The sequence below is a fragment of the Zingiber officinale genome, chromosome 6B (assembly GCF_018446385.1).
Source record: "Zingiber officinale cultivar Zhangliang chromosome 6B, Zo_v1.1, whole genome shotgun sequence".
NCBI classification, from domain to species: domain Eukaryota; kingdom Viridiplantae; phylum Streptophyta; class Magnoliopsida; order Zingiberales; family Zingiberaceae; genus Zingiber; species Zingiber officinale.
Window position 1 is genome coordinate 106,048,986 of NC_055996.1, and position 144,179 is coordinate 106,193,164.

The window sequence follows — 144,179 nt, forward strand, 5'->3', positions numbered from 1 at the left end:
TCTCCACCGTTGATCGAGATCAGAGCATTCTTGGCCGTCGGATCAAATCTGAGGAGATTTAAAAGGCAGTGAGGAACTACAGTGTTCCTTGGCTCGGCGATCTCGCGATTTTGCTACTGTGCATCCTTCTTCTTCTCCGCGACGCCGAAGTCCCGTTCCTTAATTCCTGATCCGATGAGCAAGCTTCTCCTCTGACGGCGATCCTGAGTTGCCGACGTCCATCTTCTGATGATCAGAGAGTGTTAGAGGGAGGTTTCTCAGCTGCCGGCGTCCATCTTCCGATGATCAGAGAGTGTTAGAGGGAGGTTTCTCAGCGCGCCGTGGTTCTGTTCATCGCCGTGATCCTGAGCAAGGGAGGTTTCTTGTTCAGCGATTTTCACAGTCACCAGAGCTTGAGGGGAGGTTTCCGATAGTCTCTGATCATCTTTCCGATCGTCATTACATAGCAAAGCTAGTTCGATCTGATCAATCGGATTGGTTTGCAAATTCACAGATCCATGCTCTGTTTTCTCGGCTGATGGGATTACCAGGTAGATGTGAGCTTGAGGGGAGGTTTCCAAGAGCCATGAGCGTCTTCTGTTAATAGTTGGAAGCTTGGTGATCGTCGTTGGGTGCTTGAGGGGAGGTTTCCGATGGCACATTTGTTTTTCAGCAGATTGGAGAGAATTGGTTTCGGTTTTGGGATGTGGAATGATTAGAGTTTAGGTTTCTTTGTTTTTATCTTTGAATTGTCTTGAATATGTTCAGATATTCAGATCTTTACATTGTGATTTAGTTTTTGTTTGAATCTTATATTTCCGATTTCAATTTCATGCTTTGAAACCCCAACCTTACTAATCCATTAGAATTGATTTAGATCTGATACTTTTGCATGTTTGTTTGTAGGTTAGGTTATTTAGTTTGGTAATTTCTTGTTCAATACAATTAATCTCGTGATGGTTAACTAGCTTGTATGTTGGATATTAAACTTGAGCTCTTGAGTATTGTCTTTGTTAAACATCACTGTGGTTGAACTCTTGAGGTTAATTGTTGCTGTGATTTAGTTTACTAGTTGAGAGCTTAACCTGAAGATTTAATTGTTTATCTTAGATCAATGTATTGTGAATGAGCAATTGAGTTTAATTGTTGACTTTAATTATGAGTGTGAATGAAATGTAAATTTGGCTTCTATAAGTTTGATTGTTGATTGTATATGTTGTGATTGAATTATGAATGGGAAGATATTGGATCATGTTAAGAAAAGAATCATCCTTCTCTGGTTCTGAACTTGATTTTATTAGATAAATTCAATTTATGATGTGAATCAAATGGAATTGCTATACGAATCTTGTTGATGTAATAATTTGAGTTGAATCAATTCTAGAGTACTCACACGATTTATTAGTTAGTCTTGAAAAAAAAAATACGACTTGGGACTCCTTACTACACGTATTGTCTTTATTTTAGTTGAGTTCCTAATCTTAATTAATTTGATGTGCCTTGTGACATGAAAATGGCCGACACCACATATCACAGGGCGTTATTCCGAATGTCCCTAGAGGAGATGGGTCGAGAAGAGAAGATGCAGTGATCGTCTTCTAAGAATGCTCCCGCTCGGGATATTGGTAAGGGAAAGGCTCCCATGATGAGTAACTCCCCTGAGCGACCTTATCTCTGATTTGCTTCACTAAATCTAGTGTCATAAGGCGCTGATCGGCATTTTCCTTGCAATACAATTGTTTCCGATTGGATTCAACACTAATTTCGATGGGTACAACCGCTTCTCCTCTGTAAACCAGATGGAACGAGGTTATACCCGTAAAATCCCAAGTTGTAGTGCAATAAACTCCACCCAACTTCCTTTGAGATGATTAAGGCGGATTTTAAGTCCTCTAATAATTTCTCTATTAGTGACTTCCACCTAGCCATTGCTTTGGAAATAAGCCACGAACGTAAAAGCTTGTACTATGTTATAATTCACACACCATTCTCTGATTCCCTGCTTCTGAAATTACCTTCCATTATAAAAAAAATTATATTATGAGAAATGCTGAACCAACAAACTATATTCTGTCACTCCGATGACATCAATGAGCATGTGGACTAGTTTTTCAACCCAGGGAGGGTCGGAGTGTATGATTCATCACTCTGTTTCTTACATCGATGACACCGTTATCAGATCTTCTCATGGTTGGCTAGTAATCATCAGTGAGATTCATGTTCAATTTATAAAACCTTATACCCGTACACATATTGACCTTCCGTCGATGCTTGCCATGGACGATAATTTAAATTTCTATTGAATGTTGTCTTCATATGGCAAAAGATGATTTACTCGCCCCCAGCGCTCCGCTAATCTATTCCTAAACCAACACGGGGGGTGCATCACGAGTGACTACTAATTATTAATGTCAAGACATGGGGAAAGACTTACTAAGACGTGATGAATTTCAACCCTAAAACTTCATATGATAATAGTTTATACCTTAACTACCGCACTACTCTAAAAGAACAAGCGAATGTTGTCTTCAGCTCCCTATGCAATAGAGATTATATTGTCACATTAATGTTCAACGTCTTAATCCTGATTTGAAAAACTACTTACTCTTTGTGTTGGTGTAAAAGATGAGAGGTAAATGAAGATATCTATAAGTCCAAAGTTGATACATAATACAGACATTTATGGATGAGAAAAAGATTAATTAAATTAAATTAACTCATCAAAATTAAAAGTTCCGTTTGGTTAATTTAAAATTTAATTTTTTAAAAAAACATCGATTATTTTGATTAAATCGATCTTGATTTTAAAATTTTGAATTTGATTTAATTAATTAAATCAAATTTAGTTATATTTGAATAAAAAATAAAATAAAATTCCTAATTTTGTAATTAATGTCTCTCCTCAGCTCCGCTGTCGAGTCCAACAAAAATAGAAAATTAATTATTATTATTTTTGAAAAAAATTCAACTTTTTCTTCTGATTTAAGTTATTAACCGATTGCTAAATGTAATGCCATGTTTTAAAATATAACTCCAAAGAATAGTTTAAAAAATAATCTACAACCGAATTGTTTAAAAATACAATACATATTTCCATTTGTCCTTCATGCCTCAAACCATTCTTTTTGGGGGAAAAAATAAAATAAAATAATATCCTTTTTAATAGAATTGTAATTATATATATTATTATAATAATTAAAATTCAAAACTATTATAATCTATCATAATTAACACTGTACATATAATAATAATTATTATAATATAATATTAATCAATATTAACTTGAATGGAATAAAAAATTCTTTTTCAGAGGGATTATCATAATATAATATTAATCAATATGAAATAAAAATTTCCATTTCAAAGGCAACTTTGTATTGGCACCAGTGTTTTAAATCACGTAGCGTTAGTTCATAGCGTTTTTGTCTTGTCATTGCGTAGCGTAAATAGCGTAGCGTAAATAGCGTAGCGTATAGCGCAAGCTTTTCGTGCACGTCAATGTTTAAATTTTAAAAAAATTTCCATAAGTCGAGCATCTGGATCGATCGCTGGATCGATCCAGATGCCCGACTTCTGAGAATCGCGAAATCGTTTTTGCTCCTTCGAGAAAAAAAAAACGAGAAGGAAAACCTAAACGAAGAAAACGAAAGGAAGGAGAAAAGCTTACCTCCAATCGTTGTCCCTCGCCACCACTCACAGGTCACCGCTCGCCGCTCGCCGATCGCCGCCTGTCGCCTCTGCAATCTGCCCTACCTTCGCCTCTGCCACAGTCACGATTCGACTCACCTTTGCCCTAGCTATTGGTAAACAATTTGTAATTTTAGCGCCCGCTATGGGGCGCTAGGGCATGATAGCGCACGCTATGTGCGCTATCGACGCTTTTGTCCCGAATAGCGTGGGCTATTCGGGACAATCGCGATTCAACGAACACTCTACAGCGTTCGCTGGTCGTAGCGCGCGATAGCGCGCTATGTAGCGCGCTATTCACCGCTATTGAATACACTGATTGCAACCATCAATTATGACAAAAAAAAATGAATACGCTCGTCCCCAACACCCCCGTCAATCCATTCCAAGACCAACACGAATGAGATAAATCACGAACGACTACTAGCCTTTGGAATAGTGACTAGCACATAAGGGAAGTATTTACCTCGATTTTACCGAGATTCAAACCTCAGATCTCATTGTGACAACACCTCATACACTAGCCACTAGACCCATCTGAAGAGACGTATTGACACCAATCAAGACAGATCCATAAGACAAAATATGTAGCGATTGAAGAACATACGACAAGGTGGTGGAGATGAGCAACAAGGATCTCATGAAGCTAGACGAGGAGCAGTTGGCATAGCTCCACGAGAGCTTCCAGTGAAAACTGATATGATGTTCCTTTCATCAAAATCAGTATCGAGACACTCATTTGTTGATTGTTTTTTCCTTAAAAAAACTCAAATTTAAACATTGACAAATTATCAAAGTTGAACAATGAACATCCTCCTAAACTCAAACAACTCTGCAAGAACAAAAGGAAACCAGGATAACTTCCAACTTTCATTGAATACTTGGGAACTTACAGATCCAAATTCACATGTTTACTGCAGTAATAAAATTGAAAGCATCATAAACAAATCAAATTTTGCTTGTCTTTAGTGATTGTTAAGATCCCTGAACAAACCAGCCACTTCAACTGGATTGCAGAACATAAAAACTAATCACCATGCTCAGTAAAATAAGGCAAAATTTTCTATCTCAAATATGAGAAAAACTAGTGATGGACTTCTTCGATGATGGGATACCAAATATAAAGTATGGCATCAGAACCAGTATACCTCTTGTGTCAGCCAACGAATTTGATTCATTTAACATCCACCAGCTCCACCTCGAAGACAAGCCATGAGTTTGCTGGTATTTTTCCAACATTCTTGTCCCCGTATCTGCACATGGAGCGTGCAGAATTAAATTTGAGACACCAAGTGAAGAATAATCATAATCAAGGTTCAGTAACCAGAGTTTCAATCTAGTGTTATGCCAGCTGATGTCCGTGACACTGTGGAGGAGAGGAAGAAGAGGCAGCAATTGCTTACATCGACAAACTAGTGTCATTGCCTACCAAAACTAAGAGGCTAAACTAAAGTTGCCCTCATTTTGGTTGATAAGCAAAATTATTTCCAGACTTTCAAAATCACCAAAAGGTGTATTTTGATGATTTTGAAAGTCCAGAGGGCATTTTAATAAAAGAGGGAACTGGGGGAAGAAATGATTTTTTTTTCTTCAATGGGTTGATGGATTCTGGATTCACGTGGTTAATTGATAATGGGTTGACAGGACTGAATTTATAGGCTATTCATTTGTCAAGATTTTAAGTGGATGGGAGTAACCGTGGCCTCTGTTTCAGATCACTCGTGCTCTTCCATTGCAGCTTGCAAGGGAGAAGTAGAGAGGCAGCAAAGGTATGTATTCCTTGTGCCAATCCTATATTGGCTTCGTTTCAAAAGCAGAATGAGATTTTTCACTCATGCCAACCAAAAAGGGGCCACATTTCAAACCGTGATCACAACACAAACCGAAGATAATACTCACCCCATTGATGGTGGAATGAGGAGTCTTCTTTTGTCCCCAGTTCGCATGCCTACCATTCAAACTCAAATACATTAGTATCTTGCTAAGGCATTTGAAGTAAAGTTGTGAGTTCAGAGTAAGACAACATACCAGCAATGCCTACATCCCATCCCTTGATGACATGTCCAACACCTGCAATTAGGATGTAATATCTCAACCTAGTCATGCATGACATGTACCACAATGTGGATTGGTGATACAAGATTGACTTAAGCTTACCAAGTCGGAATTTAAAAGGTCTTGCACCAACATTTGAGTCGAAAATCGTTCCATTCTTTAACTTGCCAACATAGTTTACAGAAACCTGGAAGTCAAATCATATTTCATGCACTCTCGTGTAAAATAAAATAAGTTCCTCCCATATAATTAAGAGAAACGAACCGTTTTATTTAATTTAATTCTTTTCTTTTATGCTATGCTTGCATCAGGCTGCCCTTTTTATGCTATGCTTATTCATGCAGAATTTAACATTGCCTCTATTAATTTTACTCAAATCATGTGAAGTTCGAATAAAATGATGTATCTCATAAACACAAAAAAAACCGAAGTACTCTCCCAGCAATTCCATCTAAGAAAACAAACCAATGGATTTAGTAAAATAATACAATTGTTTTCTCTCTTTTTTTTTTCACTCTATTCCATTTCCCTTCTATTTCCTCCTTTCCTAGTTAACAAACTGAATTCCTGACATCGAGGGGAAATGGAACAATATGACACAGAAAAGCAAGAATCCTTCTCTCCCTTTAATTCCATCAGAGAAAACAAGCTAAATGAAGTGTAAAAAATAACATATATTTTTTCGTTCTGTTTTCACTTAAGTTGTCTCATTTCCTTTCTCTTTCCTTCTCTCCAAGTAAACACCACATATAATCAATCAAACAAATATAAAGCAACTTAATGCATAGAACCAAGAAGCAGGAATATAAACATGCATCCCTAGATAGATCATAGATGACAAAAGTACCTTACTACCAGGAGAAGCTTTCTTCCCATCAGGTTGGCCCATAGACAGCTCCTCAATAGTCAAACCATTTGAAAATGTTCTTGTTTTGTGCTGCCCATGTTTATGTTCTTCTGGCACACTGACAGGCTCATTAACGCTTGAATCATTCTCAGGGTTATTACCCTTCTTCGCCTTCTTCTTCTTCTTCTTCTTGGATTTTTGTGAGAGGCTTTTGTCATCATCAGGAACCCTGCACACAAGATAAATAGTTTTTAACTAACAATTACATGATCACATTTCTGTGAAATGACAAATTTATCATAACATTTAAGAAATTTCAAACCCATCAACGGTTAACATTTTAAATTTATTACACCATTTAACATGAACGCCTAAGATTCAAAACATTTCACATCTATCATTTGCCTAAAATCCTTTTATCTACTGTTAAGTTAGTGATACTGCAACAATATAGTGGAATGCCAAATCAACCAAGTTGTTTACAGCATGCCATATCACCATCTTGAGTGAAGAAAAAAATGTTGTGGACAATGCAGACATTAATTTGTAAAATTTTCCCCTGCCACTTAAATTGATGACATGACATAGTTGTTACCCAATCAACAGATGATAAACAAATCATTTGATCTGACGTTCTGCAATTTCAACTCCACAAAAAGCAACTTAAACATGGATGGATGTAATAAGAAGGCAAATTTAAAACTAAAACTTAAATGTTGTAATAGATTTGAATTTTTTTAACATAATCATAGATTTGAAATTTTGTAAAACAATTGCAATAGAATTATTAAATTAATCCCAAAATATGCGATAACAAGACATGATTTTATTTCTCCATTTTGTGCTGAACACTTTTATAACACGGTTTTATATCTTACTCATCATTGACCGCCTCTTCCACAGATTGTTCCCCCTTGGCAATATGAGAACCCAATATAAGCTCTGCAGCATCTTGATTCATTTCTGGTTCCTTCATGGCAATCTCTTCACCAGCTTTTTCATTGGCAATTTCATCTTTAACCTTTTTCTTTCTATTTTTTTTCTTTTTGCCACCACTGCTTCCATCACTGCAACAAAAAAGCATCAATCTCAAAATTAAAAAAAAAAATTAAAAAAATAACCAGTAGGCACATTCAAAAGTCTAACGAGTTAAAGTAGTCGTTGTGCCCCACCTTTCATTAAGTGGCTTGTCAGCTTCAGAGGGACAATTTTGATCTATGCCATTGGCATTTTGAACTGCATTTTCGTCCCCTTTAATCACTTCTGCATCAAGCTTTTTTTCCTTCATGCTCTTCTCTTTCTTCTTTTTCTGCTTCCCATCATTTTGAACGATATGAGTTTCAACATTTTCAGAAAGGTCATGGTTCTGCTCGATGCTCGTTACATCCCTGCTAAAGGATACACACTGTTGTAAACAAAGGAAACAATCAAGAAAATAACTCGAAGCATATTATGAACAAGTCAAACCTTGAAGGATCAGTCTCTTGGCTTATTGCATCAATCTTCCTTTTCCTGTCCTCAGCATTTTTCTTCTTACCTGTTTTCTTATCTTTCAGTTCATTCTTAGTGTCACTTTTCCTTATCGAAAAAGAGATTGGAAAACCATCTTCATCTTCACTTTCAACAACTGCAGTTGCCTTAGACTTGACAGACAATTGGAGCTGAGAATCGTCGTCGTCGTCATTATCAGTATCACTCACTTGCCTCTTTTTCTTTAAACTGTGATGAGTAACATTTCCATTTGTTGCCGTTTCATCATCTACAATCTCCTCAATTACAACTAATTGGATAAAAAGAAAGGTAAAGTAAATAACAATGTGACACAAACATTATTAAATTAGTTAGATATTGAGTAGAAGAGTCATGCAATAACTATTTTATGTTGGATAATGCAAGTTAAAAGAATTGTCCGTGTCACTATTTCGATCCCTTGTTGGAATAATATGATTTTGTTACGTGCCATGACAACACTTAACATGTTTCGGCACAATTCAAAGCATTATTGAACCAAGTCAAATGAGTTTTAACCCTATAACCCCCTTCCACTTAACCTGTTAATACACACACATATGTATATATTATCACTGGAACATGTACCGTAACAAGATATAGAGGGACATCTCCAATTCTAGCATTATTCCTCTTTGTTATTGCCAGTGTTTTGGTTGGTGCTTCTCAACTTCCCCACCTTTCTTTGTCTAATGTTTGATCTCTTACCCAGTGACCAATAAGACGAAACTGATGCACGAATCATGTGAAGAAAATCTTCCTATCTTGGTTCTTCTGAACTATACAAGGTAAAACTCAGTCATTGCCACAAAAACCATGTCAGCATGACTGAAAATGTTATTTTACCAGTGCGACACAATCTTGGTTTCCAGTTGTGCCAACCGATACCAACACTATGAACACATTTACACTATGCAATGATCTCACTACTTGTCTTCTTCACACACGCCTAAAATCTTGGGAAAGCGTGAATCAACCATTATAATAACAAACTTTTTTACCAGCAAACATTGTATGTTTGTTAGCAGTAAGATTGTATTATTTTTCCTACTTCAGGTTCTCCAAATAGTTGATTATTATTTAATCATTATCAAGTCCATTATGCATCACATTTTCCTATAGTATACCATTTAGTATGTTCAAGGCGCTTATTTTTATGCTCACTATTCGAATAATAACCAAATTACTACCGCCAGTAACTTAAATAAAAAGATACTTTCACATCACAATCAAATACATGTGAGATTTATATTCTTGAGATCATTGGCTCACTTGTGTTCCACTCTCTTATGGGTAAGTTAAATTTCTGTTAATTAACCTTTGCACTGTCTCTGTTGTATAACTTTGATATCTTTGGCAATTCACGAAGAAGAAATATCATAAGTATTTCACAGCTACAACGATATCTGTTTCTATTTTCTATAATGTGATATAACATGAACAAGCAAAGAAGAGATGTAACTTTTCTAGATGCTTCTGAAATAACTTGCCAAAAAAAAACATGAACTACCATTGCTTTTATGATGAGGAGACGATGGGAACATTTCAATATCACCATCATCAATAAAGTCAGAATCATACTCATCCTCCTCCGTGTCAAATTCCTCATTGGTCTCGGAATCCTCCTCTCCAATATCTTCACCATATGAATCACTATTTCCAAATAAAGAACAAACCAGAGAAGAAAAAAAAAACAAGTTCAAACAGATTCAACATTGACTACACATTATAAGGATACGTCTCATCTCCACCATAGCAGCCGCCCCGATTAGCGCCAATATAATATCCAGAAAGGTGGACGCTTCTCGGCCCTACAACTGAGAAGACAACCTCAGCCTCCTCCTCAAACTCGAGCTCCAAGCGACAAGCCTCACTTTTATCAGGAATCAAACTGCAAAGCAAAACAGGACTCTTTTTGCCAACATTACACTGCACAACGCTCTTTGTGGTAGCCTTACCATTTCCCAACGTCGCCTACAACAAACGAAAAAGACAGGATTCCTCGATGACCAGAAACAACCGAAACAAGCAAACTCGCACAAGAAGGGGTCTTTAGGAGGTAACAGACCTGGCTGATGCGAAGCCTACCGCGAGCTTCATCGTAGGCGTGAGTGTAAGGATTTCCCGGCTTCACCTCCACCCCTGTGACAACAGAAGCAAATAGACGAGTAAGAGGAAAACGATTAAGGTAGAGAGGTTAGAGGAATACATGGAATAGAAGGAATTCTCACCCCAAAACGCCATCGCGCGATGAGACCTCGAAAGAGTTGGAGTTAGCAATCGCAGTCGTAATCTGACCTCCGACGACTTGGAATGAGGCGGGAGCTGGCACTCCCTCAAAACCCTAGCGACGACGAGTTCGATCGCAGAGGTTTATATATATACACACACAATTGAGAATAAAATGGATTTTTTTTCACAAAAGATTCAAAAATTTCTAACAATTACAAATTTTATTTATTTGATATATAATACTTGGCATACCACAGTATTTTAGAAAAAAAAAAAGAAGCAATTTCCTCCAAAATTTATTTTTTTAAAAAAACAGTCCTCGTAGTTTGAATGATATGAAATCCATTTCATTCCATTCCTTCCTTTTTTATATCTTTTTACAATAAATGTTCAAATCTATATCAAAATTTATAGAATTTTCCAAATTTATTTCATTTCCTTAAAAGCTTTTAGCCCAATTCATAGAAGATCAGAGAGTAGTTTTGGATATCTCACAACTCTAGATCAGGCCAATGTCATTGTTCGACATCTAACAACTTTGAGCACTCGATCGATCGAGCTTAGCCACATACTACAACTTAGGACAATCATTCCCTCAATCGAATGAAGACTTTACTCGAACCACTAGGTAGCCTCCACCAAGATTATTTGTCAGGGATGATGCTCAATTACCAACTAAAAGGATTTAATAAACTGTTCTACCAGCTGGAGTTGGAGTTCAAAAGATAGCCAGATCTTCATGATAATTCCAACCGCTAAGAGTGATTCGCGGAGTGACTCCCGAAGGAACCTCGAAGTCGATAGTCACATTCATTGTTTCGCCTGGAACAAGGGAAAAGTAGTTGTCGGAATAATGGACGGGGAGTATTCTCGTGTCTTCAAATTTCCTTTGAACTTCCCTTGCAGCATGAACTGAGAAATGAAGGAAAAAGGCAATTCCTGAATCTTCGCCGTTTACTTCAACCACGATGGGTGCATTGACTGGCCTCGAGAACCCAAGGGCTCCAGAAAATCTCCTTAGGATGCCGCATTGGTTTTGTTCGGAGGTCATGAACTCAGTTGATGTATCCAAATCGCTAAAACCGTCCTTTTTGTCATCCATTGTCTTGCATATTAGACTTCTAGAGCTTTTTGATAAGTTCTTTAATCTCATATTGACTTTGTAGGTTGGACCTGAAATAAGAACTTCTGAAGTAATCTCAAGTGGTACTCGCTTTTCTCGATATGGCTCCAATAACCTGAAGTCTTTGCCAGGCAGATGTAACCAATAAAAGTTCCGAGATACGATGGCAGAATCCAACACTCTGAAGAGCTTGAGAAGGAGAAAATAAACTGGGCGTGCATTCTTTGAATCTGGATACTTCAGTTTGACAACTTCTACTACTTGCTTGGGCGGTACCACGATTGTTTCGGTAACTTTGTAAAATGGGCATCCTCCCTCCAAGTCCCAGACCGAAACTTCTATCGCCAGATTTGAAAGTTCAGCCGAAGTTGTATTCACAACCTAACACATGAAAGATAGCTCTTGAGAACTTCACGAGATTGAAATTAATGAGGACAAGGTTTGAGCTTGATCTTCGGTACCTCTATGAAATAATTAGCAAGATTAAGCTGGACGTGAATTGGCTCTGCAGCACATCGACAAGCGAAGAAGCCTGCGGTTTGGTCATGAAGATGATCATAAAACTGACCCCGGAGGCCTGTCCAAGGATTTTGAGTCTTCCAAATTAGCACACCCGTGTACTTAGTCCACATGCGAGACGTCCAACCCTCGAGTAGGGCCCTGTATTGGACATAATTGACAAGCTGTGCCTGAAACAAATTGAACAAGGGCATTGCTGAAAACAAACTTCGACAGATATTGACGTAGAGAGAGAGAGAGAGATGATCACCTTGTCACAGAAGTCGTCCAAGTCTTTCGGACACCCATAATCTGCAATCTGATCATGAACTTTCCCTGGCTTTGAATATGGAATGTATTTGTGATAGGCCCATATAGGGTTTGGAATTTCCTCTATGTAACCATCAGAGTTCTTGTTAAATAGCGGTATTAACCATCCTTCTGGTGGCATCGTGGACCTGATTGTAGCTGCTACTGGCATTCCAACAGAACCAACCTCAGGATTGAACCCATAGGTGTAAAAATTATCCTTGAAAAAATTCTCTGGGTATTGTATCTCGTAAGGCCCATCAGTAAAATCACCCTTTCCGTCTGCAAAACCATCCCACATAGATCCTTGTATGTAAACTCGTGTGCCATCAAGATATTGACTTGGGTCCTTCGTATCATCAATCAAATCGTTTGTCGTTGCATCAAACAATGGATGGAGCTTCAGGTCACTTTTTAAAGCTGCATTTATATCTTCTGGAGGAACTTGTTCGTTACCACCGACCCAAAGAGCAAGACTAGCATAGTTCCTAAGGAGTTTGACAGTATCCCTTGCACATAGCATGAAAAGGTCATGGTCCAAAGGTCCATCGGGATTGGATACAGGTACACCTCGCCCATCAACATCTCCTGTTATCCAAAATTCTTGCCAAACCTGTAGAGAAAGAGTTTCTAAGACACATTAGACAAAAATTTTTTAAAAAAAAGCACTATCCCTTGCCAAACAAAAACATCCTACATATCACAAAGAGAGAGGAAAGGCAAGGAATGGTTTTCTTGACAGTCTAAAAAAACCAGAAGAGATGGAAAACAAACCAAGATTTATAACTTTCAGATAGCAGATCATCTTACCAGCAACCCATACTTATCACAATATTCATAGAATTCTGGTCTCTCAGCTATTCCACCACCCCAACATCGAAGCATGTTGAAATTCATATCTGCATGGAACTTAATGTCGGTCATGTATCTCCGATTTGAAAGCCTCAAAAGACCATCCGATAGTATCCAATTTCCTCCACGGATGAAAATTTTTTCTCCATTCACCTTGAACAATCTGTAAAAGAGTACAAGTTCAATGTAGTCCATAATGTTGGAAACAGAGAGTTCAACTATACAACAGATTTTCAAATTCAATTCGTACCTACCACCAGTAGCATCATCTATAGTACTTTCAACTTTCCTGAAGCCAAAACAATGGCTCCATGAATCAGATTCACCAAATCCTTTAACTTCAACTGATATCTCAACGTCATATAATGATTGCTTACCCATGCCGTTTGGCCACCATAGATTAGGCTTGTAGAAGAACATCTGATATATAACAAGTATCAGTGGCTTAATATTGAAAAATCACTGTCCACACTATATAGAAGATATGGCAATTTCAGTGCATAACTACGAAGATAGATGCTTCTAATGCTTGTTGTCTGATTACTCAGTGTGTTAGATACCAAGCTTAGAGGAAGTCTCTAAAACATGCCACAAGATTTTAAGTGTAAATCTTATGAAAATCTAACAAAAAGAAGGTAATTGATTATTCCTATCAATTTTGAAAGGATGTTTGTCTGGATATATCGTTATGGATATTACTATGATACTTGTTTAAACTGATTGATGAGTGAGTAGTATTACTATGTAGTAGTTTACTAAATCAACTAATGATGAAATTAAAACAATAATCTAACATCATATTTTGCTTCTTTTTTTTTAAACCAAAACTGGCCAAGGCCAAGTGTCAATTTATGAAATGATAGTGTAAAGGAGGGAAAAGGATGAAGGCATTAAGCAACTACCTACAATGCAATCAGTGTGTCATACCATGTTAATCGTGTCATATGGTTTGTGTCATTTGGGTTAATATAAACCTATATGAAAGCATAAAACTAATTATATTATTTTAAAATAAATAATTTAAGTATAAGATGAATTAAAATGTCTAAAGAATTATAGAATATAATATATATGACAAAAAAGATTATTGAAGTTTTTCTTACAATTAATTTACATTGTAAAGATGAACTTAATATTATAAAGTCTACGTAGGCAGAGGATGACGCCCTCAAACAATAGAGAAAGAGCCTCTAGAAGGATCTCACAGCTTTGCGCAAAAGAATTGGAGTTGGTCTAGAAAAACAGTGTTTATAAATTGCCAAGTCATCAAAGTGAATAACATTGTCCATGTTACTTAATAAAACTAGCTTACAGCACATACTACATAACTATCATCACAAGTATAAACTGCTTAAAATCAAAGAGCATAGGTAGAAAAGCAGCTAAAAGAATACAAGAATATACACACCGGTGGTATAGTGAACTGGATCAGGGTTTCTGGTGGAACTGACAACTCATAAGATAGAAGATGTTCGACCAGGCAGATGTTCTCCTCTATTTCAATTTTAACCTGGAGAGACAATATGCACTCTGCAAGCCATGAACTTTTGTTTTCTAGTTCAAGAGTAGTGTGCAGATATGCTCTCTTGAAGTTGTCAAAAAAGGTTGAGACCAAATGTGGATCAGAAATCTTCACAGGCTGCCTCAGAAGGAAGAAACGATGAAATATACCACAAAAATATTGGAACCTAACTATGCTGTCACAAATATTCATATACAAACTATAAATTAGTTGGAAATTCAAAAGAATGCCAATAACTTACTAATGCAAAAGAAATGCAGAAAGACATGCATGGAACCACTAACACCATGGCTGCAAGAACTAACATTGGCCATCACTAAATCCAACTATACTCTGATGCTCACTAATGAAGTATAAGATTAAAAGAAAATATAATGTGTGACAGAACATAGGTATAGTATAAAAAATGTAGAAGAAATTCTGGGATAGGTATGAAGTATACTGTAAGACAAAAACCTAATGTGTTTGTAGCAAGACAATAATTTATAGAAAGAAGCATGCTGACTTCACAAAAAAAACATAATAAACCTCACCCCAGTAACTTGAATTGATACTTCATCCCAAATCCCAGTGTTCCTATCTCTGCGTTTAAGTGAAAAATAGATGTAAGCTACCAGAAAATCCAAAATATACAGCTATTGACTACGATAAAAGTATGAAACCAACAAAATTATTGTAGCATGAGCTAAAAAGGTAAGGCGAATAAGCAGCATTAGTGTGAAATTTCCATTTTACAACTCTTAGCCGCATGCATAAAACAAACTTGTTGCAAATTTAGCATTTTCTTGGCTTTTGTAGGATGTTTTGGCTATTTGAGTACTTCTCACCTCACACTTCGGATTCTCTCAGCGCTAAACTCTCTCAAGCGCAACATTAGCCCCCAAACTTAGTTTTGTCACTTGAAGGAAACTGCTGATTTTTTATCTCACAATACATGCGATGTTTTGTGTTTCAAGTAACTACTTGATGGTGATTATCATTACATTACAAAAATATCCAAAGGTGGAATAATAAGTCAAACAGATTTTTTAGCAGCAGCTAGTTTGGGAAAACAATATTAGCCCTTCGCGTGGAGTTATAAATTATAATATTATAGTAACCTTACTCATATTCAATAACAAGTTGTGTCTAACAATATAAAACTGAAGCAACAACACACTTTGGTGAATCTTACCAACACTAGCCGAGCAATGCTAATATTAAAAAGCTTACAAGATCTACATTTTTACTACAAGGCATGTTTTACCATGTGGATGAAGCACAAGTGAACAATTGGTTTTATCAATATATAATATCTGTTATTATTGAAGTCAGAAAAAGACAGAAAATTAAGAGTACTATTTCATTATGTGAACACCACCAGCAGTCCATTGGTCACATGAACAAAACTTTTCATTTGCAATACATGCTACACCTTATCAACTCCTCTTCAATGTGGGTATGTCACAGTTACTCGAATCATTCTTTACCTTACAGCAAACTAAAAAGGTAAAGGTATCTAGTGATTATCAACTCATACATCCTCCAAATAAGTATATATCGAGGTTCGACCTTGTGAGCATAAGTGGTCTTGGGAACTGAAAGGATTTTCCATAAGATGTTTCTAAAAGAGTATTTAATAAACTTAAAAATCAATGGTCCAAATAACGCTTGGAGGCTGGTTGCCAAAGCACTAATAAGTATGGCATATTGGTGGGTACCGGCACACATAGCACATCTGAATGTAATGAAACAGAATAACATTGTAGTCCTGTCATACCTCACAAGCATATTCATGGCCTGGTGAATGTTGTCTACTACAAATAACTTGGGCTTGAGTATTTTTATTCTTAGCCAAAGCCACTCCATATCGGTCAACATTTGTGTTTCAATCTAAAATTTTCATGATTCGTACAACAATAATAATAAATGGTGCCTGACTACTAGAGTCATTTATGTGGATCATTTCCTGCCGTATATATCATTTTATTGTGATACGTTGGATGAACATAACTCATGAATGGATAACAAAACCAAAGGCACAAGTCCATCTTAACATGGCAATCTGCTTACAGACATGGCTTGCTTAAGAATATATCGACAAATATGCACTTACTGTAATTTTGGAGAATTTTGAGTAAATAAGAAAATATATTAACCTACATAGGAAACAATGGAAACCAACACAGTGCTTCCATTTAACAAAAATGTGTAAAATAAGCAGGAGTAGGCATATCTTTCTCAAAGTTAATCAACAAAAATGTTCTATCAATGCGGAGTTGGGAGCAACATCCAATCACCATCACATGTTACTGCAGAAGTAATTCAACATCCAGGGACTGTGATAACAAGTGAGAAACATCCACACTGGACGGAAGGTTAGAGTCGACAAGCACTAGTACAAGTACGTAATGATTTTGCTGAACAATCTGGGTCTCCACTGGGAAAGGAGCCTGCTGTCCATCATCATAAAACAAATACATTGGTAGGCAAGGAGAGTATTGTAAAGAGGGATGATGACTCGATGTGCCCTAAGATAATTGAGAATGCAAAGGTGTTAATCGCTGCAGAAAATCCAATGAACACTCATCATCAAGTTCCGGAATTACCAAAACCGGTGAGTCAAGTTAATGAACAACCGGCTGTGGAGATAGGTGTGGGAGTTGCTTCTCATCAGGTTGTTCAGAAGGGTAAGGAGGCTCTCATAGAGGATAATGATCCACCGCAAGGGGGCCACAGGAAATGGGACGTCCTGTATCAGAGGAGAAGCTACAAAAGACAAAACCAGATTCCTATGGTGCAACAAAATAGGCTATTGGAAAATGTTATTGGCCTCCCTATTCCGGAGGGAACTCAGAAAACATATCTTCAGTTACTTGCAGCAAAGGAAAGGCCCTAGCAACAGAGGTTGAAGTAAGGGAGGACGAGAGACCAAGGGCCGTGGCTGGCTCATTGCGTCGGCCTGATAAACAGCAGAGACTAGAACAAACAGCAGCACCATGTAATACAAATACAGGGCTGCAGCATACGCATACCTCTGGAAGGCTTAAGCCGTTTCAGGCCGCATGAAGATCGGTTCTTGGAACATTCAAGGCCTTAACAAAGGCCTCAAGCAAACGGAGGTGGAGTCCCTCTTTTGCAGTGCGAAGTTATGTATATTGGGTGTGTTGGAGACAAAACTATTGGATGAGGGATATCAAAAGTTGAAGTTACATCAGTTCCAACATCTACAAGTGAAACAACAAGACAACCAAGGGAGTAGGAACCATATACTTCTAATTTCGGATGACTAGAGGGTTGATTTGGAGGAGACGGAGTAACATGAGCAATTCGTTCACTGTCAAGTCCGTTGCAGGATGTCTCGTAAGCTCGTTGCAGTCACGTTTATCTATGGTCAAATTACCGAGGTGGGGAGGAAGGTCTTGTGGGAAAGGCTTCAGCACATTTCTGCAGATAAGGGAATGCCATGGTTGGTCCTTAGGGATTTTAATTCTTACTTAACGGTTGAGGACAAGTGTGGAGGGTTACCAGTCACTCAACATTGCATTGCGGATTTTCAGAATTTTGTGAGCCTTGCTAGATTGGAGGATTTATCGTATACAAGCTACAGATGCGCATGGACAAATGTTAATATATGTAGCAAATTGGATCGAGCGCTTATTAATAGAGAATGGTTAGATGCTGAGTTACAGAGATTCGCAGAATTTACACCTCCTGGGTGTGTTTGGTTTCGATCTTGGGTGAAGGAGTCCGAATTCAGAAGCCATTCAAATTCTTCAATATTTGGACCCAACATGACTCGCTCTCACAACTAGTAGAAATGAAATGGGTGGAATACAAGCAACAATTGGAATGCAGCAACAAACAATATGAGCTCTCACATATCTTAAAGACTTTGAAATCAGATTTGAAGAAGCTAAACGCTGAGCATTATCAACATATATCTGTCTGAGCTGCTGCTGCCCGAGTATGGCTAGAGGAGGCACAAGGCGATGATTTATTGCATGGCTATATCACATATGACTGAGGATTACAAGGAGTTACAGCAAACTGCAGCTCGTCGAAATGTTGCAAAACACTCTTTCTCTATGCAACGTGCAAAGATTGGCTACTTCAAGCAAGTGGACCGAAACTCTACTTTTTTTCATGCTCTGGTAAAGCGTAATAATAAATGTAAAAAGATCATTGCAGTGGAGAAGCCAGATGGGCATTTGGTGAGGTGGTCAACATTTTCACAGAGCACTTCCACCGCCAGCTAGGGGAGATTGTTGACCACACAGTAGATTTTCCTCACTCTTGCATGACATTCGGCCAGAAAATTCTAAATTCCTGGATGGGTATAGCTCTAAATTCTTCAAGCACTCTTGGGACATTGTGGGGTCGGACTTCACTATTGTGGTTATGGAGTTTTCACAAATAGGAGATTACTATGGAGATTGAATCACACTCTGATTGTGCTTGTCCTGAAATCAACCCACACTAGCATGGTGACAGATTATAGACCGATCTCTTGCTGTACAATATTCTGCAAGGTCATCTCTAAGATATTGGTTTCGAGATTGTCCGAGGTAGTAGAAGGGATAATCAATTTCTAGCAACTTTTGTTCATGGATGTCTCATTACAGATAATACCCACCTGGCACAGGAGCTCTGTCGGAGATATCACAGGAAGCACATCTCTCTTAGATGCATTATGAAGGTTGACCTTCAAAAGGCCTTTGACTTAGTTCATTGGGAGTTTCTACGTGAGGCGCTTATTGATTTACAATTTCTTACAAAGTTTATATCTTGGATAGTGGTGTGTAACCACTACATTTTCTCTAGCCATTAATTGGGTCTTTTGGATTCTTCAAAGGGGCAAGAGAACTACGACAGGGGGCCCTCTCTCTGCTTATTTGATATTCGGCAGTAGACACAGCAGTACACGGACAGTTCAGATTTCATATTTCATCCTTGGTGTGGTCATCACAGATTGGTGCACTTGGCGTACGCGATGACTTATTATTATTCAGTCGGGGGATAAGGCATTAGTAGGGGCATTATCTTCTTGTTTGCAAATGTCTGGGGTAACTGCAGGACTTAGCTGGAGTGGATGACTCAACGCGCATGTAGCTGCTTTCTCTTACGGGCTTCGAAGAGGGGACTATGCCCATTTGATATTTGGGAATACCAGAGCATCTACGGATATCGGATTATAGCCCACTCCTTAACTCTCTAGTAATGTTGGCCAAAGAAGACACTTTCTTATGCGGGAAAGGCACAACTCATCACCTCGGTGTTACAAGGAGGGGAATGCTTTTGGCTCTCTATACTTCCTATCCCCTTGATATTATTGGTCGCATTTATAACATTTGCAGGTCTTTTATGTGGGCATCCAAACACCCCTAGTGTCTTGGGCGAATATGTGTCGGCCCAAAGAAGGAGGAGGATTAGGGTTCCGCGACATAAAAACTTGGAACCTTGCCTTACTAGCTAAGGTACTTTGGCGGATATAGGCAAAAGAGGATGCTCTTTGGATCAAATGGGTGCATCATACATATTTGAGGCGAGCGAACGTATGGACTTGGGAGGCGGTGCACTCGGATTCCTCGCTGATCAAGCGGTTGTTGCAGATCCGTGACCTCATCCTTACGGCTATTGGGTCGCCGTGAGGTGCTATTCAGAAGTTGGCAGATTGGTTTGAACAGGGCGGAGTCGGATCCAAGACTTATGACTTCTTTAGGCATCTTAGTCCTAAGAAGCCCCGAGTAACGACAATATGGAAGCCCTACATCCAGCCTAACCATGCAATTACACTTTGGATGTTGGCTCAGAGGCGACTTCCCACCAGAGACAAACTAGATTACCTGCAGGATCGGTGTTGTGTCTTTTGTAGGCGGAAGATGGTGTCACAGGAGCACTTGTTCTTTGAGTGCCCTTATATAGCGATTTTATGGCGGAGGGTCAAAGAGTGGCTACATATGGAGTAGGAGATGTCTACCTATCGGCCGATGTTGCGAGTCTTTGGGCATGTCTTCAAAGGAGACCGTTATCTTGACTAAAGCCAGACACCTTGCGATGTCGGTTTTGATACACTTTGTATGGAGATCTAAAAACAGTTGCGTCTTTGATGAGGGGCAGTTGGAGAGTGAGAAATTTTTTAGAAATGTACAAATTCATGTTTATTAGACTTTAGGAGTGTTTTCTGATATAACATCAATATTGGATGTGAATATCATTGAAATTGTACAAAATTTCAGTTTGCAATGCCAATCAACACAGAAAGATTAAAGAATTAATAACAAAAATGATAGCATCTACCTTATTGGAGTCATCCAATCCCAGCCTTGAACATATTGAGCAGCAACATCTTTTCCAATCTGATACAAGGAACATGCTTGTCCACTTGTCAGCAAAGGCAGTTGTATATCCTTCTAAATTCTTATCTTTTCAAAACTTAACTAAATTCAGGTAATCTGAGACAGCATGTATCTATTTTGGGTGGTTAGCCCGTCCATGTAAATTAAACCACGGTAATGGAGCAATTCAGAACATTAAATCAATAAATGCAACTAAGTTAACACAAATAAAAGCACTTGATTTGATTTAGCAAGTTACATTTAGGAATAAAATCATAGTTAGATTGTGTTTTCCAAATCACTAAACCAATAAACTCTTCCATATACTAAATTTCAATTCATTTAAATTTGAGGAAGAAAAATTCACAACTTTGTTTACAAGACCCCATCTATGCATCTATAGAGAGTATAGGCATAGTGTACCATAAGCAAGGATTGAAATCTCGTACCGAGCCGATCAAAACGGGAGAAACATTTCACTCCGTCTACCGACCGGCACTAGACCCAGCGGAAGCGGCAGAGGCGTCACATGACCCCCACGCCTGCGGCAAAGGGGTCGACCCCAACGGTTGCGTCGGAGCAATCACACGTCCTTGCGGCCACGCCAGAGCGGCCGAGCCGCACGACCCCACAGCCGCACCAAAGCAATCGTGCAACCCCAACGACCGCGCCCCCATGGTCGTGGCGAGCCCACGCGTTGGGTTTTTAATTACAACTGAGTTTTTTTTAACTAAAACTGAACTTAGTTTGATTATTTGAATCAATTCCTAACTATGATAGGGATAATCCAAAGAAGTTTAATTAAATCCTAATAATATTATCTAATTAATTATATATTTTATTTATTTTAATTCTAAAAACATATAATAAATTTTTTTATTTATTTATCTCCTAGCTATGTTATTATTTTTTAAAAGATTTAAACAATCCCTAACTTAAATAAATAGCCAAATATATTTCTTAAAATCCTAATCAACTTATCTCATTAAAACATATAAAAATTTATTGAAAATTCTATAAAACTCTAATAAAATTCTAATAAAATTTTATATATCCCTAAAACCCTCCACAGAGGCCGGCCTCAGTGTCGCGATGCCCTCCGCGGGTCATCGCAATCATAATTTTTTTTAGTTTTTTTGGTTTAGTTTATTTTTTTATTTTTTAAATGTGTTTTTTTATAAATAAACTATTCTTAATAATAGTTATAAAATAGTAAAAAATTATTTCAAAATTTTAAAATAATTTAAAAATTAATAAAAATTTTATAAAATAATTTAATATTTTTAATATACATTAAAAATTGAATATAAATTTAAAATAATCTAACATTTTTCTAAATTATAATTCATAAATATTTCAAATAATTTTTTTAAAATTAAATATTTACAAATACATTCAAAAAAATAATTGATGTCTTTCAAATAATTTATTATCTTTCAGTCTTTCAAATAATTTTATAATTTTAAATTTAGGTTTAAATTTTGAGAATTATTTCTTTTTAAAATAATTTTTATAAAAATTTAATAGGCATTATTCTATAAGAAAATATTGAACTATAAATTCAATGTCTCAAAATATAAAACATATCTAATAATCAAATATTAATAAAAATAATATTTATTTATATTTAAAATTTAAAAAAAAAACTAAAATTATATCGGCACCGCATGATATGATACCGAAACAATATCGTTCCGGTCCGGGACTGAAACCGTTGAGATTTTAAACCTTGACCATAAGAAGAACTTGTACGAAACTAGTCCAACAAATAGTAACATAAAGTAGTCTAACACTCCTTGAGCTGGAGTATAACCATCAACCATGTCTAGCTTGTTAATAGCATAATCAAATGAGAAAATGTTATAGGCTTAGTGAAGTTATCGTTTTGTTGCTTGCCCAAACCAAAAGAAACAGAAACAACCATGTAGCATAAATGCAAACCTAAATTCAACTATATTATGTGAGAGCAAAATGATATCCTCAGAATGAGCAAAACCAAATTGATTTTACAAAGAATGTTAGAAACAAAGTTTAAAATCTAGACCCGTGTCCAGGGTTAGGTCAGGTCTTGGACTAGAACAATACAGTTACAATATAATAGTGTGGTGTGCCGATATAGTTTCAGTATTTTTTAACATTTTAAATATATATATTGATTTTATTAATATTTGAATATTAAATATGCTTTATATTTTTATATTTGAAATGTTGAATTTATATTTCAATATTTTATCATACGATAATACCTATTAAATTTTTATAAAAATTATTTTAAAAAATAAATAATTCTCAAAATTCAAAACTAAATTTTAAATTATAAAATCATTTGAAAGGTTAAAAATAATTATAAAATTATTTAAAAATCTTAAATTATTTTTTAATGTTTTTGTAAATTTTTAATTTTAAAATATTTATTTGAAATGTTTAACAATTATATTTTTTTTAAAATTTTAGATTATTTTAAATTTATATTTAATTTTTAAATTTTAAAATTATTTTAGAAAATATTTATTAAATTTTAAAAATATTTAAAAATTTTGAAATAATTTTTAATTTTTTATAACTATTATTAATAATAGTTTATTTATAAAAAATTAACTAAACCAAAAAATCATGGTTGCGATTGACCTTTGCAGAGGTCATCACGGCACCGTAGCCCTGTGGAGGGTTCTAAGAATATATAAAATTTTATTAGAATTTTAAATAAATTTGTATATGTTTTAATGGGATAATTCGATTAGGATTTTAAGAAATATATTTGGCTATTTATTTAAGTAAAGGATTAATTGGGTCCATTAAAAAAAATAATAACATCGCTAGGAGATAAATAAATAAATAGTTTATTTTATATTTTAGAATTAAAATAAATAAAATATATATTTAATTAGATAATTTTATTAGGATTTAATTAAGCCTTGTTGGATTATCCTTATCATACTTAAGAATTGATTGAGATAATTAAACTAAGTTTAGTTTTAATTAAAAACCCGACAACACGACCTCAGTACGGCCGCAGTGGTTGGGGGTCGCGCGACCCCTCCGCCGTAGCCGCGGGGGTCGCACGACCCCTCCGGTGCTGCCACAATGGCGGTGCGACCCCTCTGCAGCAGCAGCAAGGTCACACGACGCCTCCGTCGCGACAACGGGGGTCACACGACGCCTCCGCAGTTACTGACCCGGTGTCAAGTCATGCCAGTCGATGGGCATTACAAAATATTTCGCCCATTTCGACCGGCTAAGCACGAGATTTCAATCCTTGCTTGAAACAACAAATTTAAAAAGAAAATACAATTAGCCAAATATAAATTAAATCGTATTATTTTTTACTATGAAGGGAATTAAATAAAAAGATACTTAAGGAAATGCTCAGACCTCATGATCTCCACCTTGTCCACCCTCAGGAGGTATGCTACCAGGATGATCAGGAGGATGAAGGAGAACAGCAAGCATATTTATTCCATTCTGGTGAAGTATATCAGTAATATCCAGTGAATGCCTTCGGAACATCCCTTTGGAAAGATTCTTTTTGTGACCATTCAAATAGACATCCGCTGAATAATTAATTGCTCGGAAGTTGAGATGTACATGTTGATTTGCTGTCTATATTAGGAAAGATACAAAAATTACTGAGATTGCAAAGCTAACTGAAAGGAAATGAAAAATCAAAATCAATTACACAACATTTTCATCAAAATGATTATATTACTTATTTAATGGATGACGTATAAGAATTACACCACAAGGACGTGTAGACATTATCAGATTAAAAAGAAGACTGTTAGAATTTTTAGTTAATAAACGAGTGTGTGGTAATTGTGAGAATGGTAGACATCGTTGAGTGCATTGACATCTTCAAGTTGTGTTTCTCCCAACTATTTAAAGTCAGGTAAACACCTCTGAGTGTCCTTTCCGTAATGCACAATCTACTGATCCACTTGATTTAGTCAATTCCAGTATTTGGGCCCTAGTCTGATTCTTGCTTTTTTACCTCGAGTTCCTTTTCCATAATCAACAATCTACTTGTCCACTTGATTTAGTCAACTCCACTATCTGGGGACCTAGTTGGATTCTTGCTCAGTTTGCTTCTCATTATTTTCTTATTTTAATTGATGACTGCAGTCATATTATATGGTTTTTCTTGCTAAGATCTCAGTCAAAATACTCAAATGTAACTTTGTATTTCAAACTTCTTGTCAATATATAAAAAAAAGTTCAATTATGCAGTGCAATTTTATTGAATATGAGATGCCCTCAAATAACCATTCTAGTATTTCAGTAAGTTATGTAACAAGATGGGTATACTTGATATCTACAAATTTTGGTTTTTCATGAAGTGAGCAAATCCAAGCAGCTACTTAATTCCCCAAAAACTGGTTTTCCAAGAGCAAATGAATCATATTGAAAATTAATTGTCATTAGAGATGCTGTGATGATTAAACAAATCTCCATTCCTTTACTAGTTCTAGATCAACTTGTTGATTTCTTAACTGACATCATGTTGTACCATTTTCTACTTTGAATTCCAAGCTAAACGGTAGGAATGGTTGATTACCATGTTCTAACTTGACAGGGGGGTTTGTGATAATATTGTTCATACAACAACAACCAAGTCTTTTCCCACTAGGTAGGGTCAGCTGTGTGATAATATTGTTCATATAACAATAATATTCCTTGTTTTTTTTTCTTTCATGAATTATGTAGCGTAAGAATATCTAATATCTATACACTGCACAACAGAATCTCTTATTGGTCAAACAGTACTTCCTCCACATCAACTGTCCATAAAGTATTTATGAATTTCTCTGTTTACATCTTGGTTATGTCATCTATGTTTAGAGAAAACTGTTGTTTGCTATCATTAAGAAGTACATCCAGTACTGATAGTGCACCAAAGTGTCAGCAATGAGGAGATATAACAGGTTACCACATCAATCATCCTTCATCTGCCAACTTTAATCAGAAAGGCTAAGCTAGATAGAAATATGTGATGAAAAAGAATATTTCATTCAAAGAAGGATTATTTAAAACCAACTTCACACTGAATACTCTATATGGTTGCGGCAAAAACAAAATTAAATGAAGGATGAAAAGAATGTTACCATGTTATACTCAAAGGTCGTGAAAAACCAAAATGTATAGTATTCCCTCCCTGAATCTGCAATATCTATTATTGCTTCATTGTTTTGCCCATAGAAAGGATCTGGCACCAAGTTGTTCTTCAGCAAAGTTGTCAAAACTCTGTCCGAGAGAAGAATAATATAAAAACTAAAATTGTTTCAAGATGTCAAAAAAGGGTATCTAGGTTCACTGTTAGAATGCACATGAATTTTCAACCAAGCAATCATGAGTTGTAATAAAGCAATTGCATCAGTTTATCCTATAGGAACCATTAATTTTCAGATTTGTTTTGCAAACATATCAAAATACTATATATACATGGGCTAGTTCATCATGACATAAAACATAAAAAAACTTACTGCCACTCATTCTTGTACATGGATCACATGGACAAATAGTAAGAATTGTGTTGTGGTGTTCTAAATGGTGAGTCATATGGCATCTGGTGAAGCATCCACTTAGTTTCCACCCCTACATTTTTTCCGATGCATGGATCTTACTGTCATAATGGGCCCTCACCTTGCATAACTACATGCCACTACCTATGGTTCTATACCATATGAAACATAAAAAGGCATGATATGGGGCCTAAGATGTAGCACAGCGGTTGAACAATTCTCACCCGGTAAAGGTATTCTGGGCAAAAGAAAATAAAACTAAAAAATGGATTAAATAAATGGGATCATAATCCCTTTTTATAGACTAGCCATCACGAACACGCATTGCATATGTAATATAATGCATAAATACGAGTAAATTAGTGTCTTAGACCCATAAATTGGACTTGGTAAGGGTGCGCCAAGCCCATGCAGTAGTGAAACACAAGGGCGACACTCGAAAACCCTAGCAGCAAGCTACTGTAATGGACTCTCCCTCATAAAAAATTAATTTAATTTGTACATCAGATATTAAATTGATAAGAACAGATACTACACTTGATCTTAGACAAAGGCCGAGAAAGGTAGACTTTCTAACATCGCCGGCTCAAGGTATTTATAGAAGCTTCTCTACTCGTAGTGTTGTCAATTCTAAGATGTGACACAAAAAACCATGGCAGTGCATATCTTTTATATAAAAAACAACCAAAGGAAATTACTAATAAGCCTTAAAATTATTTTTAGTGTGGAAAGAAAAAAGGACATTAACATAATTTCATTTTGGGTTTTACCAAAATTAGTTATTAAAGGGTCTAAATTCTTAATTAAATAGTAAGATTAATATCATGACTTATTCTTCATAAAATAATCCGTCAACTTATCCAAGTAAAAGATTTAATTGACTTTCTCTATAACAATGCATCCTTAAAGGTCCCACTTATTTATAAAATATAAACCTAAACAATTCTCCAATGAATTAGAAAATTAACAGCTTAAAAACTTAGAACAATTTTAAATAGAATTAAAGGGGTTTATTAAAGGGGTCTTGCTCTAAAACCAAATTGTAACACACACCATGTACTTGACATCAATGAAATATAGACCATTTTAACCGATAGTCCATACTATCATCCCTACAATCTATCGCATGGTGATATTGACTCCAAAGTAGCTTAGCTTCCCTCAACTGTGAGCATACCAAATTTGGAGTTCTTATGAAGAATCGAACCAATTCATTATACGTGTATGCATATACATAATCCGGTTCAAGCAATGTCACGCTCATAACCCAATCCCACATTTCTAACTCATTGCGTTTCTATTTGTTCTTGCACCCTGTATCCTAGAATCTTACAATGAGTCATAACTTCTTTGAGTAATTTGCTTGGCAATACCCCCTGCTTTCACAAATCAGGCAGTTACAAATCAAATCAACATTCTAGATAGGCAATTGTGGATAGATTTTTAAGAGGCGCATTTCTTCCACGTGGCAAAAATTAATAATCCGTAGCACAAAGCCAAATTAAGTATACCGCATCAAATGGAGATGTTAATTTCTACAGTTTTTCTGGAAAATCCTATGATAATTTTTCAACACCCATGGTTAAGTTTCCATTTGCTTTTCATCCATGCAAACATGATTGAATTGAGGCCATTGGACCTAGTTTAGGAAATTTAGTTACTTAGTTTGTGAAAATACATGAACTTGGAAGTCTAATTTACTAATTGAAAATTCACTAAAGCACTCACTTCTCCAATTTCCTAAGAATTTTACAGATGTTGCATTTATTACTGTTAGTTTCTTAAATTTCGGTTAAACTGGGATAGCAAAGCACATTCCAAACACAATCTGGCTATCCAGTTCCACATTGAGTAGCACACATAAATGAGACTGCCAATATATGTTAGGATTGAAGATATCAGGACTTGAATGGGCACTAGCCATAGGGAAATCATTCCAACAAACCGCATTCTTAATAAACATTGACGCAACAAAGATGTCATTTGATACCTAAGTCCGGACTCGATACTAGGGACAACTAAATTACTAAAAACAAACCGCATTCTTGAGCAACAGGTGGCGCAACAAATATACTTTTGTTACCCAATTCCAAGGATTCAAGAAGCCAGAACACGAATGAGGCCTAGGGATTTTGCAACTACTCCAACAAACAGCATCCTTGAGCAACATTGGCTTATCAAAGATGTTTTTTTTCGTCTCCGGATTCCGTCGAAAGTTCCTTACCAAGCATGAAGAATAGAAGGGCGGCGACTTACGTGCCGGGAACTACGGCCTCCATCCACGGCGCGCTGGGGCCGGCGGGAGGGAGGGTCGTCGTCAGCTGCACGCCTGTCGCGGATACTTCCGTGGATCTCGCCGCGAGCCACCACGAGTCGAGCTTCGTCTTCCCCATCTGAACTCGCGCCGTTTTCGATTCTCCTCGCCCCATCTCGCTGTCGAGAATCGAGATCGCTACTGCAGAGAAAGACAATCACTGCGACTACTCTATCATTCTTTCAGAAATAGAATGCACTCCGCCCCTTAACATTTTAATAATTCCAAACCGCTCCCTAAGATTTTAACTCTCTACAAAATCAAAAACTGTAAAATGCAAAAATAAATTAATTAATTAAAATTATTATCCAAATTATGAGAACAACCACAGATTTCTCTGAAGATATAAATTTATTCTGAATATAAATAAATAAATAGCCTAATCATGGCCCATAACCGAGCCGGACGACCAAGCCGTCCGCTGTGGATTGCATTTACTTGGACCGGAATCGCGCTCCCGCCATGGGTGGGTCCCGCTTTAGCAAAGGGCCGAAATCTGATCAGGTGCAGGGAGGCAAACAAACAAATAGCTGTCAGGTCACAATCGCTGCGACACGTTGCCTACTGTGTCGTGCCAAGCGCCAACCACCAGAAAAACGAAATCCATGGCGGTGGTCTATCTTCGGCGGTAAACAGCGGATCAGGAATCTGGGTGGGGACCTCGAATACGTGGGCGGACCACACCGGAAGCCAACTAAACTCTATTACCATCGTGAGCAAATTCCATTTCTAGATTTTTTTTTCAGCGGGATCCCTTTATTTTTATTATTCATCTCAAAGGCACCCTGTACCGTTGGCACAGTTGGTATTTACACTTCAATCAATTTTTTAGTCAATTGTCACTGCAGATATCTCCCCTATGTTTAGAAAATATCAAAACTACGTCTCACACTATTTGTCAATCTTAAAAATTAATTAAAATTATTCTAATATGACTAAATTTACCTCAATCCTCGAAAAACTATTTCAGTCGAAATTATTCCTAACACTGATTATTGCTCCGATAATAATTAAAACTCTCTAATATTAGCTAAATTACTTTTATATTCATAAAACTATGTTTTCAACTGTTTTTAATATTAGTTAAAATTACTTTAACTTAAAAATCATTCTAATATTATTATATACTCATTTTGACCCATATAAAATATTTTTAATCAAAATAATTTAAATAAAAATATCTTAAATAATTTTTATTAGTATTTGAGTGGTTGAAGGTGTGAACCACGGTTATTTTAATGTTTAATAAAACTAGTTTAAATTAAGTTTTGCTATTATTATTGATGTATGTGTGTTTAAATATGTAAGGACTTAAAAACTATATATAGATATCCGATGGTTCATAATCCGATAGAGTATGATAGAGAATAATATATATGGGAACCTCGAGGGATCGAAAAAAGATAATGAGCATCGGAGATAATGAGATCTTGGTAGAAAATACAAGCAAGTGAAAATGTTGGCATAAGAAGGAAGTTGACTAGCTCAGTGCATATAAGGCATGATGATCTATGAAAGAGTATTATAGCAGAGTGAGAAAGTTGAGTGAGAATGACTCAATACATTTGAGAGACAAGAAGCGGGAAAAAAATATGCACAAGGTAAGTTGATTAATCGGTAAGTTGATGATTGGTCCTTGACACAGGTAGACTCACCTTAGTTAGACTCAATCATAGTCAACTGAGTAAGGAGGTTTTAGTCATAAAAAATGGGGGTTTAATGAATCAAATCTTTCAATCAATCGAACCAATGATTTTAGTAGACTGATGGAAGAGTATTTTAGTAGAATGAGAAGGCACACAAAAAAATGAGTCATAATGACTTAATGCATTCGAGAGATAAGAAGCAAAGAGAAAGTATGCACAAGGTAAGTTTAGTGATTGGTATTTGAGACAAAGATAGACTCACCTTAGTTAGACTCAATCGTAGCCAACTAAGTAAAGAGGTTCAATCATAAAAAATGGGGTTTAACAGATCAGATATTTCAATTGATTGAACGAGTGATTTTGATGGACTGATGTACAAAATTATCCATTTATCTATTTGAATAGTTATCGCCAAATTCAAAAAAATCGATATCGAGTATTTAAAAGTCACATGAAAGTCGATCCAACAATGCAGATACGATGCTAGTGGTATTAGGTGATCGATGAATAGGTTTAGATAACCTTATATCATATGGGATGCAATCCAAAATAAAGATATAAGTTGTGGATCAAAAGGCGGTTCGAGCTACCACAAGGATGCCACGTCCACAACAATGACAAATGAAGACCTCTTCGTGGATGAGATTGATATGTCATGTAAACAATTCTAAATCAAACAAGATTTTTTAGTCAATCGAATATAACACATCAATACTTGACTAGAGTCTGTAAAATAAAATCAAGAGCTTGTGTTAATATCAACACAATCACACTTAGAAAAGATATATTCTTATTTTTCTGTTAAACCTTCTCTCTTGTATTTTGTATTGGATTTGTATAAGAAATTTATCCACCTGAATGAAGCAAAAGTTATTTCGTTCATCACACACTGTTCCTATAGCGAGATCACTTTTCCTATAGCAGGATGAAGAGAGGTAAATTGTGATATCAAGAGACCATCTCCTAAGTGGGATGAATCCTACAAGAATCGATCTTTACCTAATGAAACAACTCTACCATCCGAGTACTAACTTGACTTTCCTTTAGGGGCAAAATTTCTCCACTACCAATATGATAAAAAAGTGATTTCGCTCACCCCAAACGATCCAGTAGTCGGTCTCATGATAAGATATGAACAAATAAATCACAATACGCAATGACCTCCTAGGTGGCTGGACATTTTTCCTCGTGGAGAATGAATCACATGAGAATAGACCTCTCACCTAATGTGACAAACTACCATTCGAGTACCAACTGTGGTAAGCTTATAGGGACAAGATTTCTCCACCTCCAATATTTTATCAAAGAAAAAGAGATAATAGATAACTATATGCAAACATAGAATACATCCGCCCTAAGAACTGTGAACCAAATAAATTATGGTATCTTTCATATTTATTATTTATTTTAATTAATGTATGTGCCTGAATGATTAATAAGATTTTTGTTTACAAGTATGCTATTAACCTCAGACCTTCTTTAGTGATCCTAGGACTATATTATAGTGACAACATATTCTAGGTTATCATCTACATATTTACAGTTCAATTCTAAGTTATCCGTCGACCGTGAGCACTTCGGGTGAAAAAATTCTGTAGGATAAGACCGGTTAACCCACCAATTTTATTATAAATGAATTAAAATAAACTCTAATATTATCATGTTAAAATTTCAATATAAAATATAATATCTTTTAAAATATTTCTAAAAAATCAATTAGCCCCTATAATATTAAAGTTAATTAAATTATTAAAACTAATTTAACACTGACATGTATAACCCATTTGTTTCCTCCCTACTTAACTGAAGCAGGAGTATAATCACCTTTCTTTTCTACCATGTATAACCCATTTGAATTTTATCTGTAATTATAAAAAAAATACAAATTAATACAATCTATCACGATGAGGGTCAATTAAAATTTTAATAATTTTGAGGACCAAAATGAAATTTCCTTAATTGCATGCTTCCATTTAAGAGTGCTCTTCGTCTTCTTCCTTCGCTCTGCTCACTCCGCTCTCTCCACCGCTTTCTCATCCCTAATCCTTGCAATCTGAGGGAAGAAATCAAACTACAATGGCGGTGAGTCCTCCTCATTCCTCGAATCTACTATTTTTTTCTTCTTTTCTCTGGTTTATTCATCTCATCTCATGCTCTGTTTCAGGTCATGGAGCTTCTTCCATTTTGTTCCATCTTTTTGTTCACCCTCCTCGCCTCCTCTGTTTCCGGTACGGCGAGAAAAATCGCTTTTTTCTGAGTTCTAAATTAGCTTTCTTTCGTTTAATGGAGGTTTATTTGGTTGCAGAAGCCAGAAACGTCGGTGTCAACTATGGCAGGGTGGCCAACAACCTGCCTCCGGCGACCAAAGTGGTGGCGCTGCTGAAATCCAACGGCATTGGCCACGTCAAGCTATACGACGCCGACCCCTCCGTCCTGCGCGCCCTTGCCGGCTCCGGCATCAAGGTGGTGGTCTCCGTGCCCAACGAGCTCCTCGCCTCCGTCGCCGCTCGTCCGGGCTTCGCTCAGCAATGGGTGCAGCGCAACGTCGCCGCCTACTACCCCTCCACCAAGATCCACGCCATCGCCGTCGGCAACGAGGTTTTCGTCTTCCCCCGCAACAACATCACCAACTTCCTCGTCCCGGCGATGCAGAACGTCCACGCCGCGCTCGTCCGCCTCGGTCTCGACGCCGACGTCAAGATCTCGTCCCCCATCGCCCTCACGGCGCTCCAAAACTCCTACCCCTCCTCCGCCGGTAGCTTCCGGCCAGAGCTGGTGGAGACGGTGATCCGGCCGATGCTAGAGTTTCTGCGACAGACGGGCTCGTATCTCATGATCAATGCCTACCCTTTCTTCGCCTACGAAGCGAATTCCGATGTCATTTCCCTCGATTACGCCCTGTTCCGTCCTAATTCCGGAGTCGTCGACGCCGGTAACGGACTCAAGTATTACAACCTCTTCGACGCCCAAATCGACGCGGTGTTCGCGGCAATGTCGGCGCTCAAGTACGACGACATCAAGATCGTGGTGTCGGAGACGGGGTGGCCGTCGAAGGGCGACACCAAGGAGACCGGCGCGGCGGCGGAGAACGCCGCGGCGTATAATGGAAACTTAATCCGGCGGATTCTGTCTGGGAACGGCGGCACGCCACTGCGGCCGCAGGCCGACATCGATGTATACCTCTTTGCTCTGTTCAACGAGAACCAGAAGTTCGGGCCGGCTTCCGAGCGGAACTACGGGCTGTTCTACCCCGACGAGGGGAAGGTGTACGACGTCGAGTTCTCGCTTGGCGGCGGTGGCGGCGGCGGGCTGAGGTGGGAGGAAGACGGGGGAAGGCCGTCGCCGTCGAATTCTACTTCTGCGCCTCCGGCGGCGGAGGGGGCAGGGGGTACGGTGCGGGCGAGCTCGACGGGTGAGACCTGGTGCGTGGCGAACGCCGTGGTGGGGAAAGCGAGGTTGCAGGCCGCTCTGGACTTCGCGTGCGGGGAAGGGGGAGCGGATTGCCGGTACATACAGCCAGGGGCGGCGTGCTTCGAGCCCAACACGGTGGAGGCGCACGCCTCCTACGCCTTCAACAGCTACTACCAGAAGCAGGGCCGCGCCGGCGGTTCCTGCTACTTCGGCGGCGGCGCCTACATCGTTTCCCAATCGCCCAGTAAGTATCCCATTCCCACCGTCTCTACGGTTCAGATCTCTCCTCTCCTAGGTTTTGGGTTTAATCGACGGTCCGGATTCTTCCCTTGGTACGGATTTGGTTAAATTCCCGGTTCACGTCGCTCTCTTTTCCAGAAATTTCCGGTTTATTAATCGACGGCTTCGATCCCTTTTCTTCATTGATTTCGTTTCAGTCAGCGGTTCGGATCCCTCGATACGGTTCAGACACTGCTTAAATTTCAGTTTGCACCTCGTGTTTTAATAATTCAAATTAATCAAAATTATCCTTGAAAAGTTAAAAGTCCGGAGTGAAATAATGTTTTCTAAAATTATGGGCGGTGAAATGAAAACGTTGATTTAGGCGGGGGACATAGTGAGACATCCTCTCGATTTTGGGTTTTATCTACGGTCGAGATCGCTTCCTTTCTCCGATCTCGGTTTCGGTGGACGGCTTTGATCTTTCCATCCCATAAATGATAAAATTTCTTGTCGGGTTGCATCGGATTCTTTACCGCGTGCACCTGCCCCAAAAAATCATGGGGACCACCGTCCTGACATGACATGACTCATCAAGTCATGTTTTTCCTTGAGTTTTTCAACCAATATTTATAGATCAATAAATTATTATTATTGTAGCAATAAATTATTTTTATTATTATTAGGTAAGTAGAAATATGAGAACATGATTTTGTCTAAGAGAATAATATTATGAAGAATGATAATGTTCTCATGTACCATAATAATAAAACTGTAATGGATGATTATCAGAAATAATAATAATAATATTATTATTATTATTATTATTTACATAAATTCGTCTACTAATAATTACCTTTTCAGAGATTGGAAACTGCGCCCTCCCTTCAGGAGTCTGACGGGAAAAGGAAGGGGGCCAAGGGGCGATGGAGGAGCAATATCAGCCCAATTTCTTTTGCAGTAAAATTATTATAAAATATTATATATGTGTTTTTAAGATAGATGTTCGATATTTGCTGTAACTGTAAGCTCTCTACTAGGCAACATAGCATGTGAACTGGTGCAGTAACCCTTTGACTCTTGTCTCTCTTTTGTTTTTTATTTATTATTATTATTATTTTTTAAAAAAAGTTGCTAGTGGAAAGATAACTTTAGTGCTAGAGAAAATAATTAATATTATCTGTAATGTGCGTCATTTATTGGTAGATACTTGGATCTGAGAACATACAAATTGTAGTGTGCGGCACATGCAGAGCAATCCAACGTGCTATGGCATGCATGTGACTGAGTCGGACAAAGTTTCTGTTTAAAAAAAAAAATCAGGGTTTTTTTTTTTTGTAAAATTTGGAAAAAGTTAAATAGGTAAAAGAGGAAAAAGGTGCTATTAGAAGTTTATTGGAAATTTCTTCAAGTGTCTTTGACAGTTTGAATATCGATTATGAGTGTTTGATCACTTGTCGCTAGATTGAAACCAAAAAATTATTGGTAGATTTTTTTTTTCATTTTGGTATATACTCTCTTATAACAGAACTGGGTGAAGGGAAAAGTTAGGACGGCAAAAATTGATGAGCAAATTTAATATTTATTCATTTAATTGACTATATATATAAATGAATAAATTTAAATAATTTATTAAATTAAATGAACAAGTTTAAATATATGCATATGAATCATGTCAATAAAATTTTTAGATTGAATAAATAAATTTATATTATTAAATTTAATAATCAATCAAATAAATTTAAAATTATAAAAATTTAAACAATCATATGAACTGGCAATTTAAAATAATATCTAAATTAATTGAACTCAAGTTGAGTTCAAGTTAGCTTGTAAAAAAAAATCGCTCTTGTTTACAGCCCTAAACAGTGGCCAGTAGACTGACTTATGGACTCATCGCATTTAGTAACCGATAATATGATTGTTGGGCGGCTTGTAGGTCAATAACTCAATGAAAACAATCGACTTATGTGATAACAATTAAATACAGATGCTTCACTTAGGTTGTTAGACATGATTTGAAGCAATAGTTGCTCTAGAGAATGTCACAATGCTCTAGAGAATTCATCCATCCAAAATTTAATTAGCGTCAATAATTACCACCATTAACAATCATTGAAGCTGCTGTTATAACTCCCCTTCTGGGATCGCAAATCATGTATGGATAATCTTTGATAGCAATTCATATAACAATATTTCAAGATCTCCCTGCTACGGGAAGCATAATAAGAGATCATGCAACCCTCCATGGGAAGAGTGAAAATAATCTCACAGAAGCAACTGAAACTCTTCAAGGAAGCACAACAGGGAGATCCCCCTCAACCCTGCACATGCACTCAGGACATCGTGGATGTCTGTAGACACTCCTTGCGATTGGCCTTTCATGAACTTGTTTGGTCTGTTTGATCGTCTTCCGCACCCTCCCCTCGAACTCCTTCCACTCGATGGTGGAGTTCTTTAGAAATATACTAGCTAGCCTGCGTTTGTTAGGTCTTATTGTAGGAAGATTACTGTCTCCATAGTACATTCGGTAACCTGAAACAAGCGCCGACAATTGGCTTCCAGAATCTGTCATTGCAAATGCATCTGCTGCGGCGCACACAATGAAGTCAAGAGCTGCTAACTGCATGACAACATCAGACATAAAACATTGTTAATGTACTACAATATATCAAACAAATTTCAATAAAACATTGTTAATGTACTTCTACAATATATCAAACAAATTTCAATAAAACATTGTTAATGTACTTCTACAATATATCAAGCAAATTCTTCATGTCCTCTATTGGGTGCTCAAAGTGGTGTTATAAAATAAATAAAAGGGTAAAATATATATTGGATTCTACAACATTGGGCCCAACAGGTAGATGTTGACAGTTAGAGCTGTAAATTTCTCACTGGTGGATGTTCTGGAACTTAAAGAGATGCCATGGGATGGGTTTGGAAGCTTTAGGAGATCAAAAGCCTTTCAGAGAAGAGAGTTTTCTTATCAAAGGTGTTTGCTTTAAGTGTAGAGAGTGTGGTACAGAAGTTCCTAATTTTTTTAATCAATGTTGAGAAGAAATCCACAGAAGACTGAGAATACAAGATGTGGACAGAATTTGTCCAATTTTAAATTTTCTGCCCTTATTATAAAGACTTGGAATTCACCATTGACGTAGGCTTATATTGAACTTTGTTGATTGATCTTGTCTTTCGTTGTGTTTCTGCTTTCTACTAAGGGAGTAGGAGATTCAATGACATCAGCTTCTCGTGGAGGTTACCCCACATTCTAAAGAAATCAATTTTGAATCAACAAGTACATGGTTTGAGGCAGCAAATTCTAACACATGGTGCAAGAGTGTCCTGAATTCCTTCTTGTGGTGTGAGAGACACTTTGATCCCAACAAACAAAGACCCAACATATCAAAGGGACTACAGATGTATTCCCTACAACAAAAAATAGGATCCTATCTTTCCGAAGAACAAAACATTTCCACCTATGAATTTTTTGCATGATGACATCGTCATATGAACTATTTGTCATAACACAATCCAAGTTCTTCTAATCAACTTACTAGGTTTTTACATTCCTTTCTCAAATAAATGTCACCAAAATGGACTGAAAATAGCAGTACCTGAGAAGAGAAGTTGCGAAATGGTTCTATTTCAGATGGAGATAAAAGGGTTTCTTTGGTTGCCAAGCGTGGATATAGATTATTTATAGTTGCCATTCTATACTTCCCTCCATAAATCTGTGCGCCTGCAACATATATGAATGTTTTGCGCTTAAAACCTAAAGCAGCAAGCATAAGCACTGCTTCTTCGGGTGTAAGCGGACATTGGCCTTCAGCTCGCAGGAATGCAGCAGAAGGCACCCTGAAATATATTGGCTTTGATTTAAGAAATTTCAAATAGCTATCATCTATAATCTCAGTAGCTATAAAGTTAATATTGAAATGATTTAGAAAAGAATAGCCTTCCGCTAGAATCTAGATAAACAAATCACATACTTTGTGGTATTTTTCAGAAGCATTAGTGCAGGGAAATGGACAGCCCTGTATGCTTCCAATTCATCTTCTTCATCCTTGCCGCCTCCAAAATAACACATTGAGTATGCCGCCATGTCAATTTCAAACCGAAGGTGCATGGCCAAATATTTAGACGGGGTATTATTCTTCCCTTCTATACTAAGTCTTTCTGCAAAAGAACCTAATAAATTACGTTCCAATGATCTTGGAAGTGTTCCACCATGATGCATTCTTTGTATAAGCAGGGCACCAGTCTCCTGTATCTTTTCAACAAACTGAAGGGCATGAAAGTTGCATCTGCACCGAAGCCTCTAGATAATCCTTTTTATTAGAAAATGAAACATTATGGCGAAATAAGTAATAAATGAACGGTGAAAACAAACAGATTTCTGTCCACTGAATTGACGTAGAAAAAAGCTAGATATGAGAGTAAATTCAAATTGAATAATGGTATTCTGATCTTTAAAATAGGATATAACACGGAATGGATTCAGGAGTATAGGACCACAATATCTGCATTTTTTATTTTGAAATTCCAATGACATTCAGATCAAAATCAAAGACGAGTGGCATTGAAGTTAAAAAAATATTTATTTAATAAAAAAGGTTGTGGTACTGAATACAAGAATAGAGAATTCTCATTTGGCTTTGCGATCTTTACCTTCATTTTCAAAATATCTTTTGGATATCCTTTGGACTTTAAAAACTCTTGTTGTTTACCCGTTGATCATTAACAATGCTAATTCAATTAACGGAATAATGACATGGTGGATATGCCATGCATGAGTCATGTCACTTCCAGCCAGTAAACTAACGGTATTGATGATTAGGAGGTGAAATTACAGAAGTTTAAAAACACTAGAGCTCTAGGGGCCACTTTGAAAACCAGGTTAAATTCCAGGATTGAAATGAAATTTACACTAATAAATAATGAACAATCGATACAGAAAATCTTGTAAACAACATACCTGCAGTTCAAATGGTATAGGATCAAATGCCAAGCGATTTCCAAATCCAATAAAATGGACCACACTATTCTTGAGCAAGATAGGAAGGATGTTTTTCAGGTAAATACTTGGTTTTGATTCTTTCATTATTTCAGCATCAGTCACCTGCAAAAAACTTCCAAGTTTTAAGTGAAGCAATGAGATAAACATCAAATTAAGCTTAGAAGTTTGTGGATGAAAATCCTTAAATAGCTGGCGAGAAAACAAACTTACAATGCTACCTATTGCTTCCAAGTCTAGTGACTGCAGTTCAACAGGCAATTCCTTAACAATAGGAATATCATCCTTTAAGTAATTGATAAAATGCTCCTCCTGGTATATATCGCCAAACTGGCTAAGATATAGAACTTAATCATGTCATTGTTTATACTAAAATAATCATCAACTAAAAATGGAAAACATAGGAGAGTGTTATACAATCTATATTTAAATAGGAAAGCATCAAATTCACCATAATCTAAAAAATTACATGTCACTTATGTTTGCACAAATAGGACTGGGATTTACTTATCATCACAAGTCAATTGAAGAAAAACTTCAGTGTTCGGTGTAGGAATAATTTCTGTACTATTTCACGCTTAGAATTTGTGTACCAACAGAAAGAGAATGCTAATTTGGGATTGTTCAATGTTCAGGATATACTTGTAATATGTAAATTGTTGCCCTTACTCTGATGCATACTCAAAATTAGAAGGTATCTAGGGGCTGATTTTGATTCCCGAATTCAATATTGTATTAGAGTCATGATCTCTATATGCAATTCTCTTCTCTTCTCTGAGAATTACTCAGTCTCCCTGGAGTTATTATCTGATATATACAAACTCATGTTTGCCATCATTGCCCACTCTAGTCGTTGTCATTAACAAAATTATTTATTTCAATGATATCTAACACCAGAATCTGATTGTTGCCACAATCTTGGTCTGCCCAGGCAAGAACCATGAACGATACACTGAAGGCAGCGACCGAAGAGTCATAACTTTGTCATTCAATTTCTATATGGCGAAAGTCATAGACCTGGAAATACTTGGAGGATTGTAGAATAGGAGAATGGTATGGTAGCTAAAGAACTTCGCATGCTCTTCAAGTGAAGATATCGCTTAATGCATGACAACTATCAACTGAGGTTTCGCTCAAAAACACAATCAGGTGAGCAAATCTGGCACTGCAAGCAATTCTGTGTACAACATAAAGGAGTAGATTAAATCTGATTAATAAGACATTTGATTTTTTGTAGGCTGATCAGTGATTAATTGGTTACAGAGAGGGGCACAAGAAGATTAGGTCTGATCTTATTTCTTAAAGACAATTCAAGAAGAGATTTGATTTGTAATAGGCAGATCATAAAGTCGTTGCTACCCATAAACCTGGATCCACTTCCTCTGATACGATAAATGTGGAATTGGAGGTCCAAAACCTGCCTCCTAGGATGAGTGATGGTAACATATCACCATTAAATTTTGAGATGCCATGGAAGCAAGATAGGAAGTGAGATCCTATTAGAGTCACATATTCAAACTCTGCTACCACACCAAAACTCCTTCATATTACACAATCACAAATCTACAAATTATAATAAAAAAGGTTTAGGAAGAACAAAAGCACACAATTAGAGCCCCAAATGACAGTCAAGCACTATGATATCAGCTCTTAATGCATTCATTTATTGTTTAGTTATAAAATATATAATAAAACATATCAAGAAAATTTTGACAATATCATTTGATACAGCAAATGTCCTAGTGAAAGGCTGTCTGCCCACCTAAAGTAATAGCGTACCTTATATCTTTCCAAACACTGCTGTATAGAAATCGAGGAAGCACAAGAGTCGCATTAAGTAATCGAGCAACAACAACGGCATTGCAGATCTGACCCACAAAGACCAGGTTTTATATCATAAAACAGGAATGAAGGACAGCAAATGCAAATGAGATAACGAGACGAGAAAATATCAATGCATCAAATACATTATATCTTTATGTAATTTTTAATATATATATATAATTTTAACTCATTCATGCTAGTCTTATAGTTATATAGGAATGTTGAATTGATAACCATATATTGCATGCTAGAGTTATTAGCTTTAGTTGCATAATGCTGTAGGTGTTTGAAATAAATAAAATAAAATTATTTCACGAGATAAACTTCCTGGTTTTCAGGCTTCAAACTAAACCATGTATCTTTATGTTAAGATTCTTAAACTTGATGGTTTTCACATTAGCCATAGAATGATTCTAATCTCCTATATCCAAAGACCATCAATAAATAGACAAATGGTGATTGTAAAATTAATAGTGGTATTAAAAGATAGTGAGATTGCTTACAGCAACTCGTTGCTGGTTAATACCTCCATTTGCACTGACTAAAATGTATCCATTATGTCCATCTACATTATCCAAAAAAGGACAATATGTGAATGAAAATTAATAATGAAACAATCTAGGATTACCAAGCTGATAATATTTGGTCAAACAGCATAAAATAGAAGTTAAATAGGAATACAGCAAACATTGCAAGAAAATCTCTTCAGGAAAAATAAAATAAAAAGTAAAAAAGAATAGCATACCACATGGTTCCCAGCTACGTTTATAAGCACATTGCTTCCATAAAGTAGAAGGATCTATTGGTTCCTTCCATAGATCCTGAGGCTCCGGACTGCCATCAGCCTAAACCACAAACAGCATATCATGGAAATTCTAGCTTAATTCATGTTAGAAAACTCAGTTTGCATTATTCACCTTTCTCAACAAAGGTGACAATGAAATTTTACCTCAGCCAGAGCATGGGCAGCCAAACCAAGCAACCTGGAAAACATGACTCCCGTATTCTTACGACTATTTCCATTAATGTCCCACTTCTGCACGTATAAATATGAGACACCAGATCATATAAGATCTTAACTGGTCATTAAAGAATTCTAAAAAGTAACAGTATGGTACTATCACTCTAAAAACATATTATCGACCTGGAGAAAACTGCATTTGCATGATAAAACTATCATGGTAGATTCAATCCGATGTATAACAAAAAAAAATCAAGAACCCATCAAGATTTGACATATTTCAAGATGGACAACATCAAATGCTTAAAATGACACTTCCACTACATTTTGAGAGTGGAATTCTAGTTCTATGGTGCCTTTTCACTATGTTCAATAATTAGTCAGATTATCAATGAGAAAATATTTGAAGGGGAGTCTTGGCGTAGCGGTAAAGTTGTTGTCGTGTAACCTAGAGGCTAGAGGTCATAGGTTTGAGTCTCGAAAACTGCAACTTGCAAAGTAGGGTAAGGCTGCATACAATAGGCCCTTCCCTGGACCCCACATTAGAGGGAGCTTCGTGGGTTGCCCTTTTTATCAATGAAAAAGTATTTCCATCATAACTTAGTTACCTTGGACTTTAAATTATCACTAATCATTATTTTGAATTACAATGAAACTGAATACTTTCAATATATAGATCAATCTACCCAATTCTGCACTTTGGATGGAAATATGAATATGTTTAGACTCCAAGCTGTCCTATACAGGCACAATGTTAAAATTTCATCACCAGTACGTTAGAATTTTTTTTACAAAAAAATCACAAATCTATATCTAAAAGACCTGAATAGAATAGAGTGAAAGGTGCTAGGCATAGTGGAAGGCCAAAGAAGACTTTAGGTAATACTATAAATGGGTTAATTGATTTAAACTTACTAGCGATACATACTTGCATAATTCTCCATAGAGAAACAAAAATTCAACTAGACGAACATAGTTAGTTGGGATAAGCATGGCATAGTGACAATGATGATGAGTGCCTATGATGAATTATAACCAAATACGGTTCTTCTTCTGGTCCTACTAAATCGCCCACCATTCCAGATTAGATCTTTAGTCCTTGACAACCTTGGCCATGCAACTAATGGTTATTTTAGTTAGATTTTAGTAAAGCTCAAACTTGTAGTAAGAACTCATGGTCCAAAAAAAAAGTACCAGAATAGACGACCGGGGCAAAGATCGGTCCGATGCATTCCCGCGACGCAATCGGATGGGAGTGTCCTGGAGCCGGGAGAACATCCACCAATTCATGAGGAAGAAGAAGACAACCAAGCCGCCCCACATCACGATCTCCCTCGTCCTCCGCCGCTGCCATCCGCCAACGCCGCCGCCGACAGCAGCCCTCTTCCTCCTCGTCCGCCGATCGCCACCGTCGGAGCCGAGAATGGAACCGAGGAGCGGGAGAGGTTTCCTCCACCAGCGGTCCCGCGAATCCGGGGAGCCCCGGGAGGGGGAAAAGCGGCTAAGGGAGAGGGGGGAGGGGGAGGCGGCGGGACCCTGGCGGCCGATCGGTGTTGCGGGGAGGGGATCGAGGGAGAGAGGAGGAGGAGGAAGCGGTTGGGCGGAGTCGCCGGGTGTCATTGGGGCGGATGAGCGGCTACATGAAGGTGATCAACGGAACGCGATGGCGAAGGAAGAATTGAATGAGGGGAAGTCTGGGAGATCGATAGGAAGGCGTCGAGGGAAAGCCTAAGTCTAAAGCCATATGGAGCCTGTCTACGTTGTCGCAGACATTTATTATATAATAATGTGGAAATTTTAAATCATGCCTTTTTATTATTATTATTATGCACTGTGTTTTTGTTTTGTGAGGCACCAAAGTCTTAAACCCTACAACCCTAAACCTAAGAGTGCAAACGAACTAAATAATCATAAACAAATATATTATTATTATTTAAGTTTGGCTCGACAAATGTGTGAGATATTGGAATTCCATTTGAAATTCTAAAATATAAAATTCAAAATTTTGATATTTTCTAGGAGTCTTAACGATTTATTAGTGGTGTAGGTTAGTTTCATTATCCAAGGTTTGATGGGTTTGTGATAAATTTTATTAAGTATTTATAATTTTAAAAATTTATTATATTATTGAATTTAAATTTGATAGCAAAAATACACTGACGGTTTCCAAAAATATATTAAATTTAATTTGAAATGATTCTAAATTATATAAATTCATCAGCTAATTTTATCCCTTCTTGGTGTATTTATATTTTCAGATGTAAATTCTACGAGAATAAACAATTTTTTAATAAGAAAGGAGACGTATAATGTGAATGTGCTGCTAGGCAGAATGAGAAATCTTAAAATTTGTAAATTTTAGTAAAATTTCATAAATTAAAAATTGTGGATTCAAAAAGTTATTCCTTTGAGTAAATGTCGTAGCTTCTCCTCACCGAGCCTTTGTTCTTGCCTTTTCTTTTATGCCTGTTTTTGAATTTAATTGATATTAGATATTTAGTTTATATCGATTAATTTTAAAAGGATGTCCTATAATATTTTTTTTTATTAATTATTAGGATAAATTAAAAGGTACTCACAGTAAGTGACACATTTGTTCGGTCTCAATTAAAATTTCATATTGAAAAGATTTAAAAAAGATCATAGATTTAAAAGGATGTAAGATATTTTAATTACATTTGATCTTTTAGGCAGAGTCTAAGAGTAAAGTCATGAGGGCTAGGCTCAAAATAGACAATATCATATTATTATGGAGATATGTAAACATCCTTTGAGCATAAAAAATAGTATCAGAGTCATGATCCAGACCAGATAGTATATGAGGTGACCTTGAATGAAGTCGGGAAGGTCCATAGTAGGTCAAGACGATCGGATGCTCGCGGGGAAGACCCGGAGCATGTCAAGGTGATTGAATACTCACAAGGAGACCTGGAGTAGGTTAAGAGTAACCGGAAGCAGATACTCATAGGAAGGCCTAGAGCAGGTTAGAGTGACCGGATGCTCCTAGAGAGGCCCGAATCATTGAGGGGAGGATTGCTGGGATTCAATCAAAGTCTCACATTGGAAATATTTGGAAAAGATCATGGGTTTAAAAGGATGTAAGATATATTTATTGACATGAGACTTTTTGGATATAACCTAAGAGCAAAGACATAAGAGTCTAGACCCAAAGTGAACAATATCATGTCATTATGGAGATATATGAACATCTTTTGGGCACAACACCATTAACCCAATAGTTTTAAGCTAATTATCTATTAAGAAAAATTTATTTGGTAATTCACTGAATTTGAGACTAACACCTTATCGTTGCGGATCTAAAATATCCTCTTAACTAGTTTTTCCTTTATCCATGAAACTAACTACAATCCATTTTATTTAACAGTTTAGATGAGAGGTCTTTTTCTGAAAATTCATAATTATGGCTAATAAATCAATATTGTTTTAATTAAACATTTCGACCTACTCTAGTTATGCATGTTGTTAACATGAAAACATAAGCTTGTCTCAAACTACAATTACCCCCCCCCCCCCCTTCTAAAAATATTTTCTTCCTCGAAAACATAAGCTTACTAAATAATTCTGGACAGCGGTTTCTCATGTCTCGCTTGATTCTCCTAAGTTTACCAACTACTGCTTGGAAGTTAACCCCCTAAAGTTTCATTTGGACCCAAGGGTAGTAACTATTCTAGCACTTAACTTCGTATCTTACGTCGTCAATATAATTAAAATTGTTGAGTTTGCATCTTACTTGTGGTAATAGTTGTTAGGACCTTCGGATGGCTAGAGAGGGGGGGTGTGAATAGCCTCTTCGCAAACTTACACAAATTTTCTTCCAGAACTTTGTTAGCACAGCGGAAATAAGCAAAACAAACTAATACAAGGAAGAAAACAAAATACCACTAACACAATGATGTACGAGGTTCGGGAATAACTTGCCCCTACTCCTCGGCGTGTCCGTAAGGTGGACGATCCCTTGATCTTTCGGTAGATCAACCCCCGGACAGATTCCGGCTAAGTATTTCTCCTTCTCGGTGGAGAAACCTCTCCACAAAATCTCAAAAGGATTTAAATGAAGCACAAGACTTACAGAGTTTGGTGGCTACTATGAATGCACAATTAACTTGCAGCCACAATGAAAACAGAGCTTAAAGAAGCGGATCCTCAGCGAAGAGCTCCACACGGCACTCTTGCTTAATCGACGACAGAGAGTTTGCAATTCAAAAACATTACCCCAGCCTATCTTCTTCCTCCTTCTTATTTCACTGCTTTCTTCACTGCGTTTTTCTGCATCGAATCACTGCAAGCTGCATAGAATCGCTGCAATCTGTATCGAATCACTGCAATCAACTCAGGCGTCGCCAATCACTCCTCCTCCTCATCTGGTCCTCTGAACTCACACCAATACCATCCATGGTCTTCACTGGTGTCTTCTGAGCTCGAACCAATGCCAAGGAGTCAAGCTGATTGCAACCAGAGCATACCCAGATCGCCAGTATCCGTTGATGCTTCAAATACACCATTTGCAACCAAACTCAGTAGAAAAACCATTTTGTCTTATTCCTCTGATAGACCTTAATTTGAATTCAAGCATCGCCATGATACCTGCAACCTGTAACTCAAAAAGCTCACAGCAGATCGTTAGTTCAGAGAAATCAGAAGTTGCAGAAAGACAGCAGAATACAAACGACATCGCTGTGGATCGGTCAACAGACCGATCCATAGCTCTCTGGACCGATCAGGACTCATCCTGATCGATCAGGACTCATCCTGATCGGTCCGGGAAGAGTCTGATCAGTCTGTGGACCGATCAGCCTATGTGTGGATCGGTCCACAGACCGATCCCCCCTCTCGCTTTGAGTCCCAGCGTTTCTGATCGCTTCTTTCTGATCGGTCTGTAGACCGATCAGATAACCCACAGAATGCTTCTGTGTGGTTACTGATCGATCCACAGACCGATCAGATAACCCACAGAAACTTTCTGTGTGGTTCCTGATCGGTCACGAGACCGATCAGGTGACTTAAGTATCACTGGATCGGTCTGTGGACCGATCCAGACAACCAGAGTTTCACTGGATCGGTCAACAGACAGATCCATAGCTCTCTGTGTTAGTTTTAGAGCCTCCCAGCCCTAAACCCTAACATCTTCCTGGTCTAGAGAACGAGCTACCAAGCCCTCTCTGACCTAGCCATGTCAAGCTTCCATACTTGGACTTTTCCCCGTGCCAAGCTCCCTGCTTGGTCTTTTCCTGTGCCAAGCTCCCTACTTGGACTTTTCCGTGCCAAGTCTCCATACTTGGACTTTTCCCGTGCCAAGCTCCCTGCTTGGACTTTTCCGTGCCAAGTCTCCATACTTGGACTTTTCTCGTGCCAAGCTCCCTGCTTGGACTTTTCACCAGATGTCTGGTCAACCTTGACCTATCTAGATTTCCCTTGCCTGGCTTCACTCACCAGAATTTCCAACTGCCTGGCTTCACTCACCAGAACTTTCCCTTGCCTGGCTTCACTCACCAGGACTTTCACCTGGCTTCACTCACCAGGATTTCCCGAATCAGGTCGACTCACCTTGGGTCAACCAGGTCAACCTTGACCAAAGATTGTACCCATAATCTCCCAAGTTTGTATTCTGTCAAACATCAGAATACAACTTTTCTACTCTCGTCAAACATCAGAATAGAACTTTTCTATTCTCGTCAAACATCAAAATACAACTCGAGTCAGGTCAACTCGAGTCAGGTCAACCAGGTCAACCTTGACCTAAGGTTGCACCAACAATAGTAGTGTCTGGTTTTGCCCCCTTAGCTTGCATCACAAAAATTCTCCCTCAAGTGAGCGATTTATTTTGGGGGCGCTCCCTTATCATATGTCCAGTGACCCCACATTTGTAACATTGACCCGATCCCTTTCTGTAGACTCCTGGGTGTTTTCGTTGGCGCGTCAGACATACTGAAAAATTATTAGGCTTCATATCGTCTTGCTTCTGCGATAGTTGCCCCTGGTCCTTTTATGGGTTAGCAGCTTTCCTCTTATTCTGTTACTAGCCTACTGATAAGTCGTCGGGTATGACCTCTTGCTTTATCGGCCTCAATATCTTTCTGATCCTGCTCTGCCCTCAAGGCCCTAATCACCATCTCCACAAAACTCTTAGGATGACCATTCTTACATCATGGCATAGAATGCCGCAAGCCGTCGAGAAAATACCTTAGTTTCTCCTCAAGGTCGTTAGCTACTAGGGGCACACCCTTGCGCAAACTTCCTGACAAACTCAGTGATAGCTTGACTTCCTTGTCTTAATCTCATGAATTCTTGAGTCAGTCTTGATCGCACATCCTCCATAAAGTATTTAGTGTAGAACACTTCCTTGAATCCCTCCCACGAAAGTATAACAAGGTCCATACCTGCGACTGCTTCTTCCCACCATAGCAGAGCATCATTTTTGAGGAGATAAGTAGCGCATCTCACCCTATCTATATCGTCCAACTCCATGAATCGAAGGGTAACCACGACAGACTTGATTCAGTTTCCGCAACCATCAAGTATGTAGTTCTAGTGAAGTTCCTTGGGTTCATCTTACGGAAACCCTTATAAATCGTCTCCAACCTCATCCTCCAACTCAACCTCGCATTAGGCCCACTAAACTATGCAAAGAACTGATTCATCCCTACGAGCACTTGCTCTTGACTCACTTGAGGCAGTGGCGAGGGAGCCTCCTCATGCCTCTCCTCCGGGGTCCCACCGTTATAATGTCTAGGAGGTATACCTGCATTCAGTCCAAGCTACTATGAAATTAACATACGTTTAGATCTAGCCCATTTATTTTTAACCATAATAATTTCTAACTCAACATAAAAATAAACATTATTGTCTATTTATGAAACCCAAAACATGTCGTGTTTTACATAGTTAACCTTTCATAAGGATAGATAATAATCAGTCGTCCTATTTATAGCAACAAGAATAATCTAATTTCTTTTCATTGCACATGTGGATTATCATATTGATTATTTCTTATGAGAGGCTATCTGTTGGGGTGAACTTCAAGTCGTGGGTAAAAGCATTTATTTTTAAAGCTAGTGACTTCCTTGTCTCAATTGCAATCTCTTTCCTCTATCTCAGAATCATCGATGACCTTATCGTGCTAAGGAAGATAATCACTCCTCTTTGGTTAAGTATTTCATCAATAATGCTCCTCCAACGTCCAGGTGGAGAATCTCTCATAAATCAAACTATATCCTTATCTTCAAAATTGTGTCCTAGATGTACCAAATATAGGCATTTCTCCTTCCAAACTTCAAGATGTTGAGGTATTGTGTGTCTGAGATCCATTTCATACTGCTTGAGCAGGTGTAACTTCGCTATTCATTCCAGAGTCTTTTGAACTTTAGCTGCTCCTCGAAGGATGCTAAGAATGTGTTTAGTTCTAACTATATCTATATTATGGGGAAAGGAAAAATAAAAATCATTAGATTGGGTACACGCTAACCATACTATTCCACCTTCATGACGATGTTCCCATGATTGTAATGTCTAGGAGGCATAGCTGTATACAATCAAAAATCAACATGTATTAAATTTAAGTGTAGCTCATAACAAGTCTCCTAACTTATCATTTATGCTAGCATCTTTGCTACCTACACTTAAATTACAAAGTATAAGAACTTACAGGCATGAGGCTTAACTTCGTGAGCTCCTCAGAACCAGAAGTAGACACAACCCTTCCAAAAACTTTGCCCTCAAAAACTCAAACTAATTAATGTGTATAAAATTTTAGTTTGCTATGGAATCTTTCAAATTTTCTTTGGAATAGACTTGGAACAACCTTGTATATAAATCCTCCTATGATATTCAGATAGGGAGCTTTGGGAAGAAAGAAAATTAAGGATCCCCTTAACCCTCCTAAACTGCCGGTCCTAAAGCTTTCACCCTTACCAATTTCTATCAGTCATCAAGCTCCAAACAAAGGAGAGGAGAGGGAGGGGGTTTTGGTAACAAAGGTTTAAGACATGTTCTATACTTTGTTATGCTTTATTTAGTTCCTTAAATCCATGGATGTTTGTTTAGATACCCTTGAAGTTCGGTTGTAATGGTGTTAGGAGGTCTGAAATCTTCATGTTTTGATAGTTGTATCATACCATGTGATCATGCACATTCTCTATCTTGTACATGCATTAGTTACTTCTTGTAACTTGGTGGAATGCCGTTCATATGAAAGTTATTATTCTCATCGTTGTTAGGGGTTGCTAAACATGTTCTTGCTCTACAATCATAATCATGTTATTTTTTTTCTACTTAGAAGTTAGTAAATTTCTTATGTTTGAAATGGTTTGTAAAATTTATAAATTTCGGATTATATAGGAATTATTTTCCTCATTGATTTTAGGGGTTAATAATCATATTTTTACTTTGCAACTATGTTTAGATTCTTCTACTTATTTTCAATTAAAAGTTAACAATTATGTTTTGATATCATTACAATACAAATTAATTTTGAACTAGGGTTATGTGGCTATGAAGCCAATTGTGTTTTGATACATTAGCATGTTACATTAGAATTTTTTTAGGAGTAAAATACTATGACATCAACCTCAATTTTGGATATCTTTGCATGATAAAATAGCTACTGATTTTTAGAAATTGAATGTTACGACATCAACAATGTGTGGGCAAGCTTTGCATGTTAGATTAGTGATTGATTTGTTTCAGGGATTTAAAATTATATAAAGCCAATCATGTTTGATGCCTTAGCTATGTTTATGTAGTGATCACATTTATATTTATGTTCATGCTTATGTAGTGATCACATTTATATTTATGTTCATGCTTATGTAGTGATCACATGCTTAGGTACATAATCATGTTTATGTACATGTCTATGTTTATGCCCATGCTTATGTGGGCATCAGGTTTGTATTGAGTACATGTTTATGATTATGTTCATACTTATGAAGTGATCAAGTTTATGTTGGGTGCATGTTTTTAGTTATGTTCATGCTCATGTAATGATTTTGCTTACGTTTATGCACATGCTTATGTTTATGTTTCTTATTTGTGTAGTGATCATGGTTATACTTATATATATATTCAAGTGTAATTAGTGTGACCATAGGGACCCATGCCGAGCCACTTACCTAGTTAAGTTTGGGGGACCTATGCCCAAGAAGCTTACCATTAGAATTAGTTATGTATGTATGGGTAAGACATGTTCAGGAGACCTACGCTTGGAAAGCTTACTAGTTGAATTAGTTATATATGTATGGGTAAGATATGTTCTAGGGACCCACGCTTAGGAAGCTTATCATAAAATTAGTTATGTATGTATGAGGAGGACATGCCTCAGGCAAGCCTGGGATGCTCCCAAAGTGTTAATATGGGGAAATCTTATATCCCGTGAAGCTTACCAAACCATGATTCGGGTACCATATATCACTCCTGTTCCAAGGTTCGGGTGCAGGTACCTTTTATCTGGGGAGCTTCGAGCGTTGATCCGGGGATCCCCTCTCGAGTAACTCACACTATGAGTAACATATGTCCCAAGTGAGCCTAGAGAGCTTATATTATAGAATCAATTAAAGTATATATGAATATGGGGTGTTTGTTCCAATGCTCAGATCCCTACCAATTATGGTAGAAGTAAGAGGACGGGGTAAGATATGTCCCAAGCAAACTTGGGAAGCTTACCTAATAAATTAGTTAATATCATGTATAGGATGGTGGTATGATCCGGGAACTTATGTCCGGGGAGCGCGCCAAACCGTGCAAGCTTATATTCATGTTTATGTACATGTGTATGTTTATGTCTATGAATACTTTTGCTCATGCCTATGCTCTTATGCTTTTGTTCACGTTTATGTTCATATATGTTTATATTTATGTCTATGTATATTTATGCTCGTGTCTACGCTTTTATGTTCACGTTCATGTATATGTCCTTGCATGCAGTATGTTTACATTCACACTTTAGTATGTAAATGCAAGGAAAATACTTTACTATGAATAAAGATTTAGTTATATAGGTTTTCCCTTTTGGACACATGGATATAAGAATTAATTAATGCATGGTATGGTTTGAATGTGCTGAGTCTCTCAACTCACAGAATTTAACTATTTAAGATAATTAGATAAATGAGGCAGGAGACATTGATAGGTAAGTAAGTTCGGGACAATGACAGTATAACGCGAAGACCTTCCAGTTTAGTTTCCGTATTAGTTAAATATTTCCTTTGAAGAATAAATTCTAGAATTATATGACCAATATCTAATATTACTAGTAGTTAATAATTTTAAGAATTATTTAAGTATCTTAGTTAAATAAGAGTTTGTTATGATTATAAATACAATTATGATTCGAGAATCCGAGACGTTTATATGATTCGAGACGTCTGTGTGTTTTTTATATTTAAAGAGGATATTTTAATGGTAAAAATGAAAAGTATAAAGTATTTTCATATTGATAAAATATTGGGGTATTTTAAGGGTATCTCGATAATTTCATATGTAAATATATATGTAGGACAAATTTATTGTATTATGTATGCCAGTCTATCCTATGAAAAAAAAAATCACGAGGTAGGAGAATTGATTCTTTATCTTATTTTATGATAAATTTATCACCTTCTAAAAGGGAGGTCAAATTTATTATATGCAGCAACTTTAGGAGACGCATAAATAATATTATACTCAGGGACGAAGCCAGGAATTTAATATCGAGGGGGCGAAGTGTATGTGTTTATGTTGAGGGGAGGCGACCATGTCATTACCTCCCATTCACTTCTCTTTCACCCCCTATTCCTATACCTCATACACTTCATATACTTAAAATTTGAGGGGGGCGGCTGCACCATCACCCCCTGGCTCTGTCCTTGATTATATTAGCGACTGTGCATACACGTTGCGTGAGTTAGGCTCCTTATATCAGGTGGGCCAATACAGGGAGAGATTTGAGGGAGGAAGAATTGGCTCCGCCCCTACTTACATGTGTAATATAATACATGAACATGTGCAGGAAACGCTCTTTTTTATAAAAAATTAATTTAATTATTTATATCAGATGTTAAACTAATAAAAATAAATACTATACTTAATCTTTGCTAAAAGATTAAATTAGGTAAGGGTGCATCAGACTCATGCAATAGTGCAATGATAGGGCGACGCTTGAGAATCTCATCAGCAAGCTACTGTAACAAACTCTCCCTTATAAAAAATTAATTTAATATTATACTTGATTTTAGCTAAAAAACTGAGAAAAGTAAGATTTTTAATATCACCGACCTAAGGTATTTATAGAAACTTCTCTGCTCGTAGTGTTGCCAATTCTAAGATGTGTGATTAAAGAGAACTCTAGATTTCTAATTGATTAATGAGAAAAATTCTCAATAATACGTCGCAGTTGAGTCTCGAACTCTAGATCATTGATGCATTGGTGGAAATTACTAATAAACATTAGAATTATTTTCGGTGTGAATAACAAAAAGGATATTAACATACTTTTGTTTTAGGCTACACCAAAGTTAGTAGTAAAGGATAGTAAGACAACAATTTACCAAAGGGTGTATCCAAGTTTTCGAATTTATCAAAAGGTGTATGCTACTTTGTTATTTACCAAATGATGCACCTTTTTACAGTGTTTTTTCTATTCTACCCTCCTAACAAATTTGATTACTTTTATTTTTATTCTCTCTATCATTTATCTATCTCTTCTCTTTCCTCCAATGCTTGTAATAAATTTTCTTTTTTCCTCTCTATTACACGTCGATTCTTCTAAAAATATTTTAACACCTTTGAAAAGTTAAAACAAATAATGGATAACATATTTGAATTTCTTGCAACCATAGAAATTCATATGAATTGAAATGAGTACAATCGGAGCTCTCTAGGTCCATCAGTAGATTTTACTTGAAACTCACTAATGGATCTAGAGAGCTCCGATTACACCTATTCCAGTTCCTGTGAATTTCTAGGGTTGTAAGGAGTTCAAATATGCTATCCATTATTTATTTCGACTTCTCAGATATGTTAAAATGTATTAAGAAAGAATTGCCAGTAGGCTTCATATGGAATCATATCAAACCCAACGTGGGTATGATATGGAATGATATCAGACCCAAGTTGGGTCTGATATGATTCCATATTAGGTCTAACGTGGAAAATTTTGACGATTCTTTTTTATTACATTCTAACACCCTTGAGAAGCCAAAATAAGCAATGAATAACACCGCTTAACTCCTTGTAACCCTAGAAATCCACAAGAACTGAAATGAGTGCAATCAGAGCTCTCTAGGTCCATTAGTGGGTGTTGACCGAAATGCACTAATGAACCTAGAGAGTTCCGATTATACCCATTTTAGTTCCTATGGATTTCTGGAGTTGCAAGGAGTTCAAATATGCTATCCATATTTATTTCGGCTTCTCAAAAATGTTAAAATGTAATAAGAAAGACTTGTTGGAGTAATCTGAGTACTTTAGGTTTTGATATTTCAGCAAAGGTTTAAGTTAGGTTTATTATTGTATTTGATATACATTGTGAGTGTACAGGATACAAGTACAACAAAGAAAGTCCAAGTGTAATCTTGGCAAAGGAGGAAAGTCCAAGGATGAGTCTTGGCGATGTAAGTCCAAGCATGTAGTCTTGGCAACGTAAGTCCAAGTGCGACTTGACAATGGATGAAATCCCGGAGGTGTGACCTTTTGGCAAAGGAAGACCCGACAACAATGAAAAGGCCGATGGAAGTAGGGCTGGAATTTTTTACAAAATTCCCGACCCTTCCCGACTCCCAACCCATTCCCGTCCCGAATTGTTCCCGACCCGAACATTTCCCGACCCGTGTGGTCGGGATTTTTCCCGACCCGACCCATATTCGGGAAAAGGATCGAGTACATAAGTTCTACCCGACGGGATTCCCGACCCGACCCGAATATATTAATAATAATTTTTAATTCACCTTTTTTTAAAAAAATAATATAGAAAATTAGGTTTAAAAATTAAAATATCTAAAACACGGAAGTATGATTTTAAAAAAACACACAAAAAAAAGGAAAGTAAGTAATTAAAGTAGTAAACACTAAACAGTAAGGGTTAGCGCATCTCAAATTCTCATAATCTCATTCTCTTCTCGAGTCCTCGTTCACTTCACGCCGTTCGTCGTTCGCCCTTCTCCTTTCCCCCTTCGCAGTTTGCCCTTCGTCCTTCGTCGTTCCCCTTTCATCGTTCACCCTTTGCCCTCGCGGTCTCGCCCTCGCCCTTCACCCTTCGCCGTTCGCCGACTTATTCATTGGAACCCTAGCCCACGCCCACACCGCCACACGCCCACACCTCCTTTTCGATCTGCTGCTTCTATGTGTCCATTCGAGAGCTCTCTTATCTCTTCCATTTCTCTGCGTGTTCGGCTACAACGTCCCTAACAAGTCCAAGCCGCGCTGCGTCCTCTGTTCCCGGGTCTTCACGGCTGACGTTTCCCTCCGGACCCTCCCTCTCTTAGTCTGTGCTCTACTGGCCAGTAACCAAGGCAGCAAAGAGCTACATTGATCTATAAAGGTATTTGCCAAAACTCATGATGGTTATTAGGTTATGTATCTGCACCCCTTTTTGGCTATGTATCTGGAATTAGAAATGTTTAAGCCAAAGTGAAGGTAGACATAGAAGTGGATGTTATTGTAGAAGATAATAAGATATTATGAAACGTCATGCATCAGTAGAGTTATACCAAGCTGTTGAATCAGTAAAATTTCAAATAAATTTTGGATTCTCTAATTTCTTTTTATATTGGAGTCTGATCATTTTAATGTTTTTAGTTTGATGTGGTTAAAATGTATTCTTGGTAACCTTTCTTCCTTTAAAATGAATCCAAGATATAGTGAATAGGAATGTAATTTCTAGTTGTTCATTGTGATATGTCCAATAAGTATAAATGGATCCTGGGGCAATTTTTGCTTATAGTTATCAGATTGCCTGTGGATTTTGGTCCTAGATCATGTTGAATTTTGTATGGTTATGGTAGTTTATGGAAATATCTCGGTCAATTTTTTTTTGTTATTATATGGCTAGTGTTCAAGTTATTAGCATGAGTATTACTGTAATAACTTATGTTTGATGTTATTGTATTTATATTTTTCTTAAATCTTGCTCACCTAGCATTCTCTTTTTAGTAATATTTGAATGTTTCTAACTGTGCAGCTATCTGATTCTGAACGATATTCATATTATTGTAGTCGTTCATAAGTTCATTCATGGATGCATCTAGCGGAAGTGGTAGCTCTCCTTCCATCACTCAACCTCACACAGTATCTCCATCCAAAACATCAATCATTCATGAGGAAATAGTAGATATTGGAGGCAAAAGGAAAAAAGTAGCGGATGTATGGTCACACGCCAAGAAAATTATAAGGAGAAATTATAAAAATGAGGTCACTGCTGTTGTTGCTATTTGCAATTATTGCAAAGCTGAAGTTCCTGCCCATAGCAAAACACATGCGAATAATGGCATTGATGGGCATGTGAAGAAATGCAAAAAGAATCCTCATAATGTGGTGAAGTCAGGTTCTTCTCAACCAATCTTAACACAGTCGTCCATGAATAATGCTTTGACACCCCACATCTTTTGCCAAAAAAAACTTGAAGATAAGGTTGTTGCATTTGTTATTAAAGATGAGATGCCATTTAGGGTAGTGGAAGGGGCAGGGTTTGTAGAGATGATGAAGGAAGCTCAACCTCGATTCAAGATTCCCAACAGAAAGAAAATTGCATCTCTTGTATGAGATTTATATGCACTGGAGATGGCTAAGATAAAGAGTGTCATTGGTGATCAAAGGGTAAGTATCACGACCGATACTTGGACCTCAATTCAGAATATCAATTACATGGTAATCACAGCTCATTTCTTGGACAATGATTGGAAGTTGCATAAGCGAATAATAAATTTCACCAAGATTACCTCTCACAAAGGAGATGACATTGGCAAAGTTTTAGAAACGTGCTTGAGCGATTAGGGGATAGATAAAGTTTTCACTATCACAGTTGATAATGCTAGCACAAATGATAAAGCGGTGGAGTACATGGGAAAAAGGCTAAAGGAAATGGGCACTCTATTATTTGATGGTAAATACTTGCATTTGAGATGTTGTTGTCATATTATAAATTTAATTGTCAAGAGTGAGTTGAAGTTTCTTAATGAGTCAGTTGAGTCCATTAGAAACTGTGTGAAATATATTCACTCTTCTGGGGCACGGTTGGACCAATTTAGAGAGTGTGCTATCCTATTGAAGATGGATAAAATGTCAACCGTTCCAATGGATGTGCCTACGAGATGGAATTCCACCTATACAATGCTTTTTGTTGCATACAAATTTAAAAAAGTGTTTGGTAGGATGGCAGAGAATGTTCAATTTGTTGAATACTTTGAATAGGTAGATGGTTCGGAGAAGAAAAAAAGAGTGGGGCCTCCTATGGAAAAAGATTGGGAGAAGGCACAAGTCTTTGTGAATTTTCTCAAGAGGTTTCATGATACTACATTACAACTTAGTGCTACCAAGAAAACTACATCACCCTTGATTTGGGAGGAAATAGTTGCAATGAAGATGATCATTGATGAGACAATACTTGATACTACTGATCCTTCGTTACAAGAAGTTGCTAAGAGAATGGAGAGTAAGTTCAATAAGTATTGGGGTAATCTTGAGAAGGTGAACAAGCTTGTTTTCCTAGGTCACATTCTAGATCCTCGTTATAAACTTCAAATGATTGGGATCCATTTGGGAGATATGAAATTGGATGCTAGTAAAATACATTCCTTTGTTGACAGTTTAAAGAATTGTCTAATGGAGTTGTATCATGCATATAAAGGAAATTCACCTTTGGATTATATTAATGGGATTGATGATGGAGATGTAGATAAAGATTTGATGGAAATGTATAAGAATGATCCCATTAAACTAAACTATCATATGAAAATGACTCAACTAAGAAAAGCTCAAAAACAAGCAGAAATAACCAATGAGGTGGACAAGTACTTCTCGGATCCTTTTGTGAAATGGAGCTCAAACTTCAATATTTTGGAATGGTGGAAAGGAAATACAACGACATTTCCAGTCTTGTCTAAGATTGCCAAGAATATTTTTTCAATCCCTTCATCTACTGTTGCTAGTGAGAATGCTTTTAGCCTTGGGAGGAGGGTTGTAGATCCATTTAGGGCATCATTGCATTCCAAAATGGTGGAGGCACTTGTATGCACTAGTGACTGGCTTAGAGGTGAAGAAATTAACTTATACAAGGAGCCGACAGAAGATGAATTCAACTTTTATAAGGATTGTGAAGAAGTGGTCACAAGTAAGTCAATATTTAACTTGCTTATCTTGGTATAGAGACTATAGACTATAGAATATAAATTATGCTTATATGATATTTGTTGTTTGTAGGTACCCTCATTACTTAATTGTGGATGCTCCTGCTTACCAATAAAGGCAGATATTGAAGAATATGAATATCATCAGCAGTAGTGTTTTGTGAATGATGATCTTTAAGACATCTACTTAGTTATCCTCATTTATGAACATTTGTATCTTTTTATTTCTGACTGTTGCAGTGTTGCTATCTCTATCAATGAACATTTTCTCCATCAATGTTGTTATAAAACTTATGTTGTTTGCTTGTAGTTATTTTGGAGGTTTATCTATTTGTTTATTTTTGATTTTCTAGTTCTGTGGATTTGATTGATAGTAAGTTGTCTTGGACTTCATTGGACCAATGATCTCCTGGCTGTGGGTATCTGGATCGGTCTGCAGACCGATCCAGGTTGTCTGGATCGGTCAACAGACCGATCCAGTGACGCCAAGGCTATCTGATCGGTCTGGTGACCGATCAGTAACCACACAGAATGTTTCTGTGGGATATCTGACCGGTCAGTAATGAAACAGAAGGAAGCAAGGCGATCTGGGAGTTGGGGATCGGTCTGGGGACCGATCAGCCTAGGGCCTGATCAGTCCACAGACCGATCAAGAGATTCCCGGACCGATCAGGATGGAGCCTGATCGGTCCAGGCCTAGCCGTTGCGACACAACGGCTATCTCTGCTTCGTCTGTTCTTCTTCGCAGGTTGCAGGGAGATACCAGATGATATAAGGCATCTACAGTGAAGAACGAAAAAAAACACTGGAAGAGCTGCTTCTGCTAATTCTTCTTCTTCCTCTTGAGCTTTGTTGAGCTCTCGGTTTGCTGAAGCTTCGCGTGAGCTTCAGTTCCAGATTTGATTTAAACAGATTTCTTCTTCATCATGGATTTTCTCTGCTTCCTGCAGTATAACAGCAGGATCCTCTTCTTCCAAAATTACACTTCTTTTGGTTTATACTGGTAGATTTACAATATTTCTGGTAGTTTGATAATATCTCAGTACTGATATAGACTCAAAATACTGCTGTATAGTGAAAATATTTGAACATTCTGGATATCATCTCCCTACCCGACGGGATCCCGAACATTCGGGTCCCGACACTTGTCGGGTACGGGATCGGGAGAAAAAATTGATTCCCAATTTTTATCGGGACGGGAATTGGGTAAGATTGTTACGGGATGGGTCCCTACCCGATTCCAACCCTAGATGGAAGCTCCAGAAGGTAAGACGTGAAGGATGGGGAGACATCCGAGGGACGCAAGGCTGATGGAGGAGGCTAGAAAACTAGATCTAGGTTGGTCGGACGAGTACGAGTGTTGAGTGAATGTACTCGGGAGTTAAATCTTGGAATTAGGGTTTACTGTAGTAGTACTGTAGCGTTACTTTCTCTCTCCTCTCTAATAGGATTAGGGTTAAATTCTAGGATTAGGATTAAATCATACTTCCTCTCTCTTCAATCTCTCCCATCACACACTCTCTCCTCATTTTTCCTTATTACAATTTCTCTCTGTTCATCCTCTTTCATCATATTTTTTCTCTCATCATATTTTTCTCTCATCTTCTCTCATCATGCTCTCTCCCATCATACTCTTTTTTTTTTTATTTTTTCTCATCGTATTTTTTCTCTTCATTATTTTCTATCACACTTTCTCTCTATCATTCTCTCTCATCATATTTTTTTCTCATCACATTCAACTTTCTCTCCCATCTAATTTAAAAGAAAATTTTAATTTATTTCGATAGAAAATATTCAACTAACTAAATATTACTTTAAAAAATGATATTCATAATCATACCCATTCCGATTCCATAATACGTTTTCTATTCCGATTCCTATTACTAGGGAGAAAATTACATTTTCAGTCCTGTAACTTGCATCTTTTTCAATTTTAGTTCTGTTATGAGTTCATTTACGTTCTTAGTCCTATAACTTGTAATATTTTCTAATTTCAGTCCTTTTTCCTTCAAAATTAAAAATTTTTAACAAAAAATATCTAATTTATAATTAAAATATAAAAAACACATAAATTATAAAAAATCAAAATCCCCAAATTCAATTTACAACTCATCATTATCTTTATCTTTGTAAAGAAACAAACTTCCCTTAGATACCCGTTTTGGAAATTGCCGATAGTAGGATACATCACGACCTGCGAAGGATATGGACCAGCTGGCCGCGGCCCTCACTGGTTCGCTTCGGGCCACGTCGCCGCCGATCAGCTTCCGTTTATAGGCCGTCAACAACACATTGCTTCAAGGATCGTAGCAGGAATCCTATCGCAGCTCCGGTAGCAAATGTTGCTTCAAATCCAGCACATCCATCCTTTCCCCGCTGCGCACCGGACTCGGAGGATAGATGATTCAAACACGCGGAAGTCGTCTCCGCCGCGCGCGGCGCTTCCTTCGAGGACCAAGGTAAGTTTCTCCCTGTTCCTCGTTTACACAAATCCTTGGAATCACCGTTGATGATTTTAATTTAAGTCCATCGCAACTCAGCTTTGGTAATTGACCTGAGTCGAAGAAATATTCCGGTTATATCCTTAACGGCCTAGGAATTTACTTGTAGAAGAGAAAAAGGTGGTTGGTTATGAGGGTACGAGGAAGACGAATGGATGATGCAGTGGCTAGGGCTACAATATTTTAAACTTATTCGAGCGCATCTATCTACCTTTCTAATTCATAGATATTTTTTTGGGTTAATTATTAATAAATTCTTAGAACTGCATCCACAGTGATGATATATGTATATATAAAGCACTGCGAGGGAAATATTTTCCTTTGATTTATTGAAGCTGCAAAAGGTTGGGAACGGAAGCGTGAACTAGCATGTTTCAGCAAGTGTAACTCAACTTTCTAGGTGTAAGCTCTCATTGGATGAATATAGACTACTTTGTGGTGCCAAGTTGCTGCAACCTTTCTTCAATATAGGATAGGGTAATTATTACGTGCCTCTGTTCTAATTGAACCATTCCTTGTTCATATATTTATTCTAGTATACAAGACCTAGTTGTTTGCATAATTTATGGTAGTAATGCTTCATACTTGTGACTTTGTCTTTCGTTATATTTTTTTCTTGTTTTCTATTAGCTTCTTCCCTTCTAAACAGATTTAGGCCTGTAGCTAGGTATTCTTGGTTATGTTGTTTTGGTGTATTGTTCTGTTCCATTGCCTGAAATTCTTCTTTTTTTGTATGACATTTCTATAGTTTCTTCTTGACAGTATCAATGTTTTTGACAAAATTTAAAACATATTAGAAAATCATGGAAAAGATTTCATCAAGTAATGAAGTTGGTGGTGCTGGAGGAGCTTACTCGTATGATGCTTTGCAGAGACTAGACCAAGCATGGACAAGTCTCTTTTCAACATCACTAGGTTTGTCTACACACTGCATTTTTTCTTTTTCATTTTGTTTAATGAAAAAACTCTACATTGTTAGTGAAGGTCAAATCCTTTTGATATTTGGCACATTAGTTTTCTTTTTTTAATAATAAAAAATAATGTCTATATTATTTTATTCTACTTCATCTATTGGAAAACAAGTCTCAATACTAGGAAACAATTGGAGAGAGCATTATGGTATATTAAAATCATAATTTTATGCCCAAAATATCTATCACCTTGCTAGGCACAAGAAAATTATGGAAGTTTATTCATTGACTTAGTTCAATCAAATTAAATCCAGATATGCTATGCTTTACTGAGCAAATATAATTAATAAAAAAGAGGAGATATGATAACCAAGGTTAAAGTCTTATTCAATACTAGGTCAATGGTTGGTAAGAACCAAACTATTTTTGGTAGCAATTGTTTACCACATGTCGGTGTAAGGCTTGCTGACATGCATATGAATATTTATTCATTAATTGAGGTCTATCATGATTATATCTAGAGATACTATATTTTATTGAGCAAATGCACGGAACAAAAGTATGGAGGTATAGAAGGCGAGAGTTAAAGTATCATTTTAATAATAGGTTCAGTTGTTGCTAAGAACTAGATTGTTTTGGTACCGATTATTATATCTTGGGTCAGCATACTATGGTGCTGATTAATGTTGAATAGGATGAGGGAGAAGAGGTGGAGTGCTTTTCTCTGCTCGACCCGATTGAGCTCTGTTTTGGGTTATTTGCCAAAGATGATGCAAATTGTAGACATGCTACCTTTGAAGCTCATCTTAGCCAAGGTATTTGATTGATAGCACTGTAAAAAGTTTCTTAAACTGCAACTCGATAACTTTTACCATGGGGATTGTGTCCCTATCTCTACTACCTAGTTGCATTATAGGCAATTATCTGGTTTTTGAGATGGTAGATAGATCTGCTTTGTTTTGTTCTCTTCTAGAGATGTTTGTTCGACAAGTCAAAGGAGAGAAAGAGCCTGCTATTACCAGGGTTGGTCTTGTGTGGTGTCCAAGGCCCATCATTTGTCATCCCTCAACCCCGATCATGGGGTACATTATTGGATAACTTTCTTTTGGTCCTGTAGAATTACCCAACACCATGCTTAATGACTAGATTATTTACTAAAAAAAACACAAATAATCATACTATACAGTATAGAAAGAGAGAAAAAGATCAATTATGGTCTCTCTTCTCAATTCATATCACTATTAAAAGAGAACACAAAAGAATTGTTAACTTCTCCACTTCTTTCCATGTTCAGAGAGAAAAGGTTGAATTTTTATTTAAGTTTTGGGTAGGAACTCTAACCATGGTATTATAGATTTATAGTGAATATTTTACAATACCTTCATTAGTCATCATCTATTTTCATTGCCACAACTAAATAAAACACTTATCTGATCCATTGATATGATCATCTGGATTGTTTACACATATTTGTCATTGTCTATTTCTTGTAAGGACAGAGTATTAGAGTTATAGAGATTAATTGGATTACTGTTTTTCTATTTTAATCATTTCCACTTCTTTTTCAGAAGAAGAAAAGGTTGCTGAAGTTGTTTCACGTGTTCCTGGTTCATCTAGGATTTTAGATATGGAGGAACATGCTGGACGTGCTTTCGATGTTTTAGTCTGTGGTGGTACACTCGGAATATTTGTTGCTACTGCACTCGTTTCCAGAGGTGTTAGTGTAGCGATAGTTGAAAGAAATCTGATTAAAGGGGTACAATTATAGCATATACTTGATCGGTCACATTTGTGATAGAAACAGACACTTCATATTTTAACTCTCTCTCTCTCGTGCTTATGTAGTGAACAAGAGTATTTTTTTTTTCAGAGAGAACAAGAGTGGAATATTTCAAGAAAAGAGCTCCTTGAACTTGTAGATGTTGGCATTCTCTCAAAAGAAGAAATTGAGAATATTGTTGCTGTTGAGTTTAACCCTGTGAGCCTTTGAGATTCTCTTTCTACATGAAAGGACTCTTCAATTTAAACACACAGAATTTTTACAATTCCTTACTATTTTTCTTGCAGAATAGATGCGGTTTTGAGAAGAAAGGTGATATTTGGACTGAGGATATTCTTAATCTTGGAGTTTCGTGAGTTTACATACCTGAACATTGCTTTGATCTCACTAAAAAGATTTATATGCTTGTTGTACTCTTCAAGGATGACTATTTTTCTTTTTAATTGTTACATAAGAATCACCATGACATTTCGTCTATGCTATTTGATAGGTAGCTTTACAGGGGCAACATGAAGCTCAGTACAATTTGCTTGGAGAACAAATAATATAATCATAATATCACACCTAGGTTGCAAACATAACAAAATTACATAGAATTGCAAATAAAATGGCTAAGGTGACACATTTTTGAATTCCCAAAATCCCACAAGTGTCAGAAAAGAAAAAAAAACTATTGTCTCATCAACTCATATGGTGGGTAATCAAGTGAACTGTGCATGCACATACATATGAATTTGTCCCTTTCCTATAAACTTGGAACTTTTGGTGCAAGTGTTTAGCCAATAAGTTTTAACCTTAACCTTAACCTTAATCTTCTACTTAAACTGAAATGTTAGAAGTATGAATTGCAAAATATGTAGAAAATTTTGCAAAGTTTATGCTACATAACTATTCTAAACTGAAATGTTAGAAGTATGAAGTGCAACATATCTAGAAAAATTTGCGGAGCTTATGCTACATAACTATTCCCAATTGGTTGTAGGCCAGCTAAACTTATCGAGACTGTGAAAAGGCGCTTTATTTCCTTAGGTGGTGTAGTTTTTGAAGGAAAAGTTCTATGCAGAATACACATCTATGATGATGCTGCTGTAAGTTAATCCTCCCATTTTCTGGTATTGCACATTCAAGATTAAATTATAAATTTACAATTACTTCTTGATTTGGCAGAACATGTACATTTCGATGTGTGGAACTGTTAATTTTTTATGGCATCCTAAAAGGTTCTGGAGAGTGTTCAAGTTTACCCTAACCTTTGTGATAACACTGGACAAAAGTGTAGCTGAGAGCATATGGGAAATTTGGATATGTTTGGAGTAAAAAAACTAACAAATCTCAGAAAAACGTTATCTTTATGACCTATTTTTTAAGTTAAATGATTAAAACTCAAATTAGGAAAATAAATAGGCAACCAAAGATTCTACAATCTTTCTATTTCTTGAACAGGAAATATGATTTTAAAAAGAAGGATATAAAATTTCAAGGTTTATTAACTTCCTACTATTGTTAATAAGTGCATATGGACCAAAAAAGAAGCCAATTAGTTATCAAAATCATGATGAAAAATTAAGAATATACTCAAACTATTGTTAGAAATTAGGTGAATATGCACAAAAGTTATAGACGTATCAATGACAATAAGTAGTTTTAAGTATGAATGATGTGGAATTAAAAAGTAGAAAATTATTACTACTCGATACCTACCTAACTGGCATAGTGCTAGGAGTAAGAGACTGTGATAAATAATGATCATCAGTTATCGGAGTATTTTTTTTTTCTCCTTTGTTAGACCTTGTGTTAGGTATTTGCATCAAAAAGAAGGATAACTACCAACACTTAATGTTATGTGATATGGTATGTTGTGAGTAGACCTATAGGTATGTGGGATTGATGGTCAAGATGATGTGACAATCAAAGTCAAGGTGAGGTGGTGGTCAAAGTCAGGTGAGATGACAGTCAGAGTCAGAGTATATGTAGTTGAACGAGTCACTCTCACCGGGGATTAGCTCCTTTCTCCTCAGCGCTTAGGCATTTAGTATGAAGTCGGTCGACCCCAGAGCCGACCGGGCTTAAGGGACTTAACGCTCCACTCTTCAGCGCCAAGATACACAAAGTATACTCGGCTGGCTCTCGCGCCGGTCGGATTTATGGGTCCAACCCCCAATTCTCCAAGCACAAGTCTCTCAGCATACGACCGGTCAGCCCCAGAGCCAATCGGACTTAAGGGACTTAGCGCTCCACTCCTCGGTGCCAAGACACACAAAGTATACTCGGTCGGCTCTAGCGCTGGTTGAATTTACGGGGTCCAGCTCTCCATTCTCTAAGCACAAGTCTCTCAGCATACGGCTGGTCGGTCCCAGAGCCGGTCGGACTTAAGGGACTTAGCGCTCCACTCCTCAGTGCCAAGATACACAGAGTATACTCGGTTGGCTCCAGCAACTGTCGGACATATGGGGCCCAACTCCTCACTCCTACAATATAACTCCCAGCATATAGCCGACCGACCCAAGAGTCAATTGGACTTAAAGGACTCAGTTCTCCACTTCTCATAATAGTCTACCATCATATAGTCGGTCAGCTACTAGGTCAGTTGGATTGCCTCCAGAAGACAACATTGTCTGGAAATCACAACAACCTGTCAGAGAATAACAACTACTCGTTAGAAAATATTTCGCCACCAGGATATATACATGAAACGGAACATTCCTTCGAGGATGGCCGTACAACTTCCATTGCCCGACGTTACTTTACATATTTTGACATTAAACATTCTCAACCGCCTCATTAATATGGGGGTTACAAAAGACGATTCATATGCATGAAAAGAAACCTTCCTCGAAGGGTGGTCGTACACAAGGTTGTCAAAATCGAGATTCTACGTTGAAACGGAAGGGAGTTGTAGAATCGTAAACTCGTAGTATCGTAACACGAATCGTAAGTTTCTACCAAAATGTAAAATTATATATAAACATATATATACTCATAGAAAATAACATAGATAAGATTAATAACCTCAAAAACACATTAAACATTTGATTAAACTAAACATTTATAAGGTCTTCTACAATCCACACATAAAATAAGTCATAAGTCACAAATTTTAGATAACATATAAGTCTACAACATGAAAAATAATAGTCAAGTTCTAAGCTTCATAAATTCATGAATTCATAATCATCCTCCATGTGTTCTTCATCTCCAGCATCCTCCATGGCATCTCCACCTTCTTCAACTTCATCATCATCATAACTAGGCAGCTCCAAATCATCATGAGGTGCTCCACTACTAGGTCCTTCTTCAACTGGAACCAAATCTTCATTTGAAGCATCCAAATCTAAATTTTCACTATCATCCACAATCCAATCATCATCAGAAGCTAGGTCATCAATGCTATAGTCATTGACTTTCCTCAATTCCTTCTTCTTGGCTAATTTTGAATTAGCCATCACAAAGACTACGTCATTCATCGTTTTTGCCTTCAAACGATTTCTTCTCTTTGTGTGGACCTAAATAATAACAAAATCAATTAACACATACTCATATAATCACATACAACTAGGTAATTTCATTCAAGAATGAAATGCAATACCATCTCAAATGCACTCCAATTCCTCTCACAGCTAGATGAGCTGCATGTCAAGCTCAAAACACGAATAGCAAACTTTTGCAACTCAGGATGTTCATAACCATATGATTCCCACCATTGTGCTGGAGTTTTGGTTTCAATTCCACAAGTGGCTACTGCACTACCAAAGAATTTCTTTCGATATTTGAAGTCTTCCAGTTGAGCATCAATCTTCTTTACTTCTTCCACACTTTCAACCATCCTTTGTAGACAATCATATATTCCTCTTTTCACTTCAAAGTCAGCTTTAAAATTAGGACTGTAATGAAATTGAGGGTTAAGGTAATAGCCCGCAGCATGCAAAGGCCGATGTAGTTGATTATCCCATCTTGCATCTATAATTTCCCATAGAGGCAAGTAACTAAAGAGTGAGAAAAAATTTGAATTAGTTTCCAAGAAATTATAAATTTATACGAGTATTTAATAATTAGTAATAAATTAAGTTACCTTTTCTTAATACCATTAAAGGCAGCTTGTATCTTTTCTTTGGCCCTGCCCATTTCCTCATAAATGAACCCCATGGTAGGCTTCTCATTTGAGTCTACCAAACGAAGGACTTTGATCAAAGGATAAGCACTCCTCAAGCATGTAATAATGCTTTTCCAGAAGTCCTTATCCATTACCACATTTTCAATAACCTTTCCATCTTTAGTCTTTGCAAATTGACTAGATTTCAATTCTTTGGATGTAAACATTCTAATCAATGCTCCCTTATTGTCATTCAAGCAACCCAAAGTCAAGTAAGATGTGGCAAAACGGGTAGTGGCTGGTCTAATCAAATCCTTTTCTTTGGTAAAATGATGCAATAGAGAAATAAGCGCAGTCCTTGAATAGATGTAAGTTGTGATCTTTTTACCTCGTGCAATTGTCTCTTTATGTATTGGTATCTTTTTTTCAAAATCCTCCAACATTAAATCGATGCAATGAGCTGCACAAGGCGTCCAATATAGCCTCTTTCTCTTCCCCATCAACATCTTCCCGGCTGCTTTGTAGTTTGTTGCATTGTCTGTGACAATTTGCACTACATTCTCTTCACCAACTTCTTCAACAATTTCATCCATCAACTTGAAAATCTTGTCAGCTGTTTTAGATATATCAGATGCATCAATTGACTTCAAAAAAATGGTTCCCATAGGACTATTAACCAAGAAGTTTAATATAGTCCTCCTCTTATCTGTCCACCCATCAGTCATAATTGTGCATCCCATTTTTTTCCAAAATGCTTTGTGCTGCTCTATAACTTCTTTGGTGCAATCAACTTGTTGTTTCAAATACTTGACTCTAATCTCATGGTAGGATGGAGGCTTAAAGCCAATACCATGTCTTGCAACCAAGTCTAGCATCTTCTTGAATTCATCACTTTTTGCCACATGAAAAGGTATAGCATTATTGTAGAAAAAAGAGGCAATCCCTTGGCAAGCTTCCTCCCTCAAATTCTTCTTGAAAATGCCATTGATGGTAGTTTGACTACTCACACCCCTTTTCTTGAATAGATCAGTAGGATTCTTTGCAATTTCTCGCCTTTGTCTTTTTGCACCCTCCACCTCATCATCTTCATATTGGCCAAGAGGACTTGAATCACTTGATCTTCCTTCAATCTCCTTTGCCCTCTTTATTAAATTTTCTTGCAATGAGGATACAATTTTCCACATTTCCTTCCTTACATCATCACTAACAGCCTTGCATGCTCCAACACCCTTTTGTGTTCCTGCCAAATGATGCTTGAGTCTATAAATCCCTCCATTTATCACCTTTTGACAGTATTTGCATTGCACTTTCTTTGGATTTTCATCAACTGCAATTCCATGTTTCCAACCTGGATCAGATCTATTTCCAGGAGCATTCACTGCCAATCTTTTGGAATCTGAAGTTCCACTAGTTGTGGAAGCTACGCTTGGAGTGGCTGCACCACTATTGGAGCTTGCTTCACCAGACCCACCAACACTAGCTTCTCTACTCATTTTCGTGAAATTAAAGAAGAACAAGAACACCACCACGCAGCTTCAGCTTCACCAACAACACTGCAACTCTGCAACAGCAGCTCGCGAACCACAGACGTGGCCAACAACCTTCAGAGATGCAGACGGGACAGAGACGGCCAAAAAAGTAAAGAACAGAGAACCATAGATGAGATAGATGGAGAAGGGACAGAGGCGGATGGTGGTGTACCTTTAATCGAAGTCAGTCACAGTGCCGGTCGACGCACACCGGACGCACAGGGAGGAGGAGACAGACGCCTACGTGAAGGAGACGATGGTTGCTGAAGAAGAACGAAGCACAGCAGTTGCGGCGACGATGGCTCGCGACGTGACTTAGGAAAGTTAGGGTTTCTTGGACCCGTGTTTGATCGATCGCTGCGATCGACCTTCCGGTCTTGGAAAACCAGCGGACATTTCGCGTAGAATCGCTGGACTCTTACGAGTCTACGATTTCCGCTACGCTTCCACGCGATTCTGCACGATTCCACCCGATTCCGCTTCCGCTTGGGCACGCAACGCGGAAGGCCACCAAAAACGCGTAGAATCGTGCGATTCTACGTTCCGACTCGCGATTTTGACAACATTGGTCGTACATATTCTGTTACTTGACATTAGGGATGTAAACGAGCCGAACCGAGCTTAACAGTATTAGGCTCGAGTTCGGCTCGTTTAAGTTATATTCGGGCTCGAGCTCGAATCAAACTTTTATCACAAGGCTCGGGCTTGACTCGTTTTGGAATTCCCAAGCTCGTGAATAGTTTGAGCTCGACTCGTTATTAGCTCGATTATCATAATTAGCGAGCCTAACTCGTTAAATGAGTTCGGGCTTGTTTTAGAGCTCATTTTAAGATTCGTTTTAGAGCTCGTTTTGCAGGCTTGTTAAGTGAGTTCAAAACTCATTTAAATAAATATTCAACAAACCTAACAACTAAAATAATATAAACTCAACACATCATTGAACATCCCAAACTACATTAAACTTCCAAACTCAACACATCATTGAACATGTTCGCGAGCCCTTTAATTGAGCCGAACTCGAGCCCGAGTTTATGAGCCTAAAACGAATATGTTCTCAAGCCTTTTAAACGAGCCGAGCTCGAGCTCTTTAAACGAGCCGAGCTTGAGCTTGAGCTCGAGCTCGAGCTCAAGCTCGTGAGCTTATAAACGAGCATGTTCGTGAGCTCACAAGCTAAATGCCCTTAAGCTTGAGTTCAGCTCGATAAAACTGTCGAGCTCGGCTCGATAAGATAAACGAACGAACTCGAACAAGCTTTTTACCGAATTGAGCTCCGAATAGCTCGCGAACCGTTTAGATTATTTACATCCCTACTTGACATATTCTGACACCAGACATTTTCTGATGCCTCATTATTACAGAGATTCTGAGGGTCAATATTAAAATGGGTCCTCTCCGTTGGCCAAGTACGTTTGGATGCACGCTTGAGAATGTTTTACTACACGTTCTTACACGCACGCATCTACTGTACATCTTCTTCTCCACTTTTCGCTCAGTTACCGTACTGACTTGAGTGTTGCCTGCGCCAGGGACCCCTCCCTGGTTCTCACTCTAATGTTTCCTTGCTCTCTTTGCGTGTGCACAAGAAGGAGTGTCAGGTGTTATCTTTTCTCCATCTCAGAGTCTTCTCCCAGCCAACGACAGTCATTTGCCCAGCGCGTCATCTCCACCGCTTTCAGACAGGATCATTATGTATTTGCAAAGTTAGCCCTTGTGTATGAAGCTCTAAGTGAAAGGTTTAAAAAATATCAATTTAAATTTCAAAGAAGAGAAACAACTATCATTTCAGGATTACATGACCGCATCGCTGCAAACTGTTTTACTCCTTCAGAGTTATCCTTGTCAGTTTGATAATTGTTCATCTCTTTATGTGAACCATTGAAACAAGGTTTGTCAAATGTGTTTCTCTTATTGGTAAGAAAAAGGGATGGCAAAATCTAATATTTATCATGTTTTTAGAAAGCTCAAATTTGATTCAGACTTTCTTCTCTTTAATGCAAAGGTTGTATATATTTTTGAAAGGAAAGGAAAGCTAAATACTGGAAGAGTATGTCTATTTGTTTGTATATATACACATGTATGCATCGTCATCAACTTTGTTAAAAACATTATTTTTGCTACGAGGATGTCTTGTTCATCAACCAATTTATGATTTCAGGGGATGTCTTGTCTGCCCAAACATTTTCAATTCCTTTCTAACCGGAGTGTCTAAAACCGTCCAAGTCATGCCTTTTCATAGATCTTTTTGGATGTTTTGGGGCATTGATTTGGTGAGTACTGGAAGAGAACAGGGCATTCCTCAGGCATTGTGGAATCAAGTTAGGGACAAAATTAGTTTCCCCATGTGAATTTGTGGAACTACATACTTCCTGATCTTATTGCTTGTTGCCTGGCCTAGTTACTTGCTCCTCTACCAATATATTGTCATTTGTAATTGTTTTTTGGGAAAATATTATATGGCAATAAATGCTAAGATGATGCTTATACATTCAGATTGTCCACCTAACAAATGGGGATAGCTTATATTCTCGTCTTATTATTGATTCAATGGGCAACTTTTCCCCAATAGTAAAACAAGTAAGTCTCCTTTTTATGCATTCGAACTTTATCATATTCACATTGTAAATTGCCATTTGCCTGTTGCCAGAATCATAGATTTAATGATTTTCCACCGGCGAAGTTTGCATTCATGATGATTGCTTCAATAAAGATCTTTGGTTAGCTTTGTTAATATTCAATTCTCTTCATAGTTTAAATCTTGTAGTACAATGGAAATTGAAGCATAATTTGATATTTGCGCTAGAAAAAAAAATACTTATCATGATATGAATAATACTATCCAAGATTAAGAGTTTCAATTAGTAAGAATAACCTAATTAAGATAATTATGAACATGTGTTTTTGGCAGTGGTTAATTGATAGTAGTATCATAGATCTCGTGGAGGATATCACCATGAGGAAGAAGTCCAAACTCTAGGGCTCTGAAAGGTTTGCTCAATTTCTTTGCAATCTCTTGTGGTCTAGTGAGGTGGCTTCAATAGGACAGACAAGGGTAAGGAAGGAAAATTGAGTCGAAGGATTTCATATTGACGGGATCCTATTGGTGATGCAACAGATGAGAGAGGGGCATAGGAGAGGAATAAGACGTGTTTATTTACACTAGGAGTCTGGTTCAATTTGACTGAACCATTGGTTCACCTTATTTCCACCAGTTGATTCTTGTTCGATAAATCGAGCTGAAATTTCACACAAACCCAATTCAAAACAAGATGCCTATGCTCGCAAACGCAATTTTCCAAGACCAAGCTAAGTAAAACCTCAATTTACCAATATTTTTAGTTCTTACGTAGTTTTTTCTTAATAAATGAAGTATGGTTTATCATCTTAGTTCTGTATCAAATGTTGGTTTGTTAAGCTGAAATTTGTCTCCTTTGCAGATCAGGTCTTGCAGAAAACCAGATGGTGTATGTCTTGTTGTTGGTTCTTGCTCACGTGGTTTTGATGAGAACACTTCAAGTGATATTATTTTCTCTTGTTCATCTTCAAAGAAAATCGAAGATACTCAACTGCAGTACTTTTGGGAGGTAAGTCAGCTAGTTCACTATGATATCTTAATTAGAAAGAAGATAGTAGTTGTTAATCCGATATTTTCACAATAAATTCAACTTAGTTTGATCTTTTAGCAATTACACTCTATGACAGAGTCAACTTTAGGTTCCTGCATCAGTTGCAGATCAACCAACATAGTAATGTTACATTAAAATTGGACATAGGTAGAAAGATGTAATATGTTTCTTGAGTCAGAATCATGTAATTACACCATTCGATGTATATATAAGATCCAAAACAAATATTGCATATGCTAATTAGCCATGTGGAGGTGAATAATGACTAATTTACACCAACATTTTCCCTTAAGTTGAAGAATAAATATCTATAATGGCACATGTTATCACACACACAAAAAAAAAGTCACACTAAGTGACTTGGTAAAATTCAAACAACCGATTGTTGCTCTTAAAAAGAGGTGTATGACATGCTAATCCTATTGGTCATGCATTTTTTTATGGTTATTACAACTTTATGAATAACATACTTCAGGTCTCTGTAGATTTGATTGTTGTATGCTTTACTTGATCATCTATGTCTCTAACCTGAATGATTATGTAGGCATTTCCTGCTGGTTCTGGTCCTACGGATCGAACTACTTATTTGTTCACTTATGTTCAAGCAAAACCTGGATCCCCAAAGTTAGAAGACCTTTTTGAAGACTATTGGGATCTTTTGCCATCTTATCAGGTGTGTGTAATTGAGTACAAAAGTATTACTACACATCTAACTCACCAATAGTGGAGTCAATGCCCTTTACATCATGTGGTTATAAGTTTGTGTTATTGAATGATGGATGTATCGATGACTAGTGATGTCATGTGTAAAGAGAGCTCATCCTAGAAAAGCCGTGATAATTAATATATGGTCAACTTAAAATTGGTGAAGCATCTGATACTTCTTTATATCAAGATAAAGGAATTGGATTTTGCGCTTACATAAGAAGGATGAATTTTGAGATCGTGAGAAATTGCTCAACTTTTGGCTTTTTATATTAATGGGTTTCCATGATTAATGCGTATAAATTTTAGGCCCTATAATTTTTTCCTGGACTATGATAGGTTGGACAAAATTATTGCTTGTTTATGAGCGTTCCCACAAATCCCTGTAGTAACAAATTTTGCATATACTCTAACAGAGATTAAAAATGACATGTAATCATGTTTCTGCTGAAGGGTGTACCTATAGAGAGATTGGAGATACTAAGGGTTATATACGGGATCTTTCCTACATATCGTGACAGGTAGATTGTGATAATGGCTTTTTTTAATCTTTATAACTTATTTATTTTCACTTTATTACTACTGAAGTTTCTCTTTGAACTCATGGCTATCTGTATTCTAGCAACTGTCGGAGGTAAATATATCAGCTCCAAACTGAAGAATGCTTAAGTAGTTTGCTACAAGTGTGCTATTAATTATGTTGATGGATACTCATATCCTCTAGAACTCATCTTCCTTGAAATGTATGGAGATTGAGTGGCTTTGTCAATAGGGAAGAAATACAATGGCCACTACAGTTATTAAAAGCTATGGTTCTGCTTTGAAGTCAGTTGAAATTCTTAGGCATTTGTTAGGACATATAGCTGTGCCTGCATTTATTGTTCAAGATATGACGCACAACATTAAAATGTTTATTTTAGTGCACACTATTATTATTTATGGCAACATTCAAACTTGGTTCAACGACAGCTTCATGTTTTGAAGTATATTTTTCAATGACGATAATTTGTTTAAGTTTACCAACGATTTCAGATATCAATAACTTTTCTGTTAATGATACTGTATCAGTCTGTAGTTTCTAGAGACTATCTAAAATATTGGTCATCATTATGTGTCCTTTATTAAGTCAATCAACTCCCGTGCTTTCATTAAGTTCTTTCATACTACAACAACAATAACCAAGTCTTATCCCACTAGGTGGGGTTGGCTATATGAATCCTTTTACGCAGCTCTATCTCCTACTATATCATTATATATACTTAAATATATTTTATTTTGTTTTATTGTTGCTAACTAAATCTTTTTTGGTCTTCCTCTTCCTCGTTTGATATGCGTGTTTGTCATAGTTTCACATCGTCTAACTGGAGCATTTATTGGTCGTCTAAGTACATGTCCGTATCATCTTAAACATGCCTCTCAGAGTTTTCTCTCAATAGATGCAACTTTGATTTTCTCTTTAATGCTCGCATTTCTTATTTTGTCCATCCTCATATGTCCACACATCTACCTTAACATCCTCATCTCTGCAACTCTCATTTTCTGGTCACGTGCTCGAGTCATAGTCCAACATTCAGCTCCATATAATATAGCAGGTCTAATTGCGGTTTTATAAAACTTTCCTTTATGTCGGTTACATAAAACACTTGACGTACCTCTCCATTTCAACCATCCTGCTTGTATTCTATGTAAGACATCTCTCTCAATTCCTCCATCATTTTGCAAAAATGATCCTAAATATTTAAAGCTCTCGGTTCCGGGCAACTCGTCTTCTCTTATCTTAACAATTGTCTCATTACTTCTAATATTACTAAATTTAAATTTCATATATTTTGTCTTTAATCTACTAAGCCTAAAACCTTTCCCTTCTAGTGTTTCTTGCTAAGATTCTAGTTTAGCATTTACTTATTCATATGTTTCATCTACCTAAACAATATCATCTGCAAAAAAACATGCACTACGGTACAGTGTCTTGAATGAGCGCAGTAAGTTCGTCTATAATTAGTGTAAAAAGATAGGGATATAGAGCTGATCCTTGATGTAACCTTATCTTTATTGAAAATACTTTAGTTATTCTGCCTGAAGTCTTTACTATGGTTGTTACATCTTCGTACATATCCTTAATTAGTTTAATATATGCTAATACCCCTATAGTTTGCATAATTTTATACGTCTCCCTTGTTCTTATATAAGGGAACTAGAGTATTTATCCTCCATTGATCATACATTTTTTCCATTTTCAATATCATATTAAATAAATTTATAAGCCGCACTTCCATACCTCTATCAGAATATCATTTGGTCCAACGACTTTTCCATTATGCATCCCATTTAAAATTTGTTCTACTTCTGAAGTTTGAATTCTACGATAAAAATTGAAATTTCTATGCTCTTGACCTACTTAAATTACCTAAGTTAAGTTGGTCACCTAAACTTTCATTAAAAAGTTGATGAAAATACCTCTTTCGCCACTCTTTTATTTTTCTATCGTTTACTAATACCCTATTACATTTATCTTTAATGCATTTTATTTGGATAAGATCTCTTGTTTTCCTTTCTCTCACTTTAGTTATTCTATAAATGTCTCTTTTCCCTTCTTTTGTATCCAACTTTTGATATAGTAGTTCAAAAGTTTCATTCTTTGCTTCACTCACTACTTTCTTAGCTTCTTTCTTGACTATTGTATATTTTTTAAGTTTTCTTCGTTCTTACAAATATATAATTCCTTATAAGCTATTCGTTTTTTTCCTTCACTTTCTCTTGAATTTTCTCATTCCACCACCAAGATTCCTTGCTTAGTGGTGCACGCCCCTTTGACTCACCGAGTACACTCTTAGCTACTATTTTCAACTTTGATATCGTCTTATCTCATGTTGTATTAGAGTCATCGTATATTTCACCTAATGCTTGTACTTCTATCTTCTTCTTAAATATATTTTGTTTCCCATCCTTTAACTTCCACTACTTAATTCTAGGAGTCATATATATTTTCTTTCTATTAATACTATGTTTGAGGCGTATATCCAACACTACTAACCTATGTTGGGTAGTTAAGTTTTCTCCATGGATGACTTTGCAATCTTTATAAATCTTTCTATCCTTCTTCCTAACCATAATAAAGTCAATTTGCGATTTATTATTCCCACTTTTGAACGTGACTAAGTATTTTTCTCACTTTTTTTTTTAAAACGTACTAGCTAATATAAGGTCATATGCTATCGTAAAATCAAATATAGTTTTCCCTTCCTTATTTCTCGTTTCAAACCCATAACTCCCATCATGTACCCTCTCCTCATTTTTCACTTCGACATGCCTAGGGATGTAAATGAACCAAACGGTTCACGAGCTATTCGGAGCTCGATTCGGTAAAAAGCTCGTTCGAGTTCGTTCATTTATCTTATCGAGCCGAGCTCGAGCTCGATTTCGAGCTCGACAGTTTTATCGAGCCGAGCTCGAGCTTAACGATATTCGGCTCGTGAGCTCACAAACATGTTCGTTTATAGGCTCGCGAGCCAAAAAAAACGAGCCTTAAACCGAGCTCTAAAACGAGCCAAAAAATGAGCTATAAAAGGAGCCAAAAACGAGCTCTAAACGAGCCCGAAAACGAGCTTGAGCTCGCTTAACGAGTTAGGTTCGTTAACTTTGATAATCGAGCTAATAACGAGCCGAGCTCGAACTGTTCGCGAGCTTGATAATTCTAAAACGAGCCGAGCTCAAGCCTTGTGATAAAAGCTCGATTCGAGCTCGAGCCCGAATATAACTTAAACGAGCCGAGCTCGAGCCTAATACTGTTCGACTCGGTTCAGCTCGTTTACATCCCTAGACATGCCTATTTAGCTCACCTCCTATTAAAATCATTTCATTTGGTGGAATATTTTGTAATATTTCATCTATGTCGTCCCAAAACTTTGATTTGGTAGCTTCATCTAGTCCTACTTGCAGTGCATATATGCTAATTATGTTCATAGTTTCTTTCGTTACTATTATCTTAAGGGTTGTAATTCTATCCCCTTTTCTAATTACTCCTATAACTTCATCCTTTAACGAATTATCTACAATAATACCCACTCTATTTCTTGCTATACTCTTTCCAGTGCACCATAACTTAAAATCCGAGTTCTCTATCATCTTTGCCTTTTCGCCTACCCATTTTGTCTCTTGTACATACAAAATACTAATTCTTCTCCTAATCATCGTATCTACTACTTTCATTGATTTACCCATGAGGGTTCCATGTTTCAAATCTTAGATTATTAATTTTCCTATCATATTTATTCTTATCCAACCTATGTGTGAGAACTCTTGCCTATTTAACACTATACCCAAGTTCTCATGGAGATGTAGCGGTCCTTGCTGATACGTTACAGTCGGACCCTGTAACGCGAACTCTTGCATATTTAGCATTACACTCGAGTTTTAGAGATGTAGTGGTCTTTGCCGAGACATTACAGTCGGACTCTGCAACGCGTTCCTTCCAGGGAACAACCTAACATTAACACAATAGTTTAATGGATCCATTCATTGAATATTTGCTATAGTTTTAATGTTGCTAGCAACCTAACTTAACCCTCCTTCTTTCATACCATGTAGGTAAAATGTCTAAATCAGTATCAATATAAAAGTAAATCATCTTTCTCTTTCCTGTTGGAAAGCCAATGCTATTTCATCATATATTCCATTCTATTGGGCATTGATAACTTTATCTTTACTCTGATGCTGGGTTCTTATCTCTTCCACTACACAGCCCCTTGCCTGCAGCTTTTGATCGCATATTACAGGTTTTTCTTGTTGTTAATGGTTATTTTGATGAGTAAATTCAATAATTACCTACATCATGCTCATCAATCATTTTCTTTTCAGGTTGGCGATGCCAGTGGTATTCAATCACCAGTGTCTTTTGGTGGTTTTGGAAGTATGAGCAGGCACCTTAACCGGTTGTCAAATGGTAAGATATTTTCATACATTGTTATTCTGGAAGATTGTCATTCAGAAGTTTTTGTTATAAATTAACTTTCATCTGGGTCATAGTTATTGAGAGAACAGCATGAGATTATGGGTGATTGTGTTTGTTGCTATCAGACTATTAACAAAAAGAGATTATCTTAATTAGTTATCTTTCAAGTTCATCAGATTATATGGTATTTAACTCTGCTTGTTCTTTGTATACTGTACTAAAGGTCAACCAGATCTGTAAAATCTAACTATCATTTCCGTGTATTGGAGAATAAGGTATATGTGATGCAGTGACGGGAAATTTCCTCGATGCATATAATTTGAGTATGCTAAACCCTTACATGGTTAGTAGTTTTTCTTCTTTTCCTATCTGGATGTCTTTTATCTGAGTTAGGACTAACAAGCATTGCAGCCGAACTTAAGTGCATCATGGCTGTTCCAAAGAGCAATGTCAGCAAAAGATCATACTGAGGTCTCACCAACTTTTATCAATGAACTTTTATATCTCAATTTCCAAACTATGCAGGTAGAGGAATATTTCTTAAGTATCTATCAAAAAGAATTTCCTCTCAAGTTTCAATTTCAATATTTCTGATCCATCATTTTTCCCTTAGAAACTCGGGGATGCAGTGATTAGACCCTTTCTACAGGTGACTAAACTTTGTTTTAGTTTCACTTGTTTTTCATCTCGTTTGCAAAAAGTGTTTGTTTTGCTGCCTGGAAAAATTCAAAATGGTCAGCAGATGCGTCAACTGATTTATTTATTTAATTATGTAGGATGTGATACAATTTGTACCTCTTGTGAAGACCTTAGGTTCTGTGATGCTAACCCAACCCCAGATATTGCCTTCCATATTCAAGCAGGTGATATCCTTGTTTTTGTTCATATTGCTTTTTTCCTTAGCTTGTATTCTTACTGTGAAGTTGGATTACTCCCGGGTGGTGTGTATATTTCTTTAACCAACCCCCTCTTAAATTTATTCGTCACAACCCTCTTATATGAAAGAACACATATAAACTTACAACTCAGCTAACCTTATAAAACCATTAGCCTGCAATTCATTATATGGGATTAAACCAGGATGTCAATTTCGATTCTCTCATGCGATCACTTGTTAACTGTCCAATCCAATCGACAGAGACATTGCAAAATAAGCTTCAATCACAATACCTACAAGTTTCACTGTAATACGATTAATTGCTAAATGCATGTGTTTTTTGACTTTTAATAAAATCTATCTAACTCAACAGGATTCAGAAATATCAATGCTTTTATTTCAGGTTGGACTGGAGGTGATACTCGACTGGTCTCTTCATTTTTTTATGCTCGGCTTCTACACGTTTCTCGCAAGCTACATTGATCCTGTTGTTAGGTATGTAACCTAGATACAACTATCTGCTCTTCTTATTTCTTTGTAAACTCAATCACTCACCGCATGCCTTTTCTTTCTTACAAGGCCATGGATAAAGTATCTCCCAAAGAGGGGCAAATACACATGGAATCGGCGTTTAGAAGCATGGAAATATGGGTCCGGTTTAGATTACAAACAACTTAATTAATTATAATTCATGAAATTTAACTTCCAAAAGAATATTTTAGCTTAAGTTGTCATTATAGTAAAACCTATGTTTATAGCATACAGATTTTCATTCGTAAATTTGCATCTATGATTTTAAATTATGAAATAGCATTTTTATTGTTCTAAAGTATGTAATTTGATATGGTATATATATCATTTTAAACCTAGCTTTTTCTCATGAATACCACTAGTTAAAATTAAAGTTAGATTAATGATGCAAATTGGAAGTATTTATCAAGATATCTTATTATAATTTGATAATTGTTTAATTTTATTTTTTTTTAAATCTTTTTTGTTTTAATTTTATTTTAATTATATGGATGTTAATATGAGACACCTCATTTGAATTGTTGTCAATGTCACTTTGTTCATGCATATTATATGATTATTATCATTTATCAATGTCAAGTGATGGTGACAACAGTTTAGCAGCTTTTTGTGGACTGGTAAATTAAAAACACTAGAAAGTTCATGAATTGAGAGCTCCTCTATTTTCTTGGGATGTTTACAAAGGAAAGAAGACGAATCACGAGGATATGGACATCACCTTCAAAGCAAGACTTGTGGATACTCTCCCTCCTAGGTCTGCTTTGCGAGGATACTGAATTATTTGGGATAAATAAAATTCCTTTTGCTTCTTGTGGATACTCGTAAAGAGATAAAAAAAATCGCGAACAAGTTGGTAATCAGTTCGAAAAATGCAATTTAGATTACAAACAAATGAAGAATTTTAACTTCAGTGACCCTTCTATTAAAATATATTTTTATAATTTTTAATCACTTGACAGCTGATTATAAATTAATTTTATAATTTATTTTGATCGAAAAAAATTTAGATATCTTCATATAATTAATTTTATAATTTATTTTGATCGAAAAAAATTTAGATATCTTCATATAATCAATTTTATAATTTATTTTGATCGAAAAAAATTTAGATATCTTCATATTTTATATGATATTATTCACTTTGGACTTTGAGTTTTCTCCAAAATATCTTATGCCAATGGAAATATTCCTCCTTAAACAAAGGATCACATGCTTCCTAAGTCCAATCCTTCAACCCACCAAGTCTTCCTGCCCTTCGGTCCACTCGACCTACTAGGATTTTCTTATCTGGTGTCTAGTCCTCTTAATTTGAAGATAGGAGCTCTTATTTTTTTTGTTCGAGGTAATATTGTATCCACATGGCTTAATCAGATCATGACTGTTGTGTGCAATCGGTGGTTAAACCTTCTGATAGTGGTTAAACCTTCTGGCAATCCGAACTCTGATACCACTTATAGGATCGAAAATAATTTAGATATCTCCATATTTTGCATGATATTGTTCACTTTGGGACTAAGCCCTCATGATTTTACTCTTGGGCTCTCCCAAAAAGATCTCATGTCAATGGAGATATTTTTTCTTTTTATAAATCATGATCTTTCCCATATATTTTATAATGTGATACTATATTTACAATCTTATAAACCCAACATATTTTACTTTATACAATTTAGGAAATTGATTATGAGGACATCTCAATTCATAAAAAAGGAATATATTGATAACTAATTTATTGAATGACTATATGCATATCATTTTAAACTTTAATTTTTTTTTCACGAATACATTAGTTAAAATTAAAGCTAGCTAATTAGAAGTATATATTAAAATATCTTATTATAATTTGTTGGATGTTGAATTTTACATTTTTTTAATCTTTTTTGTTTTATATTTTATTTTGATTTATTTATTTTTTACATTCAGATGTCATCCAAAAATCTGAAAAATATTATTTCAAATGGATTGATCAAGTTAGAGTTCGAAACTCAGTAAACTAAGCTATGCCATAATGTAAGAATTTGTTCCCTCGATGGATAACGGGCTGAAAAATGCAAAAATGTCAAGATAGGACTTTGCATATGCTTCTCCGATTTATCTGGTGTCTGATGAATAATTTTTATATAGCTGAATTAGTTATCCCAGGATAAATCGCTAAAAAAATGATCAAAGTAGTTTATCATATTTTTAAATTTTACAACAAATTCAAAATGAAATAGCAAAATATTATGCCCAGTAACTCTGGGCACCACAGAGACGATCATAATTGAACCCCATGGGTCAAAAAAAAAAAGTTCTAGCAATAGTTTACTTAGTTTCTTCTCCATGACATCGATATCTATTTCAGGATTTTGATATGGTGCACAGCACCGTCCGTACTTATAGTAGGGATCCTCTGGTTCATAAATTATGGGTCAAGGAATGGTCCTTTGCACGAGGACCTTTGATTTGGATAAACTCCGTCTTTAAATAGATAAGATTCATCTAAATCAAGGGTCTAAAAAAATTAGATCATCCTCTAATCCGCAATTTACGGACCAGAGGATCCATCCTCCCGCGCCTGAGGGGACGCACCCATGTGGATGTGGGCCCTGTGCCCTCAGGCACGAACGGTGCCGCACAGCATCTGCCGCGTAGCATATCAAACCTCATCTATTTCAGAATAAAAAACTCAATGGTGTACCAAAATCAATATAGTTTACCTGGATCCTCATCTAACTTAAAAATGATAGCAGCCCACGTTTTAAACAAAAAAAATAAAAAAATAAAACAAAACAAAATCATCTTCTCTCGGATTGTTCTCGCAAGGTACCGACATTTCTTTTAAGTGATCGTATAGTCGATAGAAGCCCATTCTTTTCATAGGGTACTGAAACACTAGGCCTAACATATCTGGTTCGTCTTAATGAGAACCTCAATCTCTGTATGGAAGGTGATCTCCATATAACCATTATTGCTGTTCTTTTTGTCAGAAGCATCTCCAGCCATCAGAAGAGCAGCTCTCAGTTCATGAAATCGTCTACGTTTTTTTAATTTGCCAGTAGGCGAAGCTGCTAAATGGTCATTTTCTTCATCTATACTGTCATTTTCGTCATCACTGTCTCCACTAGAAGCTAGATACTCTCACAACTCATCGAGCTACAAGAATTTTTTTAAAAAAGAACAATATCAATGAACTGACTGAAAACTAAACCAAAGAAAAACTTTAAAACATATCACATGTACATGCTAAGATTGTTAAGATTTAAAATGTTTTATTTATTAAAAATTTTAGCCGTTCTTAGTTTGTCTAAGTCTTTAGGTGTTAGTCATTCTTAACTTGTCCGAATTTTTAGATATCTAGCTATTTAATTCTTATCTATTGATCCTACTATATAGGAGATAGAGTTTGAAAAGTTTCTATGTAAAGCCTATTTATAGGCTCGATTTCTTCATCAACGAGCAGAGCTTTTCCATTTCCAATACATCTCTTTTGCTTTTTCCTTGCCATTGTATCAATGGTGTCAGAGCCAAAACGAAGCAGCAGCTTTCATCTTGCAGCAGCAAGACTCAATGGCGTCTGACAATAATTTTGTGCAACCTATGATTCCACGTTTTGATGGCCACTATGACCATCGGAGTATGCTGATGGAGAATTTTCTAAGATCAAAAGAATATTGGCCAATCGTTGAATATGGAATTTAAGCACCAACAACAGATGCAGTTTTGACCGATATCAAGAAAATAGATTTGGAAGGGAGAAAGCTCAAAAACTTGAAGGCAAAAAATTACCTTTTCCAAGCAATTGATCGTCCCATTTTGGAAATAATTCTTAGTAAAGAAACTTCCAAAGATATTTGAGATTCCATGAAAAAAAAATATCAAGGCTATGCTAGAGTGAAGCGTGCACAACTTCAAGCTTTGAGAAGAGATTTTAAGACTCTGCAAATGAAGGATGGAGAATCCTTCACCAGTTACTGTGCTAGGACTATGGAGATCAACAACAAAATATGATTTCACGGTGAGAAGATGGGAGATGCCACCATTGTGGAGAAGATATTGCGTTCCTTGACACTAAAGTTTGATTATGTTGTGTGTTCCATTGAAAAATCCAAAGACATAGATGCATTTTCTCTTGATGAACTACAAAGCTCCTTGTTGGTCCATGAACAGAAGATGAACCGAAGTTCAACTTCAGAGGAGCAAGCTTTAAAGGCTTCTATCTCTACTCATTTCTTAAACTCTAGAGTAAGGGGTAGAGGTAGAGGTAGAGGTAGAGGAAGGGGAGATCGAGGTAACAACAGGTATTTCGAAGCCAATGATGGTCATTTTCGACGAGATCAATATTTTGACAAATCAAAAGTAGAGTGTTTTAGATGTCATAAATTTGGACATTATTGTTTTGAATGTTTTACTAAGCTACCTGAAGACAAAGAAAAGGAAGCGCAATTGAATTTTGCCGAAAAGCAAGAAATGGAAACTTTGTTAATGGCTGTTCAAGCTAATTAGAAACCTGAGTCTGATGTTTGGTATATAGATACGGGCTACAGTAACCACATGTGTGGAAGTAAGTTTTCTTTTTCTTATTTAAATGAAGGCTTTCATTCTACAGTAAGTTTTGGTGACTCTTCCATTGTGAAAGTGATGGGAAAAGGTAATATAAAGATAAGAACTAAGAATGGTTCTGTAGAAACAATTTTTAATGTCTTTTACGTTCCTGACTTAAAAAGTAATCTGTTAAATGTTGGTCAATTACAAGAAAAGGGTTATGTAATCACTATTCAAAAGGGTGTTTGTGAGATTTATGATCCCACTAGAGGAACCATTGCTGTTGTACTAATGAACTCAAACAAGTTGTTTCCATTGAAGATTACAAGTGTGCAATCTTGTTTGGTGGCTGAAGTAAAAGACCCTTCTTGGTTGTGGCATTTTCGTTATGGCCACTTGAGTTTTGCGGATTGAAGATCCTCCAGCAGAAAAATATGTTGACAGGTCTTCCTCAAATTAGTATTCCTTCCCAAGTTTGTGAAAAATGTGTTGTTGGCAAACAACATCGTTCTCAATTTCCTCAAGGGAAGTCATGGCGAGCAAAAGATGTTTTGGAGCTATTTCATTCTGATATATGCAGCTCGATAACACTATGTTCTAATGGAGGTAAAAGATATTTAATTACCTTCATTGACGATTATACTCGAAAAACTTGGGTTTATTTTTTACAAGAAAAATCAGAAGTATTTTGTGCATTTCAAAGTTTCAAGGCTCGTGTAGAAAATGAAACAGGAAACACCATTAAGACCCTCCGAACAGATCATAGTGGAGAATATTGCTCAAACAAATTTGAAGTTTTTTGTGAAGTTCATGGCATTTGAAGAGAGCTGACAGTTGCTTTTACACCCCAACAAAATGGTATATCAAAGAGGAAAAACAGAACTATCCTCAATATGGTGAGAAGCTTGTTGACAAAAGGGAGAATTCCAAAAACTTTTTGGCCTGAAGCAGTAAATTGGAGTATTCACATCCTGAACAGAAGTTCTACACTTTCTATTTCAAATATGACACCAGAGGAAGCTTGGAGTGGAAGGAAACGAGTCGTAGATCATTTTAAAATTTTTAGCTGCATTGCTTATGCACATATCCTGGATGAGAAAAGGAAGAAACTTGATGATAAGGGGGAAAAGTGTGTCTTTCTTGGTGTTAGTGAAGTATCTAAAACATATAAATTATTTAATCCACAAACCAAGAAGATTGTGATCAACCGAGATGTTGTCTTTGATGAGGAAAACTATTGGGATTGGAATATGCAGCAACCTACTCAAGCTCTTTTTGTCAATGATTCTGAAAGAAAGCCAACATCAGCAGTCTCTACACCTGAAAATTCATCAGAAGTAAGTTCAACAGCTGCTAAAATTTTGCCAACAGCAGCAGAAGCTACTAATACAGTAATTCAATCTCTTCGTCGGATTCGATGAAGGCCTGCATGGATGGAAGACTATGAGGTAATAGAAATTGAAGATCTAATCACTCATTTTGCCTTATTTTCATATTGTGATCCTACAACTTTTGAAAATGCCGTTAAAGATGCAAAATGGCGTAAGGCGATGGATGATGAAATTGAAGCAATTGAAAAAAATGATACTTGGGAGTTGATTGATCTTTCAAAAGGGCACAAAACCATTAGTGTAAAGTGGGCCTTCAAAACAAAGCTAAAAGAAAATGGTGAAGTTGACAAGTATAAGGCGTGTTTAGTAGCTAAGGGATATAAACAAGAATATGGAGTCGATTATACATAAGTTTTTGCTCCCGTTGCAAGACATGACACAATTAGATTGGTGATCGCATTAGCGACACAGAACTCATGGTCTATTTACCAGCTAGATATCAAATCGACATTCTTGCATGGAAACTTGGAGGAACAGGTATTTGTTGAACAACCCCTTGGTCATATTAAGATCGGAAATGAGTATAAAGTATATAGATTAAAGAAAACCCTTTATGGATTAAAACAAGCTCCACGAGTTTGGTATAGTCGCATTGAGGCCTATTTTCTTAAAGAAGGCTTTCACAAATCTCCATATGAACACGCACTTTTTGTTAAAATTGGATAAAGGGGAAACTGTTTATTGTCTGCTTATGTGTAGATGATCTTATATTTACTGGAACTGATGATGTCATGTTTAAAGAATTCAAGAAATCTATGATGGTTGAATTTGAAATGTCTGATCTTGGTATGATGCATTACTTCCTTGGCATAGAAGTAGTGCAATCAACTAATGGAATCTTTATTTCTCAAAAGAAATATGTGCAAGAAATTTTAGACTGGTTTCAAATGAAGGATTGCAATACTGTAAGCACTCCAACTGAGTTTGGCTTGAAGCTAAACAAAGATCATGAAGGGAAGAAGGTGGACAGTATAATTTACAAACAAATTGTTGGTAGTTTAATGTATTTAACTATGACAAGGTCAAACATAATGTATTCTGTGAGTTTAATAAGGAAAATCCAACAGAAATACATTTGTTAGCTGCCAAGAGAATCCTTCGTTACTTACAAGGAATTAAAGATTTTGGGCTATTCTTCAAGAAGGGTGAAAAGTTAGAGTTATTCGGGTTTACTGATAGTGATTATGCCGGAGATCACGATGATAGAAGAAGCACTTTAGGCTATGTTTTTATGTTGGGCACAGGGGTCGTATCATGATCTTCTAAGAAGCAACCAATTGTCTCCATGTCAACTACAGAAGCTGAATTTATTGCTGCAACAACTTGTGCTTGCCAAGCTATCTGGTTGAGAAGAATTCTTGAAGAACTTCAGTTCAAACAAGTTGAAACTACTATAGTTTTTTGTGACAACAACTCAGCAATCAAACTCTCTAAGAATCTTGTGCTACACGGCAGAAGCAAACATATCGATGTGAAGTATTATTTTTTAAGAGATCTCAGCAATGATGGAACAATCAAACTGGTTTATTGTCGAAGTGAAGATCAAGTTGCAGATATACAGACCAAGCTGCTCAATTTGGCTATATTTGTAAGATTGCGTGGTCTACTTGAAATTTGTTCACGCACTGCTATTTTTCTTTTAAACTGACTTCTTCAAATTTCAATTTAAGGGAGAGTGTTAAGATTTAAAATGTTTTATTTGTTGAAAGTTTTAGCCATTCTTAGTTTGTCCAAGTCTTTAGGTGTTAGCCATTCTTAATTTGTCCGAGTCTTTAGATATTTAACTATTTAATTCTTATCTATTGATCCTACTATATAGGAGATAGAATTTGAAAAATTCCTATGTAAAACCTATTTATAGGCTCGATTTTTTCATCAACGAGTAGAGCTTCTCCATTTTCAATACATCTCTTTTTCTTTTTCTTGTTAATACATCCCTTTTACTTTTTCCTTGCCATTGTATCAAAGATAACAACACAACCCAAATAGGCAATGCAAAAAACTCTAGGCTCAAGAAGAATTCCTTTCTTTATTCTTGTTCCCAAGCGAGTAAGTCTCAGGATGACAAGAATTGAGGTTAACTTTGAATCTTTAAAGCTATCATCCTCGTGCATCAATTCCACAAGCTTATCCACTACAATAATAGATTCAGCTATTTCACCAAATATTTTGACGACGGAAAAGATTTATGACAATCGCATACTTTATGACAATCAAATGATGCTTACGTCAAGTAAGGCAGCTTTAGCCAAACACTGAATTCAACATTCTCAAAGTCAAATTGAACCTTCAATTATTACTTCATCAAGGACAATATTGGTTAGCTTTCACTCTGATTTTGGATAGATGAGTCAAACGATGGGTTTAAAGTTTTTTCAAAAAATATCTTTTTTATTTGCCAATGGAATAAAGAGGTAAACAATCTATCCTTCCACTAAATTCTCGTTCTGAATTAGAGATTGACTTCTCCCTTTAAATGAAACCAAGCCCCAAGGCCTGAATGTGATAATGAGGGGATTAATGAACATTGTTATGTATTCACTCCCTAGACAGATAAAGTGGTCCTCACCAAAGTCACCAAGAGAGATGCATTTACAAAGGAAGAAAAATCATCAAGAATAATGGACATGTAACTGCTTAGGGGAACGAATTATCAAAGTTGAACATCAAACAAAAATTCAAAAATAAAATCAAAACATAACCAAATGTAAAAGCATTGGCATAAACCGATGAAGTTATTATCATAGTAGTGACATAATTTGAAAGAAATCAATTCCAAGCTACAAGTTTTCTGTTGGAAATATGAATGGAATAAAGAGGTGGAGACGAAGAGATTTTATTGTACATGAGTTTAGTTCTATATTAGAAGTCTCTTGACTTTATTGTTGGTTTAAATTATGAGATATGCATTGATATTGTAAACATATGCATGGGGAGAGACTCTCTCACGCGTGAGTGCGCAGGGGTGGGTGCAAATCGAGGGTCTGGATTGTACTGAACTAAGGTTGACTCGTATCCGATCAGGACCTGCGCATGTCGAATATCTGACCGGTCGAGGTAAAATTTGCCCAAAAGAATAAACCAACATATTACTGTTGGTGCAGCGGGGCCGGCAAGAGGAGAGGGGTAAATTGCCTGCAATAAGAAAATACCCTCCTCGTGCTTTCAACTCTAAAATAGCAACAATAATAAAATAAAATAGCAGAAATAAAAGTAAGAGACTCAGCAATTTGACTTGGTTACAACCTAGATGGTTGTTAATCCAAGGCGGTTGAACAGCGTACTAAGAATCTTCTTCTCTGAAAGCGGAGAAGCCTTTTACACACTTAGAGAGCTCAAGAGTTGCTAGGAATTGATTACAAGAGTTGATGCTTTAATTCCTAGCTCTAGGGGTCTTTATATAGCTCCTGAAAATCCTATCTCGAGTCTTGAGGGCGCCTCCAAAGGGGTTGAGGGCGCCTCCAAGGAGATAAGCGGATAAAACTTTATCCGCTCGCCAACGACCAAATTAACCCAGTTGAGGGCGCCCTCAAGGCTGTTAAGGGCGCCCTCAAGCTGATGAGGGCAGAGACACCTCCAACGACTATTGAGGGCTCCTCCAGCTGCTTTTCCAGCATTTCTTCATCTTCTCTTTAGCTTCCGAAGTTCCGATTGCTTGGGTGATTGCGACCAACCGAAATAGGGCTCACCTGAACCCAATTTCCGGCTTTCTCCTCAAGCAAGCTTCCGCTCTGACTTCTCGTCCCTCGAACGACGTGTATGTTCTTCTCGTCCACCGGTGTACTCTTCCGCAGCTCTCTCGTCCTTCGGACGCACTGAGCCCGTCAGCTCCCTTCCCGTGCCGTCCTTCTCGCTAACTACGTCTTCCGTTCGACTTCCTGTGTTCCTAAGCTCCTGTATACTTAGACACAGGGATCAATAACAAACAGGACCTAACCTAACTTGATTGATCACATCAAAATAACCACGGGGTACAAGAATCTCCTCCTTTTTGATGTGCATCAATCCAAGTTCAAGTTAGGGTAAAACCAGATAAGTAGTAATTTAAAGAAATTATTAAATTGACATTTTAGGCATAAAGATTGCAATAATAGGATTTGCAACACTAAAAAAAATATTAACTCCCCTAAAACTCCCCCTAAATTTGTACCTATCTCTCCCCCTTTGATCACATCAAAAACCAATTGGGGTATAACAACCAGTCTAAGGGTGAAAACTTTGAAAAATTATTTCCAAAAATGTTTAAAAACACTTGTTAAAGCATTTTCTAATTCTTATTTTCATGCTTTATCAGTAAGTTAATTAAACATTTTATTTCAATATTTTGGCTTCTAGGCAGTGGGGAGGCACAAGACTTTCTTGGTTATTGGAGCAACAACCACTTTCTTAGACAAAGTCTCCTAAAGAAATTAACTATTTAATTTTTCTTGCTGAAAGCGCTAACTTAGAAAAATCTAATCTAGAAAAGATTTTGGAACCCAGTATAGGTTCCTTCCTATTGGATTAATCAAAAACTTAGGGGGTACTAATTTCTGAGAATTTTTCTAAATTGCCCATAATGTTTTCTAATGTACCAGTTTAATTTTCCACACAACTTAAGTTTTGATTTTTAAAATTTATTTAAGCATGCATGATCATTTTCTAATTTTTCAATTTTAATTTTCAATTTATCATTCTCTAATTTTAGATTATCGTACATTTCTATAGGGCATGCCTTTCTAAGTTTAATTTTAACTCGTCATTTTTTTTTAATTTAACTAAATCTTTAGTAAGCACTTTAATGAACTAAAAGGACTGCTTGAAGTTAGAGTACGCATCTTACTTACCTCAGTTTCTGATGCTCCCCCTTCATCGTAGCTTACTTACCTCAGTTTCTGATGCTCCCCCTTCATCGTAGCTTTCTTCTTCTGATCCTCCCCCTTCATCTATGCTCATCTCAGAGCTGGGTTCTTCTGATTGATGGTTGGCCATTAGCGCTAGTCCCGAGAAGGCTTCGACTTCAAATTCGGAGGACGACGAATCATCCCATGTAGTCTTCAGACTCTTGCGTTTAGAGGACATCGGTCTTTGAGACTTCTCCTTGTCCCTTTTCTTTATTTTTGAGCACTCATCCTTGATGTGCCCTTCTTCGTTACAATGATAGCAACGGACCATCCTTTTGTTCCGTTGATGCTTTCTCGACTGCGACATAAATTTATTAGTCATAATAAACTTATTTAACTTTCTTACCAATAGCGCCGCTTCAGTTTTGTCGATTGACGCTTCAGAGTCAGGATCGTCCATCTCGGCTTGTAGGGCAATATTGAGATTTGACTTCCCTATTTGTTTAGGTTCTGCAATTCAAGATTCGTGAAGTTCGAAGGTAGAAAATAAATTTTCTAGCGTACTTACCTCAAAGTCCTTAGAGATGTAGTATGCATCTACTAAAGACACTCATTCTGGAGTTCTTGGGAAGGCGTTGAGCGCATACCGTATCGACTATTGAGGACGCCTCAAGGCTGTTGAGGGCACCCTCAATGCTATTGAGGGTGCCCTCAAACTGATGAGGGCAGGAGGCGCCTTCAACGACTATTGAGGGCGTCTCCAGCTAGTTTTCCAGCATTTCTTCATCTTCTCTTTAGCTTCCGAAGTTCTAATTGCTTGGGTGATTGTGGTCAACCGAAATAGGGCTCACCCGAACCCAATTTCCGACCTTCTCCTCGAGCAAGCTTCCGCTCTGGCTTCTCGTCCCTCGAACGTCGCGTACGTTCTTCTCGTCCACCGGTGTACTTTTCCGCAGCTCTCTCATCCTTCGGACGCACCGAACCCGTCGGCTCCCTTCCTGTGCCATCCTTCTTGCTAGTTGTGTTTTCCGCTCGACTTCCTGTGTTCCTAAGCTCCTGCACACTTAGACACAGGGATCAATAACAAACAGGATCTAACCTAATTTGGTTGATCACATCAAAACAATCACGGGGTACAACAATTACCACTTAAATCTCTTTTTGCTACATGCTCAAAAGTGTAACAGAACCATTAATGTGAAATTAATTGTGATTCCATAACGTCTCGACATTAATGGCAATATTAAACTCATTAATGGTGATTTCGTAACGTCTCCGTATTAATGGTGACATTAAACTCATTAATAATGATTTTGTAACGTCTCGGCATTAATGAAGACATTAAACTCTTTAATGACGACATTAAATCCAGCATTAAATGATCATAATATGATCATTTATTACCGGCAATGTGAAAGCTCCTATATAAGGAGGCTGAATCTTGAGTAAAAAGAGGAGCGAAAGCGAAGTGAAAGAATTCCTCCACCTTTGTTCCCCGATTCTTCTCTCAATCGTGCATTCGCTCGGCTGAACTATTCATGATAACATTCAAGTGCATTCTCAGTTCGCCACGAACAACCAGTGCTTGGTTGCGTTCATGGTTTTACCGTTGTATCATGAGAAACAGACGACCTGAGGAAACTTCGAAGCACAGCTAAAGGTGGGGCGAATCTATTTCAAGGAAATTGCGACCATCGCAGGCCTCGGTCCCTTCGTCCGTTGGCCGCTTAGCCCGTCTACCGCTTCGCCCGCTCAGATTTTGCTGCTCGAACTTGGTGCTCTGTCTACACTCAGCAATTAGTAGAAACTATGTCCCTACTGACAGTCTAAAATTATCAGTTCAGATCATCTCGACAGATAAATTAAAATTAATGTTATGTAATTTTAATTTAATTAATCAACAGATTGTGTAACACTTTCTACATGAATTCTGTTTAAGAGAATATTTAATAGTATGGAAATGCAGCTGAATTGATCTTTAGCCAAGATGACCAACCTGATCTGGATTGAACTTTCCTCTTAATAGTTTTTTACGCTCTGGTTTGTCCTCTTCCCAGGTTACTTTGACTTGACTGTTGCAAAGCACGACTTTGGAAATCTGGCCTGTTGTAGCCTGTCGATGCCTGAACAATATAGCAAGAATGTTAACCAAGTTAATCTGAAATAAATAACCTAAACATAGTAAAAAGTATTCAAACTAAAGTAAAATTTTATGGTGAGAAGTTTACTAGCATTATCATTAGCCTTAGTTATCGTGACAAGTTTATTAGGATTATCAGTGCCTTAGTAATCTTGTAATTACCTTAATTTTATCATGATAAGTTTACAAGGAACAATAGTCTCTCTTCCTGTAACTGCTACGTAGAAAAGAAAATTGTTCAAGTACTTTTTTACATGGTAGACTGACTACATATAGAAACATGATGAATTCATCAAATAAAATTCAAAATATAATTAATACTGACTTGAATGTGTTAGTTGTTTTGGTATCTCATTAAGTCCTCATTGACAACTGATGTGACAGAGAAGCACATAGCACATACCATGTTGAATAAGTTGCACGATATCTGACTACTGTTAATTAGTTATCAAGCAACATGAAAATTTCATCAGCCACAATAGTAAAAGCACTTCTATTATGATGGTGTAAGTTTTTTTCCTTCTCTATTTTGGTTTTGTCGTTGCTTGGAGAAAACAAAGAAAGAGCTTGAGAAGTATGTTTAGCCTATAAATTCACTGACTGATTTTGTTACAGTTAGTTAAGAGAGCAGAAAGCTTAAAATCCATCACAGGAAAAACAAGTACCTCTTTGGCTACATCTTGAGAAGGATGCTTAAAATCCATCGAATCAGGAATGAAGCGCAGATCAAACACATTAGAACTTTCGAGAAACTCAGTACCATCCAGAGTATTAGCAATATGACTAGCGATGGCAACAGAATCAAGAATCACCACTGCATAATACTACCTGCAATGCCATTGAAAGGAAAAAAAGCAAAGCAATACAAAAACTTCCGATGATATTTTATCCACATGAAATGGACTAAAACAATGGAAAAAATTCAAAATCATATAATAAAGAATAGCTGCAATATAATTTCAATAAAAATAGCAACTTCAGTAGAGAAAGATCGGAAGATATTAACCCCATGACTTCACTATCAACAATACAAAATTGCAAAAATCATATAACAGTATAATAATATATTCTATAGTTTTGGATGAGAGTCGCATTGTTATGATCATCACGTAAAAAAACTATGTAGCACGATGAGAATGCTAATTAAGATTGATATGTGGAGTTACTAAAAAGGATAATTTTTAAAAAAACTAATATTCAAGAGCAATTAGGTGTAACTTCAATAAATAAATAAATCAGAAATTAAGTTGAGATGGTATGGATTTGTTAAAAAAAATCATAATTTAAAAGAGTTGAGGCTATTGGACAGGAGAAATTATAAGGGGTAGAAAGTGGCCACGGAAAGCACAAGTCAATAAAATAAAAATATATTTAATAAATTTAAATATTGCTTACCATGCATACCACGACATGGAAAAATAAAGATAAGATTCACGTACCCAACCTCAAATGATTGGGGTAAAGATGGCTTGATGATGATGAGTTTAAATAAATATTCTGCCTAATCCAAGTGCAACCAAAATGAAAAAACAAACAAACAAATAGATATTTTGGTAATCCACATCTGACTGATAATACTGTACCAATAATAAGAATGATATGTATTCATGACAATAGGAGATCATATTGCATTTAGGAAAATAATAACAATAACAATCAAGTCTTATCCTAGAAGGTGGGGTCGGCTATATGACATTTAGGAAAAAACAAAAGAAATCATGAAAGTTCAAATGGTACTATAGAACAGAAAAGCATAAAATAAGACACACTTCACTAAATTCATCTTAGCTTGTTCAACTCATAGGTACGTAATTTTTCATTGTCGATATCAGAATCATCCTCATCTGAATTACCATTGTCAATTAGAGCAAAAGGTCCACTAACGACTTCAATTTCCATACATTTCAACCCAAATTCAAATGGATAGATAGATAGACACTGACAAAACTTGTCCACCCTTTGGGAGACAGAACTCATGACAACATATAGATCAACAACCTATATGTTAATGGAGAAAATTTCAGTTAGGTTTTACAATAAATATAAAATACTTAAGCAAACATACATCAAGATTAACAAGAAAATTTTAAGACAATCATTGCTAGCTAGGTTAAAGATGACTATCAGAACAAAAGTAAACATGATTTTTTTTAAGTACAAGAGTTACGTACTAACTAGGAGATAAACGAACTGTAATTGAAAAATCAATGGAAAGGCTAAATATAAGAGGATGAAAAAGCGGACTATGAGTGTTGAAAAAAAAAACTCTAATTGTCCATATGGATTTGAATTTGATTTATAATGCATCAAAAGTTGTTCAAGTTCCACCGAACACGCTAAAATGCATATCTTATTTATTAATGGGAAATCAGTATACAATGTCAAATCCTTTCGACTATAATTTCTAAAACTAACTAAATAATGAGTACAAACTATAGGAAAAATTTAGTGATAACTACAAATATATGAGCAAAATTATTGAGCAAAATAAGTACTATATTTCATATGATATTATCTTAAGCCACAAAATAAGCCCTCATACAACTAACAGACTACCATGATGTAGAAAAACAAATGCAAACTAAAAATGAACAAGATATATCAATTGAAGTTCCATAACATACCTTAATATGATCCCAATCCATATTTACAACAGCGAGTCTATTAGTTTCATTGTCGATTATAAGTGTATCCTCATGACTAGCCAATAGATACTTCCAAATGTCACTATTCACTGAGCGTTGTAAAAAAAAAAAAAGATAAATCATAGTTAGACTACTGCTAAATAATATCTCACTGTGTTTCCTAACAATATCGCCTTCCAAATAAAACAAGGGAAATCACAATGAAAATTACTACTGCAGCAATCGATAGAATGTGAATTTAGAATTGACCATCTAAATCACATATTTAGAAACTCAAATAAAGAAAGGCATCAAATATTAATCTATTATACTAAGTAAATTGAAATAAAAAAGGAAAAAAATATTAACATAATACTAACATCATCGTCTTCGGTGTCTTCATCTTCGGACGAACTATACTCATGCCTGCTAAAATTCGAACGATTCAATTCCTCTTCATCATCATCATCATCACCACTACTCTTAACTGCCTGCTCCGCTGAAACATCTATCTCGGAATCGATATCGTCACTACCTTCCTTCACAGGTTCCCGTTACTTCTGCTGCTCCCCATCTTCCTGCTTATTGAGATAGTAATGGAAAAAAGGATTCACGGATTTCTTCTTACGCTTCCCTCTCTTGTCGACGGGAGCATCAGAAGCCTCGAATTTCTTGTCCGAGAATATATGGGTGAAGCGGGAGTCAATTACGACCTTCAATTCGTTTCACGCTTCGGCATCCGCTAGAACCGGGGATCGTAGTGCACCGATTCGAATCGGGAATCGGTCGTGCGTTTGTTATTGGTTCCATTCTTCGCGTTGCCGTTCTTCCTATGTTTTCCCGTCGGAGGCTTCGAAGAAGACAACGCCGGAAGCCGTGGTGGCGGCTTCGAAGGCGGAGTTCAGGTTTGTTTGTTTTTTTTTTTTTTTTTTTGCTATCTCTATTGGACAATTTATAGGAGCAGTTGGTTTGACTTCTTTGTTGACAAAACAAATAAAAATTATATAAAGTTGAGTATGAGGATAATTTGGCTTTTTTCAAGTCCAAAATAATGATAGCAAAAGGTGAAATTCATCATTCAAATTATTTCGGTCCTATGACCATCTATGAAAAGATAAATTAAAAAGCTATGATTGACCAATATGGAAAAGGACTTTTTTCCCGCTCAAAACAAATACCAATGATAAATGGATATTGTTCTTTCTTACCTCATTATTTATATTTATTTTTTTCAAAAAATTTTCTCAATAGAGACAACCCTTTAGCATATGTATGTATAATCTTAAATGTATCTTTCAAAATTTCTCCTTATAATCTTGATCGCAAGTGGACAACCTAACCTAACCGACGGGATGAAAATGCCCCATCACGTGTTATATTTAGGATTCAAACCATGAATACTTGACAAACTACTTGAGCACCAATTCAAAAACTCACTTTGTTCATTATACTTCATGCTAAAAAGGACGTTGAATATTGTACAATCTGTTCATATAAACATATGGTTTTCCAAAAAAAAAAAAAAAACCTAAACTCAGTTCAATTTATTCAACTAATTAATCATAAGGGAAGCTTTAGCACGATAAAATCATTATCATGTGACTTGATCAAGAATTCGAGTAGCGAAAACAACTTCTTGCCTCTTAGAAGACTCTGTATAATAACTTCTCTGCTACTAGTTCAATGGCTTCCTCCAAACACAAGCAATCTTCTCTGCTTATTCAAGCAGCGACAGCAGAGAGAGCACTGAATAAGTTGAAGCCAAGCGATCAGTGAGAGATCGATTTTGGTTTTGCAAAAACCGTTATCATAATCTCTCAGTCCGGTAGAAACAAAACAACAGGACTCGAAGTATCCTGCTTCATTCAAGTATCTAGTACTTCGATATTATCAAAAGCTAATTTGCAATTGATTTCCATAAACTTACACAATTCTGAACTTTGTGGCACATCTAGGACATATCTGTTTTTTTTACACCGAGGACTTGATTTCTCAAGGGACAACAAACGTGAACCCGATCACAAACTAATTCAAAGAACAGCTTCAGTCATGGAAAAAAAAAACAAAACAAATCCAAGAACGTTAAAAAAAACACATAAGGCGTGATTTAATCATTTCCAATAATGATTTGCATCCTGGAGAAATGCTACCAAATACATGAAATAATAATAATAATAATAGTGCAACCAGTGCTAAAAAGCAGGAAACTTCCACCATCAAAACTACATCGGTGAAAAAATAATCAGGTATCAAAAATTAACTGCCAGCTAAAAGAATGGCATTGAGTCATCCACGTCAAACGTGTTGGGATAAATACAAAAAATGGAGTTCTCCAGCTGGAATTAAAAATTTAGTGAATCTCCTCTTGAATTTCTCCCACTGCAAGAAGATAGAGTAGCCCAAGTGTTCTCTTAGTGGGAAATGATGTACAATTGCAATGCAAAAGGGAAGCAAGTTCAGGTTTCTTACGTGCGAGTTCAACGCCTAGGTTTGCTTGAGCATCAGCATCAGAATTGAACTCCTTCAACAGTAAAGAAAAAACACAAAATATTTTTTAACTAGGACAAGACATGAAAAGAACTTACAAATGAATAAGCTTGTTAATCAACTAACTATAGCTTGATTGTAGTCTCTTTTGTTTAGTTTAATATACAAAGATATAAAAATATAAATCTTAGTAAAAACTTGAGTTGAGATGAAACTCAATAAAATTTATAACAAAAAAAGCTTGATAAGAAAAATTAGCAATCCTGAACACAGCAAAGTAGGCTCACAGTTTTCCAACCCTTCTGAGCTTGAGTTTAGGTTGTATATTACTGAATCAATTAACAGATATTCTCAGCCAACCAGGAAACAATTTATAGATTTTAGGTAAGCATCAAACTCAAACTAAACTACTAATGCAACTGCATTATAAGTCAACCGTGAGGAGTTTTGATGAGTTCAATTCATGCAATTACAACAACATTTCTAAAAGTAACCGTGCATCTCATTAAATGATATAACTTTAGTCTAATTTATTAATATTATATTTGTGAATTTGTCATGAGCTTTGGAATAGATGAATGATAGAAAATGATATGAACATTAAAAACTAATCTTATGTTTGATTCATAGAGACAGGAATTAGAAAGAATAATTTTTACAAAAATATCCCTCCTCAAAATAGTTTGTCTGACTCATCTAACTCACACATTCCAATCAATTAGGTCTGAACAATCTATCCTATTCAATCAACTCATCTAGCCCATCTATCCACCCTCCGGCTCAATTGATTTGTTTGACTTGCTAAGCCTGCCCTTATTTGCCAATCTCCCACCAGGTTTGCCCAACTCATATAGCCCGATCAGTCCAATAGGCCAATAGTGCTTACACAACCTCATCAACCCACCAAGACTTACTAGGTCACCTAGCATGACTTGCCTACCTAGTTACACCATCCAACCAGATCAACTTTGCCCATTAGCAAGATCAAAACATTCAAAGCTGCTTTGCTCATGCACAGTATATTCCTTTTCAACGGTTGTATAGAACAAGAATATGCATTCTTTGAAGAATGGGAATCAAAGAAATAACATTCCTTATGAATAAAGAATCAAAATTTCCGAGTTCATTTTTGTAATCAAAGATAGGAATACTAATTTCATGAGAATGCATAGGAAATAGAATAGCTATACACAAGGACATATCAGTAAAATCTTAAGCAGCTGAGGTTAAAAAAAATCCCCTTAATTATCCAGATATGTTGCTGGATACCAATAAGAACATAATAGAGTACAAAATAGGCAAGTTTGGCAAGAATGATACCCTTAAAACATGCTTTATATTGAATGACTCAAAGGAACCCTTTAGTTCCTTAGCCTCTTTACATAAGAGGGCCATATTTTCATTCTTTGTTCGCCAGCGGTCTTCTAACTGCATCGTGAAAGAAATACAGCATTAGGCACAACGAGCATGATATACCAACTGTAATCAAGCACCATAATATCATAGTGAGTTTACAAAAGCAAAGCCATGTCATAAAATATACAATGATATTCCAGACTACACAACTCATGAAGAAGAATAAAAATTTCAAAGGCAGTCATAAATAGGGTACATGCTTGGTTTTATTTCATCCATGCAACAAGTTTAGTAATAAACATAACAACCCCTATTGTTCCAATGGAGAGAACCTATAATTAGCTTTTTGGGAAATTTACAAACGAACAATTTCAACGAAATCTTTCAATTTCTTATTTTACAATGTTCAACTCTATGTATTCCACTATCCATAGAGTACATTGAATGTATAGAAATGGCTATAACAGAATTTATGTTATTCGTATTAAAAGCTACTCTAGGAGGAATAACATATAGGCTATTGGTTACATGGGAAGAGACATTCCAATTCTACAAAAAGGGAGAAACCGGATGTCCCTTTTTCTGCCAATTACTCTAATAGATTGCAGATAGAAGGGAGTCCACAAATAATTACACGAGAAGGATTTGGGATAATTTTGCTTCCATCCAAATATTGACAAAAATAAAGGAAAAAGTTGTCCAAATGATAAAAAGATTATTAGATCTTCCCTCTATAACAAATTATGAAAGGGAGCTTTAGCGCAATGGTAAAGCAGCTACTATGTGACCTAGAGGTCATGAGTTCGAGTTTTGGAAATAGCCTCTCGCAAAGGAAGGTAAGACTCCATACAATAGACCCTTTCCCAGGACCCCCACATTGGCGGGAGCTTCATGCACCGGACTGCTCTCTATAACCAATTATGGTGCTTGCCCCTATGATATCAGAATATCAACCCATGCTAGATGAACAAAAGTTGCGCCAAAGAAATAGGGTCTGAAGTTGACCAATAGCCATGAAGAACCACTATACTGAATATGAACCTCAAGTTGCTCGACTAAAAAATGAAGAGTGTTGCCATGATACTCCGAAGAAGTTGTAGAGGCAGCTTTGAGAGATCATTACAAGAAACATAGGAAGGGGAGGGCACTATCTACAAAGGTAGAGAGAATATCAAAGACAAGTATCCCCAATTGAGACATCCATATTTTTTGAAAAGGAAAATTTTAGCAGGCTTCGGATACTAATTAATAATATACGTACATTAACATGACCACAAACAAGCTGCAAGTTGAATAGATTGTTAAGGAGTTAGTACAAAATAGGATACTCCCACGCTCCCCACATGCAATTTTTTCCCCTACAGTTGACATTATATTTTCAAGATGCTAGGAATCGTTCAAATTATAATACAACTAAAGACGAACCTAGTTGACTATTTTAGTCTAGTTTCATTGCTGTACTTTGTGAGGGTTTTGAATGATACACATTGTCTGGTTTATCAGAAAAATCAGATCATAACAAACTCCACCAATTCTGATGAGAACTAGCCAATTTCAAAGACCGTGGCTAGTCACAAAGTCTCAAATTCATAGTCTAACAAATTGCTCAAACATCCACAATCATATCCTGTGAAAACTAAGTTCAAGAAAGAACATTAAAATTCCAGGATTATCTCAATGTTATTGAGCATCTTGCATAATGCAAACAAGTAAGGAAACAAATCAACCAACAAAAAAAAGAATAGCAAACCTGCAGGCAGACAAGTTTCGAGTCACCCTGGGCATGAATTTGCTTAAAACCTTTCTTAAGAGCATACTTCATTCCCAAAATCAGTGCCCGATACTCAGCAACATTATTGGTGACAACACCCAAGCCTTGTCGGAGTCGACAGATCTTCCTCACATGAAAGAAGAATCTTACATTGTTAAGTTTAAAAATATAGAACTGCAAAGTCATAGAAAAAAGGTCAGTGGATATTTACCAGGCTTCCATCAGGGTTACGAAGAATTACTCCAGCACCAGCTTTTCCAGGATTTCCTTTCGATGCACCATCAAATTCTAGAATACAGGACCTCTGCAAATACTAGTTTCATCAAATTCCTTGATGATGGAGAAATATTAAAAACTAGTGTATAATAAATAGAAAAAAAATTGCAGCCGATAATGGAGGGAGCCAATAACTAGCAAAAAATCATTGTCAACCATGATATTGACTTAAATTCTAAGGTCAAAAATTTTCCTTTATGAGTTTATACTAATCTCCTAAGGACTAGATCATTTCTTGAAGAAACAATATGAAATCAGAGATATGTTGCTTCAAACCATCGCAATCATGCTTGATACAACATTCTGGTTGACTCCACATTATGATTGTTGTTTGCCCATGACAAGGAAACAACGTCTTATTATCATACCTCCTATTACGGGGATATCATATTTCCTACAGACACATGTAACACCCTTACAGACCATTGAAAAGTCAAAATCTCACTTTTGAACTTGCTTATCACGCTGTATTCCATATTCTGTAGAGCTATATTTTTCTATATGAAAGAAACTTCATAGTAATGGGAAGAAAAATGTTGCTTCAGTGATTAAAATTTTTAATCAGAATGCAAGTGGAACAGAAATGAAAATCAATGAATTTCTGAATCATACAATAACAATGATTGCTTTTGAAGGTGTATGCTTCAACATCATTCCCATCGCATGAACAAATACAAAAGGCCAAGCACAAAAAGTGCATTAACTATAAAACAGGCATCCCGGATGATACTAGGATGATTGACACCAATTGTGATAAGCAAGTGATTCCAAGGAAGTAAGATGTTGATTGTACCTCAAGAGAATGTTTTAGTTTCACTTGTTTCTTTGACTGTTCAGCAGTTGGAATGGAACTTGACCCAACCGCTTCCTGGTTAATACATGGAAAAAAGAGAAAACAAAGAAGAATTACTGTAAATGAAATACCACTCTTAAAATGTCAGAGTTGTCATGAACAAGCAATGTATTGAAAAAAAATTAATGTGTAATTAATTTAATAGGTGACAACTATCGGAGAAATTTGCATATGAATTCTATAGAATTGATAAAATTTATAATATAATTTCTTTCCAATTTTAGGGATAGATTTAAGAAAACAAAAAAAATAACTGGTAATTGTATTTAATGAAACAAGATGAATATATATTAATCTAACTACTATTGCAAACACCAGATGTAAGTTCTTTCTTTATAATACTACAAGTTAAACTTAAAATTGTAAGATAGATCTCCTTAGTGCATATTATGTGGATATCATACTGTGATAATTCATAAGTCTTTGGTTAGGGTAAAATTGAAACTTGAATTGTGGAATGAGATTTAGGAACTAAAGATTTTAATTCAAGAACTAAGATTATATACAAGAACGTAAGAAAAGAAATCACGATAAAATGTTAAATTGGAAAGGTAAGAAATTTCACTAAGTCTTGTAAAAAATTGAACCTACAATTGAACAAAGGAAAAATATTTTGGGTGGCAAGGGAGAGTAACTTCCAGAATCATGTTCAGTGATCCTGTGCAGCTTAAGCAAAAAGGTAAATTTTACAAGACATGGTATCAGCAATCATACTTTTAGGTGATAGTTTATGGTGGTAAATAAAGTAAACAAATTCAGGATACACAACACTAGTTAAATGGTTTAGATCCAAACATAGTCTATGATCAAAACCTTCTAATAATCTGCTAGAATTTTTTTATTGCATTAAGACCAATCCAACAAGAACAATTTTAAGTTTTTTCGTGTGTCTGATCCTCACAGGATATTATCTCACATACCATGTAATTATTCACTTAAAACTTCCTTTTCAAGTACCAACTACTTTATTGAAAATAACTTCACAATGATCTGCTCGACCATCATCTAATTACTAATCTGGAGCATCGAGGACATTGTGCTACAATGCAACTGTTTTGATTTCCTACAATCATGAATATACAAGTGAATCAAATCAAACACCCCTTGCCAACAATCAGTCAAGTATTAGAGTGATTAGCGATAGAAAAACAGACAAAGATGTTAAAGCAAAGTTCTCATGCAAACACTGAGAAGCTGGAGGGTTGAGGACATTGTCAGCAATTCAACGTCTGAATACAATCATTATTTTGAATTTCTTATCATCATGAATATGAAACTGAATCAAATCAAATGCCCCTGGCCGACATTCAGTTAAAGATTTGATTGATCATATAAATATGGGCAAAGGGTGAAAGGAAAACCATGGCTTCTAGCATTTGAAAGAAAAGAAAAGAAAGAATCTTGTTCGCAAAGGTGCTAACATAGAATCAGCAATTTAGAATCAAACTCCAAATCTACAAATAATGCAATTGTATTCTACAATAAACATAAAAGAACTGATGGAATGTTTGCAGTATTAAATTACCAAATTATCCATCGCGTCGTTTGATCTTTTGGGAGGTGATGGGCTCTGTGATTTATCAGGTGGAAAAGCAAGACCATCTGGTTGCTGGAAACAAGGAATACAAGAAAAAAATTGTCAATCTCAAACAATTGAAAAAAAATGCCAACCTTTAATGAAGTGCAGAGGTAACATGAATCGTAGAGGTTCGTCCTTAGCTATAAACCAATAATGTACCATCACAAAGAAAATAACAATTATCAATCTGCTGTTTATGATTTCACAGTGCAGAACTTGTAGGTAGGAATCTTACATGCAGATAGAAGTGTCAAACAGGTGGGTCATCCAGCACAACACACTTGCTCCAAGCACAAGTCATTAGTTGGACTGTGGGGCTAGCAGGGCATATAAACTATTTTATTTAATATATTTTCCAGATAAAATTTTATATATTACCACTTCTACCTCTAAGATAAGCTAAAGAAAATTAAAAAAAAAAAAGTATTAAATTACTCTTAGGACATTTGAAGAATATTGTTTAGATATTTTTTATATACCATATTTTTTTATTATTGATTTTTTTTAATAATTAAATTCTGGGTCTAGTTTCCCAACCTATTTTTTTTAATAATTAAATTCTGGGTCTAGTTTCCCCAACCTAAGAACGACCAATGATATACATAGAGCAATATTGGGTATGACAGGCACTAATATTGCAGCCATGTCAGGCACTACAAGGCCCGAATGGAAGTGGCTGGTCTTGGCCTTTAGTCATGCATAAGTCGAGTATGATCCATTGATACCTCTACATGCAAAACAATGGGATATATGTTCATCCATATATTAGGGAAAATTTACTACATATAATACACAAATTTTGTAAGTGAGAGTTGATTTTGGTAAATAAAAAAATATCTTTCTTAAGACAATAAGTTGTGCAAGTTCCAAGCAATTAAATTTTTGCATGGATCTTTTCTCGCCAATGAGTATTATGTGCAATTACCTTGATAAAAAATCAACAGAATAATATTGGAAATATCATATACTACCATTATAAAGATGTGAACAGATTTTAGCCCAGAAAAAATTTGAAAAACGAAAAATAAGGTAATATTTACTGCAGACTGTAACTAACAGACCTTCCATACAGGTAGAGATACTCTAACATTACGATCAGGAAGTTATTTATCATACCTGAAAAGGACAAGGCAAGATTTCACCAAATAGATCTTCTTTCAAATCCGCTGCCTTGAGAGAGTATAAAGGATTTTTAAGTCCTTGAGAAGCAAGATATTCTTCTGTTTCTTTGCGCAAATTGTAACCTTTGTACACACTGACAGATGGATCACACACCTACATGATCAAGGTCATGTAACATAGATAATTATTAGCATAAGGATTCGCCACAAGCAACATGAATAAATAAACAAATTCTAGAAGTGTGCTTATCATGACAAACATATAAAGAACTCACAATATCCCACCTTAGTAATGCAAACATCATATCATGCAACAATTTATAGAGTGAAGGACATCTATTCCATAAGCCATCAGGTACTATGTGAATCAACTGTTTATGTGTAAGAACCATAACCAAAACCTACTAATTTGACAAACAGATAAGATCCATCCACTTGAATAAAATGTTTCCTGATGTTTGTATCATGCTCTTAGCTCCCACAGAAGGTGCAAATCACAAATATGAAAAGTCAGTGTTTTATTTTTAAATGCTTTAGTGTCATTCTACATAATGATCATAATGAGTAATGAAACCACTAAACAAAGGCAAGAAAAAATAACTTGAGCTATTTGACTTATTAACGTGCTGTGTTAATACCCACCATGCTTTGGCACACTTTAAAGCATTCCAAGATCGACTCAAATTAGTTTGAATCATACAGTTTCCTTGGACATGCATCCAATCTGATTGACATGATTTCTTTGAATTTTGATTCGTATTGTATGAATATATAATAACTATAGTTCTATGTACCTGCCATATTTGCCTCTTATGCCAAAATCATGACAAATGCAATTAATAAAGGTTGTCAGAATCAATATTTTACCTATCAACCATAGGGAGATACATAGGTGCAAAGAATAAGAACATAAGGTTCTACAATTTAACAATATTTTTTTTAATACCAACAATCAGTATTTATGATTGATCGTATGTATATATTCACATTTACATCAGTTGAATATCATGAAACATAATACAAGTTATTCAAAGTTTCAATAAATGGATCATTATTATTGTTAAAGTGTTGTATTTTTATATAGAAAGAGACAAATTTTGTAAGGATGAACATGACAAAAATTAGAAAGGATTCTACAACATAATCATCCAAAAAGAACCTCAATTAGTTGGAAGTTTTATCAAACAGAATAAAGAAAGTTGATTGTTAAAGCAAGTTTTAAAATGTGTAAGTGAATCATTCAACCGAGTCATGGCTATCAGCACTAAGAAGCTACTTGGGTACATCAAAGAAGCACACAATCAAATTGAAGATTCGTGAGACCTCAGCCCAATTCAAATTATATTTTGGAAATAAATCATTTAGGCCAAGTGAATATATATTGGACAAGATAAGCATGAGAATTCTTAAATATTAAAATATATACTCTGCAATTTCAGTTTAGATATGAAGTTGGGATAATAAATAAATTGAACAAGCAACAAAAGAAAAAAACAAAGATTACCGAAGAGCTAACTTGAGCTTGGCAATCCCTTAAATTGTTGTAGATACCAATGATGTCCCCTTTACGAACAACATAAAATGCATTGCTCTCTTCCTCCATTATTGTTGGTGGACCTTCTTTGGGAAGCTGACGAGTTCGCGACCGTCGTGTGGAAAAGCACTGGACACGATTGCCCTTGAAGACAAAGCCCAGGGATTTAGTGTTACACAAAATACCCCGCCATGATGTACCAATAAATCCACATAAAGTGCTCCTCATGACACCACAATTATTTGGTGAAGAAAAACTGCAATCCATATATAATTGCAGAAAATCACAAGGTCTTTTATTACTCCTAACAATAAAATTCACATATAGACATTTGTGACTCAGTGGCCAACATAGCTTATGAAACTAAATGAAGATGCAAAATTTCAATTGCTTCACTTGAGTCTTGTGTATGTCATTGGAATTAATTGCTACACCTGAGACAATTTAAAAAGATTAACTAGTTTTTTTTCCTGAAAGCATTTCTCATATTCTTATAAATTTTATTGCATTATGCCAGTTATAGCTTAAGATGATACAATAATATGAAATCAATATCAGTTTCTAAAGTTGACCTAAAGAATATGATTATAACATATTGACGAGGAACTTAGAAATTGTAACTGTTTGTCAACACAGAATGCACATGTTACCAAGTGAACAAACGACTGAGCAGGGGAGAACAGTAATTCATTACTTCTTCACAAAATGAATGCTCTAAGCAAGGTTTCAAAAAGTATATGCGAAAGGTAGATGGTCTACCCACTGTTTAACTCATTCATGATATGCCAGGAGAAATGTGGTGGGTAATAAAAGTAGTATATCAAAAAAAAAGATTAAGATATATCATATGGTAGATTAATCCAGATCCCGCATTGACGTGAACTTTGTGAACCGGGCTGCCCTTTTAAACAGTATATTAATCAACATATCCACATCATATTTCTGCATATAAAAAAATAAAGACAAAAATACAATAAAAGACACATAATATAACAATTAATAATAACCACCAATGCAGAAAAAATATATATATATCGTGCATATAACTAATATCTAAAAAAAATATCCTTGACATTTACAAACAATATACTAAATAGGACCACTTGAGGATTGTCCATTTGACTGGGTCTAGCAAACAAGATATGTTTCCTCTTTAAATGCATATGCAGGACGTAGATGCCATATGTGACCACTGAGGTTTTCCAATCTGACTCCTAATAATTGAGAATATGTCCCCTAGGGTATTCACCTCCGGTCCAGACATATACCTGAGTAGTATGTCTGCAGACCCTTACCCTGACATAGAGACTGAGATGGGTGTTGGTTCAATTTTTTATCTTGGTACACCTGCAGATTAATCAATTCAACAGCCATGACTTTATCAATGGCCTACCAATGACTGGTGATCAACTGCCCAACTAGTTCCATCTGAATATAAGGTACAAACACCTGGTTAAAGTGATTTTGCAGATCATTATCTTGTGCCGCCAACTAAGGTGGCTAAAACCCAGTCAACTTCTCAAACTCTGTACAATAGTCGAGCATACTATGATCTCTACATGATGCCCAATAACTCTTGTCATCTAGCATAAACAATATTCCCTCTGGAAGACCTCCTCGAACCTAGACCAAGAAATAGGACCGACACCAAAAACAAACTTTTGCACCTACCACCAACAAAATACTTGCTCTCTGGAATAGTAGGTAGCTAGCTTTACAATTTCATCATCTCCACAATCAAAAGACAAAAAGTACACTCAACATGCTGCAGTCAATTGTGGGCCTCCAAAGGATCTGTGCTCCCAGTAAATGGCTCAAAACAGTCCCTCATTAGCTCAATGAACTCAAAGAACCTACCTATCCTGGCTCATTGACTCTCTAAGGGTAATTCAGATTCAAATTTTTGAACCATAATGGACTAGAACAATCCTCCTAGAAGAATCTAGGTACAATCCCACAAAAGATCAAGACACACTATCCTTGCGGCCCTGTAGTGGGAAAAGAAGGGGAGTAATAAAAAAACTGAGTAGGGCAAATAGAATAGGTCAAATGGAGGAAGGTAAGATAATACAAGAAAAAAGTAAGCTAAATGCATGCACATCAATCTACAGCATCAATAAATACTGCACTGCTCTTAATCTGGTAACCGTTATTTTCTAGTGTCCTTCTGTACTGCAATAAAGAGCAGCACTGCATGCATACCCCACATGAATGCAAGTACCAAACATTGCCCAAGCTCGTCCTCATTAACATGGCCAATGTACAATCAAGGAGAGAAAATTAGTATATATACTTGCTATAGTCTAATCATCCACAAAGCCAAAGGCCTTATCCACTATATGAGCCACATCCATAAGATGTCACCATTCACAACTAAATTCATCACGTCAAGTAACACATCATCCGTAGTAAATAATCTAATGTTACATTATACTGTGTGTCTTATCTCCACCACATCATAACCTAAGGTGAGAAACCTATCTAATGTCTCTTCTACAATGTGCATCCACACTATCAATAATAAAGAGTTACAACATGCTAGATAAAAAAAAAAGACAGCCAGGGCATGAAGCTCCCACCAATGCGAGGTCTCGAGAAACGGTTAGACTACATTGAGGTCTCGAGAAACGGTTAGACTACATTGAGTCTATTGTGCATAGTCTTATTCTGCATTGCAAGAGGTTATTTCTGTGACTTGAACCCGTGACCACATGGTTGCGCCAAGGCTCCCCTTCTACAACATGCTATATAACAAGAGTAATTAACTTGCATACTTAACTACATATTGACACTACAACAATAATAGCATGTTAAACAATCACTACTTTAGATAAAACAACATATAATTTCCATAATAATTTGAACAAATAGTAGCAAATACAATGCGTGAACAAAAGAACCTGCTAGACCCAACAAAATAGTACAAACAAAAGAGTCAATAACATAGCACGGGGTTCTCCATAAGAATTACTACACTAATCTCAATTTTATTCTACCTTAAGCTACCTCTCACCCAATTCAACTTCACAGAGAAATTTCCAAGACACAACCACTAGACTAGCCACTCTCGCCACCTCACCATCAAATCATACCATATTGACTCTCATGCCATTGATCACCGAAATTCCTCTTTCTATGTCCAACTCCAAATAATGCACCCTACCTTTGATTTTGGCCAACGACCATTCACCATTACCTGCCAACCTCTCTGTATTGATCGACTGGACCACTTGTGAGAAATACAAGGATATCAATCCATCCTATAAGCCACTCAACATGTTAGGAAAGAATACCTCCAAACACATCCTACAACCAGCATTCACAATTCCCTCCAGAGTCCTGTTCTCACGGTTCCACACTTTCCAATTAAGAGAATATGAACCTACCAGCACAGGCGCTGTGATTCGCTAAAACAATATGCGCTACGGGAGGAAGAAAAGGCTCCTTCGTTGTTGCACTACACGAGTTGGGGGCTTCTAGAAAATAACGGCGGGCAAACATCAATTTACTACGAAAAATCACAGGGAAACACAAAACTACAATAGGGTATTGAAACTCACATTGCCACTGAGGAAATGCAAGACCAGGGGTTGGTGCTCATGAAAGGAAGATAAGGCGCTGCTGATCAAAAGAAGAAGATGGCAAGGGCTGATATTACTGATTAGAAGAGGAGCTGACGGGGTTTGATGAGGAATGCGTCTGATTGATGGGAGATCAGTAGGGGAAAGGGTTTTGCCGCGGGGAAGAAGGGACGAAGCTGCAGGATTCACTGGCCGCAACTACGAGGAAGGTGGGGGTGGGGGAAGCCGAGGCACGTCGACAGAGAGAGTAGGGGAGCGCGGCGGCCGCAGTTGGGGCGGCGAGGTCACAAGAGGGAGAGAGTGGGGCGAACACAAACACGAATCGGGGTCTAAAACCCTTATGCTCAGTTTACTCAGTTTAGTTGGAAGGATAGATTTGAAACTAAAGAACGGAAAACTCTTCATTGTTTACTTCATAAGAAAGCATGGATTATTAATAGACGGATGGATTCACGAGGATTCATTTATTCTTGATTTTTTATCCGCGGAACGCCTTTTTTTCCCGTTGCGTGCGTCCTTATCCTCAACCACATGAACCTCTGATGGCTCTGCCCAATCAGCCCTACACGGCCTCTCACGCTCATCGCGAGCGGTGGGCGTTCGTACAGGGTTGCTCGCGAGCGATTGGCATCTCACGAGTGATCGTTCACCATCACAGAGCTATCAAAGCCCATGATCTTCAAGACCGCAAAGAACAAACTTTCTTCTCCTCTCAAATCATCAAAATCTCATATAACGAAAGCACACTAACACAACATATCCAAGTCAAAAGAACGAATTTTCAAATCAATATCCCCTCAATATCTAAATCAACAAATTCTCATTGATCCTGTCCAAAAACGGAGACGATAGCAAGCTGGGGATGTGGCAGGAAAGTTGACGGGATGAAGTGGTTGACGGAATGAAGACTACAGTCCTACAACACAAGAAGAATTAAGTCGGGCCGAGAAGGGACTCCCGGCATTGGCCCTCCAACGTTCAAGTCAACTTCCGATGAGTAAAGATAAGAGATGACAGATGACTGTAGATGGAATGTGTAAAAAACGAAGTTGCGCACATCTCTTCTTATTGATGGGAACCCCCTCGTGGTCCACCAAAAAGTGGACAAAAATGGACCACTCGCAATTGCGGCTGGATCATGACCGCGATCAGGCTACAATTGGTTGCGATACCTTCTTGGGTTTACCGTCTCCTCCAGGTTATTTGGGTCGGAGCAGGCGGTCGTCAAAGGTACCCGCCTCAATAGAAGATCGTATCCAGAAATCCTACGTCAAGACGCCCATCTCGAATCAAAGTCATACCTTTTATTTAACTAAAATCATATAAGTTAAATAGCTAAATAAAATCCGCTAACCGGATTAAGGAAAACCCTAATCGATATAATTACTAACCCGAACTATTGATTAACCCACAAATTATAATCCATAGGTCAACTAGGGTTAGCTTCACTAACCCTAATCATACCGCTATTCAATTAGATCTAAATCTAAACCTAAATCAACTTAAACTCTCCCAAATATGAACCTATCATCTACAATATACAAATAATTCCATGATCTACAGCAAGATCAAATTCTCTACACCTCACCTCAAACTCACAACTTCTTCTGCTGATCCACAACCAGGGAGGGTGCTGCCGGATAGAGAAGCTGCTGCTGGAAACCAAGAAAAACACCACAGCTTGAGATCAAACAACCGGATACTCCACTAATCCAAATCCACAGGGCACAACCTCACCTGCCGGAAACACCACACTCTTCCTCTTCAATTGCCGGTGCTGATCACGGATCTGGCGATGCAGACGTCCAGCCCACAGTGTTGTGGTGGCTGAAATCAAGTAACCTCTCTCCAAGATTGCTGCTATCGCCGTCAACCAGAGAGAAAAAGGAAGAACCAGCGACAGCGCTAGGCACAAAGTCGGAGAGGGTCAAGAGAAGGAGGTTCGGTCGAAGCTAGCTTACCCCCGGAGCCTTCAATGCCCACCCTAGCCGGCGATCGACTGGTAGCCGCGGAACTATGTCGGCGATAGGGCAGAGAGAAGGGATCGGGAGGAGGGTTTTCGGCGCGAGATGGAGAAGGTGAAGAGAAGAGGTTGGCCGACCTCGGCGTCGAGGTCGGCGGCGCTTGGGCAGAGACGGAAGAGGAGAGGTTCGGCGTTACGAGAGAAGAGACGCGGAAGGAAACGGCTAGGAAGAGATTAGGGCACGGGTAGAAATAGGAAAAAGGGGAGGGAAGAAAAGGAAATAAATAAAAATAAAATTAGGTTTTCTTTTATTAAAGTTTAGCTTACTTCCTTAATCAATTTTTATGTTAATTGGGTATTCTAAATTGACTTTTCCCAAACTTATAAATGTATCATATCAGAATACATCATATGAACTTCAATTAAATTTCAAAAAATTTCTATAAATTTTTAAAAATTTTGTTAAGGATATTTACCTATTAAACATTATTATTTTATTATTATTTATTGTGTCCTGAACCTTTCCCAAAGATTGTATCATTCATTATATATACATCCTTTTAATATCTTCTTCGGCAATCACTTTTCCATCCTCTACATTGTCTTAGGGGAATTTATAAGTTTGTTGTCTATAAATTCTATTTTGTTTTGAGTATCCTGGAGGAAATTTGTCATCAAACCCAATAGCAACATAGTGGGGACAATTTTCTTAAAGAAAGTGATTCACTCTGTTCTGTTATCAAATATTTCTTTCAACACTTGGAACCCCTTGGGGAGCCTGGACTACGTGGTTCAACCAATCGACATGCTCTACATCAGTTTATGGATAATTTTTAGGGTCCGGGCGCCTAGTCCGAGTCCGGACGCCCGAACCACTAGGGTGCCCCAGCTTAGTCTAAGCGATAGAATATATTTTTACCCTGTAAAATAGGGTTAGCCCAACATAATAAAATATGAGTAGTAATTAAATCTTATCTCCTCGAGACCAGGATCTAGTCAAGGTCTTAGCTTAGATTTCCCAAATGGATCTAAGCTGGATCGACGCCTATAGTTCCCTCAATAGGAAACACACCCTCACTGGATCTCTCCTTCAATTGCTTACCTTCACTTACCACTTACAGTCGTTTTGCTTGCCTTTAACCCACCAGGTCTTCCTGCTAGGATCCGTAGACCTAACTGGACTTCGGTCGATTGTCAGGTCCTACGGACCCAACTGAACTTTCTGCAGATATTGAACCCCGTGGACCTATTTGGACTTCTCACCAACTATCAGGTCCTGCGGACCTAGCTGGATTTCAGCCTACTGTCAGGTCCTTCAGACCAGGCAACTCTTACACACTTGATAGAAAAATCAAATAAACATCACATCTAACTTTAATCTATTTATTATATATCAAAATCAGATTACATGTACTAATATAATCATCCTCATCATAATTACTGATCCGGTGGTAAGGATTGGGGGCCCACAGAGAAAGGGGTCGATGACACGGGAGAGTCAAAGGTCTGGCCGAGCAGGGAGTAAGTCTCCTGGCCGACCGGCCTGAGTAGACCCCGGGCCGGCGCGAAGATAGCTCGACCTCGGGTCGAGCTTCCGATGCTCACAAGCTCTTATAGAGGAACCGCTAGGCCAAGCGGCCAATCTGCTCGGCCAGACTGCAGAACAGCTAGCTTATACCCTGTTCGAGCATGCGACCGAGCGGCTTTCCCACCGGTCTGAGGCGCATGTATACCCGAGCGCCCTGGAGGCCGAGCGGCTGGCCCTTCCGGCCCGAGTAGAGACAAAAGACTCAGAAGAGGGCAAAAGAAACAGCTAGTGATATCATTCTTCAGACACCTACCACCGACAAACAGCATGGTCGGCGGCCGGGCCGTACGGAGGAAGTTTCCACTGCCGTGACAGATATATGCTCGGACAGTTGTGGTATGGCATCAGACGTGCTTTTCTGACACAACCATTTCGAGGTATGCTTTGAGGAACGTGCACGACTCGGGAAGCGTGCACGCGCCTTTCCGGGGTCCTATATAAAGGCCCTTGGATCTCGACGGAGGTATGATTTTTCTGATCGTCTACTGTAGCCACAGTCTCTAATCTGCCTCTGTTTCTTCTCGTCGTCGCCTGACTTGAGCGTCGGAGGGTCGTCGCCGAGAACCCCTTCCCGGCCCGACTTGTTGCAGGTTCATCGGAGGCTTACGTCGCTGTGAAGATCACATGGGAGCAGCAGAGAGCGCAACGTCCCCAGTTTCCATCGACTCAGTACACGGACAGGATCAAATTGGCGCCATTTATGGGAACGCACCTGAATCCGAGTAGGGAAGATGGAAGAAGCTGGACGCCAACTCATGGTGACGCTCTCTCCCGAAGAACTCGACACGCTCATTCAAGCGCGAGCGGCTAAGATCGTGGAGCAACAGCAGAAGGCTCAAGCCGAGCGGATAGCACAGTAGGCGACGTCGGCTTCGGGCGGCCGAGCGGCCCCGGAAGACCGACCGGAGTAGCTTTTGATATGGGGGCAGAACAAAGGTCCGACCGACACTCAAGTGGAAGCACCGCCCGCCCCGATACCGTTCCATCGGGCTTTGTTCCAAACACCATCAGAAGTCGCGCAAGCCAACCTCGACCGGGGGTCTTCATCCGATGAGGCACCTATCCATAACATCCGGAAGGGTAAGGCATCCCGAACGGAGTCATCCCCCGAGCGGATCAACCGTCAATTTTCTGAAGCCATCCTAAGAGACCCACTACCGAGGCACTACACGCCCCCGGCGATCGGATAATACAACGGGACCAGCAACCCGGATGATCATTTGGGTAAGTTCGACAACACTGCCACACTACATCAATATACAGATGGTGTAAAGTGCCGAGTGTTCCTCACCACCCTTTCGGGATCGGCGCAATGGTGGTTCCGGAGGTTGCCGGACGGATCGATCACCGGTTTTAAGGAGTTTCGAACGGCTTTCCTCCATCATTTCGCGAGCAGCAGGCGATACCAGAAGACCAGCGTTAGTCTGTTCGCCATCAAACAAGGCTCGAGGGAGTCGCTCCGAACTTACATCCAGCGCTTCAACTAGGTGGCCATGGACATCCCGACGGTCACCTCGGAGACCATGATGAACGCGTTCACGCAAGAGCTCGTGGATGGCGCCTTCTTCCGATCACTCATCCGAAAGCCACCCCGCAGCTACGACCACATGCTGAACAAGGCCAATGAATATATCAACGTGGAGGAAGCCCAAGCGGCGAGGAGAAAGGAAGTGTTGTCCGAACCGCCGGCAACCGCCGAGCGTAAGCTCCCAGCCAGCCACCAACCACCAAGGGGACCTCGAGCAGAGGGAGCAAGGCCACATCACGAACCCCCGCCGCACGCGGTCCAGCATGTAGCGGCCGATCGACCTAAAGCGAAGGGAAAGATATGGACTCACATGTTCTGTTCGCTTCACCAGTCAACCACCCACAACACCCGAGATTGTCGGAGCCTTCCGCCGATCGCTCACCCCACACCCCGAAGCTATCGTCGTCGATCCCCTTCACCCGATCTGAGACACCGACACTAGGATACCGGACAGCGCGGAGCTAGGGAATCGCCCGAGCGGCATCAGCAACCGAGGGTCAATCACCAAGCTTCGCAAGAGCAAGCAAGACCTTCCGCTCGGGAGGAAGAGAATAGAAGCAACGCAGTTCGAGGCAAAATCAACATCATCGCTGGTGCCCCCACAGGAGGAGATTCGAACCGGTCCAGAAAATCACACGCTCTGCAGCTTAGGATCCACGCGGTCGACTACAGCCAGGAGCAGGCGAGCGGGCCCGAGATCAGCTTTGGGCCCCGGGACCTCGAGGGAGTCAAAGTCCCCCACGATGACGCCCTCATCATCCGAGCGGTAATAGCTAATTATACTATTCGCCGCATATTTATTGATACAGGTAACTCAGTCAACATTATTTTCAAGAAGGCGTTCGATCAACTTCAAATTGACCGAGTCGAGCTACTGCCAATGACAACCCCGTTATACGGGTTCATGGGCAATGAGGTCCTCCCGATCGGCCAGACCAGACTGGCTATCTCGCTAGGGGAGGAGCCACTCAGGAGAACGCGGACCACTAACTTCATCGTGGTCGACGTCCCTTCCGCATACAATGTGATCCTGGGGTGGCTGACTCTCAACGAGTTCCGAGCGGTCGTCTCAACTTTTTGTCAAAAGATAAAATTCCCCGTCGAAGATCAGGTGGGGGAAGTCCGAGAAGACCAGTTGGCAGCCCGACGATGTTATGTGGAAATGGTCCGAGTCGAGGCAAAGGCCGCTCGGAAAGCTCCACGGATCGAGGTAAACGCTATAACTGAAAAGCCACCCTCCTTGGTTTATGAAGAAAAGGAAGAGATACAGATCCACCCTGCCCCGACCGGACTCCACTACGTTCATAGCATCCGACCTGGAGGCGAGCCAGAAGGAGAGGTTGGTCAAATGCCTCCAACAGAACTGCGACGTCTTCGCTTGGTCGACTCACGAGCTGTCGAGAGTCTCGCCGAGCATAGCGCAACACGAGCTTCATGTTCGGCCGGACGCCCGGCCAATTAAGCAAAGGAAGAGGGACTTCAGCGCCAAACAGAATGCCATCATCCGAGTTGAAGTCGAGAAGCTCCTGCAGGCCGGCCATATATGGGAGATGCAATTCCCAAGCTGGCTCGCAAATGTGGTGCTAGTCTCCAAGCCAGGCAACAAATGGAGGGTCTACATTGACTTCCGCGACCTGAATAAAGCGTGCCCGAAGGATTTTTACCCTCTGCCCCGAATCGACCAACTGGTAGATTCCACCGCTGGATGCGAGCTGATATGCATGCTGGATGCATATCAAGGCTACCACCAAGTGCCGCTCGCCCGGGAAGACCAGGAAAAAGTGAGCTTCGTTACTGCGGACGAGACTTACTGTTACAACGTAATGCCGTTCGGGCTGAAGAACGCAGGGGCTACATACCAAAGGCTAATGAACAAAGTGTTCCGAGAGCAGATCGGGCGCAACCTGGAGGTATACGTGGATGATATACTTATTAAATCTTTCCAGGCGGTGGATCTTTATGCAGATATAGAGGAAACTTGTCGAACGCTGAGGAAGTACAGAGTCAAGCTAAACCCCCAAAAGTGTTTGTTCGGAGCAAAAGGTGGACGCTTCCTCGGTTACATCGTGACCGAGCGGGGTATAGAGGCGAACCCTAGCAAGGTGAAAGCGCTGCAGGATATGCCGCCTCCTAGAAATCTGAGGGAAGTGCAGCGTCTTGCCGGTCGGATAACGGCGTTATCGCGATTCATCTCCAGAACCGACCAAAGCCTACATTTCTTCAAGATCCTGCGTAAAGCTACCAAGTTTCAGTGGGACGGGGAGTGTGATTGGGCGTTTGAAAACTTGAATTCGTTACCTGTGCTGGCTAAGCTGAATGTAGACAAACTGCTCCGTATATACTTATCATCAACCGAGCATGCTGTTGGCTCGGCGCTGGTGAAAGAGGACGGAGAAGAGTAGCCCGTGTATTTCCTTAGCCACATTTTAAAAGACGCTGAGTTCCGCTATACCGGTCTCGAAAAGCTCGCTTTCGCGCTGGTCTTGGCCGCGCGGAGGCTCCGCCCTTATTTCTTAGCGCATACGATCATCGTCATGACTAACAGCCCGCTGGGAAGAGTGCTCCAAGTATCCGGGCGGCTCATCAAGTGGACAACGGAGCTCAGTGAATTTAAGATCCAATATCAACCCCGCTCGGCGATTAAGTCGCAGTCCTTGGCGGATTTCGTAACGGAGGTACAGAATCCCGAGCCCTAAGCTTTATGGAGAGTATTTGTAGACGGATCATCCACTCGGCTCGGAAGCGGGATTGGTATCTTGCTACTTTCTCCTCAGGAAGAGCGGATGCATCTGTCTGTCTGGTTGGACTATCGAGCAACAAATAATGAAGCAGAGTATAAAGCCCTCATAGCTGGCTTGTAGGTCGCTCGGCATGTGGGGGTCGGCCGAGTAATCCTTTACTCGGATTCTTAGCTGGCCACCCAACAGCTCTCAGACACTTTTGAGATAAATAATGCGAGGCTCAAGCTCTACGCGGAAGCCTTCGAAAAGCTTAAACCCAACTTCAGGGAGGTAGTCATACAGAAGATACCCTGAACGGAGAACCAGGAGGTGGACGAATTAGCTAAACTTGCGACCTCGATAACACCGGTGGTGATCCAGTAACCGATCGAGCAAGTATCCTTAGTGGCCCATATCGACGGGATGGAGGGCCTCACGTTCCCAGGTGACTGGAAGATGACCATAGTCGAATTCCTGCGATCGGGAGCCACACCATCCGATCGAGGCGAGGCCCAGTTGTTGAGAAGAAGAGTCGGTCAGTTCACCCTTATCGGGGATCAGCTCTACAAGAAGGCTTTTTTTCGACCATTGCTGAAGTGCGTCAGCTCGGAAGATGCAAAATATATATTAGAGGAAGTGCACCAGGGGACTTGTGGGGGACACCCGGGCGGTCGATCATTGGCTAGGAAGATTCTGCTAGCCGGGTACTTTTAGCCCACCCTACACGAGGATACCGGGCGGACCGTCGCTGCTTGCTTGTCCTGCTAGAAGTACCACAGCTTCTCCCATCGGCCAGCGGAGGAGATGAAGACATCTATAGTGTACTGCCCGTTCGATCAGTGGGGCATGGACATCGTGGGACCTTTCCCCATGGCAACCGGGCAGCGAAAGTTCCTACTAGTGGCGGCCGACTATTTCTCAAGTGGGTCGACGCCGAACCGCTAGCAAAGATAATCGAGCAGATGGTCAAGAATTTCATCTGGCAACATATAATATGTCAGTTTGGCGTTCCTCGTAGGCTCGTGTCGGATAACGGGCGACAGTTCGTCGGTCGGCAGCTCAGCGAGTGGTGTACGGGGTATGGCATCGAGCAACATTTCACTTCCGTGACATATCCTCAGAGCAACGGTCAAGCCGAAGTAGCCAACCGGGAAATCCTTCGAATTCTTCATGTTCGGCTAGATCACATCGGGGGAAGTTGGGTGGACGAGCTGCCGGGCGTACTCTGGGCGATCCGAACGACCCCAAAGGAAGGAACGGGTATTACTCTGTTCCACTTGGTATACGGAGGAGAGACGGTCGTCCCGGTCGAAGTGGGCGTAGAGTCTGATCGAGTCCAGAACTACGACGGAGACAATGCCGAGCGGAGATTACTCGAACTAGATTTGGTGGACGAGGCGCGAGCCAAAGCAGCCGTCCGGCTAATGGCGTATCGACAGAGGATGAAGCAGAACTACAACAGGCAAGTAATTCCTAGAGCATTCCAGGTCAGCGATCTGATGTGGAAGAAGGTGAAACCGGTCGGCGATGTAAGCAAGCTGGAGGCCCCCTGGGCAGGGCCTTTCAAAGTCATCGAGAAGCTTCGATCGGGCGCCTACTACCTGGAAGATGGGGACAGACAGCGGCTAAAGCGACCATGGAGCGCAAATCATCTCAAGCCGTACCGATCTGGGTGAAAGGTACGCCAGTGTAATGCATTTCATGTATGTTCCGTTTGTCTATATCCTTTAGCTGCTGGAGTAAAGATTAGAAAAAAGGCAAAGGGTACGAGTTATGTGTGCCGAACAGTGAACCCCCATGAAGACCGTCGAGCAGCGACGTTAAACTTTAGAGTCGAACCGGCGACTATAAATCCCCCGCCCGGAAGACCGTCGAGCGACGACGTTAAACTCTAGGGTCGAAGCGGTGACCATAAATATTCCGCTCGGAAGACCGTCGAGCGGTGACGTTAAACTCTAGAGTCGAAACGACGACTATAAACCCCCCGACCGGAAGACCGTCGAGAGGGGACGTTAAACTCTAGAGTCAAATCGGCGACTATAAACCCCCTGGCCGGAAGATCGTCGAGCGGCGACGTTAAACTCTAGGGTCGAAGCGGCTACCATAAATATCCTGCTCGGAAGACCGTCGAGCGGCGACGTTAAATCCAAGAGTCGGACCGGTGACTATAAAAACCTTGGCTCGAAGACCGTCGAGCGGCGACGTTAAATCCCAGAGTCGGACCGACGACTATAAAAACCCCGGCTTGAAGACCGTCGATCGGTGACGTTAAATCCTAGAGTCGGGACCGGCGAGTATAAATCCCCCGGCCCGAAGACTACCGAATGCTACTCGGGAAGAATGTGTGCAAAGAAGTTACATTAGCACAGGCGGAATTTTATATTGACTCGTATAAAAATAACACAGTCAAGTAGGCTGAAAGTCAGATTAAAGTGGATAATTTTAACTCACGGAACGACGAGCATATAGATGAAACTTCAAAACATAAAAACAAAGACGAGCTAAAAACGCTCCTCACTCCAGGACATTAAAGATGGACTCGGGGATGGTTTCTAGCAGTCCGGCTAAATCTTGGGGAGGGATAGATGTCGTCTCGGGGAGATGACCCTTAGCCTTCAGATAGACAGTTGTAGCCCGGATGACTTCCTCAAAGGCCAGAACTAGCCGATCGCTGAACTTCTCGCCAAATTCATCCGACCGAAAGTAGTTCCGTTTCATCACCGCGAAGCAGCCCGATTCACCGTCTTGATATTTCTTTAGTGCAGCTTAGGAAGCGTCAAGAGCGTCTTGGAGATCCTTCTTGTCTCCTTGAAGTTTAGCTTCAGCAGCCGACCAACCCTCTCGCTCGGTGGATAGTAGGTCGGTCAATTCTTTGACGCGTTGCTCCAGCGCTTGGGCCTGCACATTCTTTGCTTCTAGATCGGTGACGACCCTATTCTTTCTGTTAGTGGCCAGCTTGATCTCCTGGTCATGGGACTTAACCTGGCTTCAAGCCCAGCAACCCTGGTTTCCAAGCCAGAGGACTTATGCCGCTCGGCCGCAAGCAATTTCTCTGCCTTGGTCAGCTCGGACCGAAGCGTGGTATACAAAGGCCCCTGAGCCGGCGCCCCTCCAGAAATTTGGAGTTTCTTCAACTCTTCCTCCAGTGCAGCTAGGCGGTTGTTGACCGCGATGTTCTCTACTCAGTTCTATGCTCAGATGAAATAATATCAAGAACCGAGTTAAATAGACATGTAGTGTGTTAAGAAGCATACCCCGGTAGCTTGCTGCAAGTGGCTGTCGCCGAGCTGGCCAGGAGTCATCAAGGCAACGCGGGCCCTCACATCCTCCCATATCTTGGCGAGCGGTCCGCGGATAGTGATCTGATGCTCCGGGGCGACTGGCCGATCAGCCGCCAGAAGAAATTCTTCTGTTAGGAGATGGATGACGACCTTAACCACTCAACGGCCACTCGGATCGACTGGGCTGAGGCTGCGCGGCCAGACGACTCCCCGAGTGGAGTGGAGATTATACCAGAGCGCCTAAGCCGAAGATGAGCTCGTGGCTGGGAACTGATGGGTTGCGCTCCAAGGGAAGTCATAGGCAGATCCATCTGGGAGGGAGTTCGGTCCGAAGATATAGCCTCGACTGAAGCGGGGGCCAGGGTGATTGAGGTAGAGGGGGCGCCGGCTTGCTCTGTCATCGGTTCCACAGATGTAGCGGAGTGGGTGTGGAGGTCCGTCCGACGCCGTTTGCGTATTACCAATGGGGAGTCCTCGGCCGAGTGCCCCGTGTCTTCCGACGCTGGATGTCCAGCAGATGAGATAGCATCATCGATCGGTTCAGTTGCAGGGATCCGAACGGTCAACTCTCCAACTGCGGGTGGAGCTTCTTCGCTTTCACCCTTGTGTGAGTCGACCGGTTCAATGCCCAGATCGGCCATCTCCTTAGCTGCCGCCGCCTCTACCTCGGCAACCTTCAACCTCATCCGCTCAGTAGCCTTGACATGCCACATGATGTCGACTGCATAAAAGAAAAATAAATCAGTTAGATCAAAAGGAAGGGGGATGAGGAAAACGCTTAACCATGCTGCTCGGAAGCTTAGTTCGGATCGGGCTCAATCCGAATATGTACAGCACCCCCCTCGTAGAGCAGCTTGTGGATGTTGAATCTCTGCCCGGCTAGCAGATTGGCTGCGTGGAGGTAATCTGGCTGGCTCTTGTATTTACCAAGGTCCGGCGGGCTCGGCACAGTGGTTTGCCATTTAGTGCGGAAAGATGGCCGCTCGGGAAAATGAAGGTAGAAGTAGTTTTCCTTCCAATGTTTGTTCGAGGTCGGCATCTTGTCGAAGAAAACAAGACCGATCCGCGACTGGAAGAGAAAAGTGTCCCACTCGGACTGTTTGGGATAGTAGAAATAGTGGAAAGTCTTGGGGACTAAGGAAATGCCGTGCAACCTAAAGAGGACAACTACCCCGTACAGCAACCTAAAGGAGTTAGAGACGAGTTGGCCGAGCGGGAGGCGGAAGTAGTTGCACACCTCAAGGATGAAAGGATGAATAGGAAAGTGTAGAGCGGCCACAAATTGGTCTCGGAAAAAACAAACAGTGCCGATCGGAGAGTCGTGTGGCCGATCGGAGGGGGTGGCTAGTATTAGTTCATGGTCAGAGGGAAGTTCGAAGGTTCAGGTGAGGCTCAGCGCATCTCTCTCGTCGAACCGGCTCTCTGTGGTGGTATACCAAAGGCCAGGGGCGAGGTGAGATTGGCGAGAGGAACTGGCCATTGGTGATAAGGGCCGAAGCAAGAGGTGGCAAAGGTTAAGGAGAAAAATGGCCGGAATAGTGTCTAAGGGGGGCACGAATACGGCGAGAGTGCAAAGAAAAACACAAAAGAACTGAAAGGAGAGGGGCGAGGGAGCCTTACAGAAGATATGACCGAAGGAAGAGGCGAGGGATCACCGGAGCGCAGAGAAACGAGTTCACCGGAACACTGAACGAGATTAAGTGGAAGCCCTCGGATGCGATAACGCGAAGCGGCTGGGGAAGAGGAGATGCCCTTATAAACGTTGGGCTCGATCGACCAGAGCCGTCTGATCCAGGTCACGAGATCCGAGGAGCGAATCCGACCGTCGAATTCGAAAAGCCAAAGGTCACGTGAGCCCTGACAGCTCGAGCGAGTGGTGACGGCTGCGCGACCACATGGCGCTCGCTCACTGGTCACATTTAATGAGCACCATTATGTGGGCATGGTCGCGTGTTCAGCCTTAATGACGGCGATTTGCACGAATTCCGAGGAGATTCCAGGGATAGCAGTGTTGACCAATCCCGGAGCAATGGGACCACTGCTGGCAAACAAAATTTGCCAAGTGCTAACCGGTGACGTGCCGATCGACATCACCCATTTGTGTAGTCCCCGATCGGATAGACACTAACATCGGTAGCCGAGTGGCAGATGCGCCACCGAGCCAACGATCCAGTCAGTCGGACTTGCCGCCTCCTTCGACTAGACTTGAAGGGAAGACACGTGATTCGGTGGTAAGGATCAGGGGCCCACAGAGGAAGGGGTCGATGACACGGGAGAGTCAAAGGTCTGACCGAGCAAGGAGTAAGTCTCCTGGCCGACCGGCCTGAGTAGACCCCGAGCCGGCGCGAAGACAGCTCGACCTCGGGTCGAGATTCCGATGCTCACAAGCTCTTATAGAGGAACCGCTAGGCCGAGCGGCCAATCTTCTCGGCCAGACTACAGAACAGCTAGCTTGTACCCCGTCCGAGCATGCGACCGAGCGGCTTTCCCACCGGTCCGAGGCGCATGTATACCCAAGCGCACTCGAGGCCGAGCGGCTGGCCCTTCCGGCCCGAGTAGAGACAAAAGGCTCAGAAGAGGACAAAAGGGGCAGCTAGTGATATCATTCTCGAGACACTTACCGCCGACAAACAGCATAGTCGACGGCCGGGCCGTACCGAGGATCATATGGAGGAAGTTTCTGTTGGAACCCTAAGGTTGTTTTGGTGTGATCAACAAGTTAAGTTAGGTCCTGGTGTTTCTAACCTTGTGTCTAAGTGTGCAGGAGCTTAGGAGCACAGGTACTCGAGCGGAAGACGTAGCTAGCGAGAAGGACGACACACGGTGCATCCGAGGGACGAGGTGCTGTGGAAGAGTACCCCGGTGGACGAGAAGGAAGCGTGCGGTGGTTCCGAGGGACGAAAGCGGGAGTGGAAGATTGCTCGGGGAGCATGAGACGCAGCTAGCGAGAAGGTCGGCACGGGGTGCGACCGAGGGACGAAGACTGCGGATGAGTACGCTGGTGGACGAGAAGCAAACACGCGGCGATCCGAGGGACGAGAAGCCGGAGCGGAAGGCTGCTCGAGAAGACCGGAAGTTGGGTTCGGGTGAACCCTTTTCCATATGGTAGAGATCACCCAACCGAGGCGAAAAAAGTCAACCGGAGTTGACTTAGGGTCCGGGGCACCCGGAATTGTCCGGGGCGCCCGAACTAGCCCGGGGCGCCCGGAACCCCTCCGGGCGTCCGGACCAGCAGTTTTGACCAGAACACGTCTAATGCGTTCTGAACGTTGGGGGATAAAGTTTTATCCCCCAGGGCGCCCGGAACCCTTCCAGGCACCCCAACCAAGGCTATAAATATAGCCTTGGTCCAGAAGCTTTTCAATGAACTCTGAATTGTAATTCCAACGCTTGTAAGCTTTAGTCCAGAGTTGAGCTTCTGTTTTCTGCACTTCGACGTTGTACGAGGCTTCTCCGCCTGAAGGAGTTTTTAGTGAGCTTAATCTTCCTTGGATTAACAACCACATCGGTTGTAACCAAGTAAATCCTTGTGCCTCGCTTTTTCTTTATGCTTTTTATTTATCTGCTTAATCTATTTATACAAGTGTTAGCTTAAAAAGTTCGAGAAGGGTTGTTTGTTTTATTTTCTGCAGGATATCCAACAACCCCTCCTAGCCGACCGCAACGGTCCTACAGTTTCCACTGTCGTGGTAGAGATATACTTGGACAGTTGCGGTATGGCGTCAGGCGTGCTTTTCTGACACAACCATTTCGAGGTATGCTTTGAGGAACGTGCACACCTCGAGAAGCGTGCACGCGCCTCTCCGGGGGCCTATATAAAGGCCCCCGGATCTCGACGGAGGTATGATTTTTCTGATCATCTACTGTAGCCACAATCTCTATTCTGCCTCTGTTTCTTCTCGCCGTCGCCTGACTTGAGCGTCGGAGGGTCGTCGCCGGAAACCCCTTCCGGGCCCGACTTTGTTGCAGGTTCATCGGAGGCTTACGTCACTGTAAAATACGGTGCCCAAATAATAATTAAATAATAAGGTTTAATGGACGAATAATTTTATTAGAATTTTTAGGAATTTTCTAGGATTTAATTGGAGCTCGTATGATGTATTTAAAGGGGATGCATTAATGGGGCCGATAAAAGCCTGTTTGGAATACCCGGGGTGGGAGTTGATTGAGAAATCGATCTAGGGTTTGATTTTATAAATCCCTAAGTTATAAATATAATCTTCCCGTGCCCTAACTCCCACACCCGTCGAACTCCTCATCCTCCCCGAGCCCTCTCCCTCTCGCGAGATCCCACACCACCTCCGGCGATCTCCCTTCCTCACTCGAGCACTAGCCCGTCTCCTCTCTTCCTCGCGCAAGAGCACCACGATAGCTGGCAACCTCCTTTCTCGAGCGATCACAGCCGGCGATCTTGCCCTCACGCGAGCACCCCAGCCGCCTCAACACCCGATTGCGCCGGTGTTGCTCATCCCGGTGCCAGCCGAACCCTAGGTTGGCTCCAGTCAGTTGCTTCCACCTCCGCTGTGCGACACAAGTTTGGGTCGACTCCAGATCAGCCCAAACAGAGCCCTGCCGCCAACACATTTGTACCCTAATTGATCCAGCAGGTATAACCTCTCTAGGTATGGGTTTAGGGAAGTAGATTGGTGTTGGGACCGAAAAGTAGCTAGAGGGGGGGGGGGGGGGGAATAGCTCTTCGCATGCTCGTCGTCGGCGTTGCTCGTTTCTTCAGAGATATGCAGCGGAAATATAAGAAACAAAAGCATACAACGCTAACAAGGATGATTTACTTGGTATCCACCTCACAAGAGGTGACTAGTCCAAGGATCCACACCTACTCACGCACCATCCACTATGAATAACACTCCTTTATGGTAACTACCAAAGGCGGAGAAGTCCTACAACACTCTCAATACAAGAAGAAGAAAGGGAAATACAAGATAAGCAAAAGCTTACAAGATGTGCAATAAAAACCCTAACCCTAACTTCTTCTTCTTGTTTTTGATCCGCCTCTTGACTTGGAAAAGCCTCCAAGAATCTTCAAGAACTGGCGATCTGGAGCTCGGAGAGAGCTATGGAGGTGCTGGAGAGTATCTGAGCTCTGTCGTGGAAGCGATGCCGAAGGAAATGAACGCCTGCGGCTTAAATCGACGCTAACGGTCGAATCCCGATCGATTGGAATGCTCCCAATTGATCGGGGAGGCTTTGGATCGATCCACGGATCGATCCAGAGCGCCTCTGTGCTCTGGAAAAATGCCTGGATCGATCCACGGATCGATCTAGTGCTTATCGCGCGAAGCAACAGCGTCCCAATCGATCCACTGATCGATTGGGACCTCTGGATCGATCCACCGATGATTCGCACAGAATGTTCACCGGATCGATCGGTCGATCGATCCAGATCTGCTGGATCGATCCACTGATCGATCCAGATCTGCTGGATCAATCGGCTGATCAATCCAAATCTGCTGGATCAATCGGCTGATCAATCCAAATCTGCTGGATCAATCGGCTGATCAATTCAGATCTGCTGGATCAATCGGCTGATCAATCCAGATCTTGATTTTTACCCAAAACCAAGTCCAAAACCCCCTAAACCAACATCTAGTCAACCATGACTTGTTGGTACATAAGACCTAGCATCCGGTCACCCTTGACCAGCTAGGACTCTCTCACCAAGTGTCTGGTCAATCCCTTTGACCCACTTGGACTTTTCTCTTCTTGCCAAGTATCCGGTCGATCCCTCTGACCTACTTGGACTTTTCTTCCTCGTGCCAAGTATCCGGTCAATCCCTTTGACCTACTTGGACTCTCACCAGATGTCTGGTCAACCTTGACCCATCTGGATTTCTCTTGCCTGACTTCACTCACCAGAACTTTCCCAATTGCCTAGCTTCACTCACTAGGTCTTTCACCTGACTTCACTCACCAAAATTTTCCTCCTGCCTAGCTTCACTCACTAGGACTTCCCAATTGCCTAGCTTCACTCACTAGGTCTTTCACCTGGCTTCACTCACCAGGATTTTCCTCCTGCCTAGCTTCACTCACTAGGTCTTTCTTTCTGCCTAACATCCCAGTTAGGACTTCCTAGTCAAGTATCCGGTCATCCTTGACCTACTTGACTCTTCTTCAATCAACCTTGCATTGTCAAACATCGAAACTCAAACCAAGACTCAAGCTTGGTCAACCAGGTCAACCTTGACCTGAGGGATGTTGCACCAACAGTCTCCCCCTTTTTGATGTTTGACAATACCAATGATCCGGGCTGACTCAACGCCGACTTCGACCGGTATGACAGCCTCACCGCCATATACCAAATGGAACGGTGTGACTCCCGTCCCTTCTTTTGGCGTCGTTCGGATGGCCCACAAGACGCTCGGCACTTCATCCGGCCAACTCCCTCCCAAATGGTCGAGCCGAGCGCGCAGAATACGAAGAATTTCCCGGTTGGCGACTTCAGCTTGACCATTGCTCTGAGGATAGGCCACGGACGTGAAATGTTGCTCAATGCCGTAGCTTTTGCACCAATCCTCTAACATCTTCCCTGTGAACTGCCGCCCGTTGTCGGACACTAGTCGGCGAGGGATGCCGAACCGACAAATGATGTGTTGCCAGATGAATTTTTTAACCATTTGTTCAGTGATCTTTGCCAGCGGCTCGGCCTCCACCCACTTGGAGAAATAGTCTATCGCCACTAGTAAAAATTTCCTCTGCCCGGTCGCCATCGGAAATGGACCCACAATATCCATTCCCCATTGATCGAACGGACATGAGATGGTTGATGCCTTCATCTCCTCTGCCGGTCGGTGGGAGAAGTTGTGATACTTCTGGCATGAAAGGCATGTAGATACTGTCCGAGCGGCATCTGTTTGTAAGGTTGGCCAAAAGTATCCGGCCAAGAGGATCTTCTTGGCCAATGAGCGTCCGCCCGGATGACCTCCGCATGATCCTCGAGCTTACACATTTCAACAAAGGGCGCGAGAAAGCTTTCTTGTAAAGCTGCTCTCCGATGAGTGTAAACCGACCGGCTCTTCTTCGAGGAGCCGGGCTGCATATTCATCGGATGGTGTGGTGCCCGAACGGAGGAATTCTATAATAGGTGTCCTCCATCACTTGAAAAGCGAGGCCTTGCATCCGGTCGACATGCGCCACCAGCAGCATTTTTCAATGGATGGCGACCAGCGTTATTGAGCTCATGAGTTTGGCTAACTCATCGGACGCCTGGTTCTCCTGGGATCTTCCGAATAAGCACCTCTCGGAAAGTAGCTTTGAGTTTTCCAAAGGCCTCGGCTAGAGTTTGAGCCGAACACAATTGATTTCAAAGGTCTTGGGAGAGTTCTTTGACCCAGCTGCGAATCGGAATAAGTGTCACCGACTGCTCCCACATCGTCTTTGCTGCAATCCGGCTATGAGGGCCTCATACTCTGCTTCATTGTTAGTAGCTTTGTAATCTAGTCGGACGGATAGGTGCATCTTTTCTTCTGAGGTGAGTAGTAATATTCCGATCCCACTTCCAACCAGGTGGAGGATCCATCCATATATTCTCCACATAGCTTCCGGCTCGGCCTTTGCACTTGGTCACAAAATCAGCCAAGGATTGGGCTTTAATCGCCGAGCGGGGCTGATATTGGATGTCAAATTCACTTAATTCGTCGTCCACTTGATAAGCCGTCCGGACGCTTCGGATTCAACAGTACGCTGTTCGTCCGGACAATAATGGTATGAGCCAAGAAATACGGTCGCAGCGGCTAGAACTAAAGCAAAGGCTAACTTCTCGAGCCCGATGTAACGAGATTCACATATTTTAAAATGTGGCTTAGAAAATACATTGGCTGCTCCTCTCCGCCTCCCTAGCCTACAGCATGCTCGGTTGTTGACAGATACATATAAAGTGGCTCACCTCCGACCGGCTTACAGGTAGAGAATTAAGATATGTCTTCAACTCTTCAAATGCTCGGTCACATTCTTCATCCCTGGAATTTAGTAGCCTTGCGAGATCTTGAAGAATGGCGAGGCTCGATCGGAGGTTACGGAGATGAATCTCGATAAAGCGATTATCAAGCCGTCAACCTTTGCACTTCTCTTGTATTTCTTGGGGCGGCATGTCTTGCAGTGCTTTAATCTTCTGGGGTTTGCTTCAATTCCCGCTCGGTCACTATATACCCCAAGAAACGCCCTCCTTTGGCTCGAACAGGCACTTTTGGGGATTTAGTTTGACTCCATATTTGCATAACGTTCGGAAGGTTTCTTCCATATCCTTGAAAAGATCGGCGCTCGGACGATTTGATAAGAATGTCACATAAACTTCCGATTCCTCCCGATCGCTCCTTGAACACCTTGTTCATCAAGCGTTGATAGGTGGCTCCGGCATTCTTCATCCGAACGGCATCACATTGTAACAATATGTGCCGTCCAATTAAGCTTACTTTTCTTGATCTTCACGGCGAGCGGTACTTGATATCCTTGGTAGCGTCAAGCATGCAAATTAGTTCGCAGCCGGCCGTGGAGTCTACCATCTATCCGGGCAGAGGATAAAAATCCTTGGGGCATGCCTTGTTTAAATCTCGAAAGTCGATGCAGACCCTCCTGTTGCCCGGCTTGGAGACCAAGACTCGTTGGCCGGCATTCGGGGCGCACCTCGCGTGTGGTAGGCCTTGAAGTTTTCCACCTCTGGGATAATGGCACTCTGCTTCGTGAAGTCCCTTTTCTCCTTTGGTAGGCGTCGGTCGGACATGCAATTCATCCTGGCTAGGCTTGGGAAATTCCGGAATTCATGTGTCGACCAGACGAAGACATCATGATTTCGTTGGAGGCATTGAATCGGCTTCTCCTTCTTTCTCCGGATCGAGGCGATAAAGTCGTGGCCTCCGATCGGGTCGGATGGATCTGGACTTCCTCCTTTTCATCATAAATTAAGCGGAGGTTTCTCGGTTATGGCGTGTACCTCAATTCGGGGCGCCTTCGGAACAAGCTGCTGCTCGGATCATCTCTATATAGCACCACCGAGCTGCTCCCCGCACTTCTCCTACTTTGTCCTCCACGGGAACTTTATCTTCCGGTGGAAGGTTGAGACAACCGCTCGGAATTCGCCGGTTCCCAAAATGACGTTGTAGGATGAGGAGAGTCGACCACCACGAGTTTATTGTCCTTGTCCTCCGAGCGGCTCTTCTCCCAGAGGTGGCTAGCGGTTGGACCGGCTGAACTCGTTGCCCGTAAACCCGTAGAGCGGGGTCGCAGCGACTCGGCTCGATCAATTTGCAGTTGAACGCCTTCTTGAATATGATGTTGACCGAGCTCCTGTGTCAACAAATATGCGATGAATGGTGTAATTTGCTATTCTCGCTTTAATGAGCAGCGTCGTCGTGGGGCACTTCTACTCCTTCTATGTCCCGGATCCGAAAGTGATTTCGGTCCACTTGCCGCTCTTGGTGCGGTAGGCCGCGTGGATCTCTGACTTGGGACGCCGCCTTTACGGCTCGGTTGGAATCTCCTCGGTCGGCCCACCAGCAATAATTGATCTCGCCCGGGAAGTATTGTTCCTATTTTCCTCCTCCCGCGGACGGTCGTGACCGTTCTCTGGACGCCGATTCTCCCGCCTTGGGGATCGGTGCCGATCGGGTCTGTCGATGTCGCCCCTCGGTGCGGGTCCGGTCGACTTCATGGGTCCTACGTCTCCTGCGATGGGAGGCGCCCGTCGTTCGGCTTTCCCGGGAACAGGATTGGACACAAAGGGAAGGCTTGGCAATCCCTCGTGTTGTGCGTGTCCGTCCGGTGGAATTTGCAAACATAGGGGTCCACCTCTTCTTTGGCTTGGGCGAGCGGCAGCCACTTCTTGTACGTGCGATCCGGCGTGGGGAGATCGCTTGGTCCTCTGGGTGGCTGCTGAGCGGTGTGCTATTTCCGCTCGGCATGAGTAGGTGGCCGCTGAGTTTCCTTTTTCGGGCGGCTTGCGCTTCTTCCACATTTATATATTCGTTGGCGATGTAACATGTGATCATAATCTCGGGCGGCTTTCGGATGAGCGACCGGAAGAAGTCCCCATCCACAAGGCCTTGCGTGAAGGCATTCATCATCGTCTCCGATGTGGCCGTGGGGATATCCATCGCCACTTGGTTGAATCGCTGAATATAGCCTCGAAGCGATTCTCTCGGCTCTTGCTTGATGGCGAATAAGCTGACACTTGTCTTTTGATAACGCCGACTACTGGCGAAGTGGTGGAGGAAGGCCGTTTGGAATTCCTTGAAGCTCGTGATGGATCCGTCCGGCAACCTCCGAAACCACCGTTGAGCCGATCCCGAGAGGGTGGTAAGGAAGACTCTACACTTTACTCCATCTGTGTACTGATGGAGCGTGGCTGTATTATCGAACTTACCGATGATCATCCGGGTCTGTTGTTCCATTGTATTCGCCGATCGTCGGAGGCACGTAGTGCTTGGGCAGGGTCTCGTAGGATACCCTCCGAAAATTGGCGATTGATCCGCTCGGGAGGAGTCCGCTCGGGGAGCTTTCCCCTCTATCATCCGTCTTGGCATTTCATCCGAGGAAGATCCTCTATCTCTTCGGGCTGGTATGGCTTGAGGGGTGCGAAATAAGGCCCGATGGAATGCGACGGTGGTCGGAGGTGCTTCCGCTCGGCCACCAGACGCAGATGTTGCTGTTGCTCCGCCCGCTCGGCGGATGCTTTTTGTTTTTGCTCCATGAGTTTGGCGGCCTTCATCTCGACCCGAGCATCGAGTTCTTCTGCTGAAAGCGTCACCGTGTGTTGTCGTCCGGCCTCGTCCATTGTCTCCGATCGGATGCGGGAGCGTTCCCACAGACGGCGCCAATTTGATCCTGTCCAAAAGTCGGCGGATCTTTGCACGTGTCGCTCTGTTGGATCCTCCATGCTCCGCGAACCTGCAACAAAACCGAGCCGGGAGGGGTGTCCCCGGCGGTCCTCCGACGCTCAAGTCAGGTTAAGTGTTGGAGAAAGTGGCTGCCAAATTCGTATTCTGCGTACCTTTGGCGAAGTAATAGCCTCTTTATATAAGACGGAGAAGGAACCGATGCACGCCCACCGAGGTGCGTACGTGTCAGCAACCCATACCACGGTATGCACTTGTCAGAGAGCTTACCTGACACCATGCTGCCACAGTCCGAGCATGTTCTTTGATGGGACGGCAGGACCACCCGTTGTCAGACTAGAAGTATGGCACAGCCATACGACTTGACGGCTGTCAGAAGATGTCCCCGTCTTTTACCCACCGTCTGACTAGGGTGCCCGGCCCGCCGAGCGGGCGATGAACGTCGTCCGGGCGGCCTTGATTCTTTGCGCCGTCCGGGCGGCACCTCCTTCCGCTCGGTCATTACGCACTGCTTTATTTGAGCGTCGGACCCCTGGTCCCTACCAGGGTGCCTTTTACTATCAGATTTTCCTTTCTTCTGAGTCCGGTCGGCTCGCCCTTTTCCGGCGAGCCATTGGACCTTGTGACCTCCCCTCGGCGTTGACTCCTTATGGGGTTCCGGATTTTTACCGCCGGATCAACCAACACTATCACTTACAATACCACATGTAAGTTAGGCTAATCTCATAGCCTAAACCTTCTTCATGCCACTAGGTAATGAATACATAAGTTAAGCCCTTCATTCTCCCCCTAAGAGGGCAAACTCCCTCTAGGTAATAAAAGCCTAACTTACTCCCTTTCATTTTCCCCCTATTGACACACATCAAACCATGCCCCATTTTTGGGCATACATCAACAAATTCACTTGTTGAAAACTCTCTCCCTGAAGAGTTGCTCATCATTGTTCACAACTTCACTCGTTGTGATCAACACGATAATGAAGGTCCCATACCCTTCATTATCCTTAACCCTACATTCTCCCCCAATGTAGGCAAATGCCCATCCTTGAGCATTATCCACTTGAACAATGAGGATATTCACTCCCCATTAAAGTTCAAACGCTCAACCTTGAGCATGTTCTTAACGGAAGGTTAACCACCTTCCAAGGTTCATGAAAAATAATTTTTATGTCTTTAAAGAGTCCCTCCTCCTAAAGACATGGTGGTAACTTCTGTCATTACACCAACAATGACTTGGAATCCCTAAAACTTTAGGAAACCCAATTTTAGAAGTTTTGAGGTTCAAATATTCAAAATTTGAACCAAACCTCAACCTAAACTTTAACTTAGCCTTCCTTAACCAATTCATCCTTGTTTTCCACACGAAAACACCCGTTTTATGTATACAAATGTATTTTCAGGGGTTTGGAATGGTTACCTAGACTAAAATAGGTTCAAAGATGCTGAAATCAGACATTCTCAGCCAAAATCAACAACTTGGATCGATTGAAGTTGGGTTCCAATCGATTGAACCTTACTGAATCGATCCACTGATCGATTCAAGATGTGTAGATTGATCGGCTGATTGATCCAGCGAGATTTTGCTCGCGAGAATTGCCTTCTGAATCGATCCACTGATCGATCCAGATCTCCAATCGATCCATGGATCGATCGGAACTCTGATAGTTGCTGAATTTCAAATTCAGCCAACTTCAGAAACCCCTAGAAAATTCTACAAAAATTCAAAAATCATGAAATTTCGTGTAGATATTATTTAGGGCACACTTTATCATGGAAAAATAGTTTTCTATGAAAATACATCATATTTTTCAAAGATTGACACAAGCTTGAAAACTTGCTAAAACTTTAGCGTTTTCTTCAAGTTTGTGTCTAACTATTCAATGGTGATTACTATCAAAAGATAGCCTTCACCAAGGTTTTCCAAAAGCCTTTTAAAATAATTTTCAAAACCAATATCCCATCACATTCCTTGGGCTTAATGCACATGACTTGTACATTAGCTTTCCCAATGATGGGAAAACACATAACTATGTGTTTTGATGAACCTAAAACTCAAAGGAATGCACTAAATCAACATCATGAGTTTTATTCATCATCCTAACATCTCACTTGTATCTAATGTGCACTAAAACACATACAAGTCACCTTATAGTCCTTGTGAGATGTGAGATTTTGGTTTTGCCTTATTCTAGGGATCATGCATATCTATCTAGGCATTTTAGAGATATTAGACATCCATCTAGGATGTCACTTGTTAATAAGTGTTGTTAAATGTCATTTGTCCTTAATTACAAGGAATTAAACTTAATGCATGATTATGTTATGGCATACATCAAAAGGAAATAATTTTTCAAAAGAAAATATTCTATAACTATATGATGTATGAATGTCATGACATGTTATCTTTGGATTTTTTTCATAATAAAACATTAAAAAAAAACATGATGCCATGGCATATAATGGGCAAACAATCATGGCAAGGTTTAGCATAAATAAAATATACCTAGATTACCTTTCTAAGTATCCTTAACCACTTAGCTAACTCAAAGTATACTACCACTTGTTATAACTTAAAACGTTAAACCTAGATTGCCCTAAATGCTTCAAAGAAATGCCAAAACCTAAATTGACATTTCTATTTCTCTTGATTTGTTTATGCCACTTAAAAATTAAGCATATCCTCAAATGTTGGCATATTCCATTTTTCCTCAAGAGTAATCACATAAATCAAGGCCCGGATTGCCTTAAATTTCTAAGAGAATACCAAAATCCCAACTTGGTATTTCTCTAGATTTTCCCAATTTATGCCATTAAAGATAAAATCAATTTTTCCACCATTAGGCATATTTTACTCTTTCAAAGAATAAATAATAATTCCATTTCATTTTCAAAGGTTAACAAAAACCTTGAAAATGCTCCTTGAGTGTCAATTTCCTCAAAGTTGGGTTAACTACCCTTCTAATCGGAGTTGACACTCTCTAACCCATCTATGGGGTAGAGAAGATACTCCTAGGAACCCAACACCTATTGGTGCTCCTTGGATGCTCTAGGTACTCACTAGGGATAACTTCCCTAGATACCTTCCTAGTGACCTCGTTGGGCTTCTTAGAAGCCTTGGTCACATTTTCTAGGTCAACTCTAGGGATTGCTTCCCTTGTGACCTTGTTAGTGACTTTCTTAGACTTCTTAGAAGTCTTAGTCACATTTATTGCAAAAATACTCTTAGGAATAACCTTCCTAGAATTTTTGACTTGACCACTAGACCTAGGGTTGGTTCCATAACTATATGGAACCCTATGATAAGAGGGCACATCCTTCTTAGCCTTGGGTTTGTGTCCCAAACCTCTATGGCCATTAGATGACCTTTGTGCTCCTAGACCTAGGCTATACTAATTTTGCCCTTTTAGGATATTTTCCATCCTTTTTAGGGTCTTTTCCATTTTATCAAGCCTTGACCTCAAGACTTGATTTTCTATCATTAAATCCTTAGATTTTGATTTTTCATTACACCCATGAGCATTTTTGTTTCTAGGCTTATAACTATGGTCCTTAGTGTGATTGCCTAGATTTTTATCTATCTTCCTAATCCTAGGTGTGGTAGTCTTAGCATGATAAGCTACATGATTTTCTTTAATTTTATCATGCCTCCTATTTTCATGGTAAATAGCATTAAAATGATATAAACTTGAATTAGCATGCTTTTTACCATTATGCAAGCGAATAGGCTCAATGAAAGTTACCTTTCTTTTTACCTTGGAGGCTCCCCCTTGAATTGAGCTTCCTCCTTGAGCCTTGACCATCTTCTTCCCCTTGGGGCATTGACTTCGGTAATGCCCCTTTTGATTGCAAGAGAAGCATATAATATGCTCCTTGCTCTTCTTTGTATTGGGGATGGTCTCCTTGGGCTTCACCTTGCCCTTTTGTGCCACTTGGCCCTTCTTCTTGGCCAATTTAGGGCATTTACTTTTGTAATGGTCATGTTCCATACATTCAAAGCATATGATATGATTTTTATTAATAATTGAAATGTTTATACCTTTGCTTGTAGGGGTGGCATCTTCTCCTTTTGATCCGGAGGTAGAAGCTTCCTCTTGATCCGAAGATATTCCTCCATTCGATTTTGCTTGACTTGCGGAGGTGGAAGCTTCTTCATCCTCATCTTCTCTTGACCCGGATGTGGAGGATTCTTCTTGCTCTTGCTCAGGTGTCAATGAAGATTGCTCCCCCTCAATCCTAGAGGTAGAGGCTTCACCTTCTTCTTCATCCTCTTGTACATGAAACAAGGAATATGCTCCTTCCTTGCTCTTTTGATTGCACTCCTTTGAGGATGAAGCTTCTTGGACTTCCTCTTCTTCGGAAGTTGAGCATCTCTCAACTTCGGAGTCCTCCTCTTGATCTTGCTCCAATGAGTCGCCCTCTTTGGATTCCTCTTGATTCGGTACAGTGGAGGGTTCTTCATGGATTGTTGCCAATTTGCTCCAAAGCTCCTTGGCATAGTTGAATTCTCCGATTTGAGCCAAAATGTGGCTAGGTAATAAGTTGACCAAAAGCTTGGTCACTTTATCATTTGCCTTGCTCCTTTGAATTTGCTCCAAGCTCCATTTGCTTTTCTTGAGAAGCTTGCCCTTGGAGTTTGTTGGAGCTTTGAAGCCTTCCATTAGAGCAAACCATTGCTCTATCTCCATCATAAGAAAATTTTCAATTCTTGATTTCCAAGAATCGAAGCTTGTGGATGTGTACGGTGGAGCCACCCTTGTGTCAAATCCAAGTCCATCTTGGAATTGCATCTTGAAGTTGAGCTTCTTGAAATCTTTGACTTTTGATGAATTTGCTTCAACTTCTTCACCCTCTAGCTTTGCTTGTTTTGTTTGCCCCTTCCGGCGATGATTCTGGTGAAGAGCGACCTCGCTCTGATACCACTTGTTGGGACCGAAAAGTAGCTAGAGGGGGGGGGGGGTGAATAGCTCTTCGTGTGCTCGTCGTCGGCGTTGCTCGTTTCTTCAGAGATATGCAGCGGAAATATAAGAAACAAAAGCATACAACGCTAACAAGGATGATTTACTTGGTATCCACCTCACAAGAGGTGACTAGTCCAAGGATCCACACCTACTCACGCACCCTCCACTATAAATAACACTCCTTTATGGTAACTACCAAAGGCGGAGAAGCCCTACAACACTCTCAATACAAGAAGAAGAAAGGGAAATACAAGATAAGCAAAAGCTTACAAGATGTGCAATAAAAACCCTAACCCTAACTTCTTCTTCTTGTTTTTGATCCGCCTCTTGACTTGGAAAAGCCTCCAAGAATCTTCAAGAACTGACGATCTGGAGCTTGGAGAGAGCTATGGAGGTGCTGGAGAGTATCTGAGCTCTGTCGTGGAAGCGACGCCGAAGGAAATGAACGCCTGCGGCTTAAATCGACGCTAACGGTCGAATCCCGATCGATTGGAATGCTCCCAATTGATCGGGGAGGCTTTGGATCGATCCACGGATCGATCCAGAGCGCCTCTGTGCTCCGATGCGGATCGATCCACGGATCGATCTGGCATGAAGCAACAGCGTCCCAATCGATCCACTGATCGATTGGGACCTCTGGATCGATCCACCGATCGATCTAGAGGGGTTCTGTTCGCAGGGACTCACTGGATCGATCGACCGATCGATCCAGATCTTCTGGATCGATCCACTGATCGATCCAGATCTTCTGGATCAATCCACTGATCGATCCAGATCTGCTGGATCAATCGGCTGATCAATCCAAATCTGCTGGATCAATCGGCTGATCAATCCAAATCTTGGTTTTTGCCCAAAACCAAGTCCAAAACCCCCTAAACCAACATATAGTCAACCATGACTTGTTGGTACATAAGACCTAGCATCCGGTCACCCTTGACCAGCTAGGACTCTCTCACCAAGTGTCTGGTCAATCCCTTTGACGCACTTGGACTTTTCTCTTCTTGCCAAGTATCCGGTCAATCCCTCTGACCTACTTGGACTTTTCTTCCTCGTGCCAAGTATCCGGTCAATCCCTTTGAACTACTTGGACTCTCACCAGATGTCTGGTCAACCTTGACCCATCTGGATTTCTCTTGCCTAGCTTCACTCACCAGAACTTTCCCAATTGCCTAGCTTCACTCACTAGGTCTTTCACCTGGCTTCACTCACCAAAATTTTCCTCCTGCCTAGCTTCACTCACTAGGACTTCCCAATTGCCTAGCTTCACTCACTAGGTCTTTCACTTGGCTTCACTCACCAGGATTTTCCTCCTGCCTAGCTTCACTCACTAGGTCTTTCTTTCTGCCTAACATCCCAGTTAGGACTTCCTAGTCAAGTATCCGGTCATCCTTGACCTACTTGACTCTTCTTCAATCAACCTTGCATTGTCAAACATCGAAACTCAAACCAAGACTCAAGCTTGGTCAACCAGGTCAACCTTGACCTGAGGGATGTTGCACCAACAATTGGGAGTGTGTGTGCAAAACAATTCCAATGATGTCTCTATTTTCTTCATGGAGTCTCCCTGGTTTTCTGCCACGAATTTGGGAGGTCTTCGAATTGTTTTCAATGTTGCTTTACTTCAACTTAGTGGATTACAATTGGCTAGGTAGATTTGCGTGTTTGCAACCTGTTTTAGTTTCCTTGCACTACTCCTTTATGGAGTTTTCTTCTTTGAACGCTGGATAGAATTAGGAAGTGGGGGATTTGATCCGATGTTGTTTTTGTTTACTTTGGATATCGATAGTTTTGGGGCAAATCCAGTGAGCTTTAATGCATTTCCAAGATGGTTCTAGCTTTTCCTTAGTGATTTCGAAGTTTTAGATAGGTGTTATTGGGCAGATTTAGTATTTTAGACAGATTCAGGATTTGAGGTTCATATTTGATGAAACACTTCTTCCTTGTAATGTTTCTTTGATTTTCCCGCAACGAGTTGGGTAGATTGCCAATTTTTCTAGGATGGGGTTAGATATAGTTTGAGGATTTTATTAGCTATTTAATACATAAGAAGATAGCTAATTTTGTGTGCACTGGTGCAGGACGTTGATTGAAGACGTTTGACACGAACTACGTATAAAGGCGGGTACTTCTTGCTTTATTTTCTTTTAGTACTTTGTCCTTAGTGCATGAACTATTTTGGATAAGGATTGTCTACCTTGACTCCACTCGTAATTTTTCTTGTGCTTGATACTTCCACTCTATCTTTGAGATATTCGTTTCCACATCGATACAGTCTCTTGTTGTTGTCCATGATCAGTAGCAGATACTAGATACCATGTTTGTATGCTTTGAATGTTGCTTATTTATGTACGATATTGAGCATGTTGGCCTCATATAGCATACCTATTTCTGCTTATATGTATATATATATATATATATATATATATATATATATATATATATATATATATATATATATATATATGATGACTGTTGCATTATTCGCATCATGTCATTGCATGCATGTCGCACCCTCGGCCACTCGAGAGAGTGGTAGCTGGAGTTGATGCCGCTTGTCCTGTCGTGCCACACTCGGCCATTCGTGTGAGTGGTAGTTGGAGTACGAGCAGCAGGGACCCCATCGCAGATGTAGCTAGTTAGCTACTATGCAACTGTCCCCTCGGCCATTCGTGTGAGTGGTAGCTGGAGTGGTGTACAGTCTGTCACTGACCCGACCTCTCGACCATACAGGGGTCATGGTGCGGAGAGGTGGGCGGGAGTGACCATCCATGCATACGCTGTTATTATATTTGCGTAGACTGCTGTTGTTTATATATGCTGTTATTGCTTACTTATTGCTGTTGTTTACATACGCTATTATTGCTTGTATATACCTTGCTTATTTCCTCTGTAGTATGAGCTGTAGCAAATTAGTACCAGTCTGACCTACTATACCTAGCTTAGGATATGGTTTCAGGTATGAGCATTTATTTTGATTCTATTGTAGTATCTGCTATTTCCTCTTATGAGACTGTATACTCTTGGCTCACTCTCTACTTATATGTTATGTTCATGCACTATCTCTTTCCTTACCCGCTGAGTTCCAATACTCACCACCCCGTAAAATGGTTTTCTTTCGCCAGGTAACAGATAGATGAGTCATGGATGCTTGGAGAGATGCCGGCTGCCAGTCCTGGGTCCTACGTCACACTCGAGGATAGTTCTTTTTTCTGGTTTTAGTTTCTAACGCTATTTTTATGTTTTGGTTTTGTGAACTTGGTATTGTATGCTTCGATATGGTTATGGAGTCTAGTCTGGTGGTTGTAGGTAATTTAGTTAGTGTCTTTGTCGGTCACACATTTATTTTCCTTTTGTGATTTCCGCTGTGTTTACATCCAGTCGTGCAGACTGAGTATTTATTATTCTGTCTTCCGCTGTGTCTGTTTCTATGTTGTTCCAGCCGTGTAGGCTGATGGTTATGGATGATGTTTGTATGTCAGTTATTATTTTTATTCAGCCGTGTAGGCTTATTAAACTGCGTGGTTGTGATAGTTATATTTTATATATATTCCAGCCGAGTGTGGCTGATGTATATTTTGTATGTAGTAATGTTTCAGATTGTCACTCGTACAGGGGAGATGTTGTCGAAATTTCTTCGGACAGGGACTTCTCTGGGGCGTGACAAATTAGTGGTATCAGAGCCAAGTTACGAAGCCTATTTTTATGTCTCCGATGTTGCGATTTGTTTTTTTAGTGTTTTGGATTTTTGAGTTAATCTGATACCAAATTAGTGGTATCAGAGAATGGTTCGAGTCACATGTTGTGTTTTGTGTTTTGAAATTTCGATCTTCTTTCGATTTATGATTTTCGGTATTCCGACTGTTTTGTTTTCCCTGTGTAAGTGATGCCTCGATGTGACCCTCGAGTTATGGGACCAGGCAGCGGCAGATATCTCCGAGCTATAGGATGTAAGTGGTCTACTGCTAAATCATTTTCCTTACCTACTTATTATTAACAGGAATGACACGAAAAGGGTCGACTGCTATGCATCACCGTGGACAAGGTCGACCACGAAAACAACCCATGGTATCGATGGCCCCGAACCTGCTGGCCAAGAGACGGAGTTTACAGGAAACCCGAATGAGGTTGATTCAGGTAGCAGTGATCGGAATCCTCCAACCTCTACTAGGGAGCATGAGTTACTGACGCCGGGAGTACCACCTTCTATACTTGCTCCAGACACTACTGGTTGGGTGATGGATAGAGCCCGAATACCCTTGTTGGCGAAGTCTGTGAAAGATTGAACTACTCTGTTCCATGGGGGTGCTGACCCTTGGGCGGCTCGTAGCTGGTTGAAGAACTTGGAGGGCACATTTTGGTACATGAAGTGTACAGATGAAGAGAAGGTGGAGTTGGTTGCATATCATCTTCGGGATCAAGCCGTCACTTGGTGGGACATGCAGAAGTCGATCTTTGGGGAACAACGTATCACGTGGCAGATGTACCGGGAGGCATTTGAGAGACAGTATTTTCCGGTTACATTTTGTCTAGCCCGTCGTCAGGAGTTTCTAAACCTCAAGCAAGGTGATCGTTCTGTGATGGAGTATAATGCAGAATTCAGTAGACTGGCTGAGTTTTGTCCTCATCTGGTGGCTCAGGATTATGATCGGATGCATCAGTTTACTCAAGGACTTGCGGCATACATACGACTCAAGATGTCCGGATTTCCCGGTAGTTCTTATCGAGAGGTTTTAGATCTGCCGTTATTCATTGAGATGACTCAGCAACAGGTGAATCTAGAAAAAAGTAATAATAAGCAAGTGACGGAGGAGAAGGAGAAAAGAGGACAGAGCTCACAGGTTACTTCAGGAGGGTCCTCTCCACCTCGGAAGACAAGGCGAACCTCGGATGGGGGTTCTCGTTCTTCTCAACGAGATCGGAAGAACGACTTTGGAGGGATCATGTGTTTTCAGTGTGGCTCCAAGAGTCATACCAGGAATGATCGCCCGTTGGATCACGCTATATGCTTCTATTGTAAACTTCCAGGGCATGAGAGTCGAAATTGCACTCTGAAGGCTCAATTAGAGACGACCAAAGAGACCACTCAGGGAGGGCGACCCACCCAGACACGACAGCAGAAAGGACCTCAGAGGACTCAGAACGCTTCATATCAGCCGCAACTGCCGGGGCCCCAGGGAAAAGTATACCATATCCAGAGCCAAGAGTACCTAGTGATGCCAGCGACCACGCAGTACTCTACTGCAGCGTCCCCTTATCAGACATATTCGGTACAGCAAGACCCTGCACTTCCATCCCAGCCTTATCAGGCATTCCAGCCGTAGCCTCCGCCTCAGTACCAGCAGCAGCAGCAGGGTGTCGCTCCTCCAATTCCACGTCAGTCTACTTCAGGGATGCTACCATCGAGTGCAGAGGTGGGATGTGGTTTTGTAGTCACACGGGAGGAGGCACAGCGGGCTGAGAGAGTGGACCTCCGAGGTATTAGCCACTTTATACATTTAGTGTAGATCTATTGATAGATACTGGTAGTTCTCATTCGTTCATCTCTCGGGTAGCTTTGGATAAGATTGGGGGTCCCCTACACGCTAGACACGTGAGTTAACAGTATCTGTACCATCTAAAGGGGTACTTATTAGTAGTCAAGAAGTCAAAGAATGTTCTTTGGACTTAGTTGGTCAGACACTGGTGATGGATCTATAGGTGTGGGAAAAAGGTGGGGTTGACCTCATACTAAGCTTAGAGTGGATGGCTATAAAACATGCCATTTGTGGTTTAACGTGGTTAGGTAGTAAATTTGGGGACCAAATTTTTATTAGTGGGGGAGAATGTAAAATACGGTGCCCAAATAATAATTAAATAATAAGGTTTAATGGACGAATAATTTTATTAGAATTTTTAGAAATTTTTAGGAATTTTCTAGGATTTAATTGGAGCTCGTATGATGTATTTAAAGGGGATGCACTAATGAGGCCGATAAAAGCCTGTTTGGAATACCCGGGGTGGGAGTTGATTGAGAAATCGATCTAGGGTTTGATTTTACAAATCCCTAAGTTATAAATATAATCTTCCCGTGCCCTAACTCCCACACCCGCCGAACTCCTCATCCTCCCCGAGTCCTCTCCCTCTCGCGAGATCCCACACCACCTCCGGCGATCTCCCTTCCTCACTCGAGCACTAGCCCGTCTCCTCTCTTCCTCGCGCAAGAGCACCACGATAGCCGGCGACCTCCTTTCTCGAGCGATCACAGCCGGCGTGTCAATTACCATTGTCAATTACAGCAAAAGGTCCACTAACGACTTCAATTTCCATACATTTCAACCCAAATTCAGATGGATAAATAGACACTGACAAAACTTGTCCACCCTTTGGGAGACAAGAACTCATGACGACCTATAGATCAACAACCTATGTGTTAACGGAGAAAATTTCAGTTAGGTTTTACAATAAATATAAAATACTTAAGCAAACATACGTCAAGATTAACAAGAAAATTTTAAGGCAAATACTGCTAGCTAGGTTAAAGATGACCATCAAACAAAAGTAAACATGATTTTTTTTAAGTACAAGAGTTACGTACGAACTAGGAGATAAACAAACTGTAATTGAAAAATCAATGGAAAGGCTAAATATAAGAGGATGAAAAAGCGGACTAGAGTGTTGAAAAAAAACTCTCTAATTGTCCATATGGATTTGAATTTGATTTATAATGCATCAAAAGTTGTTCAAGTTCCACCGAACACGCTAAAATGCATATCTCATTTATTAATGGGAAATCAGTATGCAATGTCAAATCCTTTCGACTATAATTTCTAAAACTAACTAAATAATGAGTACAAACTATAGGGAAAATTTAGCGATAACTACAAATATACGAGCAAAATTATTGAGCAAAATAAGTACTATATTTCATATGATATTATCTTAAGCTGCAAAATAAGCCCTTCATACAACTAACAGACTACCATGATATAGAAAAACAAATGCAAACTAAAAAACAACAAGATATATCAATTGAAGTTCCATAACGTACCTTAATATCTATGATCCCAATCCATATTTACAACAGCGAGTCTATTAGTTTCATACTTTCATTGTCGATTATAGGTGTATCCTCACTGAGCGCTGTGAAAAAAGGAAAAGATAAATCATAGTTAGACTACTGCTAAATAATATCTCACTGTGTTTATTTCCTAACAATATCGAAGTGTGATACAAGTAATCCTTCCAAATAAAACAAGGGAAATCACAATGAAACACTAACAGAAAATTACTACTGCAGCAATCGTTAGGATGTGAATTTAGAATAACCATCTAAAATCACATGTTTAGAAACTCTAATAAAGAAAGGCATCACATATTAATTAATTATACTAAATAAATTGAAATAAAAAAGGAAAAATATTAAAATAATACTAACATCATCATCTTCGGTGTCTTCATCTTCGGACGAACTATACTCATGGCTACTAAAATCCGAACGATTCAATTCCTCTTCTTCTTCTTCTTCTTCTTCTTCATCATCATCATTATCACTACTCTTAACTGTCTACTCCGCTGAAACATCTGT

The 144,179-nt window shown here is 39.2% G+C and overlaps 6 protein-coding genes and 3 pseudogenes across 17 annotated transcripts; 2 read left to right on the forward strand and 7 right to left on the reverse strand.

The window, feature by feature from the left end:
• Window positions 1-4,515: 4,515 nt before the first annotated feature.
• On the reverse strand, window positions 4,516-10,442 carry LOC121988713 (peptidyl-prolyl cis-trans isomerase FKBP53-like). Its single transcript, XM_042542278.1, has 12 exons — window positions 10,309-10,442; window positions 10,146-10,219; window positions 9,816-10,051; window positions 9,588-9,730; window positions 8,036-8,348; window positions 7,741-7,956; window positions 7,447-7,635; window positions 6,569-6,797; window positions 5,824-5,908; window positions 5,695-5,736; window positions 5,566-5,614; window positions 4,516-4,919 (listed from the first exon to the last, which is right to left on the reverse strand). The coding sequence occupies exons 1-12, from the start codon at window positions 10,319-10,321 to the stop codon at window positions 4,841-4,843; spliced, it is 1,668 nt and encodes a 555-aa protein (XP_042398212.1). The 5' UTR covers window positions 10,322-10,442; the 3' UTR covers window positions 4,516-4,840.
• Window positions 10,443-10,716: 274 nt separating this feature from the next.
• On the reverse strand, window positions 10,717-28,933 carry LOC121988714 (mannosylglycoprotein endo-beta-mannosidase-like). Its single transcript, XM_042542279.1, has 11 exons — window positions 28,703-28,933; window positions 26,030-26,168; window positions 24,303-24,530; window positions 20,893-20,951; window positions 15,147-15,195; window positions 14,500-14,730; window positions 13,342-13,511; window positions 13,050-13,254; window positions 12,202-12,852; window positions 11,894-12,121; window positions 10,717-11,813 (listed from the first exon to the last, which is right to left on the reverse strand). Exons 1-11 carry the CDS (start codon window positions 28,873-28,875, stop codon window positions 11,028-11,030), a joined length of 2,919 nt encoding a protein of 972 aa, XP_042398213.1. The 5' UTR covers window positions 28,876-28,933; the 3' UTR covers window positions 10,717-11,027.
• Window positions 26,837-27,013, reverse strand: LOC121993441 (annotated as a pseudogene).
• Window positions 28,934-32,373: 3,440 nt separating the features above from the next.
• Window positions 32,374-35,105, forward strand: LOC121988715 (glucan endo-1,3-beta-glucosidase-like). The gene is made up of 4 exons (XM_042542280.1): window positions 32,374-32,488; window positions 32,571-32,634; window positions 32,712-34,061; window positions 34,901-35,105. The coding sequence occupies exons 1-4, from the start codon at window positions 32,483-32,485 to the stop codon at window positions 34,933-34,935; spliced, it is 1,455 nt and encodes a 484-aa protein (XP_042398214.1). The 5' UTR covers window positions 32,374-32,482; the 3' UTR covers window positions 34,936-35,105.
• A 1,036-nt stretch (window positions 35,106-36,141) lies between these two features.
• Window positions 36,142-43,584, reverse strand: LOC121988716 (O-fucosyltransferase 2-like). Its single transcript, XM_042542282.1, has 10 exons — window positions 43,036-43,584; window positions 41,830-41,916; window positions 41,626-41,725; window positions 41,384-41,445; window positions 40,836-40,924; window positions 39,270-39,390; window positions 39,018-39,161; window positions 38,032-38,360; window positions 37,657-37,897; window positions 36,142-36,659 (listed from the first exon to the last, which is right to left on the reverse strand). The coding sequence occupies exons 1-10, from the start codon at window positions 43,459-43,461 to the stop codon at window positions 36,327-36,329; spliced, it is 1,932 nt and encodes a 643-aa protein (XP_042398216.1). The 5' UTR covers window positions 43,462-43,584; the 3' UTR covers window positions 36,142-36,326.
• Window positions 43,585-52,946: 9,362 nt separating this feature from the next.
• Window positions 52,947-53,090, reverse strand: LOC121993501 (annotated as a pseudogene).
• A 7,238-nt stretch (window positions 53,091-60,328) lies between these two features.
• On the forward strand, window positions 60,329-80,023 carry LOC121988717. 2 transcript variants are annotated; one of them, XM_042542284.1, is made up of 18 exons: window positions 60,329-60,634; window positions 61,474-61,591; window positions 63,156-63,343; window positions 63,458-63,565; window positions 63,655-63,719; window positions 64,350-64,455; window positions 71,478-71,561; window positions 72,422-72,568; window positions 73,155-73,283; window positions 73,769-73,836; window positions 78,057-78,090; window positions 78,173-78,257; window positions 78,542-78,609; window positions 78,678-78,791; window positions 78,880-78,915; window positions 79,043-79,129; window positions 79,547-79,638; window positions 79,723-80,023. In XM_042542284.1, the coding sequence occupies exons 1-18, from the start codon at window positions 60,515-60,517 to the stop codon at window positions 79,823-79,825; spliced, it is 1,752 nt and encodes a 583-aa protein (XP_042398218.1). In that variant the 5' UTR covers window positions 60,329-60,514; the 3' UTR covers window positions 79,826-80,023. The 2 variants fall into 2 exon arrangements, with proteins under 2 accessions (XP_042398218.1, XP_042398217.1); XM_042542283.1 differs by lacking the exon at window positions 64,350-64,455 and adding an exon at window positions 71,143-71,254.
• A 2,531-nt stretch (window positions 80,024-82,554) lies between these two features.
• On the reverse strand, window positions 82,555-97,127 carry LOC121991334 (annotated as a pseudogene).
• Window positions 97,128-97,258: 131 nt separating this feature from the next.
• On the reverse strand, window positions 97,259-111,944 carry LOC121988718. 11 transcript variants are annotated; one of them, XM_042542294.1, is made up of 12 exons: window positions 111,472-111,661; window positions 111,323-111,386; window positions 110,907-110,999; window positions 106,124-106,409; window positions 104,615-104,773; window positions 103,445-103,528; window positions 101,860-101,934; window positions 101,002-101,094; window positions 100,770-100,913; window positions 98,984-99,091; window positions 97,646-97,697; window positions 97,259-97,555 (listed from the first exon to the last, which is right to left on the reverse strand). In XM_042542294.1, the coding sequence occupies exons 4-12, from the start codon at window positions 106,379-106,381 to the stop codon at window positions 97,527-97,529; spliced, it is 1,002 nt and encodes a 333-aa protein (XP_042398228.1). In that variant the 5' UTR covers window positions 106,382-106,409; window positions 110,907-110,999; window positions 111,323-111,386; window positions 111,472-111,661; the 3' UTR covers window positions 97,259-97,526. The 11 variants fall into 11 exon arrangements, with proteins under 11 accessions (XP_042398228.1, XP_042398227.1, XP_042398225.1 ...); XM_042542293.1 differs by having other exon boundaries at window positions 111,323-111,389; XM_042542291.1 differs by lacking the exon at window positions 110,907-110,999 and having other exon boundaries at window positions 106,124-106,297; window positions 111,472-111,944.
• Between the last annotated feature and the right edge of the window lie 32,235 nt (window positions 111,945-144,179).

Excerpts from the sequence above, each read along its gene's own strand:
- LOC121988715 (XM_042542280.1), top strand. Across the intron at positions 32,635-32,711 it reads CCTCGCCTCCTCTGTTTCCG|AAGCCAGAAACGTCGGTGTC; the intron begins GTACGGCGAGAA and ends ATTTGGTTGCAG. Across the intron at positions 34,062-34,900 it reads CATCGTTTCCCAATCGCCCA|AGATTGGAAACTGCGCCCTC; the intron begins GTAAGTATCCCA and ends TTACCTTTTCAG.
- LOC121988714 (XM_042542279.1), bottom strand. The coding sequence starts at position 28,875 with ATGGGGCGAGGAGAATCGAAAACGGCGCGAGTTCAGATGGGGAAGACG. Across the intron at positions 20,952-24,302 it reads GACAAGGTGGAGATCATGAG|ATTGGAAAAGATGTTGCTGC; the intron begins GTCTGAGCATTT and ends TCCTTGTATCAG. Across the intron at positions 15,196-20,892 it reads GATTGGATGACTCCAATAAG|AGATAGGAACACTGGGATTT; the intron begins GTAGATGCTATC and ends ACTTAAACGCAG.
- LOC121988716 (XM_042542282.1), bottom strand. The coding sequence starts at position 43,461 with ATGACACCCGGCGACTCCGCCCAACCGCTTCCTCCTCCTCCTCTCTCC. Across the intron at positions 40,925-41,383 it reads TTAACCAGCAACGAGTTGCT|ATCTGCAATGCCGTTGTTGT; the intron begins GTAAGCAATCTC and ends TTTGTGGGTCAG. Across the intron at positions 37,898-38,031 it reads CTTCTGAAAAATACCACAAA|GGTGCCTTCTGCTGCATTCC; the intron begins GTATGTGATTTG and ends AATATATTTCAG.
- LOC121988713 (XM_042542278.1), bottom strand. Across the intron at positions 7,636-7,740 it reads GACAAGCCACTTAATGAAAG|TGATGGAAGCAGTGGTGGCA; the intron begins GTGGGGCACAAC and ends TTTTTGTTGCAG. Across the intron at positions 6,798-7,446 it reads GAAGAGGCGGTCAATGATGA|GGTTCCTGATGATGACAAAA; the intron begins GTAAGATATAAA and ends TCTTGTGTGCAG.
- LOC121988718 (XM_042542295.1), bottom strand. The coding sequence starts at position 106,420 with ATGGATTGCAGTTTTTCTTCACCAAATAATTGTGGTGTCATGAGGAGC. Across the intron at positions 101,095-101,859 it reads AACTAAAACATTCTCTTGAG|AGGTCCTGTATTCTAGAATT; the intron begins GTACAATCAACA and ends TAGTATTTGCAG. Across the intron at positions 99,092-100,769 it reads CGAAACTTGTCTGCCTGCAG|TTAGAAGACCGCTGGCGAAC; the intron begins GTTTGCTATTCT and ends TTCACGATGCAG.
- LOC121988717 (XM_042542283.1), top strand. The coding sequence starts at position 60,515 with ATGTTGCTTCAAATCCAGCACATCCATCCTTTCCCCGCTGCGCACCGG. Across the intron at positions 73,284-73,768 it reads ATCTTTTGCCATCTTATCAG|GGTGTACCTATAGAGAGATT; the intron begins GTGTGTGTAATT and ends TTTCTGCTGAAG. Across the intron at positions 79,130-79,546 it reads TGCCTTCCATATTCAAGCAG|GTTGGACTGGAGGTGATACT; the intron begins GTGATATCCTTG and ends CTTTTATTTCAG.